Source organism: Marmota flaviventris, chromosome 14 (genome assembly GCF_047511675.1).
Source record: "Marmota flaviventris isolate mMarFla1 chromosome 14, mMarFla1.hap1, whole genome shotgun sequence".
Taxonomy (NCBI): domain Eukaryota; kingdom Metazoa; phylum Chordata; class Mammalia; order Rodentia; family Sciuridae; genus Marmota; species Marmota flaviventris.
Genome location: NC_092511.1, coordinates 56,050,941 through 56,193,343, shown reverse-complemented (window position 1 = coordinate 56,193,343; position 142,403 = coordinate 56,050,941). Strand labels below are relative to the sequence as shown.

The 142,403-nt window shown below is 36.7% G+C and overlaps 3 protein-coding genes across 5 annotated transcripts; 2 read left to right on the top strand and 1 right to left on the bottom strand.

The window, feature by feature from the left end:
* Positions 1 to 24,372: 24,372 nt before the first annotated feature.
* On the top strand, positions 24,373 to 83,565 carry Ppp3r1 (protein phosphatase 3 regulatory subunit B, alpha). Its single transcript, XM_027934433.2, has 6 exons — positions 24,373 to 24,816; positions 52,455 to 52,494; positions 74,586 to 74,762; positions 75,917 to 75,976; positions 76,583 to 76,767; positions 81,022 to 83,565. The coding sequence occupies exons 1-6, from the start codon at positions 24,814 to 24,816 to the stop codon at positions 81,067 to 81,069; spliced, it is 513 nt and encodes a 170-aa protein (XP_027790234.1). The 5' UTR covers positions 24,373 to 24,813; the 3' UTR covers positions 81,070 to 83,565.
* A 3,558-nt stretch (positions 83,566 to 87,123) lies between these two features.
* On the bottom strand, positions 87,124 to 97,120 carry Pno1 (partner of NOB1 homolog). 2 transcript variants are annotated; one of them, XM_027934447.3, is made up of 7 exons: positions 96,872 to 97,120; positions 96,490 to 96,639; positions 93,762 to 93,845; positions 93,522 to 93,582; positions 93,199 to 93,316; positions 88,411 to 88,481; positions 87,124 to 87,840 (listed from the first exon to the last, which is right to left on the bottom strand). In XM_027934447.3, exons 1-7 carry the CDS (start codon positions 97,073 to 97,075, stop codon positions 87,773 to 87,775), a joined length of 756 nt encoding a protein of 251 aa, XP_027790248.2. In that variant the 5' UTR covers positions 97,076 to 97,120; the 3' UTR covers positions 87,124 to 87,772. The 2 variants fall into 2 exon arrangements, with proteins under 2 accessions (XP_027790248.2, XP_071457759.1); XM_071601658.1 differs by lacking the exon at positions 96,872 to 97,120 and adding an exon at positions 96,751 to 96,863.
* A 211-nt stretch (positions 97,121 to 97,331) lies between these two features.
* Positions 97,332 to 119,746, top strand: Dnaaf10 (dynein axonemal assembly factor 10). Of its 2 annotated transcripts, none has more exons than XM_027934415.3 (8): positions 97,332 to 97,753; positions 104,316 to 104,416; positions 106,707 to 106,837; positions 109,574 to 109,675; positions 112,779 to 112,894; positions 113,582 to 113,716; positions 115,900 to 115,997; positions 118,650 to 119,746. In XM_027934415.3, the coding sequence occupies exons 1-8, from the start codon at positions 97,571 to 97,573 to the stop codon at positions 118,855 to 118,857; spliced, it is 1,074 nt and encodes a 357-aa protein (XP_027790216.1). In that variant the 5' UTR covers positions 97,332 to 97,570; the 3' UTR covers positions 118,858 to 119,746. The 2 variants fall into 2 exon arrangements, with proteins under 2 accessions (XP_027790216.1, XP_027790217.1); XM_027934416.2 differs by lacking the exon at positions 97,332 to 97,753 and adding an exon at positions 102,573 to 102,928.
* The last annotated feature ends 22,657 nt before the right edge of the window (positions 119,747 to 142,403 follow it).

Here is a 142,403-nt window from a genome sequence, read left to right as displayed (position 1 = left end):
GAGGCCTGTGAGAGGGTCAGCCCACTGAGAATACTGGAGAAAAGGAGGAGGCATGGAGACAGACCACAGATTGCTAGCTTAGGGTGCAGGGAAGAGGGCTGGAGGAACAACTGCCCAAGATTGGGAAGGATTCAGCAGTGGAAGTGGTAATTGTGGGGTCTTGATTTAACATCTGAGCAGCCATCTTAAATGTTAACCGCCACCTTGTAAGTGGCCACCTTATAAGTAGCCACCTTAAAAGTTTCGCTTTCCTGTACTTCCCCTTACCCAAGCTCCCCCCACCTCCATTAGTGACCTACCCCATGGTACCATAACCCTAGCCAATCCCAGAAGGACACCATCCCTTTGCTCTGGAAAGCCCCAGGGTGCCATCAACCTAAGCCAATCCATGCTATTCCCACCTGCCTAAACACAAGCACTGGAGCCTATCCCACAGCGCCACAGCTACAACTCCAAGCCCCTGCCCCACAAAAGCTCCACACCTAAACATCTTGGGACCTCTCTCTCCTTCAGAGAGATAGCCTTTATTTGTCAGCTCTGACAAATAAACTGTGTGTATCTCTGCCTGGTCTTCATCTTTCATTTTTTGCTTACCTGTCTCTTGTTCCTTGCTTTCCCTTCAGTAATGGCCAGTTAGAGCTGAGAACCTCATCCAGGGGAAGGCATTAACATCCATGTAACTCTTCCAGCTCAGAATATGAAAGCAGGCCTAACACTCGTGGACAAATCCTAGTGTCTGAGCTCAATAGCATGTTTTCCTGTGCCGGGAAATAGGTTTAAAGATATCTGTTAAGTGCAGAAAATCACCCCATAGTATGTAGTTTGAGTCCATTTATGTTTTTACAAGCTAAGTGCAGAGAGAAAGAGAGAGGGGAGGAAGGTTGAAACTGGGTGAACTACGTCAGAAAGGCAGGGTTACTGTTAATAAGGAAGAACCCTTGACAATTTGCTCTGAATTCTTATGCATTTTTCAATTGTTTTTAACAATGAGGTTTCTGTTTTGTTTTGTGTTGTGGTACTGGGGATTGAACTCAAGGATGCTATGCCACTGAGCTACATTTCCAGTCCTTTTTGTTTTTAATTTGGAGACAGGGTTGCTTAGGGCCTTGCTAAATTACTGAGACTGGCCTGGAACTTGCAATCCTACTGCCTCAGCCTCCTGAGTTACTGGGATTACACGCATGCACCACCACCCTTGGTATAACAAGGAGTTTTATTGTATTGATCCATGGCTTTTACAATTTTTTGAAGTAATTTTTAGAAAGATGCTTACATATCTTCTTGGCGACCACTAGGTGGTACTAGTGGCAGGATAGACTGGATGGCCTTCAAGCTTCCTCTTGGTCTGGGATACCTGCATCTGCGACCAACTTTAGACACCTACATGTGGGTTCAACTTGTAAATTTTACAGAGTGAAACACATGTCTTTGTCAATTATCATTAGCACATGTACTCAGAGCTTAGGGGTCAAGGTCCTCATGACTTTCCTTTTCTTTCCCCTTAGATATGAAATGCAGGATTTTCTATTTAATTTGTATTTTTAAAAATTACAATTAAAAAAAATCTGCATCAATATAAATTTTCCCAGATTGGTTCACATATATCTAGGCTAACTCTCCATCTTAAAATGATTTTCCCAAGTCATATCTTCATCAGATGCACAAACATAATTGAACTTTTTACTGTGATGGCACTTTCACCTGAGCTTCCCCAATTCCAGGACTCAAGCCTTTTCTCAACAACTCACCCTTAATTCTCTTAAAGTGTTAAGTCTTCTATCACCTCAACTGACATGGGCAGGAGACAGAGGTGTCTTTCTGCACGCACCCTGCATAACGTAGATTTTGTGATTTCATTTCTGGATTTCCTCCTTTTAAGCAGAACTTATCTCCTCTTATGTCATTGATTGGACTGAGCTAGATATTGTGCTGTCCTTTGCTCCAAAACAAAGCTTCATTACAAAACTAAGCGCCTGAGAGTCCCAATGCTGGAGTTAGCTTAACTCTCTTTGGGATTATCCACAAGGCCAGCCTGGCACAAATAAAGCTACTCAGTCCCATAGAGTGCAAAGCTGAGGGACGTCTGCGGTAGCTCTGACTTGGCAAAGGCATGCTGCTGGCCTTAATTCTCTCTGAACAGGCATGATTCTTCACCCTCTACTCCATCCCATCCTGTACCCCACACTGCCAGTCTGGGTCATTTGCTGAGTTAGTCCTTGGAACAAACCGCAGAAGAGATCAACCAATTTCTCATAGAGTTATAATTCATACTCTTTGCCTGGAGAGTTGAGACACTAGCAAATTCAATAGTCAGGAATATTCCATGAAAGGCATACTAGATATTAAATAGATATTAGCTACTATCCATCATTAATGTTAATGAAGACTACTGTGTATTTAAACTCTTCCTATTTATCAAGTCCCATGCTAAGTACTTTAGACATGCTATCTTATTTAATAAAATAACCATCCTGTAAAGTAGAATCATTGCTCCCATATCACAGATGCAAAGACAGAGACTTGGAAAGGTTGAGATGAACAGCTCAGATTTATCTATTTTAAAACTTGTCTTTTTAAGATAGTTTGATTCTCAGAGTTCATCTCTCTCCCTCTCCCCCCCACCTCTCTCTCTCTCTCTCTCTCTCTCTCACACACACACACACACACACACACACACACACACACCAATCAACAGACTACTGGGGACCTTGCCTTTTTCTCCTCCTTACCCTTTTGTTCACAATCCTATTAAAAGGAGAGAGACAAGGTCAAAGCAAGAAAGTGCATGGAAAACTATCCATATGGCTTTGGACTGACATTCAGGTTTAGCCCTATGTTTCTTTAAATGAAAGAATTATGCTTTTTGTCTCCCTTCAGCACTTCCCATAATGTTTCACTCATAATAATTTTTTTAAGCACTGGGGATTGAATTCAGGAGTGCTTTATCACTGAGCCATATCCCCAGTCCTTTTTATTTTCACTTTTCAACTTAGGGTCTCCCTAAGTTGCTTAGGGCCTTGTTAAATTGCTGAGGCTGGACTATAAATTGCAATCCTCCTGTCTCAGCCTTCTGAGTCACTAGGATTATAAGCACGTGCCATCATACCTGGTTATTTACTCACTGCAATTTCTCAATACCATGTTGCTTCAGTGATTGGCTGGTTCTTTGTTCACTTTGGGGGTCAAGAAGATCATTGATCGTGTATGAGTCAAAGTTTGTATTTTTCTGTGGATCAAAATTATTTTTACTGTTTTCCCTAACCATGAATCCCTGAAAATTAAATGTAAATTAATCTCCAAATTATTTTATTTTATTAGATGAGTCTGCTTTTATTAAAGGAGCTAAATTTATGGTTTTAAGAAAAATTAATCAAGAATGATTGGTCAAAAGTAGTAAACAAATCTGTTGCAGCTTCTCTTGCCTTGGAACTTTGAGCTAGAACTTGTTTTTATGATATAATTAGGCAGGGACTTTTGTGACTTAATTTAAAAGACAGATTTATAATCACCTTTTTTTTTTTCAAAACATTTTTTTTCCTCTGCTACCCCTGGATGAACCTGGCTTTGCTTCTCCAAATTCAATGATGTCAGGTCAGCAGGGAGTAAATTTGAGACTGTATAATTCCCATCAGCTATTAGTGAGGGAGATATTTTCATCCCTAAGGTCCAAGTTCAATTCTAAAGGGCATGTTTTCTTTTCTATGTATCTGGTTATCTCCTATTAACAGTAATGGGTGTTATGCATGAATGTGCAGAAGATTCTATACCCCTAAGATTTGCCCAAGCATGAATTTCATGAGGCCAAAGTAAACACGTTTTTGCTTCTTGGAATCATCCTCCTCTGTGTTAGGATAAACGACCTGAATAAGACTCCACATGATGAAATGCCAACACATGTTGCTTCTGCATTTGTCCATTGCTATTAAAAATGGGTTCCTTTCTTCTTTGTTCAATGCTTGGCCTGGAAAGTCACTGTAACCCTGAGAAGGAGGTAAAGAGACATTTCTGAACACATTTTTTTTCCTGCTCAGATGTTAAACAACTTGTGCCAGTAAAACACACCCTGTACCACTATTCTACTCTGTAAAGCTTGCATATAGCCCCAGCATGTCCTTGTCTGAACACACGCATCCTAGCCTACCTTCCGTTGATCAGTATCAGATGCTCTGATGACATCATGAAATGAAAAATAGGTGTGAAAAAAAGAGGCCTGAAATGTGAATAACAAGCTGTTCAAGACCAGACAGAGTGTTCTGGAGGATTGGCTCCACTTGCCTGAGAGGTGTGTACCAAGGCCAAATCAGCCAGACCAAGAGGCAGCCTTGTTTGTATAGTACTTAATAGGCCCCAGAGGGAAAAGACACAGCTGAATGAAACAACCTCGCCTAATTTTTTTCTTTGGTTCTTTACTTCATGTAACTCACGATTTAGAAAGGTCTTTAAAATGTGATGATTGTAGGAACACTATCTGCCAAGACTCTTAAAATGTATTTTAACAATGTTAGTCCTGTTGCAGAGATAGCTGTCAGTAGCAGCAATGACATTTTAGCATGTTTTTAAACACCATAATTTCTACATATGAAGGACTTTACTGGGGGTGGAGCTATAGTTCAATGATAAAGCACTTGCTTAGCCTAAGACCCCAGGTTTGATACCGAGCACCATAAAAAAAGTGTGTGTGCGTGGATGTTTTACTGACATTTGTAAATTCTTCCCCAGAAAAAGCAGTGGGAAATAGTTTGATTAATGGTAATATGAAGACTCTTTCATTTCTTCTGAAATTATTTTTAAGGACATCAACAACTCCCATTTATTTGCTAATATTTACCTACAAAACACAAAAAGTCAATTTGTGGTTACCTCTTCAATAGTGTTGGCCTCAGTTCCTGGCTCGGGAAATAATAAAAAGCAGTTCAACTGGTTTTATCTTGTTTGAGAAACTAAAATTAAAGTCTCGGGAGTTATTTAACTTTAACCTAGAAACAGGAAAGAATGTGATCTATCAGAAATAGTCATAAAGACAGTTTTCCAAATGTGTAGATTGTTTTAACTTAGTGCCAATGATATTAAAAAAGAAAGTGGTTCTTTAAAAAAAAAGTATGTGTGTGTATAAAATATAAAATGTCTTTCTCTACTTGCAACTGGAAACTTTATGTTTTATTCTTATCTTTCAGCTATGGGCTTGTCATAATCTACTCTAGGGAATGTCTGCCTAAATTACTATATCCATAAATATTCTAGTGGAAAAACACTTGCAAGGCTCATTTTCAGAAGTGCACTGCAGTACCTCAAAGTTGAAACTTATCTCATAAAACCAAATTCAATTCTGGTTTTCTGTATTATAATCAACAATTTCAAGGTATTATTTTATGCATCACAACTCCAAAATTGTGAGAGAAAAGGACATACGTGAGTGCTTAATAAACAAATATTGCCTTTTGGGGGGGGAGAAAAAACCCTAGCAAATGGTGATGAGTTCCATTTTTCATACTACCAAATACTGGTAATCAAGCAGCCTCTAACATTTCTTCTTGTCTAGGAGAAGTGATTTCTGGTAAAATAAAATGTGGACAGATGTAAGTTATGCGGGTTCTTGACACAGTCAATATCTTTGTTGTTGTTTTTTTTTAAATCATAAATCATACCCCAGTTGTTAAATGTTTATTTTTAAAAAAGAAATAGCACTGGTGTTTATTTACCAAAGCTAACTAGTTAAAGTCAACACAGGCCCCTCAGTTTCATTTCTAGGATTGTTTAAATTACAAATTACTTGGTTAAATGAGTAAATATACTATATTAAGTGAATGCTTTAGTAAGCAATCTAGTTTATAGGTTGTGTTATCCATTTTACATCACCTTATGCTCATTACTGGTCCATCTACAACTGGGAGAACTATTGTGTTTCTGACAATGTCTTTATTGAGTGGTCTCTATACACAAAGGGGTTGAGACAGGGTAGGAGATCAAAATGCAATTCCTGGGTTACCTTATGAGTTAACAACTGTGGGGACAAAAGTATAAAAGTTGGGGCTGGGGTGTAGCTCAGTGATAGAGCACTTGCCTACCATAGTTGATTTAATCCCTGGATTTAATCTCCAGTACCACATACACACTCTAATAATAATAATAAACAGCATGTGTTTATAAAAACAATGAACAAGTAAATCACTTATCTGCTTAAAGAACTTTGTTTTATTTTCATTGTTGTTCTCAGTCCTCATTTTCTTATTAAATTCCATTTCTAATCCAAATGTAGGAACAATTTGAAGCTTACTAAATAAACTCAGATCTAAACTACTGAAGTGTTTGTATTATGAATAAGTAATTTGTAATTATAGGTCTTGGAAAATGAGTAGCTAAATTTTGAGGTTGGGGGCGAGTATATATACTCTATTCCCTACTTCAGATATATCAATGTAAAGAAAAGTAGAGATGATATGCATAATGAGATATTTTAAAATGTAAGCACATGGGGTTCAGATTCCAACCTCCTGGGTTCTCTTTTCTGGTTTAGCAACTTCTTCCACACATCCCAGGTGAATTGCTTGGTCTCATATAATCTTTGTCTCCCTGCCTGTTTAAAGGGGAGGTAGAGTAATAACATTTTTACCACAAGGGTGTTGCTAAAGTTAATTAGTATTTATTATGTGCTCCATTAAGGTCCTCAGGCAATATATGACTTATGTAATTTATATTGATCTTTGTTTAAGGTTTTGAAAACAATTCTTGATTTTTCAACTGAGGAAAAAATGTACATATGTATATATGTGTGTATACATTATATATATGTATGTATATGTATGTGTATATATATATATATGACATCTTTAGACTTTAAACAGGAGGACTGAGTGTAAAACATTTTGGCTTTTCAAGGAATAATCATTTTCCTGGGGTGAAAATATTTTCAGGTCACAAGAGCTTACTTCCTCAGCTTCAAACTATGAATAGAGTAGATTTAATTTATAGTTGATAAAAGCCAAAGAAAAAAAGTTTTATAAAAGCCACTTTAATGGCTTAGCCTTACCATCTTTGGTGGTGTTTAAAACTACTTACAATTGAAAGGAAATCGGTTCATCTATTTTACAATTACATAATTCTAATACTTAGACCCAAGGTGTTATTTTGTGGTTCTCTCCTGCTGCGATAATAGTATTCAGCACTACTTCGCAAAGCAACCTTCTCTTTTATAGATGAGGAAACCAAGGTTCAGTGAGATGCAGAAACAGAGCAGAGAATTAAACCCCACAGCTCATTCATATCCCCCACCTCTTTGTGATACTGGGGATCAACCCCAGGGCTTCATACTAGCTAGGCAAGCATTTCACTACTGAGCTACATCTTCAGTCCTTTCTATTTTTTATTTTAACAGGGTCACTTAATGATTACAAGTTTAAGGCCCAGTCTGGGCCTTAAACTTGTAATCATTCTGCCTCAGCCTCATTCATTCCCTTTGCACCATCTCAAACAGATCACCAAGAAGTGACACCAGAAACCACTCTGTCTGGGTAGAAATGTACTCTCTCCTTTGTCCCTATTCTGTCTCTCTAAGCTTAAAAAAACTAATGCAAGGTATCCTAATAAAACCTCAGTTATATCTCCAGAGTTTACGACCACCCACAAATCTTCAGAATCATTTTGAAGGAAAGATAGATAAAAATCACTCTTTAAAGACATCTCAATCCGTTTTTATTAAAAAAAAAAAAAAGGAACATGGGGTTGGGGTTGTGACTCAGCGGTAGAGTGGTCACCTAGCATGTGAGAGGCCCTGGGTTCGAATCCTCAGCACCACATAAAAATAAATAAATAAAATAAAAGTATTGTGTCCAACTACAACTGAAAAATAAATATTAAAAAAACACATGTCCTTTCTTAAGAACTGACTTAGTCCACTCATTTTTAGTGATTTTTATACCAAATTAATACACATGTAATATTTCCGGAGACTTTTAAACTTTATATGGAAGTATAGCATACATACAGCAATGAAGAACACTTATATTTTAAACTGTCTAAAATCCACTCCTCTTTCATCCTATAAAAAGACAAGTATGTATCATTCCCATTTCACACCTCAGAGTATTGTACTTTGTGTAATAAAGAACTCTGATTATGTATAAATTAACTTATGTACTTAACAGTGCTTTGAAAGTTTAGGCTCAATATTTAAATTAAGGCATCAAGGATAAAATATTATAATTGTGATTATTATTGTATATGATGATTTTTTTATGCCTTTGGGTAGCAGACAAAGTAGGCATCTCTGTACACTATCATTGTTTTACACATTTACAGATATGTAAAATCTTGTTCATATAATTAACCTCCACATAAATTGCATAATTCATCTTTATCACCTATTATTGAAACAACATGGCATTAAAATCTCTACGGACCAAGAATTTTAATAGCAGTTGAGAGAAATCCATCTGTAGTAGATATCTATCCTTGTCCTTTGACTCATTTTCCTCTGCCTAATATTCAGTGACAATTCAATGGATGGAAGGACCTTAACCAACTTCACCATGTGGTAAATATCAAAATCCTACCACAGAGGCACTATGATATTGCTGCATTGGGAACACACAATCTACTTAACTATTCTTCCAGATTATTTATTGTAGTTGCTTGCACTATTCTTGTCTCTAGACAATAAATCATTTCAGTCTCATCTTTAACTTGAGTAGGACATAGGCCACGAAATATCATGCTCTATGCCAAGACTTGAATTTAAACAAACAAAAAAACCAAACAAGCCATTTCTTGCCAGATTAATTTGGACTTAATACCTGTCCTCAATGTCTACTAGAAAGAAGAGCTGAGCAGCCCTCTGGGTACTGTGCCTCAGCCCTGGGAAGCTCCCTCCTAGCCCTGCACCATTAACTATAGAACACCCTGAGAAGGTTCCCTGAGGGACCTAACTCAGTGCTTTTGTCTGCCTGGTGAAAAACATATTCTTCTGTAATAATTCCCTTAGGATTTTCCCCTAGGGAATAGCATATAACACTAAACTGACCCAATTGAATAACAAGTTAGAGAGATGAGAAAGAAAAACAATGTTATATGAATGTTCTGACTTTGAAACCATAGTTTTAATTTAATTTGCTATCAGAAGTTGGTTAATTAGCTGGGGATGGTGGCACAGACCTGTAATCCCAGCAACTTCAAAACCTGGAGACAGGAGGATCACAAGTTCCAGCCCAGATGCAGCAATTTAGTGAGATCTTGTCTAAAATTTGAAAAGAATTAAAAATAAAAAAACTAGGGATATGATCCAGTGATTAAGTACTCCTAGGTTCAATCCCAGTACCCCCCCCCCCAAAGAAAAAAGTTGGTTACTTATAATCTTTCGGAATTAATTCCCATTCTTACCAATGTAGCAATGAAATCTGGCTATAAATTTTCAGGGAAAAATATTTTTAAAGATTAATTATAAGTGTAAGGATTAAAAAGATCATAAAACCATTTTTTAAGAGTTTTGTTGAAAGTAACTACTTATGAAGTTTACTATAGTCCAATGTAATGACTTACTTGATTTTTTAACTTTTTTCTTTAGAGTTGAATTTTTATACTATCTCAGATCTAAGAAATTTTTATTTATATGGAAAGTTTTGTTTTATTTTGAACCCAGAGGCATTAGCCACTGAGCAACATCCCCAGTCCTTTCTAATTTTTATTTTGAGACAGGGTCTCACTAAATTGCTTAGGGCTTCTCTAAATTGCTGAGGCTGGTCTTGAACTTGCAATCCTCCTGTTTCAGCCTCCCAAGTTGCTGGAGTTACAGGTATGCACCATCACCCCCAGCACAATGTGGAAATATTTTTAAAGGTTTTCATTTTCTAAACATTATGTAGTCATAAAACTTAAAAAATAAAAAAATAAACCACCAATAAAAGAAGTTATAAGGTGAAGAATGAAGGAGAGTTAGGACTGATCCCTTAGTCATATAACACATTTTCCCCTGTGAAATCAGACAGGAATTCTAGGCTGGCAAATATAAAGCTATTCCAATTTTCCTTATAAGTGCATGCTGTTGGTTTAACAACTCTCATGAAGAGAATGTGTTTTAAGGCAATCTAATATTTTTAATAATAAAGAATGAGAGGCTACTCTACATGGAAACACTGTACTTTTGTTTTTGTACAACAAAACTAAAAAAAAATTCATAAAGTAAAAACAAGTAAACATTCTGTATGAACCTATATCAGAGATGAAGTCTGTTGAGTAACTCAAAAGCAAAGGTTTTCCCACCCATGACACACTCACTAGAGTCCCCTAACTGCTCTAGTTATGTAATTGAATCTGTGACTTGTAAACAAACATCCCCATTACTTGACACTTCTGGATCTGTGGGTTTGTACTGCTATTTTCCTGTGGAGGTTGAGAGCTGCATAATGATTTATTCTTTCCTCGCCCCCTGCCTTCTTTCCCTATTTTGTGTGTGTGTGTGTGTGTGTGTGTGTGTGTGTGTGTGTGTAAGTAGATTAATAAAAAAAAATCTAAGGGAACTAAATGTAAAAACAAACCCTGGTGCTACAGCACTGAGGCCACCAATTTAAACAGCGTAGGCACAAGAAATGCAAAATTGAAGGGTCTCATTGTTGGATAGCACCCCCCAGGGAGACTACAAGTATATAGTATTTTTCAATGTCCTCTGGACTCCTAACCATATGCTTTTATATAAGGTAGCTTTGATTTCCCACGCATGAAACTCTCATTGGCTTTAAAGAGAACTCTGCATGCAAAAGACACATGGGGGTGTAGTTCTGGAGGAGAATGGGGATAGTAGGCAGAATGTGGGTGAGTTAACATTCCAGTGTGTGTGTTAATTCTAGTGCTACCTTTTGCTGGTGTGCTCCAGTTATAACTTAGCTGACAAATGAGACGATTTTAATATTGATGATTAAACTTAATCAGTCACCTAGAATTAAAACACATCTAATTCTACCATAGAAAAGCTAGATTCAAATTAGGAAGATTTTTATTTCTAAATATTTTCAAACCATTTCCTTCCCCATGGACCCCTATCTCTTCACCCATCTGGGCATCGTAAATTATTCCTATGACAAGGAATCGCTTACAACATTAGAGTCTAATCTCTAGTGGCTTTTCTTCTTAAAAAGAAAAGAAAGTGGGTTGGTGTCATGGCTCATTGGTAGAGTGCTCGCCTAGCATGCATGAGGTGCTGGGTTCGATCCTCAGCACCACATAAATAAATAAAATAAAGGTATTGTGTCCAACTACAACTGAAAATAAATAAATAAAAAGAAAATAAAGTTCCGATTAGTTTTCTATTAGCTACATCAGTGCAGAAAAAAAGGTTTCTTTAAATTGCAAAAGCTTTCTATGATCCAGTCTTTTAAGGTTTTTCTTATTCCCAGGAATATAAATGATATGTAATTAAGGGCTATCCCATGATCCTTTTATAAAGGGTTAACATTCCCCCCTTTAAATATTTTGCTCTAAGAGCTTTTGAGCTTTATTTTATGTTAGTATATTTTGTAGTTTTCTTTTTAAATATTATTTTTATGTGCATATCTTGAACAAGAAGGCTCTATTCTCTCTGACATTGATCCAAGTGATTCAGACTGGAAATGAAAGTGGCAGGCCTCTGTACTATAGCCAGCAGAATAAAATGAGGTTCTCAATTGAAATGGTTGCTGAAAGTAACAAAAACCCCTGAGTTCCTCCCAGAGGCTACACACTTGCCTGCTTTTGCCCTGGCAAGTTTCATAGGTCTTTTAGAAACAATAAGAGCATAAACCTTTGGAGCTGGGAGGGATGATGCTGGGCCTTCATCTATTTTAAGTCCTTTATTTCAGAGATGATAAAAATGCATCCCAGACATGGATTGTGATTCTCTGAGGCATGTTTTCTATTTCTACTCTTTTTCAAAAAAAGTTATTTTAAATTCAAGTTCTCATTAACAGTATTCATGTACTACTAAGGTGCTGGGACCCCAAAATTTGTTGTGATTGCTCTGTCCACATGGTAGAAGAAAAAGGGGGGAAGTTCAAGTTTGATCCCCTGAAAGACCTGAAAAAATACAGAGCAAAACACAGAATGAAACTTAAAAATGCATGGATTGAATTCACCTACCTCCATATTAGTAAAACACATTATCAGATTTCAGGCTGCTTCACCAAGAAATCCTTCCATAGGGACACTTGTTTTCATTTTGTAAGTCTAATTAGCCAACTAGTGGACTTGATTGAAACACATTTGAAAAAGCTGAAGACTAGAAGTCAGATTTAAGAATGGATGTTAAGACACCAAATCAAGATTTAAAAGGAATTTAGGAGTGATCTTCCTCCAGCCCCTGTGAGCACTCTGTTCTTTTTTTTTTTTGGGGGGGGGGACGGGTACTGGGGATTGAATTCAGGGGCACTCGACCACTGAGCCACACCCCCAGCCCTATTTTGTATTTTATTTAGAGAGAGGGTCTCCCTGAGTTGCTTAGGGCCTCGCTTTTGCTGAGGCTGGCTTTGGACTCGTGATCCTCCTGCCTCAGCCTCCAGAGCTGCTGGGATTATAGGCACCCGCCACCATGACCCACCAAGCACTCTGTTCTTAACATTCTTAATTAACTTAGGTTTAATACATTTTTAGAATGACAAAAATAAGATAAGCATATTGAGCTCAGTTTTATATTCAAAAGAATTAATCACTTCTCCTTAATTACACATCTGTCATCCTCCAACTATCACATTCTTAATTGTGTGACTATGGCAGGGCATCTAAAGTGCTCTGTCCAACCCACAAATAGGAGACACAGCACCATAGGCACAACGTATCTCTTTTGAAAAATGCAGGCCATTTAAAAAGCAAACATTTGTTCATTTTTAAACATGCAAATCAAAACAGAAATTCATTTTTCTAACACCAAGGCAGAGTTTCAAATTTAAAAACCATTTTTTTTCTCTTTGTTTGCTTTGCTTTTTGCCATGCTGGGGGATTCAATCCAGGGCCTCAAGCATGCTAGGCAAGCACTCTACTGTGGAACTCCACCCTATCTCAAAACAGGAATGTACCTCAGTACCTCAATGGTAGAGCACCCCTGGATTCAATCCCCAATACAAAAAAGAAAACACAAAAACATACACAAAAAAGCCAGCAACAACAACAACAATAAAACCAAACCAAAAAATCTCTTTCCATCTTCCTCTTCTATGTTTTCTTGTATTTCTTTTTCTTTCAGGTTCTTGCACTTATTAACTGCTTACTGCTTCAGTCTCTGTAATGCACTCCATGGAGCTTGTTAAAAGATTTACAACTAAACTTGTAAAACTAGAAATTTGAGAAACAAAAATTAATTTTAAAAAACATTTCTCAGGGGCTGGGATTGTGGCTCAGCGGTAGAGCGCTCGCCTAGCACACAGGGCCCTGGGTTCGATCCTCAGCACCACATAAAAATAAATAAATAAAACAAAGGTACTGTGTCTGACTACAACTAAAAAAATAAACATTAAAAAAAATTCTCAGATTTTCATTTTAGTGCCTTATATTATATATAATTACAAACTCTAAACATGAAGTATAATCATAAAATGGTATTTATGGAGTGCTACATGTTCAGGCAATGGAATCATAAACCACAGTTGTAGTTAAAACACAAAAAAGATAGTTAAAAATCAATTTGCTTATTCCACATATCTGCTTCCTATGTATCTTGGAAACACATTTACTATATAAACAAAACTGTAATTTTAAAAATGTTTAGTGTTATATATTATTATCTAATAAATAAAAACACTGGTTTAGGAAACAATAGAGAAGAGTGTATTTCTGCTATTTCTATATATAACTCAAGACATTCCAAATGAGAAAATGTGGGTAAGTTTGTGGTCATGAATGTCTCCAAATGTCTCCATAAGTGTTTACACAAAGTTAGAGAAGTTGGACCATTGCTTTTTTTCTCATCTCAGCATATGGGTTGCTGTCTGACAGGCTAATGGACATGCCATTGTAGCTATTATATGAACTTCTGGACCTGTTCTTAATGGAAGGATTGACTTTTAAAAAATAGTCTTAAGTTTGGGTTTAGGTGTCTTGAACCATGGTTACCAGAGCTCTCCAAGTCAAATGTGTCACAAGAGCACATGAGTCGGTGAGAGAAACAGTTACAGAACAGCAGGATCCTATATCATTTAGAGAATAAAATGAAATGCATAATAATTGAAAATCATTTTGTGTATGTGTGTACACACATGTATTATGATTTGAACATGCTCTTTAAAATTATAGAACATATAGAGTTCACTGGAGAAAACTACTTAGCAAACATTTCAACTTTGCTCATTTTTATATAAATTATTTTCTTAGAGATTACAATCAATTTCCTCATTCTGTCAAAATGCATAAAATATATCTGCACTGTAATATCTGGTTGTGACCTTGAGAATTTTAGCATTATTGTAATTTGCCATTTATGCAGAAATAAGTTCTATTTAAAATTTCATAATTTTGTATATCTTGTACACATTTATAAATTGTTTTAAAGAGCCCATTTTACAAAGTGTATTGATTAATTTTAGCAATACAATAATGAATAAACAGGTATGGCTGATCTACTAAATTCACAGTTTACAACATTATATTGTATATATTTATTTCTACTAGTCCATTTCTTCAAAATATGCCATTATAGTTACTCTTATATTTTCTGAAAGAATAACATTATAGAGCATATACTAGTGAATATTTTAAACTTGCTTACAATTTGACCCTGAAAAAACAAATTTCTATGATAGTTGAAATCACTATATAAAAAGTAATGATTTAATCAGTCAATTCTTTTTCTATATAGAGGATATTTCTAATTAGGAATATTACACAAATAAAAACCATTCCACTAGGAAAACAGAATGAGAATTAAATGACTAGAATGGAAACAAGGCTTGTAACTGTATCTAGTTTTGATGTTACTTTTGTCAAAGCAAAATTGTTTTAATCTCATAGAACATGCCAAAAAGTAACAATGTAGGCTGGTTTAAAGGTCTGTCCTTTACTTTATGTAGGTACCATAAAGAGAGCAAAATGATACAAAATTTTATATAATTTTGAGAGTGCTATGTGTGCTTGGCTAGAGAAACACTGTCAACCACTGTGTGTCACATATAGAATATTTATACCATATGAATAGATGGGCTATATAAACAATAGGTACAGATTATAATAAAATATTATACATAGCTGACCCCCCCTAGATCATAAAACTTTTTTTTTTGGTACCAGGGATTGAACCCAGGGTACTTAATCACTGAACTGCATTCCCAGCCCTTTTTAATTTTTGAATTTTGAGATAGGGTCTTGCTAATTTGTTGAAGCTGGCCTTGAACTTGAAATCTTCCTGCTTCAGCCTCCTGAGCCCCTGGAATTACAGGCGTGAGCCATCACACCCAGCATCATAAGACATTTTTAAAAAACCTTCAGATGTATTTTCAACCCTCGAAGATTTCATTTTTTAATTGTATGGGTAGTTCAGTATGTGGCCTTATTGTAGTATTTGCATAGGTTATTTGCCTCTTTATCAGAAGTAACTGATAAATCAGTTCTGCTTATTTTTAAGGTCATACTGAAATTTTGAATGAATAGGATTGTCTCTTCAGCAGTAACTAGCCAATGTTAGGATAGCCTTATTTAACCCATACTCTGTAAGTAAAAAAATTGTTGGTAATTTACTAGATATATTGTCTTCAAATCTAGCCAGTGGATATATATGCAATGCTCAGCATAGGCAAAATGGATTAATAGTAACAAAAGACCTTAAATAAATATTCTTAGGGGAATATTTATGTTAAGAATATGAACTCTTTAGTGTCATCCACACGTTGCATTTTCTCCTGTATATAGAATAGAAAAATTTTAAATGCCAAAACAGAATCAACAGTCAATCAACAAACAAGGAAATCATCCTAATACATGACAGGGGGATCATTTCCTTCATCTACAAAAAATTCTTATAGAAAAATTTCCCCAAGAAAAGTGGACAATGAACAGGTAAGTCAAAAGGATACATTCTTAGACATTAAAAGGTCAAAACTTAAGAAAAATGTTCAATAAACCAGTAAATTTAAAAATGCAAGTTGAGTTTCCAGTTGCTTAAAGACTTACAAAACCTACATTTAGAAGAAACATCAATATGCAATTTGCATAGCTGTGGGAAATGGGCACTGCTGGTGAAAATGTACAATGTCACAAACTTTCTGAAGGGTAATTTGACCGAATATATTAGGTATTTTTAAAACTCACTCTCACACCCGGTTTTAAAATGCTTCCACCAAGTGTGGTGGTGCAGGCCTATAAGTCTCAATTGCTATGGAGGCTGAGGCAAGGGATCTCTTGAGCACGGGAATTCAAGGCCAGCTTGGGCCATCTCAAAAAACAAACTTTTATCCTTTGGGTATATAATTCTATTACTATAAACATATTCTAAAAAAAATTAGAGATGGCAAAAAGATTTACAAAGATGTTTAATATATCATTGTCCGTATTAGGGAAAACCTAAAAACAACAAAAATGAAAATTCATAGGGGTTTTTAAAATAAATAAAAGGCAGACATTAACATTATTGAATATATAAAAAACATAAAAAATAATATTCTTGAAGAATATCAAAATACATCAGAAATAACACTTAAGTATTAAATTGAAAAGTAATAAAACACATTATGTTCCCATTTAATAACTGCATATACATAAAATTGTATATAATCCAAATATAAACAATGCTTATGATAGTATGATTACAGATGATTTTTCCTTTCTTTGTACATTTATGTATTTAAAATATTTTCTATAATAATCATGTTATTGATCCAATAGCTCTCTCCCCCAAGGGATCCTTTAGAATTAACTATTCCATTTATGTCACTAAACAATTACTCAGTGTCCAGGGTTGGGCAAAAGAGAACAGTCTTGCTCAAAAATAGTGTAGCAATGTTCAGAGTAGTTCCTTCTAGTGGAAACAGTGGAAGCAAAGGACAGGCAAAGACAAGTTACTAATTGTTCCTTGGTGTCCTCCATTCCCTCCATAACCCCACTTAGAAAATGCCATCCTAAACTATTCTCCAGTTATGGTTTACCCACAACTAAGTGGCATTTCCTCTCTATTCCTAAGAGAACTCAGCAGGGATTTCTGAAGTCCACTATCTAAAATCAATTAAGCCCTAGTATATATGACTTATAATCAATAAAATGTTCCCTTTTCTAGAAGTCAGCCTGATCCTGAAGTATATAACTTTTCAAATATAGAATGAGTTAATAAATAGATATGAGTGTGGTTGGCATAGCCTTATAATGCCAGTGACTTGGGAGGCTAAGGCAGGAGGATAGCAGGTTGGGGACCAGCCTCTGCAACTTAATATGACTCTGTCTCAAAGAAAAAAGGAAGAAATGAAGAAAGAAAAAAGAAAAAGAAAGAAAAGGAGATGGTGGTGAGGGGAAGCTGGGAATATAGCTCTTGTATAGCACCCCTGGGTTCAATCCCCCCAAATTAATGGATATTCTAGTTTGCTCATTTCCTCTATTTTCAAGAATAGCCTGCTGGCTGGGGACATAGTTGCAGTGGTACAGCACCTGCCTAGCATGCACCAGGACATGAGTTTGATTCCCAGTAATGGAGGGGTGGGGAATTCTTACTCTTTTCCCCTTTGGGAGCCACAATCTACTTTTAAAAGTCTGTGAAAAATGCTCACATTTGAAAGAACTGATTCAGCATGTCGCATACATAAAATCCTGATTCAGCACTTAGGAATTTTATTTTTAGATAGTCTATATAAAACTATATAGAACTGAAATCCTAATACTTTATTTATTAAAGATCTCCTAAGAACCATTGTGAAATGACACAAAGATTCCTTCCTTGATGCCTTTTCTCTTTTCATTTTAAAATTTCTCTATAGTATTCTTATTGCTACTTGAAATCCACAAATGCCGTGGATAAAAGGTGGAAATTGGATTATAACAAAACTTCAGAATATTTAGTGAAAACAAAGTACAAGTTATAAATTCAATTAACCATTAATTCTATTTAGTTCTTCAAGTATTTTAAGAACTTAAAATTTTCCATTGTTTATTGCCGCAGTCCAGCTGCAGCAAACTAACCGGGGGTGACGAACAACTTGTGTAGATTGATACAGCAGGAGTGGGAGCCGTTTATTGCAGGACAGGAGCAGTATTTATACATTCCACACAGCTTATCTAATTAGCATAAACTCGATACAGCACTGAACCAATAAGAAATCTCCACACTTAATGGCTCGCTTTTGTTACTTTTCAAACCACTCCCTCTGGCATTTTGCCAGGCACCATCCAGACTTGTTTATGAACTTTAACATTCCCCTGGCAAAATGCCAGGTGTTATTTTGACTTGTTTACAGACTCCAACAGTTTATTGCATTTATTTTTTAAAATTTTTTTAGTGTAGATGGATGCAATACCGTTATTTATTTACTTTATTTTATTAGTTGCTCAAAACATTACAATGATCTTGACATATCATACATTTGATTCAAGTGGGGTATGAATTCTTATTTGCTTTTTATGTGGTGCTGAGGATCAAAACCAGTGCCTCACACATGTGAGACAAGCACTCTACCACTGAGCCACAACCCCAGCTCTATTGCACTGATCTTGAAATAGCTACATTAGATACATTTTAATATAGAATGTATACATTTTGGCAAAAGTACTGATGATTTAAAAATTTTTTTTTTGGTTATACATGGACACAATATCTTTATTTTGTTTATTTTTATTTGATGCTGAGGATCCAACCTAGTGCCTCATATGTGAGAGGCAAGTGCTCTGCCACAACCCCAGCCCCCTGAAGACATTCTTGTAACAAGTTTGTCTTCAGCCTTGCTACTGGCTACCATCTTAAAATAGCTCAGATTTGAACCAAATAATTATCCAAATTTCACATAGAAATGGACTGGAGGTAAGATTAGAATCAGTGCCTCACTCTGGCCTTGAACATGATCTCATGTGTGGAATTATACCTGCAGATATTTTTGAGTATATGAGTATTAGTCAAGAACTATGATAGATAGTGCCATAATATTTGTTTCACTTTAAAATTTTATTTTCTGTTATGTTTAGGTAAACTGTATACGTTAAGTGCTCTTAGCAAACCAGTAAATTGGAAATATGCTCAAAGCCCAAGTGACCAGGTTATTTCTTGGCAATCACAGACTTTTTATATTGGCATTTATTTTTATGTGCAAGAGTCTAAAGAAACAGTGAGTTTTCTAATTCAGAGAAAAAACTTCAAGATGATCTAGATCATCATATGTCCTGATGGATATACATAGACCTACACTGAGAATCACCTGTACACCTGCATCTGACTTGGTCCTCTTTGACCACACTGTTGGACTGACCACTCAGCAGCACTGTTCCCTTTGATCTTGAACTCTTTCAGCTTGCAGGCTTCACTGCTCGGTCTTCTGCACTTCTGGTAGCCCATCATCTTTCTATTATTCCTTTCTCCTTACTACACTTATATGGAGACATTACCTTTAGTTCTTTCTTTTTTTGGTGGGTTAGTTTTTTTTTTTTTTTTGCTTTTCTTTTTTCCTTTTAAAACTGGGAATTGAACCTAGGGAAGGCTTCACGATTGCAAGGCAAGTGCTTTGTCATGGAGCTACATTGTAGCCCACTTTTAGTTCTTTCTGTTTGGGGCCTGGTTCTATTGCTTCTCTGCTCTCTGGCCTCTATTTTATGAATTTAATAGTCATCTTTATGCAGATAATTACTCAGTTGTAACATAGTCCTATGTGGAAAAATAATTAGCACAAAAGAGGATAGTTTATTATATAAAGAGTGTTAACAAACTGCCTTTAAAAACACTGTTTTTTTTCCCCCTCCAACACACATTAGATGTGGATGTAAGAGGTTTGGGAATAAATCTTAGGAACTGTCCCCCCCACCCCACCCCAATCCCTTTTCTTTTGGGCCTAGTGTTTAATATAGAAACAACTTACACAATTTATTTTTTTCCCCCAAAGTTTTCCTAATTTAAAAGCTTTCCTGCCCGGTATGGTGGCACCTATAGTTCCAGCTACTCTGGAGACTGAGGCCAGAGGACCACTTTTGTCAAATTTGAGAACAGCCTGGGCAACATAGTGAGATTCTGTCTCAAAAACTGGACAAAACAAAGGCTAGGGATATAGCTCAATGGCAGAGTGCTTGCCTGGCACATGTAAGACCCTGGGTTTGATTCCCAGCACCACAAAAATAACACCACCAAAAGTCAACAAAATTTGTTCTAATTCATGTTTCACTTAAGTAAGTGATAGAGGTTTTATTTTGAACAAATTCAATACTATTCTTTTGTGGAATTGGAAAAGTTGCATAAATTTTAAAAGTGGTTATGCTTAAAATGAAGAAAAAATTCCATCCTGTACTTGGGATATGTTTTCTACTTATAAAGATAAATATTTTTAAGAGTATTGTTTTCTACTATTATGTTCATTCAATAGCAAATACACAGAATTTCAGTTACATTATAATTTAGGCAGGCTTTTCTAGGAAGGCCATTGTTTATAGGATTCTTCGTGAAATGGTTTCTATGGAGAAATGAGTTTCCAAGATGGAATTTAGAATTTGTAGCACAAAACTCTGCTACTTAGCAAGAAGGGAATGGCACCATTTCTCTGCCAATTCAGGTGCCAGGGAACTTTTCCTTGATCACGCCCTGAAGCAGGGAGTTTTCATCCATGCTTTCTCCTCACTACATAAAAGGATTCCGGGAAGGCAGGCGATCTATTCTCCAAGCAACCTAAGCACCCACTCACAAAGGAATTTTGTGGGATGACACTAGGTGACCAAAGGTAAAAAGTATTTTAAAATCTGGGATTCTTGAGCTAGGACATTCTATCTAGGAAGGGAGTTGATGTTTCCTCTAAATCTGTGTTAACAATATGTATGTACTCAAAAGGAATTGCTTTCATGTGGTTTTAATTGATTAATGTTTTTCATTGGCATTGTTTTCCTATGTATGAGTATTAAAATCAAGCATGGTTTGTAGTTAACATTAGAAAATATAATCATGAAAAAAAAATGGACATTTGGGAGGAATGATGTACTGGAATACCATAAAGAACAGGAACAGTGATTTGTTTCTTCTGTAGCCCTTAAATGTTATATAAAATATAGGACAGTGGTAAGTCATTAAAGAATAAAGCAGTAATTTGGATATCCCTATGACTGAGAAGATATAAAAATCACATAATATTCTGTGGCATTTAAAACTTTTTTTCTTTTCTTTCTGGGGTTAGAACCCAGGGGCACTCTACCACTCAGGTACATCTTTGGCCCTTCAAAAATTTTTATTTATTTATTTTGATATTGAGGATTGAACTCAGGGTGCTTTATCATTGAGCCACATCCCCAGCCCTTTTTATTTTTATTTTGAGGCAGGGTCTTCCTAATTTGCTTAGGGCCTCATTAAAGTACTGAGGCTGGTTTCAAACTTGAGATCCTCCTGCCTCAGCCTCTGGAGTCACTGCAATTACAGGAACACAACACTGCACCTGGTTATTTTTTATCTTTTGAGACAAGGTCTTGCTAAATCGCAGATGCTGGCCTCAAACTTGCAATCTTCCTGCTCCAGAACCTCCTGAGAAGCTGGGATTACATGTGTGCCACCATGCCTAGCTCATTTATACCTTCTTAAAAATAATTGTGAAGACACCAAAGTCTGAGGTTGCTAATGGTCAAATATGACCGTAAACACTCTTTTCTCTTTCTTAAAACTTTTCCCTTAATTTTCTTTCTCCCTTGCAACTATACTACTATCTTGGGGTCCCCCTACCCCATCACTAAATAAGGAAAAAGTTGAAAATATGTTTCAATTTCTGTTTCAAAGTTGACTTTGACAGCTCTATTTTATTCTAATGTTCACATCCAGCTTCTATTTCAACATTTCTACTGAGATAACTCATCAAAACTTGAAAAAAAAAAATTGGGGTGCTGGGGATTGAACACGTGCTAAACACACACTATGCCACTGAGTTATATCCCTAACTCAAAACTTTACATCTTTAAAACCAAACTTCTCCTGACTCCTCTTATCCTCTCAATCATATCACCCAAACTGAAACTAGTTATCTTTTATCTCTCCACATCCACTAAGCTGCATTGCCAGTCCATTTTGTTTCATGTCTTTCATATTCATCCCTTCTTTCCTCTGTCATTGGTATTTCTTATTACCACGTGCCATGCCTACGTGTTATGATTCTTTTAACCTGGTATCTGTTTTTAGTATCTTTCCCTCCAACTTATCTGACGTAGCACTTTCTGATAATCATTTTTGGTTGCTAACATTTCTAGGAAACATTACCCACAAAAATATGAGGTTTACTGCTTGTTAATTTGCCTATTTTTTTTTTTAACAAAAATGTATGTGCTTTTAGCAGGACTATGTGTGTGTTGGGTGTGGACCTGGGTATTAAATTTGCATTTTGGACTTCAAAATAATTCATCTCAGGTCAGAGATATCACTTGCTATATGCCTGTGTTTCATATCCATGAGAGAATGTTAAGTGGTAAACTTTGGGATTTGCAGGAAGAATAGGAGATTAGCCTTATTTCTGATTTTGGCCAGTAACAAGAGACTAAGCAATCTTTCACAGCTCTCTAATTTCTGATTGAGGTTCTCAATAGGTATTTGCTGAATGATTATAGTCTAATATGCCACAAACATAATAAAATTGTGTGTTAACTTAAATCTACTGCATTCTATATAGCTCGAACTCCTTAGTATTTAGTGTTTGGCCAAAATAATTTGATTTTCATCAAAGGTGTCCAAGGGACATAAAAAATGCAATAACAATATCTCTAAGAAGCAGAGATGAGAAAGGGATTTTTTTTTTTTTACATAAAAAAGTATATCTTAATTTTATACACATTTAACTCAAAAAACCCTGATCAAATGGTGGAAGTAACAGTGTTACTTCTTGGCCTTTCCTTGATAGAATCACTGTGTGATACAACTTGTATGTCTAATTACTTTTCTTCCTTCAGCCTGACACAGAACCAAAGAAGCTGAGGGGTGGGAGTAGGGAGACAGACAGACATATACACATACACACACACACACACACACACACATACACACACAGCGCCTTTATAAGAAAACAGGTGCTTATCATATAGAAAAAATAATTAGCACAGAAAAAGAATAAAGTTCCCCTATTAACAGACTGTATTTAAAAACAGTATTCTAACTTTCTACAAAACTACCCAAAGGCTTAAAAAATCCTTTAATAAATAAGTTCTATTCTCTCAGAAAATATTCTATCTGCTGAGATATACACACACATACACACACACACACACACACACACGCCTGCTTGCATATCAAGACTTAAACAGGAATAATTGGTTAAAATATTTGCAAAATGTTTTCTTTTCGTTATCCTCATCACACCTCTCTTGACAGTTTTCTTTTTTTGTCTCGAACATAACTTTTCTCCTTATGCTTTTCAGAACTTCTTTTCCTATTGTAGTCGGAATTTCCTGCCACCAGAATGGATATAGCTTTACTAAAGGGATTAAGTGGGCAATCTGCCTTGGAGTATTTCTCAAAAAACAAACACGGCTGCACCCTGCCAAAGGACAACCTGGAAAGTTTACGGAAATTAGAGATGGGTGGGAAATTCTTTGCGCGAGTGGGAAGCAGCCACTCTTGTTCACTGGCTCCCCACACCTTAAGCTGCGGCCAGCTTTGCTTTCCAACTGCGCTGCTGGCCTCCAGTTTATACTACAGCGTGGTCCTGAGGGTGCTGCACTGGAGTGACGACAGTCCAGATGCGCCCTGCAATTCTGTAGTCGGTCCAAGTCGGTACGCAGATGCAAAGATACCTTTGATTTCCTCTAGCCCCAGGACTTGGCTTTTTTTCCTCTTTTTTGGTGCGGCGCCTGGGTGGTTCTGACACCTTACGGCCGCTCGGTTGCTCCCCCTCCCCCATGAGGCTCCCACTCGTGGGCCCAGGTGCCCCCTCCGCTCTCTGCCCGCTCACCCCTTCGCGTTTCCTCCCTCCCGGGGCACCCTCGCATTTCCTCCTCCTCCCTGCCCTACCTTCCTCCCCGCCCGCCTCCAGCCACATGACAGGAAGGGATCCGCCACACGACGTCACGGACGTCTGCGCCCCCACCCCTAGCCTTTCCCCACCCGCCCCGCACGCAAGGGGCGACGGGCGGAGGGCGAACGTGGTCCGCGCGCTCCGCACTCCCCAACCAGAGCTCGCCAGAGTGCCGCGGCTGCAGCCGCCGAGTCGGGAGCGCGGGTTCCCGGATGTGCGGCGCTCGCGGAAGCTCCACCCCCGCCGCCGGCCCCACGCGCCCCCGCCCTCCGCCCCGCGCGCTGCTGCGCTCCGCTCTCCCCTCCCTCTCCTGCCCTCCCCCTTTTTCGTGCCTTGAGGTTGCAGGTCAGCGCGAGCCACTGCAGTGAGTCCGTCACGGCTCCGGCGCGAGCGTAAGGCTGCAGTCCCCGAGCCGCCCGGCCCTCTCGGCCCCTTTCCCCCCTCCTCTCCGCCTTTCCGCCTCGCTTCCCTCCCGCCGTCTCTCCTCCCGCGCTCGCTCTCTGAATCTCGACCTTAATTTCTTTCCCCCGCCCTGCCCGCTCTCTCGCGTGCCCAGTCACCCGGCCGGCGCGGGCCCCGCGGCGCCGCCTCCCCTCCCCCAGCCCGCACCCCCTCCCCGGGCGTCCCGAGGGCCGCAGCTGGGCCGCTGCCGCCGCCGCTTCCTGCGGAGCTCGTTAGAGCAGACTCTTCACCGCGCGAGTGAGCCGCCGACCCGCCGAGCAAAATGGTGAGACCTTGGCTTCCCCCCTGCACTATGCGTCCCCGCCCGCCGTTGCCAGGTTCGGGGGAGATCCCCGACGACCCTGGTCGGCCTCCCCCGGTGGAAAATTCGAGAGACCCGGGCCCCACCGGTGCCCCGCGGGTGCGTTCACTGCCCGGGTACGTTGGCGGCCGGCGGGGGCGGCGGACCGCCTGCTTGACAGGACGGCGGCCGGCCCGGCGCTACGGCAGGGCCTCCGCGCCCGCCCCCGGGACCTCCGGTCGCCCCTCGGCCGCCCCACCCGCGCTCGCCGGGATCCCGCCCCGGCCTCGACCCCCGTCGCCCCCCGCCCTCGCCGACAGCCTCGTCGCTGCGCGTTACTCCTTTCCCAGCCCTCCTCCACGTGGAGTCCCCCCTTCCGCCCCCAGACTCACTCACTCAAGTTGGAGGGTATTCCGAAATCCTATGGAAATGAAAATATGTGGCAAATGGCGCTTTATGTAAGACCCACTTTCTCTCTAGAGCTTCTGTTTCTCCCACTCACTCCCCATTTTCTACCAGTGAGCCTTGGCAGGAATCCTGCTATTTACTTCCCACCTTTCCTGTTAGTATTTATCTCGCTGCTGTTTGCAACCCTAGGGGGTTTCTTTCGTTGCTGCTTCTCCCTCTGCTTTGGCGAACCGGAAAGGTTCAAGGTGTATAGTCATTAAAACAGGACAGCTTGGTTTTGGAGAAATGGGGATAGTGGATTTCTGTTATTTTCTTAACTACCCAGGGCTCTTCATTTTCTTTGTTACCTTCGCGTCTGTCTCTTGGGGTGGTTGTTTTTGAATCATGGCGATTTAAATTTATCTTTCCTTACCCGCACATTAATCCCTAGGTAGAATTCACTGCTGTAGTGTTTCAGACCGACGCTAGGGGTGTGTCTCCCGCCTGTCACTGTAGCCAAGAAATCAACGACGCCCTTTTAGCCTGTTACTTTACCGGTTTACTAACTCCGCTTAGCCCGTGTAGTTTCCTCTTTGTAATCAAGAATTGTGTGTACATAGTAGGAGAAATTCTCGGTGCTGTTCCGTATGTGTCAGTTATTTAAACATGAGACTGGGTTGTTCACTTTCTCTAAAAAGCCTTCGAAAAGTCAGATTTTTAGACTAATATTGGATATTACTTTGCACCTTTAATTGTATAGTCTTCCAATCCTGTTTGTAGAAGTTAGGTACTTCAGAATACAGAGTGGATTAGTGAACAGAAGAATTCTGTTGATTGCAGTTGAAAATCAATTTGGTGGTGATGGTGAGGGGAGAAAAGGAAATTAAAATATTTAAGCAAATCAACATTTATTTAGAATATAGGGTGAATGATTAAGTATGCTTAACTAGCATACTTAAATCCAGATTAGGAACAGACTTAATAAATGATTTGTGATTTCGATATGTATAGAAGTTTTCCCCTGCCAGTTTGGGGAGACAGTTTAGAGACAACTTTCCCAGCCAAAGCACGAAATTATTTATTTTTTCATGCTATTACAGAAAACAGTTTGGAAAGATGAGAGCTAGAATACGGTCTTTCTTTTAGCTTAGTCTTTGAAGTTATGAATTGCACTGCAGTGCTTTAATGGAACTTCTAATGCTTGTATTTTACTGAAAGATCAGGATCTTGAAGATCTTTGTTGCAGTGAATGTGCATAAGCTCTACCACCATCTACATCACCAACCGCTTAGCTCTTAAATTTATCTTTTTTTGGTATTCAGTATTTCCTAACCTTTTATAGTATTTTTAAGATGTGCCTGATGATATTGTTTTCACTCCAAGTTGTTATTTTCTTGCTGTTTCCAACTTCCTCTTAAGTTTTCTGGTATACTGTTGGCTCTTTTCTCTTCCATCCTCCTGGTACCATTTTAGGACCTACATAATTTGTGATGACAGTGATTTCCCAACTTTAGGATTTTGGTCTGTTGAAATAGCATTAACCAAGATATGTGAAGACTAATAATCTCTCTATAATTCAATTTTGCCATATGGATATTGGCTCACTCAAATAAGTCAGGCTTGAGAGGGATCTGGTAATTCTAATGAATTGAACATGGAATTCTGAAAATTTTCACTCTCTTTGGGAAATTTCTATTATAACTCTTGCTTTTGGTATCATGAACATACTTATATTTTTGTAATAGATTTTATAGTATTTCTATAACTGAATAATTCAAATAAGGACAAAATAAGAGGGATTTAGTTCAATCTCTTAAGGACTTTTGCTGACAAGTATCTTAATTGCTGCCCTAAAAGTAGTTTTCTTTTTATCCTGAGCATTATTCTTTCCCTCTCTTCATTCCTATTTGAATTAAGCACCCAGAAGTATGAGTGTTTCGGTATATGCGTATAAAAATCTGAAGTACTGAGCTCCTAGCAATTTTCCCTGAACCAAGTTGTTTTTGTTGGAATAAATAATGTGAATTTTGTTTTGGATACTTATATAAACACAGTCTATTAAGTTTTGTTTCTTAAAACAACTTTAAGTTTTACAAAGGACTTTATGTCTTTGTACTTTTAAACTTTTCATTAAAATAGTCTTTATCTCCATGATTCTGTAGCTAGAACTTAAATTTATTATTGTCTGCTATGACTATTTTTTTTTTCTTGATAATGGCAAACAACCAGTCTTAGGACCACAGAATTAAAATTTACATCAGTTATTAGGAGACAGTTTCTCCCCTCATTATGTCCCATAGTGGATGAGAAAATTAAAATGATTCAGGATAAAGGTAAGGAAGCTGACTAAGGGTCAGCTAGGGAGAACAACAGATAAGCCTAGAAGAATCAGGCATCTGTCATTGATAGTAAGGGGCTATAAGGAGGTCAGACAGACCTTGGGCCTAGAGTCTGGGGCAAGCAAGGGGGACTCATTAGTATTAACAAATACTGGTAGATTTTTGTCTGCTGTTTACTGGTTACTGTGATTTTCATTGTGGAGAATATTAAGATAATTAAGGCAGGTTTTCTGCTCACTTAAGTAGAAAACATTGGATAAATGCCACTAATTGTAAAATAATTTAACATGTGATGAATCTTGTAAGAATACACACAAAACATGATAGAAAATCGAGGAAAGATAAGTTGGGAATTAGGGAAAATTTTATTGAAGGAGGTAAAAATTGTGCTAGCTCTATTAGGATTGCCGGATGTAGTGGCCCATGATTGTAATCCCAGCAATTTGGGAGGCTAAGGCAGAAGGATCAAAAGTTTGAGGCCAGCCTGGGTGACTTAACAGGATTCTATCTCAAAATAAAAATAAAAGAGCTGGAGATACAGCTCAGTGGTAGAGCATCCCTGAGTTCAGTCCCCAGCACTCACAAACAAACAAACCAAAAAAAGATTATTAGAATTGTAAAAGGGATAGTTGGAAACATCTAGAAAACACTTCAAATCCTGAAGGTGGGGAGAGACGGCATATTCTCAAAATGTGGTTCCTGGACCCATGGCATCAATAGCTATCTAGAAACTTGTTGGCTTCACCCTAGAACAACTGAATCCCAAGCTGGGGATGAGCCAAGCAGTCTAGGTTTTATAAGGCTTCCAGGTGATTGTGATGTTTTCTAAATTTTGAGAGCTATTGTTTGGAGAATATCAAGGAATGTATTTAAATTTTAGTCAAGTGTCTGTTATCTGTTTAGCACTGATTTTATAAACATAAGACATGATTATTATCTCTGAGCAACTTAATCAAGTGGGGTAAATAAGACCATGATAATGCAGTATGATATGTGCAATTAACAAACACAAAACAAGGTGCCATAAGAGCATGTGGCAGGCAAGAGGCTTAATCCAAATTGGGATGGAAATCACTCAAAGCTTTCTAGAAGATAAGGTGCCTGAGCTGAGTCTTAAAAGGATGAGTATTTAGCCAAGGGGGAAGGACACTCCTGATAGGGAGCTTATGCTCAAAGTCATAAGAGCCATGAGCTGTACAAAGCATTTAAAGAACAAGTGCAGATGGAGCCTGACTAATAATGGTTTGACTTATGATTTTCAACTTTATGGTAGTGTGAAAGTGGTAAGCATTCAGTGGAAATTGTACTTTAACATACATTGACCATTCTGTTTTTCACTTTCAGTATTCAGTGAATTATGTGAGATTTTCATTACTTTATTATAAAATAGGCTTTTTGTTAGATTTTAGCCCTACTGTGGGCTGTGATGTTCAATAGGTTGGTTGTATTAAGATCATTTTTGATTTAAGGTATTTTTTAACTTATGATAGGTTTATCAGAAAGTAACCCCACTGTAAATTAAAAGTATATTAGTTTAGCATGATTGGAGAACAGTGGATGGAGTAGGGTGGAAGGGAGAAAATGTCAGGGAGATTTAGGCAAGATCGTAGATGGGCTTGTATATTGTATGAGGCAGTAATTTTTTTCCCCTCCCAAAATTTCAGTCATGTATTTTTATTTATTTTATTTTTTTAATATTTATTTTTTAGTTTTAGGTCAACACAATATTTTATTTTTATGTGGTGCTGAGGATCAAACCCAGTGCCTCATGCATGCTAGGTGAGCACTCTACCACCTCAGCCCCAGTCTTGTATTTTTAACTGGGAGAATGACATTGTCTCATTTACTTTTAAAAAGAGATCAGTTTGGTGGTCTTATGATATTAATTAAGATGGATAAATCTAGATATGGGAATCTATTAAGAATTAATTACAGTAATTCATATGAGAAATAAAAACCTGAGAGAATATAGTGACAATGCAGATGGAGAAGAGGTTATGAGATAAATTTAGGAGGTAGAAGAAAGGACTTGATTACTTCTGGATTATGGGAAAGAAAAGGAGTGAATCCTGCTTTTGTTTTTGGCTTTGGTGACTCGATAGGTGATAATACTGCCCATTTAAGCCACTGTTTGTTGAGCATCTACTTGTGTTAGGTTCAATTCTAGGGTATATGGCAAGTACTATGCCTGTCTTCAAGAAACTTGAGTTTGTTGAAGACCATTATTTTTAGTCTTACCTTTTGGTAATTATTGCTTGGAATGCTGTGTTGCAAGATTTTAAGTTCTGTGGAGTGCTCTGAAATATTGACTAGATATCATGACTTTAGGAAATAGCAGAATCTTGATTGCCTGGAGGTTGAAAGCAGCACATATGTTTGTGTAGTGATTCTCAAAGTGTGGATCTTGATTAATCAGCATCATTTGGGACTTTGTTAGAAATGCACATTCTCCTGGGAGATATAGAAAAAGGAAATTTGGGGGAGTGATGAGGGTTTCTGTTTTGGACATGAGTCATCTGTGTGGCTATGGCCAACAGGTATTTGGCTGTCTATATCCAGAGTTCAGAAGAGAAATCTGGGCTTGGATTAAAGATTTGGGAATTGTCTATATTAGGCAGTAGTTAAAGCCATGAAACCAAATTAAATTTACAGAGAGAGTATAAAATGAGAAGCAAAGAGGGTGAACTCTAAAGCGCATTGCATGTAAGAGGCAGACAGAGGGTGAGGAACTTTTGATAGTTGTTTGCTAATGAACAGCCAGAGAGATAGTTGGAAAATTAAATTTTCTTAATTTTTTCTCCTTACTGTTTCATATTCCCTTCATGGTCATGTGTTAACAGTGTAATTATAGCTAATGTATGGGTCTGGTGCAGAAATAAAATTTTGATAAATGGAACTTCACTAATACATGTATTTTGTCTTTAGTTTTCAAAATCTTGTACTGTAATACTTAAAATGGTTGGATTTTTAAAAAATAGGAAATCCTTGAAAATTTAGTACTGCCCAGATTGAAAGGAGTTTTAAGGAAGAAGGAGTCAGAAGTAAATAATACTTTATAGATCAGGGAAGTAGTAGTTGGTTGTCTTTTGGAAGGCTAAGGAAAGTTCCAGTGCAATAGTTTGTTATAATGGTAGCAAAGAAGGCCAGGATGTAGTGAGTTAATTAATAAATGGGTGGCCAGATGTTGAGTATTGATTATTCTTTAAAGCTTCAAATAGAAGCAGAGAGAATGAAAGCGAGAAGACTCAGGTTTGAGGAAGGATTTATTTTGGGGTCAAAGAAATAAGCCAGGAATATAATTTCTCATTTTTCTTATGATATGTCAAGGTCATTGTACTATCATGTGTAACTAATTAAAACAAATTAAAAAAAAAGAAATAAACCAGGAAAAGGAGGGAGAAGTTGTCTTTTGATTTCAAAGGGAAAGGATGAGATTTTGACAGTTTGCTGTCCCTAAGGAAGTAGGATGGAATAAGACTAAGACTCCTAAAATAAGAGGTGTATTTTTCTCATCCTTTAACATAAAAGGGAAGGAAGTAAAGATAAAAACTGTTATATCTTAGAAAGGAAGTTGTATTAAGTTGCAGGTGGTCTTAACTGTTTGACTTCAGTTTGATTCCCTTGGGGAACTATTTTTATTTATTATTTTAAAAAATATTTTTTAGTTGTTGATAGATGTTTATTTTTATTTATTTATACATGGTGCTGAGAATCGAACCCAGTGCCTCACACATACCAGGCAAGTGTGCTACCACTGAGCCACGGCCCCAGCCCCTGGGGAACTATTGATTAATCTGGAAATAAGTTGCTGGTTGCTTTGGAAGAAGTAGGAATTGTAAGTGGGAGTATAGCTTTGTGGTATTACAGGTATGAAGTTATGAGGATTTGAAAGTGAATAGAGATGGAGACATTTTAAATATAGAGTTGAGGGCTGGGGTTGTGGCTCAGTGGCAGAGCACTTGCCTTGCACATGTGAGGCACTGGGTTCAATCCTCAGCACCAAATAAAAATAAATAAAATAAAGGAAAAAATATAGAGTTGAAAAGAAACTATGAAGAAAGTCATTAAAAGATGACACAACCTAGTGATTGGCTGTAAAGATAATTCTAAATTATTAATTCAATATAGGAAAGTTGCTTCTTGAAAGAAGTTATTAGAAGAAGATAAGTTTGGTTTTAAAAAGTAAATTGATGGGCTTGAGACATTCCATTGAAACTTCTTAATGAGGAAATTTAATAGTATACTTGAAAAAGAGAGTTGGAATGTTTGTGTCAAGTTGATTACTGATGGGTGGGTTATGATTAGGATTAAGAAGTTACTGGTGGGCTCAGGAAGCTGAGGTAGGAGATTGCAAGTTCAAGGCCAGCCTCAGTAATTTAGTGAGGCCCTAAGTAACTTGGTGAGACCCTGTCTCTAAATAAAATACCAAAAAGGGCTGTGGCTTAGTGGTTAAGCAGCCCTGGGTTCAATCCTCAGTAGTTGTTATTGGTGGAATTTGCCATTAAAATAGTATTGATAATCTTTAAGACAACTCAGATTAGTGCTAGGTACTGAAAATAAAATCTCAAGGGAATATAATCTATATGACTATAGAAACCTGTCTTTTCATTGTTTTATTCCAAATACTTGATAATACATGTGAATAAATAAGTAAAGCAAAGAAATAGGTGCTGATGAGACATTGGAGGTAATGTCAATTCCTTTTTTGAGACATTTGTGAAAAAAAAGGACAAAGGATAGTTAACTTTTGTGGTTTACAGTTGCAGTAAATTAGTATTGGGATGGAGGAGGATGTGGATATTCTTTAGAATTAGAAAATGAGAAGCTAGGAAAAAGAATGATTCATGGAATGATCTCTGGAAAAGGTAAAGAGTAAAGAGTAGGGAGTAAAAAGAAAGGAGGGTCTTTCTATGGCACACCTGTAATCTCAGCTACTCGGGAGCTTAGCAGACCAATCACCAATTTGGGGACAGTGTGGGCAATTTAGCAAGACCCTGTCTTAAAATAACATTTTTTTAAAAGCCTTGGGGATGTAGCTCTGGTAAAGAGTGCTGTTCTTGGCTAGCATGCATTTTTGAGTTTAATCACCAGTGGGGTGGAAGAAGAAGAAAAAAAGAAAAAGAAAAAAATCAGAAGAGAGGAAAAAAATCAAAGTCAGAAAGAGATGACTAGGTCCTGACTATAGATATGTTTTAATAATGCAGTTCATACCAGGTGTCCCAAGTCTCAGTCTCAGAATAGTTTGAAGCAAGATCATTTGCTGAGGCAAAAGGGATACATACCATTGAGGGTGAGGGCTGTGGAAGAGGATTGGTTATTGATTTGGGGGAATTTGCTAATCAGTTAATGGGGTCTAAAGTAAATATTATTAAACAGTAGATAGAATCTAGGAGAGGGCAGTAGTGGGTCAGTGACCTAGAAAATGAATCTAGGAAACTGGGATGCTAACAAGAAGAAAGATTAATACTTTGCCAGTCTTTTGCTTTAGTCATTCCAATTTATTCGTGCTTTTGATCAAGTTACATAGGTCTAGAGGGAACCATTCTGAGTTCACATTTTATGTGGGGGAACATGTAGCTATTGAACAGTATTCTTAAAATTTTTATTTAAAGTTCTAAAGATATTGTATCAGTACATTTGCTTAAAAATTCAAATGATGCTGAAAGATATAAAATGGAAAGTAAGTCTTCCCTGGCTACTCCTCCCCTAGTATTCAGTTTTATGTGTATTCTTCTAGGATGGAGTTTAATTTTTTTCCTTCTTCCTCTTCCTTATGTTAGTGTATGGATTTTTTAAAAATATTTTTTAGTTGTAGTTGGACACAATACCTTTATTTTTATTTATTTATTTTTAATATGGTGCTAAGGATCGAACCCAGGGCCTTGCACATACTAGCTAGGCAAGTGCTCTACCACTGAGCTACAACGCCAGCCCAGTGTGTGGATTTTTAAAAAATAATTTTTATTATAAAGATTTACAAAGGGGTTTTAATGATAGCTTGCTCCAATTCACTCATTATACTATCAGTTTTATTCCAAAGTTTTAAATTGAATTTTAAATTAAACATTGAGCCAAGAACAACTAATAATTCTAACTAGGTAGCAATTTTATAGTGATTTAGTTTTTTGGTACTTTTTATTAAGAGTCTGAACTATGACAGTATTCTTATGAAATTATTCTTAGTAGAGTTTTTGTATTTATTATTTTCACTTATCTTATTAAGCATTAACTACACAGATAACAAATTCTTGAAAAAAGAACATGACTTCCAAAGTATAATGGATAAAGCATCTATTTTATTTTAGACTTTCTAGATTAAAATTTCTTCATTTTCATTTTACCAAATAAGCCTTTTCTTCAGTAGCTCTCATCTACTCTCTCCATTTCTGAATTTTCTCCTTACCGTTCCATATTCCCTTCATGGTCATGTGTTAACAGTGTAATTATAGCTAATGTATAGGTCTGGTGCAGAAATAAAATTTTGATAAATGGAATGGGACTAATACATGTTTTTTGTTTGTCTTTAGTTTTCAAAATCTTGTACTGTAATACTTATAATAGTTGAATTTTTAAAAAATAGGAAATCCTTGAAAATTCAGCACTAATTCCAACAAATCATACATTTCCAGTTTCCTTCTTCAGAGTTGAGTTTTCTTTTGTTTACTGAGTCTTGCAGGGAGTGCCGCGTAGGTAGTACTGTTGGTTTCCCACGAAACCTTTCTGAAGATGAGATGTCATGTCTTGTTTTACTGGTAATGTTACTAAATAGACCTATGCTTTGGCCAGGTCTCTTTTGTAAACAATACAGAGTATTCACTTTTATTTGTATGTTAGAATTAAGTAAGCATTTTAAAACCTAGATACAGAGGATAAAGTATTGCAACCTGTAAAAAGGATTAAACCTTTATCCTTGGTGCTTATTAGAACTATTTAGCACTTTTTATTTATTTATCATTTATCTAGTTTCAGGAAATTTTTTTTTCCATATTCTTCTGAGTGTGATGCCATGAGCAAGCTCCTTTTTAGGTAAAAATAAGCAGACATTCTCTAGTATTTATTAGGCAGTACTCAGTCTAATAAAGATTAGACTCTCAAGGAAAAATAAGTGATAGTAGTGAGAGAAATTAGTGATTTTATGTTTATAGTACAGCTGTTCTCTTAAATAGTTTTTTGAATTATAAACTAATATGATCATAAAAATCTTTACCAACTAAATTTATGATCACAGGTGTACTTCAGGTCTGCCTTCCTGATTGATGTTCTTCTACCTTTACAATCTTACTTTTTGACTTTTATCTCTTTTTCTCATTTTCTTGTTTTTCAGATCACTGCAGTTCTGTGATGTAAAATCTACAGATATTTGCTATTTTTAGCTGTCTAAAGTTTAAACTTAAAATGTGAATTCAGTTCTTCACTTAAAATAACTACATTAGGAGTGCTCAGTAGCTACATGAGAAGGTATCACATGGTGAAAGAGCAGGAGTATGGAAGCTCCAATTTCTTTTTCTCTTATAAAACCACCAGTCCTATTTACAGGGACCCCACCCTCATGACATTATGCAACCCTTATTACCTCTCAAAGATTTTATCTTCAAATACTATCAAAATACATTTCTTAGGTCCTCATAGTCCCACAAGTCTTAGTTCCAACATCATTGCAAAAATCCAGTCTCATGTAAATCAAATTTAAGTGAGACTCAAAAGCAATATTCCTCTCCATAGGTGAGCCCGTGAGATTAAAATTAAAATGCTTTTAAAATACAGTGATGGGACAGATATTCCCATTCCAAACTTTGCTGCTTAGATATTTCTTCCACTAGATATCCTAGTTCATTGCTCTTCAGTTCTGTGTTCCATAAAGTTCTAGGATGTTCTTTGCTCCAATTTTTAATATTTATTTCTCAACCCTTACCTACATGGTATTAATCCATTTGTGAGGATAGAGTCCTCATGACCTAATCATTTCTTAAAGGTCTCACCTCTTAGTAGTACTGTAACAGCAGTTTAAACATGTACAGGGGACATTCAAATCATACTGCCATGTTAATTCCATCATTACAGAAATTTCTGTTTGCACCGCTCTAGAATGATTGTGCATCTGCATTTTGCAGTAATCTCCTAATTACTAGCATGAGGTTTGGAGTTGGGAAAGATCTGAATTTAGATTTTGGCTCTGTCTTATTAGCAATGTGATCTTGGACAAATACCAGAAGCTCTTTTATTTAGTACATAGGTGAAATGGGAATAATTCCACCTCAGATTTTGGTGACAGTATAGCGTGTCTGGAAATCTAACAGGTACTCATTAAACATACTTGGCTTTTCATCCTTCTTATTTGATTTCTTTGTAATATTGGACCTTCTTGAGAACTCTTGGAATTCTTCCTTCTCTTGGCTTCTGTTGACATTTTTTAGTAGTTGTTATTCTTCCCTTCTGACCATTTTTAGTCTTTGTTGCTAGCCTTTTGAGTTTGGTTCAAGTCCCTCTTAGATATGATTGTATCACTTTCCCATTTAAAAATACCATATATTTTAAAGGTTAAATTTACACAACCTATAAACTCCATAATTATTCTGTTTTTGAATGGAAATATTCACTCCTAAATGGAAACTTGGTATGGTCATACTCTTTTCTCCCTTTTACTACTACCTATGTTATAAGGCCATCATTAATAGCAGTCCATACAGTATTTATTTCTGTAACATAAATTGGCTTATATAGTATCATTAGACAGGATAATGTATGCCATTCCCAGAATATTAACATTTTGTGCCATTCCCAGCATATTAATGTTAACTAAGTGGCAACATCTAAATCCAAAAGTAGCAAGCTATAGAAGATATGGTACTATGTATGGTATAGAAGAATACTATGTATTGTTCATTGAGTTTGCATTCTTCCTCTTGACTCAATTTGGCCATTTATCTGTGTTAGAAAAATTTACACAATTCCCTAGATGTCTGAAAATTTTTCCCTTTTTTCCATAACTTAGCTTCAAATATTTTTTTAAATTACTCTTATTCATATCTTTAAAAACTCCTATCTTATTATCTTGTTCCTTATTCAGTATATTTTTATGTTAATATTTTTATTAGAATTTTTATTGCTTTTGTTACTACTGTGGTTACAAGAGTGACACTGGTTTTGAAGTGTCTGCACCCAACTCCCATTTTCCTTAATTCATGTTATTTTCAGCGTGTAGTTTTAGAACATGAGGTTTTTGGGGGGAACATAATTATGTTATAGCAAACATGGTCTTCCATTTAGATCCCCTAAATGCTTCTTCTTCCTCTTTTTTTTTTTAAATACCTTTATTTCACTTATTTATTTTTATGTGGTGCTGAGGATCGAACTCAGGGTCTTGTGCTTGCGAGGTGAGCGTTCTACCACTGAGCCACAACCCTGGCCCTTCCCTAAATGTTTCATGAATCAGCTGCTTCTTTGTTCCCATTGTCACTGACCCATTTCTTTCTCATGTGAACTATGTCTCTATAGCCTATTTACTGCTTTTTTTCTTTTTTTTTTTTAATGTCTCTAGTTTCTTTCTTCGTTATTCTGTTTTCCATATTGCCACCAGAGTTTTTCTTCTGAAATGGAAATCTGTCACTGACTTCATTTAAAAGTCATTGTTATGTCTTATAGAATTAAAAATCGGCAACTTCTTTGCATGGTATTCATGCCCTGACCCTGACCCTTATTTCTAGTCATCCTTATGTTGTGACCAAGTCAAACTGCTTGTTTTAAATGCACTTATTGGTGTCCTTGTACTTTTTTCTATCTGAAGTGTCTTCTCTTTCTTTTTGGTATACTTCAAGATTCTGTGCCCATGGCATTTTGTGAAAATTTTCCAACTCTCAGCCAATTAGTGGCTGTTTATAAGTAAGTTTCACTGTTGCCCATCCATATTATCAGTATGTTTACCTGTCACCCTTTCTAAGCTGTGAACTCTTCTAGGGCAGAGGATGCATTTTTTTTTTTTAATATCTTTATAAATCTAGTCCCCATCATGGTGTTTTTCATGTGTTGCAGAGCTGCATTGGATATAGTTATATATATCATCTAGAGCTAGGTAGATCTTTGCAAGTCTTGTAAATAAATGCTTTTAAGGCCATAAGTAAGTTAGGTACAACAGGAAAGCTTCCAGAAAAGAAAGTGCCATTGATTGTAAAAATAATAGGAGAGTGTGTGTGTGTGTGTGTGTGTGTGTGTGTGTGTTTCAAGATTCTCTTTACATATCTGAGTAGACAGTTTAATTAAATAAAGGAAACTCAAAATTTATGAATACTTTTGTTTACTTAAGGTGATTTATCTTAACATTGTTTTTTTTTTTTTTTCTGAGAGTCTAGGAACAGCTGATAAAATGAGTGACAATTTAAAATCTTATGATTTCCTTCATTAGCCATCATATAATGTTCACAGATTGCATATATCAAACACGATGTCAAGATACAAAGCTGAAAGAAAAGAAACAAGGCAGCAGCCACAGAATGTCATAGGATAGTGAGTTAGCCATGTGCAGGGAAAAACTGTAGTACAATGTGAATGCTTCAGTAGCACTATTGTAAGATGGTAGGCTTTTTGTAGCTACTCTGCTTGCCCAGTTTGAACTTAATATGTAGCAATTTGGGCTTTTTATTACTTATTATAGTCACATTATTCATGGAGTTTTATAATGTCAAGCAGTAGTTTTAAAATCTGAAAGAATGTTGTGATCTTTTTGTTTATATTATTTTTCAGTGTATTTTATTTGATATTCTAGAAAGCAGAATCGAAATACTTATGTTGTAGTACACGGAAGTCTTTTTTTTTTCCTTTTCCTGTATCTGTAAAATGGCCACAAGACTGCCGGCTCAATTCAGAATTCTTGTGGTACTGGGTTAGGTAATTATCTTAAGATACTTGATAACTTGCAAAACGCTGGTTACATCTTTATAAGAATGAAACTACTAGAAACTAGTATGTAATTTTCTTGGCTGGTTTGGGTTTCATAATCAGTTCTTATTTCTGTGGAGCTCTCTGTACAGTAACATTGATTATCAAAGTAGAAAAAAATGTATCAAATGTATCAAAATGGCTTAAACAACAGGAATTTATTATTTGAAAGAATAAAAAGCACAGAGCTAGAGAGTTACAAGAGGTAGTTTAGCAGTTCATCACTTTTATTGAGGACAAGCCCTATTTACTTTAAAGCTCTACTTGCCAGGAGAGGGCTGCCATAACATCAGACACCAACATCTGGCTAAAGAGTGAGGAATTATTCCCTAGTGTGTCTTTCTTATTAAGGAGGAAAACCTTTCTTGTAAGTCTCATAGTAGGCCCTTTTTTTTTTTTAAAGGTCTCATTATATTCTCCCTGGCTCTTTTCATACTAGAAAATGACCAAATCCTTACTGTGTTAGTGAAGTTTTTGTAACCTGTCCCTTGCTGTCTTCCATCACCAGAGACTGGGCCTTACAGTTCTAAAAGCAGCCTCATCAATATTTTATTTGATACTCTGAGCAAAGGTCACAGATTACTGATGGATTATAAATAGTGAAAGCTGTGTCTGGCCTCGGATGTTATACCGTTTTTCTTGCCTCGCTATTATTATATAGCTGTCCACTCATGTGATCAGCCTTTTTATCAAAATATTTTCTGTTAGTTTTTTGTAACCAAAATTCTGTTTCCCCTTTGAAGGATATCATCTTTGTTATTAGCCCTTGCAAGTAAAGAGGACTGTTTCTGGGTTAGAAGTGGGTGGGAGTTGTTGGCATTATTTTAGACCAGTTGGAAATTGTGTTGGAAATTGTTTTCTACCAAGGACCAGGTAGTAAATATTTAGACTTTGCAGGCCATACAGTGTGTTGCAGTGATTCAACTTTGTCATTGTAGTACAAAGCACCTATAGACAATTCAAAAGCAAATGATTATGACTATGTTCCCAAAATAACATATTTACAAACACAGGTGGTGGACCGTTTCTTTACATATGATGCCAAAGCGCAAGCAACAAAAGAAAAAAGATCTGCTGAACATTATCAACAATAAAAATTTATGCTTCAAAAGACACACACAAAAAAATGAAAGACAACTCACAGGAGAAAATATTTGCAAATCATATCTAGTAAGAGATTTCTATCAGAATATGTAAAGAATTCTTACAACTCAGCAATAAAAAGATCTCAATTTAAAAATAGGCAAAGAGTCTTAATAAATGTTTCTCCAAAGAATATATACAAATGTGAATTGCACATGAAAAAATGCTGAGCATAATTAGTTATTAAGAAGTTACAAATCAGTACCACAGTGATATACTACTTCATACCTAATATGGTATCTGTTATCAAAAAGGCAAGTGTCATTGAGGATATGAAGAAGTTGGGCATCTCCATACATTGCTGATGGGAATATAATTGTAGCTATTTAGGAAGTAGTTCTTCAGATGTTAAACCTAAACTCACACATATATCCAAAAGAAATGCAGTATGAAATGAAGCAAAAAAGCTTGTACCTGAATGTTCATAATAGCATAATAGTGTTATTCAGAATGGGGGATGGGGGAGGAAATAGTCCATGTCTCTTGACTGGTGAATGGATAAATAAGATGTGATATAGTTATACAATGAAATATTACTCAGCATTAAGAAGTCCTAATTCTTGTAGTAAGCGTGGGTTAACCTTGAAAATATTCTGCTATGAAGTCACTAGCAAAGGGCAACATATTATATGATTCCATTTATATATAGTATCCATAATAAGCAAATATGTAGAACTAGCAAGTAGATTAGAGGCTACTTAGGACTGTGGTGGGGGTGTTGGATGATAGGGGTGATGAAAATACTATAAATTTCATTGTGGTTATGGCTTCGTAATCCTTGAATATACTGAAACCCTTGAATCGTATACTTTAGATATCTGGATTGTATGCCATGTGAGTTATATTGTAATCAAGTTGTAATGAAAACAAACTAGTGGTACGACTGGCTTGGTGGCCTGGATCCATTGTTTGATGAGTCATGATAGACTATTCTTCATTCTCCTGGGAAGGAATTTCCTTTTCTGGGATGGCACCTTACTATATCTCTTCTAATTATTTTTTCATCTACCTTTTTCTGGATACTCCAGTTTTTCACTCAAAATTTAAGTCCTGTTTCACATCTTCCTTCTAGTTTCAGCTTTTACTTTAAGTTTATTGGTATCCAAGCTTTAGGTTCCTTGACCCACCTGTTTGATTAACTTATAATTTCTTCCTACTTTATTTATCTTGGCCATAGTCAGTATGGATTCTTACCATCACCCAAACTATCTCACTGCTAGAACTTTATTTTCTCTGTTTGAGATTATTTTATCAATTTCAGTTACTGCAGTTGCTGTGCCTATAGAGTTTTCTGGTTTGGGTGATTATATGTGTTTTAAAAATTAAAATATACTAACCAAATTAGTTCTGCAACCAACAAGTAGCTGGATGATTTTCATGTTAAAGTATTTTATGTTTTTCATCCTTTTACCCCTCTTGTCAGCTGTCTTCACTTATCTTACACCCTCTTATTGTTATGTTTGTGTGCTTGTGATTCCTGTGTTAAAGGAATGACACATTTAAAATCGCTGTGCATGCCTCTGTGAGTTGATAGTGATAAGCCACTTGAATTTAAGTGTTCTAAGATGAGGAGAAAATGGCTTCAATAACACATTGCTTCTCGAGTGAGAGAATAAGACCGTGGCTTTATGATATAAAGGTAAAAATATTATGGGAATTATCTTAATTTAAGTTCAAATTTGGTTTCTGCCACTGCCAGCTTTATGATCGTATGCAAGCTGCTTAATCTTGATACTCCTGTTTTCCCCCAAGATAGTTTGGAGGATAAATGAGATAATGAATGCCAAGTCTGTAACAGAATGCCCAACATGTAAATGTTATTTCATTTTTTTGCATCTTGTAAACATTAACTTTCATTTTTATCCATATTTGTATACACAGAGTTAACTTCTAAAGATTATTTTCTAATTTTTACCTTTAAAAAAACTTTTAAAACCTCACAAAATAACATTGAATTTGCTTAGTTTAAACTAAAAGTAGTCACATTTAAATTAATACATTATCTGAGGTGCCTGAATATATTTTAAGAATTGGGTTTTTTTCCTCACATTTTTAATAAAACTTTTTTAGTTGTAAATGAACACAATATCTTTATCTTTATTGATTTTTATGTGGTACCGAGGATAGAATGCAGGGCCTCATGCTTGCGAGTCAAGCTCTTTACCGCTGAGCTACAACCCCAGCCCTTTCTCACATTTTTTTATTGGTGCATTATAGTTGTACGTAATGGTGGGATTTGTTGTTACATATTCGTACATACACACAATATAACAATTTGTTCAATGTCATTCCCCACTATTTTCCCTTTACCTGCCCTTTCCTCTATTCTGATCCCTTTCCTCTATTCTACTGGTCTCCCTTTGATTTTATAAGATTCCCAGCCCCTGACATGTTTCTTTTGCTTTTTGCTCTCTGGCTTTCACATATGAGAGAAAACGTATGACCCTTGACCTTATGAGTTTGGGTTACTTCACTTAAAAGTTCTCAAGTTCCTCCATTTTCCTACAAATGACATAAGTTCATTTTTCTTTTTGGCTCAATAAAACTCCATTGTGTGTATATATACCATATTTTCTGTTTATCCATTCATCTGTTGATGGACGCCTAGGCTGGTTCCATAGTTTGGCTATTGTGAACTGTGTTGCTATAAAGATGGGTATTGTACGTATTGCTATAATATGCTGACTTTAGAATAAATACAGAGGAGTGATACAGCTGGGTCATAAGGTAGTTTCATTCCTAGTCTTTTGAGGAACGTCTATGCTAATTTCCATAGTGGTTGTACTAATTTGCAATCCCACCAACAATGTAAGTTTTCCTTTTAATCCTTATTTTCTCCAGCATTTATATTGTTTGTATTCCTTTTTTTTTGAGGGGGGGGTACCAGGGATTGAACCCAGAGGTGCTTAACTACTGAGGCATATCCCCAGCCCTTTTTACCATTTGATTTAGAGTCAGGATCTCACGAGTTGCTTAGGGCCTTGCTAAGTTACTGAGGCTAGCTTTGAACTTGTGATCCTCCTGCCTCACTCTCCGGAGCCACTGGGATTACAGGTGTGCGCCACCCTGCCTGCCTTGTTTGTATTGTTGATGACTGCCATTCTAATTGGTGTGAGATGAAATTAATTTGAAAGAGTAATTCTGTTCTCAGAATAAAACCAGATAAAAAGAGCTAATGGGCTTTTTGTTGTTGGTTTTGGTAAACTTAGAAAGATCTCTAATAAAGCTTTTTCTGTGTGTCTGTTGCTGCTTAAGATAGCTTTATACCTTTGGGAGTGAAATCGTATTCTTAAATCGTTCAATTTATTAATTGATTCCTTCAGTATCCTAAGCACTTTATAAAATACCATTCTTACCTTTTTGTACATGATATTCAATATCTTAAGAGTTTCTTTAAATGTTGGGAGTCTCATTTCTGGACAGATTGAGGGTTGCCATACAGAAGAAATAGCCATTTGCAAATGGACTGTTTAAAGTTTATATATCAGTTGTTTGGGAGTCAATATTTTTCCATTGAAAAAAAGGGGTTTGCTTAAATAAGGATTTACAAAAGCATATTTCATTGATACTTAAAAAATATTTGAGTATCTTCCACATGTCATACACTGAAGCATTAACTATAGTGAACAAGTGCTTTGCTGACATGAAGCTTGCAGTATAGTAAGGTAATAATGATGGGAAACTGATATCATGTGTGGAAATATCTCTTTGCATTTGATTTAGATTATAGTTAAATAGTCACTGCGTTGCTTATCCACAGCCACAGTGATTACTCAAAAGATTTTTTTTCTCTGAGAGGGAGGCTCAGAATAATGTTGTCTACCTTTCTTTGATCAATAAATATGAAAGTATTTGTGATTTTATGTTATAATAAATCAGCAATCCACTTTGAAAATTTTCTCTTTTTATTTTTGTACTAAGGATGGAGCCCAGGGAGCACTTAACCACTACCCATACCCCCATCCCTTTTTTATTTTGAGACAGGGTCTTGCTAAATTGCCTAGGGCCTTGTTAAATTGCTGAGGCTAGTTTTGAACTTGAGATCCTCCTGCATTAGCCTCCTGAGCTGGGATTACAGGTGCATACCACTGTACCTGGTGGAAATTGTATATCTCTTAAGGTCATTTAAAAGATAATTTTAAAGAGATAGTGTTTGTAATTTCATATTGTCTAGCAGTCTTCATAATTGCAACTGAATCAGATTAAATTTATACTGTGCTTTAAATGTGATTTATAGAAAGAACTAACAAAAAATGGGGAGTAATTGTTGTTTGTTCATTTTGCTACTTTTAATACCTTCATATTAAACATTTCCCTTGTTTAATTTCCAGAACCCTATAAGAATGTGAATTCTAATAATTGAATATATATAATTATATAGTTAATATATAGTTAATATATAATCATATATAGACACACATTAAAAATTCCCACACACTTATTCTCTTATGGCATAAGAAAACATAAATAATATAGATTGTGATAGAGCAGTAAAGGATATTAAAACCCTTCAAATAGAGTCATATGCTCTTGATTTTTCCCCTATATTCAGTTATTTGTTTTATCATTGGTGAATTTTTCCCAGTTCTTTAAATGTTGGTATCTTACTTTTGGATTCGTGTTCCAGTTTTTTTCTTTTTTTTGAGATGGAGTCTCACTGTGTTGCCCAGGCTAGTCTTCAACTCCTGGACTCAAGAGATCTTCCCTCAGCCTTTCAAGTGCTGGGACTACAAGTGTGCACCACTGCACCCAGCCTCATGTTCCATTTTTAATGATCTCTCCCTTGGTTGGGAAACATGATCATAAACTGATAATTTCCAAAGTTGTATCTTAGGTGTGCTCTTTCTCCTAAGCCCAGTTTCTCTAAGTACTTGCTGGATATATCTATCTGGATATCCGTAGATTCCCTACAATATCAAAATTACATGTTTGGGGCTACTGAGAATATGTGGTGTGTATACTATGATAATGCCTAGCATATAGTATTACATTTGAGCATTTTCCCCTTTGTTCACCAGTGATTCTGTTAAAGGCTATAAATGGTAGGCTCTTACCCTCTTTACATGTAGAAAAATATATTTCAGAACATTAATTTGGCAATACCAATAGATACAAATTTATATAGTAAAAGTTGTACTTGACCAAGACAGCTCAGTAAAAGTAATCAGGTGTATTAGAGTATATATCACAGTATAAATGAAGAGATGAATAAATTATACTACATTAAAATTAGAATTTTTCATTTAAAAATACCATTAATGGTTCTCCACTAAAAGAAGCTAGGGTTATTTAAAGAAAATAACTGATTCTAGGACTGGGGCTAGGAAAGTGCAATGCATGTCTCTAATATCTTATATCATAGAGTAAGGAAGTAATCAGAATGATATGGACTTGTCAAAAGGACACAAGAATGAGCCTGAAGGGGAGGAACTACCACTGACTAAATATGGGGCAATTAAGGCATTCTGTAACATGGTGATATTTTACACAAATTCATTTGTCGTCATTGTTAGCAACCATAAAATTCAGTTTTTAATGGAATGTTGATGGAAGGCCAAGTGACTAAAGTTAGCATTACCAGTAATGAGAGAAATCAACATTATTTGCCTCCTGATATTTGGAAAGAGCACATGATTACCATCTCTTTGGTATTTTACATGAAGTGTGCATAATCTATATCTAATCATGAGAAAGCATCAGGCATATCTGTTGAGGGCAGTCTATAAAATCTGTTTAAAATGTCAAAGTCATGAAACACATGAACAGACTGAGGAACTGTTCCAATTTAAGAGTACACAGAAGGGCTGGGATTGTGGCTCAGTGGTAGAACACTCGCCTAGCATGTGCAATGCCCTGGGTTCGATCCTCAGCACCACACAAAATAAAATAAAGATATCGTGTCCAACTACAACTAAAAAATATTTAAAAAAAAAAGAGTTCACAGAAGCAAGACTACAACAAGTAATCCAGGTTTTTCTTTTTTTTTTTTTAAATTTTTGCTATAAAGAATACTACTGAGATTTCTTTATATGTATTATAGAATAATATCAAATATGGTAGAAACACAGTAGACTGTTAGGACAATTAAGAATAGATAGATCTAAATAAATTAAAAAAAAAAAGAATAGATAGATCCATGGTCTACTGGTTCTTTTGTTAAATGGGATTATTTTTATTTTCTTTGGTGATTTTCTCTTTCAGTTCTTTAAATGTTGGTATTCCCTGTTGATGAAATCTAAAGAAGTTTTTAAGATTGAACATTTTCAGAGTGGTTCAGGGATACTTGGGGATCCACAAGATGTTTTCCAGAGAGTCTGCCAGGTTGGAGTGTTTTTAATAACAAAACTAAAACATTGCTTTTCTTACTTACTGTGTGTACATTTTTATAGATGGTACAAAAGTAATGTTTGGTGAAACTGCTGATACCTTATCATGAATCCAAACAGTGCACCATCATACTGTAGTAATAGTCATTGTATTCCTTATTGCCAAGTAATTGCAGTTTTAAGAAAGTTTATCATTGATAAAGCAGTATTTTATTAAATGTCAACCATCAAGTACATGCATTCTAGGGGCTGGGGTTGTGGCTCAGTGGTAGAGCTCTTGCCTAGTATGTGTGAGGCACTGGGTTCAATCCTCAGCACCACATAAAAATAAATAAAGGTATTGTGTCTACCTATATAAAAATATTTTTTAAAAGTACATGTATTCTAAATATTTTGTATGATGAGGTGATGTATGTGTTAAGTACCATTTCTATATGTGAAGTTATGATAGTTTTGAGGAAAAACAAGTACTTATATAATTTAGAATTAGCAAACATTTACTGAGCAACTACTGAGTTAGGTTAGTGGTACTGGGGATCAAACCCAAGACTTTGTACTTGCTAAGTTAGTGCTCTACCAGTGAGCTACATCCCCAGTCCCTAAATACTTACATAATTTGTAAGTTGAGCTAGCTTTAAAAAAAAAAAAAATACCAAAACTACTTGAAAAAAATAATTAGCAATTTGGTTATTTAGATTTGTGTCTTTGGCATACATTGTCTCAAAACTGAATAGTGAACCAGTGTCACTCAGGGAAAACAACAAGAAAAAAACAGAATACCTAGGAAAAGCATAAAAGATATAAAGAAAAAAAACAAATAATAATTTGAGAACTGAAAAACATAATAATTGGTATAATAGCCCTGTCAGTGTGCTTAACAACAGAATAGAGCAGTTAGAGGAAAGAATTGGTGAATTAGCAGAGAGAACAGAAGTTACCCAAACTGAACAAAAATAGAAAATAGACTGGAGAGGTAGGAAACAGCAATGCACAGTGCCTGGAGGCGGGGCGGGGTGGGGGGCTGTGGGACTATAAAAATTAAATTTAACACTTGTGCCATTGGCACAAAAAGGAGAGGAGAGGGGGCAAGATTGAAAAAGAATTTAAAGAAATAATGGCTAAATTTTTCCATGTTTGATAAAAGAGAAACCTATAGATTCAAGAAGCTAGGCAAGCAAGCATTCAACAGAATAAACTCGTAGAAATCCAAGTCAAGCTTCTAAAAAGTAAAGACAATCTTGAAATCAGCAAGAAAGACATGATGTTTTATATAAATGATATCAACAGTTCAAATGGTAGCAGATTTTTCATCAGAAGTGATAGAAACCAAATGCTGAAAGTAAAGAACTTTTATTAGAGAATAAGCATTATGTAAGATAAAGGTCAGTTCACCAAGATGATATAGCAGTCCTAACCCTTGAACTGGGAGAAAATATCCTCTGGAATACAAAGGAAATCAAGACATTCTCAAATAAAGGAAGACAGAGAATTTGTTATTAGTAGACTCACCCTAAAGGAAATTCTGAAAACAGAAAGTGGTGAAAGATAGACTTCTGGAACTTCAGGAAGAAGGAAAAAAACAATATAAGGTATAAAAGCTTGAAAGCAGTAGATTGACTTTCTTCTTTTGCATTTTCTAAATTGTTTGCCAGTTGAAACAGTTTTAGCAGAGATATGATTTTATGTAGAGAAAATGTTTAACACAGCTCTAAGGGGTGGGTAAGATTATGACACAAGTAGACTATGAAAATTTATGTAAATATAATGTAGCACATAGAATAAATGCCAAGAAAACTATACAAAATATATGCAAAAACACTATAGATAAATCAGAATGAAATTCTAAAAATGTTTAAGTAGCCCACAGGAAGATAGGGTGAAGAAAATAGAAATGAGAAACCAAGAGAACAAATAAAACAAATTAAGATGGCAAATTAGTTCCTCATATACCAATAATAACATTAAATGTAAGTGGTCTAAATATGCCAGTTAAAACACAAATACCAGCAAGTGATTGAAGACATTGCCCAATTATATGATGTTTGCAAAAAACTCATTTTAAATATAACAGTATAGACAAGTTGACCGTAATGGAAGGAGAAAGTTGTGTTATGCAAACATTAATTCAAAGGGACCACACATGCCTGTGTTAAAATCCCATAAAGTAGATCTCAGAACAAAGAAATTTTCAGATAGATAATGGGCATTATTATGTTAGATAAAGGTCAGTTCACCAAGATGACACAGCAGTCCTAAATATGATGTCTCCTAAACAGGGAGACATCACCTGTTTTTCATTTAACATTAGAACAACCAAGCAGCAAAATCAATGAGGATATATCAAGAAATATTCCATAATGTGGTCAATCAGTACTATCTAGTCCACATTTACAGAACACACCATTGAATTACAATGGAACTACATCACGTTTTCAAGTGACCACAGAACATCTACTAAAGATAGGCTATGTTATGGGCCATAAAAAGAAGTCACAAGGTGGGTGCAGTAGCACTCCAGGAGGCCAAGGCAGGAGGATCACAGGTTTGAAGCCAGCCCCAGCAATTTAGCAAGACCCTGTCTCAAAATAAAAAAACAAAAGGCTGAGGATGTGGCTAAGTGGTTAAGCACCCCTGCATTCAATCCCTGGTACCAAATATTTTAAAAAATGAAAATAAGGGCTGGGGATATAGCTCAGTGGTAAAGTGCCCCTACTGCTTTCAACCCAGAGTATCAAAATAAAAACAAAAAATGTCAAAGAATTGAAGGTGGAATCAAACTAGAAATCAATAATCAGAAAGAAAATTGGAAAAAGTCTATAACCACTTGAAAATTAAAGAATATACCTCTGAATATTCCCTAGGTCAAAGAGGAAGTCTTAAGGGAAATGTAAAAAATACATTTAATCTAATAAAAATAAAGATACAACATATGCAATTTGTGGGGCATAGCTAAAGCAGTGCAGAGAGGGAAATTTATAGCATTGAATGTACACTTTGGAAAAAGGGGAAATTTAATAAGTTCTGAGGCTGTAGATGTAGCTAGTGGTAGAATGTATGTTTAGCATGTATCAGGGTCCTGGATTCAATCTCTACACTAAGGAAAAAGTTTTAGTTCCTACCTCAGGAATGTAGGAAAGAAGATGAACAAAACAATCTACCTAAAACAAGCAGAGATAACAGAAGAAATCAGTGAAATAGAGAAATAATAGGCAAAATCAAGGAAACAAAAGCTGATTCTTCAAAAAGATTACTAAGACAGCAAAAGGGAACTGTGAAAAGTTCTATACACATAATTTAACCTTAAAGCAGTGGAGCGAGCAATTCCTTAAAAATCCCAAAACTATCACACTTCTCCCAATGTGAAATACATAATTTTTACAGCCAATTGCCTTGATAACAAAATCTAAAAAGGACATGGTGAAAATAAAAACAAATGGGAACATGCCTTTATCGTTGAAGATCCCCCAAATCCTTAACAAAATATTGACAAATAGAGTTAAACAGTTACTTTTTAAAAAATTCTGTACCATGAACAGATATGGCTAATTCAGGCATATAACGTGGTTTATTATTTGAAACTCAGTCATTATAATCCAATATAGTAATAGGATAAAGAAGAAAAATCCTATCATCATGTATTAGGTGATAGAGAAAACATTTGATAAAATTGCACCTATTCATTGTAAAACCAAAAATACCTGTAACAAAACAACAACTTAGAGAAATAAAGAACTTCCTTAGTTGTTTAAGGAACATCTACAAAAACCTAAAACTAACATTATATCTGATGGTCTAGAAATGAGTGCTTTTCCCCATAAAATCTGTCTCCAAGTGAGGATGTCTGCTTGTACTACTCTTTCAGCATAGTGTTGGAAGTTTTAATAAGAAAAGAATATCAAAGGCTTACAATTGGGAAAGGAAGAAATACTCCCTATTTGTAGATGACACAATTGTCTACAAAGAAAAATTCTAAGAAATCTACAAAAACATAACAAAAGAAAAGAAAAACCACAAAAACAGTTTGTAGAACTAATAAGTGAGTCCAGCAAGGTTGTGCAGGATACAAGACAAACATACAAAAATCGTGGTTAATGTTGGCTAGCAGAGATAAACATGGTTGGATAGTTTAGATGTCATTTATTTAATAGGAGATATATTTTAAGGGTAACATTGAGTATAACTATGATTATCTCTGGCCCCATTATTTAAGAATCTTTCAAAAACTTAATATATACTATGTGCCTTAAGACATCTGCTAGATTGATTTAACAAATTATAGGGTGTACTTATGATAGCAATTTAGGTTTTAGTTAGGCATTTTTAGGTTTTGTTTTCTCCTAACACCATTTGATTTCTATTGGAAAATTAGTCACTAACAATGATACACTATTTTAATGAATATTCCTGTCATGTGATAATGTCATAACTGATATCATAGGACAGTCACAAAATCCCTGGTGTCAGATTTGCTGTAACTAAGGTTCTGATAGATTTATGTTGGCAACAACTTGTACTCTGGAGATCTACAGATTTTTTTCTTTTTTACATAAAGTGTTGCACAGGCCTATAAAAGACAGTAACATACTCTATTTGGTAAACCGTTTGTCTTTTGTACCAATAGAATAATTTTTTGACATTGTTTTCTACCCCTCTTCCTTTCGCTCCTTTCCCTCCTTTCCCACCTCCTTCCCCTTCTTTTCTTAATGTCTATATCTAAATATGTCTAGAAGTTTCATTAGTAATCAGTAACTAAAAGGACCTGTTAAAGTCATCTAGTCTATTTCTCCCATGAAGAAGTCAGTGCCTTCAGGTATACTTCTGGCCATGTGACTTTTTAAGAGACAGACTTGTCCCGGAAGTCTTCTAGTAGCATTCATTGGTTTTTATTTGCTACTTCTATCTTATGATCTTTTTACTTCCTCTTTCCCACATTCATGCATCCATAATTTTCATATCTTATATTTCTAAGAATAAGGAATATTTGTTCTAAAACAATTTTTAAAATGGTCAGCGATTTCAGGAAAAAAGTGATTTGATTATGATAGTTACAATAATGTTGGGAAGCAGGCAAATCATCTTTCAGCAGATAAAGATATTTGGGTTGATTCCCAAGATAACCTTTAAAGTCCATGTAATTTAGCATTTTAAAGATTTTTTGTTGTTGTTGTTTTACTGTATAATGAATGGCAATTTGGGGATAAAATCAGTAGAATTAGGAAAAAATTTCCAAAGAAAATTTCTGGTAAATAAATGAAGAAAATAGTTTTTGGATCTTTATTTTGTTTGTTTAGAATTACTTTGATCAAACCGTCAAGATTTGGGAGAACAAAAATTTTACCAATGTATTCTGTGAAGATGAGAATATTTTTAAAGGCTATGCTGTCAGAATATTTAGACATTTATCTTTCTCTTACTAGTAGACCTTAAGAGGTGACAACAGGGGCTGGGGATGTGGCTCAAGCGGTAGCGCGCTCTCCTGGCATGCGTGCGGCCTGGGTTCGATCCTCAGCACCACGTACAAACAAAGATATTGTGTCCGCCAAAAACTAAAAAATATTAAAAATTCTCTCTCTCTCTCTCTCACCTCTCTTTAAAAAAAAAAAAAAAAGGTGACAACATTGCCTTATTAGGTTATAGGCTATCCTTGTGAACTATAAATATTGTTTCAGAACTAGAGTGCTGCTTGCTTAATTAAAATATATGTAGAAGGTCCAACTATGCAATATATAGTCATTATGGAAAGAAAACATTAAGGAAAGTGAAAATTTAAATTACTTTAATAGTTGGACTTCTAAGAATTTATTGATTCTTAAACCAACTGTCTTTAATACACTGATATTTAAAATGCTGTTTACACTGAGTTCTAGATTGTTACCATGTAACTATAAAATCCTTTCTCAAAATAAATTTAGGACAATGTTAAATCTGGCAAAGGATATTAAAAAGTAATAAGACGTGATGTCTTCATGGAGTTCAAAGTCTAGGGGATTAAGTAAGGGATAAATGAATTATAAATGTCAAAATTGTATAGCATATAGAAAATTCTCTTTCATGTAGGTATAAATTGTAGTAAGTTTCTGGTTTTTCTTTTTTAACCATTCATTTGCAATTTCAGTAAAACTCTTTAATTAAATAGAAATGGTAGGAGAGGCTCTCTTCTGAGTTTTCCAAAATGAGTTCACCAAGCAATACAAGTTAGAGCACTGACAGTATCCAATATGTGAAAATTTGGTTTATAGTGTGTTTAGGGTACACAAATATTCGAAATATATTTTAGTCAAATGCTTACTTAAGTTTTAAGTGGCAGAGCCAAAACTCAAGCCTGTTTGAAGAACTCTTTCTATATTGTATAACTTGTTTCCTTATTAAGTACAGTTTATAAATCTAGATATATTAGTTTATGGCTTATTTCCCTTTGCTTTGTGACTTAAAATATTTGGTACATATTTTAAAGAATTTGGTGCCAATCTTATGATTTTTTCTTTTCTTTCCCCAGGGAAATGAGGCAAGTTATCCTTTGGAAATGTGCTCACACTGTAAGTGGAAAATTCTTGTTTTCAAGAATTTCTTTTATTTATAAAACTATATATATATATATATATATATATATATATATATATATATATATATGTGTGTGTGTGTGTGTGTGTGTGTGTGTGTGTGTGTACTTTTTTTGGTGTGTGTGTGTGTGTGTGAGAGAGAGACAGAGAGAGAGAGAGACCTCTGTAATATATGTTTATCCACATATCAAAGTTAGCCATTTGGTGTTTTAAAATGGGTAATGGAGTTGACAGATTAGTTTTAAAATTACCAGAATAAGGAGATTTTTAAATAGACTTTATTATTAATATCTGTACTATTCTGTAGTTATAAAGAAAACCCCAAATCTCAGTGATTTAACAAGTTTTTCAGATTAAGCAGATGTCAGTGTGAATTTGTTGGCGCTTTTTTCTGTTTGATGACTCAGGGGTCCACACTTCTGTGTTTTGTAATGCCAACAACTCTATGCATGATTACCAAGTGATTTGCATTGCTTATGCTCATAGTTTGTGGGCCAGAATAGTTACACAGCCCAACCAAACTGCCACAGGACTGGAAAATATACTTCCCCTGCATTGAGGAAGGAGAAACAGAGAAGGTGCATAATAACACCCATTAAGTCTAGGGTTTTGTTTTGTTTTCTAAACAAATGGAATCACTAACTTTCGTGTTAGTGTTTTAAATCCTTTAAAATAAGAAAAATATTAATGGGTAGAGTTAGGGGTGAATTCTCTGTCTTTATTTGACTAAACAGCAAATTTTCAGAGTAAAATCTGTTGCCTAAACCCTTTTCTAATATTTAGAATGTTTTTAAGTTTGAAAAAAATCTTACATTTTTATATATGTGTTTGATAGAAGCTTAATAGTTGAAAGATTGACTATTGGAATGAGTTAATTTACTTGTATTTATATTGCAATAAGAGCTTAAAAAAAAAAAAAAAAGACTTATGCCAGTGTCTGATCACCTACAGTATATATGATGGTAGCTCTTTAATGGAATGTTTTATCAAGGCCATGTTAATTTTGATACCCTTTTAAAAAAATATAGTATGTATCTCTACAGTTTTCCATTTCAACATATTTTAGTTTTGTTTTATTACTCTTAGCCCTTGGGTGTTAGGAATTAAGTCTTTAAAAACTGTTTGAGCTAGTCATGATGGTACACATTTGTAATCCCAGAGATTTGGGAGATTGAGGCTGGAGGATTGCAAGTACAAGGCTAAGCCTCAACAGCTTTGGAAACACCCTGTCTCAAAATAAAAAATAAAATGGACTGGGGATTTGGCTCAGTGGTAGAGCTCACTTGGGTTCAGTCCCCAGTACTGCAACACAACAACAACAACAAATCACTGATAAGTAGAGAACACACCTATTTATTCTTCCTCATTGCTAGTCATATTCCAGTATTTAGAAATAAGATTTAGCAGCTCTTAAGTCCTTGACAATTCTGCCTTTATTATGGTTGTATTAGTTCAGTCCTATCTGCCCTACTGTTTCTGTACCTGATTCCCCCTACATCCTTAAATCCTAATTTCTTTATATCTTCTAAACAACTTTATTCCCTTAGTTGTTTTAATTTTGTTTTTATATTTTTCAATTGTAGTATGTCTGTTGGTGTTGACACTGAACTTTATTTTATATTAAGGGTGGTCAACATCATTTAGACCTTTTGGTATTTAGAAACTTTAAAACTGATAAGTACATATCTCAAGAGTCCTTTGGACCAGAGTTCTTTTTATTTCTGCCACAGTTGTACTCATGTCAGATTTATGAAGTAGAAAATGAGGTGAAGTTTGTTCTACTGTTTTGGCTGGTAAGATTCTGGTTGTATTTGGATTTTTGTGTGGGTGGTGTTCTGGAGTCAGAAGCTTTCAATTTCACTATGCAGCTTCTTGATTTTAGGATGGTCAGTATGTCTTTTGAAAACACAGTTCTGCAGTGTAGCTTTTTAAATTGCTCCCAAACACTACTTACCCTTTTGTTGTTGTTGTTGTTGTCTTTTAGTAGTTTCTAATATTAAAAAACAATTTCTGCTTCAACTAGGTACAGTTTGATTTTGTTGTCTTTAGTTAAACCTTGAATAAGACAATATAATTTCAGGAATGGTATAGAGGCTGTATTATCAAAAGTAATGGAAATTTGGGTTGACTCTCTGACCTTGTTGGACTTGAAAGTGGTGAGGATCCAGTTGTCATGAAGAAAGAAAGTGGGTGAGGACATCGTTAAACTGTGGCACAATTAATAAAATGTGAACTTATTGATTTTGTGATTGCATAAAATCAAATACTTAATTGAATGCAAAATTTGGAACAAATAGCTATTGCAAAAAAATTTTCTGGGGAGAATTTGAGGAACACGAATTGGCTGATTACTTCTGACTATACTGTAGAACCTAAAGAAAGAAATTCAATGCTAAGTAATTTTGTTTGAAGGATCATTTGATTGACTAGAGAGCTTATGTGTATTCTTTGGAAAAAAATCAGATGTCTGGTTTGAAAGCACAATGATAGGAAAAGGAGAGATCCTTAGACCTGAAATGGAGATCATTGTTAAGATACCATGAGATTCCCAAATCACTCTGCTCTTCAGAGAAGCAGCCCTTTTCAGCCTGTTTGATGAGTCTTTGTCCTATCTTGCTTAGAGACCTCTTACCTTTGCAATGAAGTGTCACTTCTCTTTTATATTGTTAAAACCACTTGTTGCTGTTTGTTTTGAAAAAGTCTCCTTTTTTTCTCCAGAATACTTGTTTCTTTTATTCCCATCACCACTTTTAACCTGCTTATGAGTTTGAGTGTAGTGCTCTTTTGTCAGCTCTTCACTTGGCTGCTTCCAATTTTGTGTAAATGAAACTTTTTATCGCTCCTGACCCTCCTTGGATTCTGTCATGGGTAGTATCCTGTTTATTTTCCTGTAGCAGTGACCATAAACTGAAATTACTTATTAATCTTTCATTTTTATATTTCTACAGTGTCTTTAAAAATGCTGATATTTATGACCAATTATCATATTCTTTCCATCTCAACCACTATTTGCATTTCACTTCACTTTTTCTTCCCAGATTTTCCATTATGAGTTTCTTAGTTAATTAGGATTGTAGGTAGGCATGCATTTCCATCTTAAATGTGAAATAGGATGTTAACATTGAGAATGTTGTTTGAATTGATGAAAACCAAACCTAAGTATGACTCTGTATACCAGGGTTGGTAAGCTACCTGCTCGTAATTTTTATTAGAAAAGTTTTGTTGTAGTAGTCATATTGATTTGTTCACATATTGTCTGTGGTTGTTTTTGTGCTGTAATGGCAGAGTTTAGTAGTTGGAACAGACTATATGATATGGTTAACAAAGCCTAAAATATTTACTACTTGACATTTCATAGAAAAAAATTGCTGAATCCTGTTGTAGCCTATAGTAGCATTCTGGGATTGAAAACTAGCATTTCTGTCACTACAGCCCAGCTAACATCTCTGGGATATGATCAAGACAGAGAAGTTACACACTGGTGCTCTTGGTGTTACATAGATCTCTAATTCTTATTCTGGCAATGTTAACATGTTAGTTTATAGCTGAATTGGAGGGATTCCTTTCAAAATTATGTGATACAGTTATTCCTCTAGTTGTTGATAGAAAGAAAAGGGGTGGAGTCTGTAATTAGCAAGGTTTCAGGCTGTAATAGAGTTGGGTTTCCTTATTGCTAGTACAACTCTGATAGTGATGACATCCTGAGAAAGTTGGTTTTTATTTCTCTGTCAAGTAACAGAGGTTGTAAGGAAATCATAGTTCCCAGATATTTCTTTTTTGTTCTCTCTTTAAATTTGAGACTGAATATATTAAAGCATAAGGCCTGATGTATGTTCCCTTTTACACATCCAAAATGTCAGTTTTACTTTATTTTTAAAGGTGTGGTAAACATTTAAAGATTTCATTCACTGTGAAAGCAGTCCCTTTCTGTTGCTAGGGATCATAGTTGACAATGATCATTCTACCAGTTCTGAATATCTAAAAGTTACCTGTTTCAAGTCCCCCCCCCCCCGCCCCCGGCTGTTCAGTGTTTGGTTTACTCTAATGTAATATATTTTTATCATTTTATGCATAATTTGGATGAGTTTCCCCCAAATGAACTTGTGTATGTTAAAACAGTCACTTTTTTGTCCGCCCAACGACTATAGTAAATTTCTTTACTTTTTACCAAAACCTCTTCATTATTGGAAGAACTCAGTTGTTACTGTAAACAGCTACTATCATTTATAACATTGTTAAAACCAATCCTTGATGCATTTCATAATTTATACTTCTCCATTCAGGTTAATTCCTCTGATGTTTTTTCATGCCTTAAAACCCAGCTCATTGTTCTCTGTGAGACCTTCTATAATTGTCCTGCCTTTCAGTGTCTCTTTTCACCAAGTTAATGTTTCCTCCTTTTTGTGTATAAATTGTGTTACCTTTAAAAAGGTAGAGAGACTCTGGATCATAAGCTATAGGTAAGCACCCACAGAATGCTTACAGTCTAAATACTGAAAAAAGAGGCATGCATAAAATAACAATGTGAAGTATTAATAGAAATAAAAGCACAGGTTCCAAAGAGGGAAAATCATCTTTGGGTAAGCAAATTAAGAAAGGCTTCATGGAAGGGCTGATGTTTGAAATTGGTTTTGAAAGCTGTGTAGGATTTGAATGTTGATAAATTGTTGGACTTGTCTTGGTTATTTCTCCCTCTCAGTCTGCTCAAATTTCACTCATATAATCAGCATTCTGTCCAGACCTCTACATAATTCTTTGCAGTTTCCTATCTTTAATAAATGATTTTGCCTTCTAATTCTTGAGAAAACTGAGGACATTTTAAGTGTTAATCTCTTTGCTTCCTCATCCCCACCTGCCATTCACTCTCAACCTCCTTTCCTTCGGTATTAGGTTTGGAGTTTTGCTTCCCTTATTCAAGGCTAGCCTTTCTGCTATGCTTTGGACCTCCTCTGTCTCATCTCTAGGACCTTACTTTGTTAGTTTCTCTCTTATGTCTTCAGCTTCTGTCTTTCTCTTAGTTTACAAATACAATCAATTTCTCTTCGATTCCAATCCTGTATACACCTTTCAGTGTTTCTCCATTCTTCCTTGTATTTGAGCTTCTCAAAAGAAGAATGTACAAAATTATCCCATTTCCTTATTTCTGCTCATTTCTTGGCCTGCTGCAATCTGGCATTCTGCTGTTATTCCATTGAAACTGTTATTAAGGTCGCCTTTATTTTGACACATTCCCTAATCTGCAAGTCTGATGGACTCAAAAAACCTGAAAATAATTTTTGACTTTGTGGGAAATTTGAAATCAAATAATTATTACTTTTCATATGTAATAATGTTATTGTGATACGTTTTTAAAAACAGTTTATCTTTTAGAAATAATAAGTTAGCTGAATAATTGCAAGGAAATGATATGTCAGGAATTTGCCCTAAAATAATTGGGGCAGTGGTATAAATATTTCTCATGTTAATGGTTAAAACTCAATGATGAATATATGAGATTCATTATACTCTTTAAACATGAGTATGAAAATTTCCTTTGTAGTTTTCTTTTTTTTAAAGGAAAAGGGAAGCAACTAAAAGTAAAAGGAGTTATTGATTTAATTACTTAGAAATAACTATTTCATTATAATTAAATATGGCATGCATTCTGTAAGCATTAAGAATAAACCGCTGTGTAAACTACTATTCACCAATAAAATAATTGAGGTATCAACAGTAAAAGCATAAGTTCAATATTTGGCATCAAACAGATGCTGAGTAAATATTGATAAAATAAGCTAGTAAGAGCTCAGAATTGGACTATATAGACAACTAAAGGCTGTACTTTTGGGGAAACTTTAGTTAACCCATCACCCCATTTGTTGTCAGAAATAATACCAATACATACTTGGAAACCACTGGGTGCCAGGTACTATTCTAACTATTTGGCCTACATTAATCTTTTAAATTTCTACAACAGCCTCCTGAGAAATGCACTATTTTCCCAATTGTACAGATGCGAGGCAGTGAGAGACCTTAACTAACTGACCCAAAGCAGGCAAAATAACATTTCCATGATTTGATCTTAGGCAAACATGCCTCTCACGGTCCTTTTCTTTCTTTCTCTCTCTCTCTCTCTCTCTCTTTCTTTTTTATGAGGGTGTGGGATTGGAACCACAGCTTCTCTCATGCTAAGTGCTTATTCTGCTGCTGAATTTTATACCCTATACCTCCAGCCCGAGAGTCATTTTTTTATCACAGTATTATAAAGCCTTTCTTGTAGTAAATCTTTCATTCATTCATTCATTTATTATGAAACAAGAGTCTTATTATGTCGCCCTGTGCTGGCCTTGAACTACTGGGCTCAAGCAGTTTTCCTCTTCAGCCTCCTGAACAGTTGGGACTATAGGCACACACCACTGCACCTGGCTATTTTGTAGTAAATCCTAAAAGATTAATGTTAACTTGTCTACATAAATGGTTTGGGGAAAAAATTACATTGATCTGAGATATAGGTATTCTCTGATTTTTTTTTTTTTTTCTTTTTCTTATGGTCACTCAATTGTGTTGGTTTTGTTTCTTTTTTCTTTTATGCTGTGGATGGAACTCATGGCAGTGTTAGGTTTTTATTTAAGTTATTTTAGGAGTTGTGACTTTGTTTCTGTCTATTGGCTAACCTGTCCGGACTGGAAAATGTATACTTTTGGAGTGATTTGCTCAAAGTTGAGCTTAGTTGTAACTAAGATTAGCTTTTCTGCTATGCTTTGGACCTCCTCAAAGTTGAGCTTAGTTGTAACTTGGCATGATAACTTGAAAAAGTGACTTAAATACAAGATACTACTTTAAGTAGTTTAAGCAGAGGACTAGATTGGGCAAAAGTGAAAATCTGAGTGGAAAATCTGGTTCAACTAATTTTTTCACTGTTGATAAAACCATTATAAAGGTGAATGGTTTTGATAAAATTAGTAAATATATGGTTTGTTTTATAGAATGAATGCAGATGGAAAATTCTTGTATCTAAAAAGATCTCTTAACTTGCTCTTGTTAAAAGATGACCCAAGAAGAGCTAGGCAGATACTAAAAGAATGTTTTTTGTTTGTTTGTTTTTGTTTTCCTGGGGTGGTGGTGGTAGTAATCTGTAGAAATTTTGAAGACTTTCTGTCCATTAGAATACTGCTCCAACTTTGAGTAAACAATTTTAACGTACTAGCAGTTTTGTTTCTACTTTGAATATTTACAAATGACTTAAAAGTTTCAACAGTGATCTTGTGCAGTTAATTTCTGCTTTTAATCAAGTCTCAGAGTTTTAAAAGTTCATTATTCTTTACCTAGACTAAGATTTATTTTGTTTTGATTCCTACCTCCCACCCCCATGGTGCTGGGGGTCTAATCTGGGACCTCGTGCATGCCAGGCAAATGCTCTACCACTGAGATATATCACTAGTCCCTTGTTTTTGTTTTGAAAGCAAAACTTTTTTGGAGGAAAAAAAATTAAACTAAAGTTCATTTGATTTCTTCCTTCATTTCAACATTTCTTTGTTTTTGTTCTTATATTATGGATTGGCTTAACTCACTTCACTTTTTAATAATGTGTGCTTGAAATTTTCATGTCTAGTTTACCAAGCCTTTATTCATTATCTCAGAAATCTTTGGAGGAAATCCTGTTACTGCCAATGATAATTCAGTTTGAATGTGAACAGGTGAAAGTGTTTTTGAAACATTTTATTTCTATGAAATCATTTATTTTTTAATGAAAATTACTTAATACTTTTTTTTTAGTAAAGCACTGGAGTTACATAATGAAGAAAGAGATGAAAGGTCTTCTTAAATATGATGTACAAACTTATATACTTTGTCTTATTAACCTTGTTTTGCTCTTATATTCCTCCCTCCCCTTTTTTAACATTCCTGGTTTCTCTGCTATATTTTGAATATTTCAAGTTGTAGAAAAGTAGTCTTTAAGTAAAGGTAAGATTTAGCTGTGTTTATTATCCATACTGTCAGATTTTAGTATCATGGCAACATTCACAGAATTATAGTTTCACTTATGAGGTCCATAAGTGAAATGACTTGTAATATGGTGTCCATGACTTGTAATATGGTTAGCTACTTACTTTAGGTGGTTAAAAAGGCCTAGCTATTCATCTAAGAAAAGTATAAGTTCTTGGATCTTTTTTTTTAAATATTTATTTTTTTAGGTGTAGATGGACACAACAAAATAACTTTATTTTTATGTGGTGCTGAGGATCGAACCCGGGTCCCGCCCATGCTAGGCGAGTGCTCTACCACTGAGCCACAATCCCAGCCCTCTTGGATCTTTTTCAGACTGTTAGAGCAAAAGAATAAAAGATATGAAAAGTATAAGAAAATAATGACTTGGTTGAATGAATACAGAGAAAAATAATATCTGATCAAAAGAGATTCCAGGAGCTGTGTTACATAAAATAGAAAGGGTAATACTCGGTGAACTAGTGGGAGAAAGTTTCTCTGACCTGAAAAAATGAATCATCTGATTAAAAAATCTTTTCTGATTGCAGAGAAAGTTAAATGAAAAGAGTTACATATTTATTTATTCTTTACTTTCATTATAATTTTAAAATTCCAAGAATAAAAAGGAAATCCTAACTTTGAAAAATCTAAAAAGAATCGGAATCTACTGGCAATGGACTTCTTAGCAGCAGCAGATGCTGGAAAGCAGTGGGATCATCGAAAGTTCTAAGTTCCTAAATCCAAATTTTGATATCATATCAGCCAAATAGTCAATCAAGTGTGAGAGCAAATTAAAGTCATTTTTCAGAAATTTAAAGACTTAAGAAATTTACTTTCTATAAGTTCTTGAGTATAAACCCAGTAAAATGAAATAAAAGTTTAATAACAATAATGAAATGAAATTCAAAAAGATAATGGTATCAGAAAATGTACCATTACCAAAATATATGAGTACCCCTAAGATATGAGTAAAAATCCCAGGGTAACGATACCATGGATCTAGAAAGCAATTGGTTCAAATTAGAACAAAGTAAAAGAAGACACTTGAATATGCATTTGTGTGTTTGTGTGTGTAAATGCTGTATTTTCTTTTTACCAAGAGATTGGGGTGGAGAGTGAAACAAACTAAGTGAAAGTGCAACTTGGCATTCAGATGCAGCAGAACATAGTTGATAAAATAAGAGGAAAACTTCGAGAGGGTGCTGTAATGGAATGAGATTGGGTTGGACGTATAAAACAAATTATTTGAGAACTAAGTCATTAAAGTAAGATGTATTATTGAGCTAGGAGACAATGCACATTTTGGCTTAAAAATGAAGAGTATATTAAACAGGGCTATTAATGACAGGAAAATTGAAGATGCTTTTGTGATCTTATAAATACATGCCTTTTCATTTACTCATTGTCTGTTTTGATTTGAACCACAATATAGATAAACCAAAAGGAGAAAACCAACAATACAAACCTTCAGCAAGAAAACCAGTATTGTTCAAATTAGGGAGATAGGTAAGAGGAACATTTAGAAATATGTGGTCTGTTTTTGTCTACCTGAAGTTGGGGAATACTTGTTCCCCTTTCTTCACATTTAGACCCAAAATGCAGATTAAGGGTTTTAGCAGTAATGTGTAGTATCTCTTAGCCTAAGCCTCAATGCTAGGTATTCAGATGGAATCAATAAAAGAAATTAGATGAGAAAGCATTTCAAGAAGTCTAAATTACCCAGCTTTGCCATCGAGCTTTACAGCATTGAGCACTCGGCATTTACCTTTCTAGGTCTGTTTCCTCATCTTAAGTATTTCATTCTCAAGTTTGTTTTTTTTTTTTTCAGTCTTTATATTATATGGCATTTCTTTTCTTTTTTCTTTCTGGTACTAGGGATTGAACCCAAAGTGCTTAATCAATGAGCCATATCTCCGACCCTTCTTATTTTTTATTTTGAGACAGGGTCTCAATAAAGAGCCTCGCTAAATTACAATCCTCCTGTCTCAGCCTGCCAAGTTGCTGGGATTAACAGGCATGCACTGCTGTACCTAGCATATTAAATGGCTTTTCTATGACAAATTTTCTTATGAAACTCATTGAGCTCTGAACATAATTCTAAAAATGTATTTCTAGGATTATTGTCAAGTGTTTAGCTTGTCTTTTAGATAGACACCATTCATTTGGCTGAGTGAATTCTAATGTTTTGGGTAATTTGGGGGCATATCTTTTATATACGGTAGGAGGAAGTAAGTGTTACATGGTGTTTACATTTTGAAGGAGCATTCCAGAAGAAAGAAAACACAACTATCATTATCAGTAATGAAAGAATTGATATCACTATAGATCTTACAGATGTTAAAAGGATAATGAGAATGTTGTGAATTTTGTGCCAATAAGTTCTGCACCTTAGATAAAATAAACAAATTCTTTGAAAAACAAACTACCAAAACTGACACAAGAGGAAATGGAAAATCTTAAATGCTTTCTATTAATGAAATTGAATTCTTAATGTAAAATCTTCCTACAAAGAAAACTCCAAGGACAAAGGACTTTACAGGCAAATTCTGTCAAACATTTAATGAAAATAAAAATTACCAAGCTTACCTAAGTTCTTTCAGAAAATAGGAGATGACTTTACCTTGATAGTAATACCAAATACATTATAAGAAAAGTAATGTAGAACATAGATCAACATTCTCTATGAACATACGTCCAAAACCCTTAAATATTTGCAAGTCAAATCTAGCAATGTGGAAAAAGAATGTTTATTACCCATTTATAAATACTCTTAGCAAATTAAAAACAGAAGGGAACTTTCTCAACATGGTAAGGGGCACCTATAGCTAACACAATGCCTGACCTAAGGGGGAAAAAGCAAGGATTTTTTATTCTTATTGCTTCCTGTCAACATTTTATTAGGATTTCTAGTTACTACATTAAAGAAGAAGTAAATCAATATTGAGATTAGAATGGAAGAAATAAACTTGTTGTTAATCTCAGATGACATTATTTTACTTACATAACAGATCATAACCTAGCACAGTAAGTGAATATATTTAGCAAGATTGTAGACTGTAAGGAAGTTATCCAAAAATTAGGGGAATTTCTGTGTGGTATCAAAGCACAATTAGGAAATTCAATTGACAAGTGTAATTTATAATAAAAGCCATAAAACATTCAAGTATAAATTTAGCCATATGTGTATAAAATCTGCATTCTGAATTAAAAATGTTTACTGGGAGAAATGTAATAAAATAAATAGAGAGATATACCATATTTGTAGATTAGAAGACTTGATATTAAGATCAATTCTAGGGGCTGGGGCTGTGGCTCAGCGGTAGAGCACTCGCCTCTCACGTGTGAGACCTGTGTTTGATCCTCAGCACCACGTAAAAACAAATAAACAAAATAAAGATATTGTGCCCATGTATAACTAAAAAAAAAAAAATTTAAAAAAAGATCAATTCTATTTGCGCTGGTCTGTAACTTTAGATAATCCCAATCAAATTCTCAGCAATATTTTTGTAAAAGTTTTCAAAGTTATTGATAATTCTGTGTGGAATTATGGAGTGTGTGTGTGTGTATATATATATATATATATATATTTTTTTTTTTTTTTAAAGAAAAACAAAGAAGGCAGTGCTCCCTAACTTAAAGATTTGCCATTAAACATAAGACACAGCATTAGATAGACAAATCAATGGAACAGAGAAAAGGGTCCATAGGGGTGTGTGTGTGTGTGTGTGTGTGTGTGTGATTGATTTTGACAAAAGTTCCAGAGGTACCATTGTAAGGGAAACCTTTTCAACAAAATAGCTATATTTTTGTATGAAATAGAATGTTTACTCTGTGCTTGTTTTATATCATAAAAATTACATGGATCATAGATGTAAGTATAAGAGCTAAAATAATGAAGCATCTAGAAGAAAGCATGGGAGCAAATCTTCATGACCAGGGTTGCAAAAGGATTTTTATTGTACATAGAACTTGAATCATAAAGGAACAAGCTTGGATTTCATCAGAATTAAAGGTTTTTGCTCACAGATTGGGATAAAATACTTGAAAAACCTATACCTAACAAAGAAGTTATATCAGTACACAAAGAAAATCTCAAAAACTTTTTTTTTTAAGATAACTGAGTTTTAAAAGCACAAAAGATTTGAATAGTCAATTAACAACAACAAAAAAAAATAGATGAAAAAAACAGACAAAACCACATGTTGGCAAAGATGGAATTCTCATACTGCTGACAGGAGTGTAAAACCACCCTTAAAAGACTGATTTTGTGAAAGTTAAACACCGGCTTATCTTGTGACCTAGAATTCCAGAAAAACACAATAGCTCAAATTGGTAACAACAAAAATGTCTAGCAACAAGTGAATGTATAAACAAATTGTGATATATCCATATGGTGGACTATACTACTTTCCAATAAAAAAGAGCACAATACTGATATGATTTAACATCAGAACCTTGGGGATTTAAAGAAAATAGACACAAGAGTACATATCATATGGTCCCGTTTATATGAAATTCTAGACAGAACACAGTTGTAGCAAGCAAACCTAGATTGCCGGGGTTTGGTGAAAGGAGGGTGATTGACTGCAAAGGGGGAGAGATGGTCAAAGGGAACATTTGGGGGTGATTGAAGTGTTCTTTTATTGTGAATGTAGAGTGCTTACATAGGTGTATAGTTTTGTCAAAACCTGTAGAACTATATACTTAATTCATTTTTTGAGTATTGTTCACCAAGTTGGTTTCACTTTTTTTTTTTTTTAGCATTTTAATTATAATTTGGCAATTATTTTGTTGCTGGTGATGCCTATCTTTTGCATGTTTGATAATTGCTTGATACATTTTGAGGTATATAAGAATTATATTCTAGAAGCACCAAAAGCACACATTACCTCTTCCATTCTAAAATTATAACATATTCCTAAAAGCCACACATTTTAAGTGGATGGCAGTTTTTCATATCTAATACAATACAAATATGTGCTCATGTCCTTATTAGTTTTGTAATATATTAAGTGTTTCAAAACAGTGGTAGCACGTTTTCTTTGTCATTTGGTAGTTGAACTATTTTATGTAGTATATAAATATTAAACTGTTAGTCTGTAAGTAAGACCCTTATAAAATCTGAGGTTTTTTTGGAGCTACTACTTAAAAGGTTTTTTATCTGATGCGCCCCCTGGTGGTTTTTACTTCTCATTTTGGGTAACATGAAAATACAACCATTACCTTTGTAGGACATGGACAAAGACTTTAATTAATGTTTATGTTCAAAAACTTCTCAATAACTTCTTTTGGTAACACTATAAAGTTTGTACTTGTGGTGGTTTTTACAAGTGCTATTCAACACATATTTCTCCACAGGTAATTTTGCTATAGCTGATGGTTCTTTTTTAAAGTACTTGAGATATTCTGAAATCCTGTGTTGGAGTAATATTTACTAATAGTTATCATTTTATAGTGTAGCTCTTAATTTCTTGCCATATAAAAGAGATTGGGGGATCTCTTATTAGAAATATTACATACAGTCAGGATGAGCCTGGAACATCTTATGGTGCCAGAAATTAAGGAAATGCTATAAAGCAAAGCAAAACAAACAAACAAACAACCCTCCCCCCCATACACACACACAAAAAGACAAAAACAAAAAGGGATGACTGAAAGGCTTCATAAAAGCAAGCCTGAAGCAGCACCTAAAGACCAAACCTGGAGCAGTTTGACTAACAAAGTAAATAATGATAGTGTTGGGCTTTAACTCATATAGTAAAATAAATATAATTAAAAGAATAAATTGAGAAGGGACCATTTTTATTTTTCTTTTTTTGTGGGAATATCCCCATTAATGTAGAAGAAAAGAGGGAAAAAGAAATTGATTCTTAGGCAAATATCACAGAAATAAATGTTGCAGACATGACCCACTGATGGATGCTAAAATTAGGTCAGAATTTGAGGAGAAATAGAATATGTGCATTTTCTCAAATATCTTCCCCAGGATACTTTCTAACTTAAAAAATAAATAAAAACATATTGAAGAATTGGCAGCACCACTTTTTTACCACTTGACTAAAGAGATTGAAGTCACCATCACTAGTTATGAGATGTGTCAAATCATTTCTGTTGTGTTCCTTCCCCAAAGACCTAAATTCATTCTAATCATGAGAAAAACATCATTAAGCTTAAACTGAAGAACCTTTCACAAAATGCTAGAGCAAAAGTTTTATGGTCGTAAAAACTAAGGAGAAAATTAAGAGCTGTCACAAATGGGAGGAGACTCAAAAGAAATTGCAAAAAAAATTTATAAAAGTAATGTTTTCAAATGCTCCTCAGACAGATTCTCCTAAGGTTAACATTTACAGAACTGAAGTTAATCATCAAAATCAAGAAAATAACATTGGTAAAATAATACTAAACCACATATTTTAGTGAAAAATGGTGAAATTTGAAGAGCTCTCCCACCCTGTCCAGGGTCCCACACTGCATTTAGTTTCTTTCAAAAATACTATTTCTAGGAGAAATTTAAAAGTTTTATATATTTTATTTTGTTTTTGTTGTTAAATCATTACTTGATCTACTAATAGATAGGTATAAAGTGGATATTAATAATTTTCCTAAAGGTTTAATAACCCTATTGCTATTTTTCTACTTTACCATTATTGAGAACCAACTAAAATTTGAGGAAAGTTGATTTTTATTCTATTCTATTTATCTTTTATTCTAAGAAACCTTAAAATTGAACTAAAAGTTTAGACTTCCTCAGGTTGTTTTTACTTTTAATAGTTGAGCAGCAGCTTAGTATATATGTATCAATAGCAGTACTTTTAAAGTGAAAGACTTAAGTCTTTTTATAATTTTGGAAACTCTTAAACCACCCCCACCCCCAGAATGAGAGAAATATAGAAATATATTAAAAGGAATTCATTCATGCTTCTCCAACTGAAAGACGGATGAATAAATATGCAACCTTCTATATTATGGTGCTCTAATATACGTACAGTTGAAAATATTAAAATTTACTATAGCAATGTAAGCTCTCTAAAAGAAAATTCTTAAACATTTTGTGTGATAACATTAACAAGATTCTGAAATCACTTGTTAAAAGAAGTTGCCGTCTAATTTACATTTATCCCTGAGAATATCAGAGTGTACCGATCCAGGTAAGAGCTCAACAATTTAATTTAGTGTTCTCTGTAAGCTCTTCAGCAATTTCTTATTAAAAACTTTTTTATATGTTATAAATTCAGACTAAAATATCTTAAGTTTATAGTATCTTGCTTAAATTTTAGATAATAGTATATATGACTTTCTAAGGCTATTTAGTGCTTTTTCTAATATAATTTCAATTGAATATATAAGTATTTTTAGCTATCAAAGTAAGTAGCCCTCCTAAAGGTATCTTTCTAAAAAGTGGAAAATAACCTGTGAAAAAGAGTATCTCTGAGTCACAGGATGAGTCAGGAGGGTGAGGTTTGTTTGTTTTTCCTTGTTCATCTCTTTTTAAGGGAGCAGGATCCTAAGCAGTAGGCTTAAAAAAAAAAAAAAGAAGAAGAAGAAGTGTTGAAACATGTTGCCAGAAGTTGGAATTTGTTCTTTATTTCTAACCTGATGCTGAGTGCAGGTTTGTAAATACACTGAAATTATTTAAGTGCTAACAAGATGGGATTGATCTATTTTAGAGATATCTGCCTAATTTATAGTAGATTAGTAAGTGCTGGTATTTCAAAAATTGAAATCTTGCTTCATACTTTAATATTCTGCCACTCAGGTAGACCATTGCTGTCAAGTGAAAGTACTTGAATAACTGCTTCTCTGGTTACAGCAGTGGCCAAATAAGTTACTTTGTTCATTATCTAACAGAACATTTTACCACTTGTTTTTTAAAGTAGTATTCTTAGATCTTGGCTTTAAAAGACATTCATGGCTTTATTTTCCAATCTAGACTCAACTAGATAGTAAGTGTGAAGTATTTAGTCTGCATCTTACTCATCTTTGTAACTCTTAGCTGGAAGGGAGGGAAGGGAGGAGGAAATAAATGGGTGGTTAGAAAAGCGATAACTGCCTTCTTACACATTTTACTGGCTTCTTAAAATTCAAGGTGAGTTTCAAGGGCAAGGGGTGTAGGAGAAAGTTGATCAGTGGAAGATTATATAGAGCTAGTTCCATTTAAGTTATACTTAGGGGCTGTTTAAGTAGCCATTTGTTGTGCAGGTAAAGTATGATCACTGAGGAAAGTTTTGTTTACTCATGCAGAAAAACTGTCAACTACATGTAATATTTCACAAGATACTTAAAAAGAAGTAAATAGATTTTAAGTGTTACTTTAAGGTCTTTTGTAAGTGAGTTAATTGAATCATACAACTATGAGATTATGTAGTTAATAACATCCTCCTTTCTTTAATTAGAGAAAAACTGATGGTATTCTCATAAAAGGACATTCAGGCAAGGACCTTCCAGGAGAGAGCTTATAAAGAAATGGAGGTGTAAAATATATACCTTAGCAGAATTGTACCAAGAGCAGTGTAGCTAAAGAAAAGGAAATGGGGAAAGAGGATGGAAACTTAAAGTGAAGCTAAATATTATCAAGAGCTTTAGGCTTTTTGTCTTGTTTCTTGTTATTGCCACAAGAAAAATTTTTAAAAATAGTTTTGGTTGGGGGCTGGGGATGTGGCTCAAGCGGTAGCGCGCTCGTCAGGCATGCGCGGCCCGGGTTCGATCCTTAGCACCACATACCAACAAAGATGTTGTATCCGCCGATAACTAAAAAATAAATATTAAAAAATTCTCTCTCTCTCTCAAAAATAGTTTTGGTTGCAGATGGATATGATATCTTTATTTTTTTATTATTTATTTATTTTTATGTGGTATTGAGAATCAAACCCAGCGCCTCACACATGCTAGGCAAGCATTCTACGACTGAGCCACAACCCCAGCACCACAAGAAAATTTTAAGCACAAGAGCCAGCAGTTTCACTAAATTTGCCTTTTAAAAAGATTAATTTTAGCTGGGCATGGTGATACATACTTGTAGTCCCAGCTACTCAGCAGATTGAAGCAGGATTGGACGTTCTAAGTCAACCTGGGCAAGTTAGCAAGACTCAAAGTAAAAAGGGTTGGGGATATAGCTCATTGGTAGAGCACTTGGCTAGCACGCCACCAGTCCTTGGGTTCTATCCCTAGCAACATGCACACATTTGTGCACAAACACAAACAAAAGGATTAATGTTTGCAATGTAAAGAAGGATGCGTTGGGCCAAATATATTTATTTGATGATCTTCTTCTATATTCTTTTCCAAAAAGAAAAATTATTATTAAAATTTTTTTGTATCAGAGGTTGGATCCAGTACCTTGTATATGTGCATAGAATCAGCTATACCCCTGAACCACACCTCCAGAATTCTTAGTATTATTCAAGACTATGAAATACTGTCTTCCTGATTAGTAGGGTTTTTTTCTAGTTGACAATCCTTTCAATGCCTCAGTTTCAGTTTCACTGTAGACAACTTTCTATACAGTTATGTATCTCCATGCTTCAACATACAGAATATAATAGTTTCCACAAATATTATAGTGCTACATTTCTCCTTTTTCTTTTTCCATTAATGATACCCTCTAGAGGAAGTGATTCATCTACTTTTGTGGAAATGTCATTTTTCCTTTTCCACTTCTAATATTCCCAGTGATCTGTTTTCCCAATCATTACCTTTTCTGGTCTGTGGTTGTAAAGTAAGCAAAGCTAGATTTTGAGAAGAAAGCTGTTAACTAGTCTGTGGTACACATGTAAAACCAAGGCAAGTATGGACAGGTAGCTTTTTAGCAAAATCTATGAATTTTGAGAAACTGGTCTGAATGATTTTGTTACCAAACTGAGTCCTTGGGTCCAGAGTTGGTAGAAACAAAAACTGGACCTGAAAAGAATTTAAGCACAGACAAGAATTTTATTAGGCATCAACCAAGAATGTCAAAGGACAAAAGTTTACAACTTTTATGGTGTCTGCTAGGTAGGCAGGAACTCTGTATCTTGATGTCTTCACTTACAGAGGTGGGATCCTAGTTGTGCCTACACTTCCATCATTCTTCTTCATGCATTGTTTCTTATTACCATGTGTTTCCATCTTGGGGAATGTTTTACCATACTGTGATAAGGTAAAGGTAACTGAGTTATTTCAGTGATGATTCTTTGCATGTGTCTTTCCCTTACCATCAGGAATTTGTCCCTTATCCTCTGAGGAAGTCTCTGATATTATTTTCAGAATGGGGCAGACTGTTGTCCTATCTCGTTGGCCTTGTCTTGGTGATTTTACTTTGCCTGGCTCCATTTCTTGGTATTTCTACTGACCACATAATCTCAAAAGCTCACCTGAACAATTCACAATAACCAAATTAAGGAATCAGCCCAGATGCCTGTCAGTAGATGAATGAATTAAGAAAATATGGTAATATACATACAATAGAGTTTTACTCAGCCATTAAGAAGAATGAAATTAAGCCATTTGCCAGCAAATGGATAGAAATGGAGAACATTATACTATGAAATAAATCAGACTCAGAAAATCAAGGGTTGAATGTGTTCTTTTATATGTGGATGCTAGAACAAAAAGTGCGGGGGTAGGGATTGGATATCATAAGGTATGGGGAAGATCAGTGAGTGTCGGAGATTAAGAGGGAGGGAGGAGGGACAGGAAAGGTGAGGAAATGTGGAATCAATTTAACAAAATCACCTTATGTACGTATATAAATATACTACAGGAAACCTTACCTTCATGTGTGTGTGTAGAAGGTACCAATCAAGGATGGATAAATGATGAGGAAGGGGAAGATCAGTGAAGGGAAGGGGACAGGGAGGAGGGAGCAGGGACTGAAATTGAGTGGATCCGATTCCATGCATGTATGATTTCATTAGGATGAAACCAGCTACTATGTATAACTATAAATATTGATGGCATTTTGATCAATATGTTTTAAGTGTGAAACATTTATTAGTGCTTAAAACATTTATGAGCATCTATTATATGCATTGTACAGAAAACCAGTGAAAAAACTGTGGGCTGACTCTTGAGGTAGAAGAGCTGTGTAAATAAATAGGGGAAAGCATTTGTAAGACATTGTCACACTCCTTCCCCAAGAGTAAGGGTATCTGATTTTCTAATGGATAAAGGGAAAATACTTTGCTTTTGTCATCTGTTCTACTGAACAACTACTCTTTAGTAGAGCAATCAAATGTTTTATATAGTTGATGTGATCATTAAGTGTATATTTGAATTTTTATCAGGTTATTTTGAACATGTGTGTTATCTTACTGTTAGAAGTGGATGAATATTTTCATTAAATCAATGTAAAGTTTTCTTTAAAAATACAATATATGTGTTTCCAATAAGCCACACATGGTGCAAAATCACATGTGGGAAAAATATTGGTTGGCTGGACACTGATGCAACTCACAAAGCGCTATTATAAATAGTAATGATCTTTAAAAATATAAGTACAAATTCTGGCATTTGTATTAAATGACATAGTTAGTCACATGCGCCTTAAACATTTATTTTGAGATACAGGTTCTTGAAGTCATTTATTTCAGTAGAAACTAATTTTAACATTAATGGCGAGCCAATGAATAGCCACCTTTTAAAATAGTATTTTGAGGGCAGGTAGTTAAAAACAAAACAAAAAAAAAACAGAGAAATTATATTTGTGTCTTCATCTGCACCTTTAGTTTTCAACAGAAGCCTTGAGGTTCTTGAAACTATTAAATTTGCTGTTAATTTCTCTAAAAGAAGATACTTGCCCCTTTCCCCTCTTGGTAGATTGAATCCAGGGGCACTTTACCACTGAGCTACATCCTCAGCCCTCTTTATTTTGAGACAGGATCTGGCTAAGTTGCTGAGGCTGGCTTTGAACTTGTGATCCTCCTCCCTTAGCCTCCTGAGTTCCTGTGCCACCAAGCCCAGCAGGAAGGCACTCCTTGTTTACCGTTTTACCTTAAGGTTTTTATATACTAAGACTTCCTTTTTGAGAAAACCTGCCCCTTGAGTTACGATGGCTCGAAAGCAATATACACATATTTAATAGAGAATGTACTTTGAATTTTGATATTTTCCTGGTCTAATTGATATGCAGTATAATAATCTCAAGATGCTGGGTAGCACAACAAGCTATAGCTCACAATTAGCCACCTGATCATGAAGATGAACAGCTGATGTTATACAGTGTACTGTTCCCAATACATATATTCAAAAAATTATGAGGTGTTCAATATTTTAGTATAAAATAGGCTTTGTATTAAATGATTTTGCCCAACTGTAGGTTAGAGTGTTCTTAGTATATTTGAGGTAGGCAAGGCTAAATTATTATGTTTGCTGTTTAGGTTTATTGTATGCATTTTCCATTTATGATGTTTTGCATTATCATGAGTTTTTTGGTATAGAACCCCATCATAAACCTAAGAGCATCAGACAGATTCATGAAGTTTATATGTTGTACTGACATTATTTCCCTCTGTCAATTATACTGGAATTATTCATATTAGAGTATTATCTTATAGCTATATTCATATTAGAGCATTATCTTATTTAAAGTAAAACTCTATCTAACCAGACATCAAACCATTCAATTCAGCGAACTGAAATAGGTGCCCCCCACCATGAAAAACAGAACTCCTTAGGATTAAGGGATTAAAACCTTTCATGGAAAATACTAGAGCACTATGTGTAGCATTTTCAGTCTGTACTTTAGTAGTGCAGAAAATTACATATAGTTATGTAGCATTTTAATATAGTACCTTTATATTTTAAATATGCACTTTAATGTTTAAGTTCCTAAAGTGAGGATCAAAACAACATTTGGGCACAGTGTAATTCCAGTAACTGAGGAGGCCCTAGGCAAGAGGATTGCCAGGTTCAAGGTCAGCCTGGGCAATTTAGCAAGACCCTGTCTCAAAATAATAAAATAACAGTGGCTAGGGATATAGCTCAGTGGTAGAGTGCCCCGGGTTCAACACCCAGTTTATAATAAAACTAAACTAAACTGAAAACCAGTTTGTGGTCTCTTCTCTAATATAACTGTGATACATATATATTCATGGGCAAAGTGACATTTGCCTTGTTAATTTTCTTTTAAAAAAAACTGGTGGTTTTGTTTAATTTTTTGGTATATATTTGTATTATTTTTTGAAAGAAAATGACGTAAACCTTTTTGAAGAACGTTGAGTGGGCGGTACATGCCTGTAATCCATCAGCTGGGAGGCTGAGGCAGAAGGATCCCAAATTCAAAGACAGCCTCAGCAACTTAGCAAAACCCTGTCTCAAAATAAGAAACTTAAAAAAAGGGGGGGGGGGATGCTGGGCTTGTGGTTCAATCCCTAGTACCAAAACAGAACAAACTGCCTGAATTTTTATAGAGTACTTACAAAGTAATACAAGCATTTCTTAAAAAATTATAGTTATTTTTTTCTCTTAAGGTGTTGACGAGTGAATTTTGTTAGCTTTTTTTTTTTTTTTTTTTGGTTTGGTTTTGGTCAGAGAAGTAAAAGAAGCTGTCTTTTAGTTACTCATACTTGAAAGAGTTTCAAGAACTGATCTAAAATGTAAGAATATTCAAGAAGCTGGTCATATTGCCTCCAAGAAAGGAAATAGATCTCAAGGGGTGAGATGGAAGGGGAATGTTAGAATTTTTGAATTTTGAATAGCCTTTGAAGTTTGCATCAAACTGTTAAAAGTAAAGTAAATTAAAAATTAAGAAAGTGAAAATAAAGGTGCTTTAGTACAGAGCAGAGATTGATTTAGCTTGTCTAGTAGGACCTCTGTGATCAGCTTAGTGATATTAGTCCTGGGATATCTTGTGTGACCTCCATGATCAGCTTAGTGTTGTCAGTCCTGAGATATCTGGGTACTTTGTGTATAGTTTGTTGTATGTTATGGCAGGGACAAACAAACAGAAAGGTAACCAAATGAAAATATTTATGTTGTACTCTATTAGGAGAAATTATTTAACAGTGTATGTAACTCTTTTAATGAAATCGGAACTTAAAGGATTGGATAACTGCTGAATTTTTTTCCATAACCATTATAAAATCATTTCTAAAAAATCTTGCTACTTTTTTTGTGTTTGCATTTAGTTGATGCTGATGAAATTAAAAGGCTAGGAAAAAGATTTAAGAAGCTGGATTTGGACAATTCTGGTTCTTTGAGTGTGGAAGAGTTCATGTCTCTGCCTGAGTTACAACAGAATCCTTTAGTACAACGAGTAATAGATATATTTGACACAGATGGGAATGGAGAAGTAGACTTTAAAGGTAAGAAAATAGATTGGGGTTTTTTGTTTTGTTTTTTAAATCACTAGTTGTGAGTAGCCTTATAGCTATATATACATAAACATCTGGAACTTTTACTTTTTCTTAAATTTTTATTTTGGTGATGTTATAGTAAAACATCTTAAAACCTTAAAATCTGTAGTATATACACTTTAGTGAACTATTTTACTTCTTGATTCATAAGTGATCAAGGTACCTTTAGGGCATTCTGACCCCAAAAAGGGAGATTCGTTTTTTTTCCTTTGTTTTTAGAAGATGATTTTCACTCTAGGCTAATTTATAATATTAGAAGTTACAAGGTTGTTTTTTTTTTGTTTGTTTGTTTTTTTTGTGCTGGGGATTGAACCCAGTGCCTTGTGCATACAAGGCAAGCACTCTACCCACTGAGCTATATCCCCAGCCCCAGAAGTTGCAGTTTTTTAAAACCTTTTTCTTTTTTAAGAGTGAGACCTACATACTAAGCAATTAAATTATAGTGATAAGGATATGTTATATCATAGTTTTAATTAATCTAGATTTTACAAAGACATTGTGCTTTTGCTAATACTAACATGATACATCATTTTACTTTAATTCTTTACTAAATAAGTAAATAAATACCTCATTTCGCTAGTTAGTTTCCAGCAGGCTTTGTCAATTTAATTTGAGAAACTGAATGATAAGTGAAGGGATCTAAAATCAATTATGATTTAGTGTTTATCAGGTAATGATGAAAAATAATAATTTGTATGCAAATCCCTACAGTGTATAAATACACTGAATTTTAGGACAGTAATTCAAAATTATTTTTGTTCTGGCAAAACAGTTTATAGTCTTTTTATTTTTTTAGTCCCTTTTAAATTATATCCTAAGAGGAAAGAGGTAAATAGCTTCAATAATATGTTTTTGAGTGTGGTTTATAATACTTAAAATATTTATTCAAATTGATTAATCTTAGAAGACTCCAAATAAGGAGGGGAGAAATGTAGAGCCTTGATTGTGAATGTTTAAATTCAGCGCTTTCAACTTTCAACATGCTAGTATAGAATTGTCTTATACAGGGAAATGTCCTTTTGTGGGTATGTAAGGTAAATACTGGTTTTCTATGTAAAACATTAAAGTTCAGATTTTTAAACATTTTAACTCTTTTTATTCAGAATTCATTGAGGGAGTCTCTCAGTTCAGTGTCAAAGGAGATAAGGAGCAGAAATTGCGGTGTAAGTATTTTACTTTACTGACTTCATTATCCCTCTTAAACTGCTACTATCCTATACTACATTACAGACTTCTTTTAAAATATTCTAAACAATTTCTTTTATTCTGGATGTTTAGACATAACACAAATTTTACATTTGCACATTTTCAACTAGTATGTTTGAATACTGTATGGTTATGTATGGTTATATTGTATAGAAGAAAAATAGAATTTCCTTCTACTGAAAACAGTAATATAAATTACATATATGGTATGGATAAAGATGCGTTGTTTTTGTTGTTGTTTGTTTGTTTCTAATGAAAGTAGCAAGAAATGTTCTGAAGAACCTAAGAAACTGGACCTGTTGTTATCCCTAGTTCTAAATATGGTTAAACAACCTAGGCTACATACACTGTTTCGCCCAGTCAATCTTGACTCTGTAAGCCCATCTTAACAACTATGTTAATCCCACCAAAGGCAACATCTATATTTAGGGAAGGCATCATCCTCAGAGTCATAATTCCAGATGTTTGGTAATTTACTGTTTTGTTTTTGTTTTTGTTTTTCACTTAAAGTACTCATGTGATTGCTTACAACTGCCATGGATTTTTCTTCCTCTCTTTTTTAGTTGCTTTCCGTATCTATGACATGGATAAAGATGGCTATATTTCCAATGGGGAACTCTTCCAGGTGTTGAAAATGATGGTTGGGAACAATCTGAAAGACACACAGTTACAGCAAATTGTAGACAAAACCATAATAAACGCAGATAAGGATGGAGATGGGAGAATATCCTTTGAAGAATTCTGTGCTGTAAGTATGAAAGAACTGTTTTACTTATTATTCATATTAAAAACAATCTAAAGATCATTTAATAGATAATTTCTTATAGATATTTTGCCCTAAAATATATATGTTCAGTTTGGCCTGATAGCCCCATATTCAGAGTTTTGAAATGTGTTCTTTGTTTGAATTATTAATAATTAACATAATTATTCTTCTCAGGAATTAATGTTCTTAGTCTTTTTGTGACAAAATGCCACTAGTAACTTCTGCTTATTATTAGTAGCTTCCAAATTACAACTAGGTTGTTATTCTTAAGGTTTATTTTTTAAGTAGGCACATTTGAAAAATGCTTCTGTGGGAAATATATGTTCATGAATTTCAGCTAGGAATACTGAAACTGCTTCATAAGGACAACAGAAATGGGGAGTCCCTGACCATCCCAAACTTATCTGCCATATATGGTGATTTACACCCTCCTTTTCCAAGCTTCTGGTGGATAGTTGTTCTAGGGTAAGGGCTCTGTGTAGAGAGGGGACTATAGTTGTGGGAGACTTAGGAATTCAAATCTACATGAAAATGGGGTAATAGCTTAGATATTCATTTGGTGATTTTCATCAGTGGATCTATGGAATTGGCACCACTCATTGCTTCCAAACAGAAATATAACCACTCAGATTTATTTTTCTACTTCTACACTTAAAGCAAGGATACTAGCTTTTGATGTATCGTAAGGAATCATAATTGCAAACTGCAGATAGAAGAGAATACAGAAGCATCCATAGTAGAGACAAAGGTAACAAATTTTCAGTCATGTTCGGATGCTTCTATAGGAAGTTTTCCCTTCCCTCCCTCTCTTTCTTTCTTTCAGTTTAAATCACACAAGGAAAAGCAGGTCACTTTGTTAACTGTGTGTTGTGCAAGGACTTCTACTTTGGCATTTCAGTAGAAGTTCATGATATTCTGAGAACATCTTCCTTCCTTCCTTGCAAGAGAATACTTATCTTTATATTTTGTTTCACAAGATAGTGTGGTACACTACCATAAAGAATTGGTTATGTCTTTTTGGAAGAGTTAGATGGGTTTAAGACTGCACTGTTTCCAGTTGGTACTGGTACAAGTGTTGGTCTCCCTTCTGTTTGTCCTCTTTCACCATTGCCAGAGATCTCTGAATGACTCTCATGGACTGGCAAATGGTTGAGTGTGACGTGAGACCAGGCTGGTAGTGGCATTGTAGACAACAGTGTTTTAAAGAAAGAAAAGAAGAAATCTCAATTCTTGGAAGAATAAAATAAGTAAAAAAACCTCATGACTGGAGTGGTAGAGATGCATATGAATGAAGACTGCTGTGACAGTGCCTGGGAGTATATTGGAAGGTCTGAGTGCCACTACCTTCTCTTCCCCAGCACAGGGTCTGGCTAAAATGAGCAACAAGGTGGGTGGCTGGGGGTGGGGGGAGTGAAGACTGCTTGCATTTATTTAGTAAATATTAAATGTAACATTATTTATAGGTGTGGTGACACACACTTGTGATCCCAGCTACTTGGGAGGGAGTTGAGAAAATATCTCAGAACCAAAAGCAATGTATTTCTGGACTGAAAGGATTTACTGAGTACCCAGTATGGTAATAGAAAACTCATCTGGACATAGGCACATTGTCATGAAATTTCAAAACAATTGGAACAAAGAGATGAACCTGCAAATTTACAGAGCTGGGGATATAGTAAGGTGGAAGAGTTGGAGAGGGACTTCTTACAGAGTCAAGAATCATAATGGCACTGAGTTTCTCAGAAACAGAGTTGGAAACCAAAAGAAATTGGAGTATTGCTTTTGCAATTCTGAGGGACCTAGTTATTTTCAATCTAGAATTCTCTATAAATTCAAATTAGATGGTAGAATGAAAACATTTTCAAGTAAAGCTTACCTGTTTTGGAAACTATCAGAAGATTTACTCATTCTGTAATGTCATACTGTAAAAAGAGTTTACTGTGGGATCTCAAAAGCAGAGAATTCATCATGAGAGAGGAGGAGGAGACCTCCAGGATGATGGTGAAGGAGAGGGGCAGAGATGAGAGGCTCTGGGAGTGCCTTCAGGACAATAAAATCAATAAAATGACATACTATATGTACTCGAATGTTTCTAGAACAAAATTTGGGGGTCGAACGATAGAACACTCAGCAGAGGAAATGATCTGTAGTGTACTAAAACAAATGTGTAGGGAAAAGAAAGTAATAGTATGCAATTTTGTTCAGCTGCTAGTAATATTTCATTTATATGTAAATATAGAGATATATGTAGCTTTCTATACATGTAGTAGGTTGGCTTTAATTTAGTATACTTGATGCAGAAACAAAACAATAAGAGTACAAAAGTGCCAAGCAGAACATAAAACATATTTTCATAGTGATGTAAAACATATTTTCATAATAATGTGAAATGCCTAATATCTGCCAATTAAAATAGAGATAAACTTAGGAAGGATGTGGAGGATGGAAAATACATAAGGGAGGAAATGTGTATGTGTATGTGAAAGCTAAATCTTTATCTTTTGTGGTGGGAAGTTCATGAAAAATGGCCAGAGCTTTAGAATTAAGAAAAAACAATGTAGGAATGCTATTTTCTGACCTTTAATGGTAAATACTGAAAGTCAGCTGAATTTTTTTAAGTGATTTTTCATAAAAAGAAATAGTGAATGAGAGCAGGATAGAAAAACTGCTCATTTCTTAGTAGGGCTTATCGACAGAATTCCTCTTTATATTGTATTTTTCAAATAAAAAAATATTTTTAAAAAGCTTAGGTCAGAGCTGGCATGGTGGTGCATGCCTGTAGTAATCCCAGCGGCTCGGGAGGCTGAGACAGGAGGATTGTGAGTTCAAAGCCAGCCTCAGCAAAAGTGAGGTGCTAAGCAACTCAGACCCTGTTTCTAAATAAAATACAAAATAGGGCTGAGGATATGGTTCAGTGGTCGAATGCTCCTGAGTTCAATCCTTGGTACCCCCACTTCCAAAAAAAAACCAAAAAAACCTTAGGTGTGATGGTGTATGCTTGTAACCCAGCTATTGGGAGACTAAGGCAGGAGGATCAAAAGTTCCAGGCTAGCCTGGGCAACCCTGACTCAAAATGAAATTTTTAAAAAGGCTGGGGATGTAGTTCAGTGGTAGAGTGCTTGCCTAGCATGTGTGAGGTTCTGGGTTCCATCCTCAGTATTGAAGAAAAATAACACAACAAAACGTGTTTAAGTATAAAAATAATACAAGTGCTACTATATAAAACAACATGGATTAATCTCACAAACATAATGTTGGGTGAAAGAAGCCAGATATGAAAGAGATTCCATTTATGAAACAGACAAAAGTAATTCCTGGTGTTTAAAATTCAAGATAGTAGCTTGGCTCTGGGGGTAGGAGGGATTGTTACCTGGAAGAGGGCCAGAGAGGAATTCTGGTAATGGCACGTATGTAGGTTACTTGGGTGTTCACTTTGTGAAACTCAACAGGCTGAGGATATTTAGGATTTATGTATTCTCTTTATGTAGATTATATCTGATGATAAAACATCCCCTCAGAATTGTACAGGTGATTACACTTTTAGATTACTATGTCGGTAATCACTAACAAGTGTATTACTCCAGGGAAAAATAATGGGTTAGAAAGTTTAACTTGTTTGGAATTAAATTTTTTTTTTTTAATTGTAAATGGACCTTTATTTTCTTATATGTGGTGCTGAGAATTGAACCTAGTGCCTCATATGCTAGGCAAGCACTCTACCACTGAGCCACAACCCCAGCCCCTGGAATTTTTTAATACCTTCTAGAAGTAAAGTGACAGTAAAGACTGCATTAAGTTTTGAGGACAATTTTTTATGGTAACATCTGGTTGTCATGTAATATTAAATTACTAGAGTAGGAGTCAGTAAACTAGAGAGCAGGACAAATTCTGTTTCTGGCCTGTTTTTAAACTAATGAATACTTTTTATAATTTTTAGTTTTTTTGTTTTGTTTTCAGAAGAAAGTGCAAAAGGAACTACATACTGGCCTTTCATAGAACAAGTTTAATGACCCTTGTATTAGAACACAAAAATGCTTATTACTGTAGAAGGAAGAAACCATGAAATTCCAACTGGAGGCACTCAAGTATTTTTGTAAAAAATACAGCCTCCAAAAATGTCTATAGTAATATATTTTTAAATTCAAACTTAAAAGATTTTTATTTTGATAAGATGGCTAGACTATTAAAGGCATTTCTCAAATGTTGCTTACCTTGATTTATTCCTGGCTATTGCAGGTGGTAGGTGGCCTAGATATCCACAAAAAGATGGTGGTAGATGTGTGACTCTCTGAAGAGTACCATCCAACACTTTTGCTTTCTTCTCCATCTCTGAAGATCTGCTCAAGACGTCCAGCAATGCTCTCTGTGTATTTAAATGGAAGTATTTTTCTCTGTGAAGCCACATTTCCAACATGAGCCTCATGAAGCCAACTAAGTGTTATTGAACTCTCCTCTCTCAATAACTCAGTGTAGCACTTTAAAGTCTGAAGGACAGCAACATGAAAAGAGCATATCCATGTGGTGGAGAAAGGGAAGGGGTTGGCTTTTTAATTTATTTTTCTTCATCTTTTATAACAAGAAAGTATCTATATATACATATGTAAATATTTATATATAGATATATGTAGCTTTCTATATATGTAGTAGGTTGGCTTTAATTTAATATACTTGATTCAGAAACAAAACGATAGAGTACAAAAGTGCCAAGCAGAACATAAAACATCCTTACTTTTATTTCACACAGTTTTATATGTAGATAGAAGATTGTACAATTTGAGCCGGGTGTTAGGCCAGCTATTTTTCTTTTCCTGTGCTTTCTCCTTTGAGAGATTGACAAAGCATTTGTTAATGTCCTATTATTTACCTTAATTACAGTTTTGTAACAAAGGAGTCTATAACTTTATTTATACCTATGAATATATTTCCGGGGACTAAGTCTCATTGTTGAGCAGTTTAATCCATCTCTGGCTGAGGAGAAAGTATAGTTCAGTGCTGCTGCCAAGAGCTAGTTCTTGTGTTCATATAGTGACTACACATCGCTATGGCTGCTTCCTTCTGTTACTTTGTGAGTAGGAACCATTACATTTATTAAATGTCCCTGAGTAAACATAATTTTTCAGTTGTGGTTTTATAAAGACCAGAAGCTATCTGAGGCATTCATGATTTCTCTTTAGCATTACTTAATGAAAACCTGAAGTAATCACGTAACTGCTTACGGTATCTGTTTGTTTCATTATATATGGATGAATAATTTGTTTATAAAGTCCTGTTTGAATCATGAGTTTCCCTTCTGTGTTTCAAAAGACTTGCAGCTAATCTAAGAAACTGGTGACATTAATGTGCATGTATGTATCTAAACACCCACACATTTGTGATTTAAATGGGAGAAATCTTGCTAATCTATATGCCACAGAAGAGCAAAATTTTATCTAAATTGATACTGCATAAACTTTTTTATAAGGCATAGGAAGCACATGATTATTTTTTTGTTTGCCCATACAATTGGTAATGGATGGTAACTTAATAAATTTGTGTGATATAAAAGTAGTGTATCATGTTCCACCACTTGATGTTATCCCTTCCCTTTTCTGCAAAGGTACTATTGGCTGGAAGAAAAACATTTTGGGTAGCTTTATATGACAATAGTCTTTCCCTATATAGTTTTTCTATAAAAACTGGTTTTGTAATCATGAGTGGTAAAGGGCAGGTCAAATCAAGGTGGATGAATCTTAAATTGAATACACCTGCCTGCCATCGCTGTTCCTTCAACTGAGTGCTGCACATCATGGGCTCTGTCTGTGAGAGAAAAATCCCGGTGCTTGGTGTCCTTGCATGACATGGAGTTTTGCATGTAGATCGATTTAAAATGTACCTCTTGTTTACATAATTTGCATAATTTTAAAAGATAATGTTGCCAAACTTTGGAAATGTTAATGTTCAAACTGAAAATCTCCACTACATGTAACTTTCTTCCTCTGGATCAGTACGTGGCTTACAATCCCAGCCAGTGGTTTGATCTGTTCCAGTGTCAACTGCCATGTGCTCTGCTTCAAGGGGGAACTAGTCTTTTGTGAATTTTTTGTACATAATTATTTGTTACCGATATTTTAGCAAATGCTTTCTATTTCTCTTGCTTGTGCATATCTTGGCTGGCGTTATAGAAAAATAGTGCAAACATTATTTCCTTACTCGGGAATGAGGGGTTTTCTTTCCCTTTTTTTTTTTTTTCCTTCCTCTTTTTTAGTTTGTGTGAAGGGTGGGCAAGGGAGGGGGTGGTTTATGTTGAATGTTTAGTTTTTCTTCTGCATGATACGTCATGTTGTGGGATCTTTAGAAAACTTCATACTGTATGAATAAGAAAATAAAATATTTGAAACTTGCTTGAATGTTTTCAGTGGTGTTTGATAGACTTACACAGCTCTCAGTTTTTCTTCCTTCTTTTATATTTCTTAAAAGCTCTCATAAAATGAGGTTTGATTTTTCACTTTAACTCATAGGTAAAATTTATCTGCTTTATTGCTGGGTAAAACAGCAGGTCATTACAAAGCCCTATAGTACTCCCCCATCATTACTTACCTAATCTGTCAATATTTACCCTTTCTCCAGGCATTTTAGCCTCGTTGTAGTACCTGGGGCTTTCAGTTTACTCTCATCTTTTGGTCACCAATTTAAAAATACACATACCCCTGAGTCTCTTTTACTCATCCTCCTCGCCCTATTTCTGACATGGTTATGTATTTTATCTTCCTTGGCTCTAGAATAAATTGCATGAAAATTCCACCAGATTGGTGATTTGTCTCTTTTTTCTGCCGAGAGCTCCAGTGGTTCTTATTACCTAGTTTTGTAGTGTTGGCTGGATATTTATTTAATAAATGTGATCCCATTTATTAAATGGGATTAAATGGTTTGTGATCTTATGTGATTTATAGTACTTTATCACCCTGCATAAATGTGAAAATTAGTATTTTTAAGACTTTAATTCAACAACTATAGAGTCCCTGAATATACTTCACTGTATTAGGTACTTCAGATACTCTTGACAGGTAAATGTTATCCCTGGCCTAGCTAAGTTATGGAACATTGGGTATGTTTTACACCTGAAACATCCATATTGTCAGGTACTCACTGGTTATGAGAGATTTATACATTGAGTTCTATGTGGCTCCTCCATATCTGAGGTGTATAGAATAGTTCAGCCTAAGCGAACGTATGCATTTAAGCTCTCCATCTCCTTTATCTGATTGTAACTGTCTTTTAAGTGTAGACAGGATCTCTCTCCATTAAGTAAAATGGCAACACACATGGGTAGGAGAAAATACTTGCTAACCATGTATTGGAGGTATTGAAAAACTACTAAAAACCTAATTAAAATAATGGTCAAAGGTCTTGAATACACATTTCTGCAAAGATATAGAAATGACCACTAAACACAAAATGTTGCTCACCAGCACTAGTTGTGAAGGAAATGCAAATTAGTCACAATGAGATACCATTTACTAATTGTAATAGATGGAATATCACAGGGCTAGGGTTGTGGCTCAGTGGTAGAGTGCTTGCCTAGCATGTGTGAAGCACTGGGTTCGATTCTCAGCACCATAAAATAAATCGATGTCCATCAACAAAAACAGATGGAATATTACAAAAAGGGAATGAGTTGGGAGGATGTATAAAAATTGAAAGACGACAGTACTGCTGGTAAGAATGTCAAATGGTACAACCACTGTGGGAAGGAATATGGCATAAACTCAAAATATTAAACAATTTACTATGTGATCCAGTAATTCCACTTCTGTGTACATATACCCCAAAGAAATAAAAGCAGGGACTCAAATATATATTTGTATACCTGTGTTCTGGGCAGCAGCATTCATAATATTCCACCAAAAGGTGAAAGCAGCCCAAGTGTTCTGCAGATAGAGAAAAGGTGGTATACAATGGGATTTTTGCCATAACAAGAAGGAAAACTTGACACGTTATATAACATGGGTGAACCTCAAAGATGTTAAATGAAATGTGAGATTCTGGACAAAAAGTAAATAAAAAAGAAAGAATGGTGGCTGCCAAAGGCTGGGGGGAGAGAATTAAGAATGTTAAAACGATGGGTACAGTTTCAGTTGCAGAAGATAACAGTTTTGGAGATTGACAGTAGTGATGGCTGCACAACAGCGTCAATGAACTTTGTCACCCAATTGTATGTACAATCAAAAATGGTTTAAAGTGGTAAGCTATTTTAGAACTTTTTTTTTTTTTTAATAGATGGTAAGAGAATTTCTATCTTTCGTAATTTTCAGAACTTACTAAGAAAATGGTGTTCAAGCTGAGGTCCTGAAATATTCTTAGTCTTCAAAGATTCCCTACACTAAAAAATTTCCCCTTGCATTAGCTAAACATTTAAGTCCACTGCTATTTCAATCTTTCACTTCCATTGGGCATTAAAATCTATTGGCTAACCAAATCAAACGGGTGAGTCCTTGATCTCTCAAGCCTTCTGTAGAATTCATTGGTTTCTTTGACCAAAGAAATAATTGATTTTTCGCACAAGTATTTTATAAGTTATAGAATGGTTATGTGTGTTGTCACTGTATACTTTCAGGAATCTAACATTAAACATGCTTCCCGTCTTAACATGGTTAATATGGCTCTAGGATCAAGAAAACTAGGGCTATTTCTCACATGATCAACAAACATTAGGTTTCTTACCTACCATCATAGTTCCAGGCAGCCTAAGAGTTGGAGCCCAAGTCTTCTGAAATGATGAGAAAACCCTCAGCCTCCTCCCTTAGCCACAGAATACCTAAGAAAATACTCCTGGGCCCATCACCCAGGCATGTATTAATTACATCAGTAAACTAATAAATCAGAATAGGAATTGTGATGCTGATATCTGACAATCATAATAGGCATTCATGATAATTTTAATAAACACAACAAATGCGGATAAGAAATGTGGATAAGCCTGGATAGGTTTTGAGATTAGACTTAGTGCGCTGCCTTAAAGAGAACGGTTTAAAATGATTTGATCCAGGCTGTTGAGATCAACTACCAGTGTGATGTAGTCAAATTTATTATCTTCATTCATTCTTCATCCTTTTCTATTCCAACAATCAGCTACCCTCTAACATGCTATCTCCCTTTAAAACCCAAAGTGCTACTACGCCCCACCCCCCAGAAGGGGTGTAATATAAATTGTTGACTAAAGAGGGGCTCAAAACAAGTCTTTCAAGTTCAGCATCCCAAATTTTTAGATACCAAGGAAACATGTTTGCTCTATTATATTACTGATAGTTGCAACTACATAATAAATCCTTAAAAGGAAGTATATTCTAACAAAACCAAAACATTATTTCACTTTAACAGAGAACTCAAAGTTTTCTAATCAAAATTATGCCCTTTACTTCCTGCCTCAGTTCCTTAAAAACAAACACAAAACATTTATAGTTGCCTTGTAATGGTTCACTTAAGTCTAACTGCTTGGGAACTGGATTAAAGCTGTCAACTTTGTTTCCCAAAAAATATATATACTAAGGAGTAGTCAGTTTTGAAAGTACCGTCCTGGGCAAAGAGTGGGGTGGAAGGGCAATAATGCCTAAAGACTGTACAGGCTGTTGGGCTGGGGTTGTGGCTCAGCGGTAGAGCACTTAAAAAAAAAAAAAAAAAAGACTGTACAGGCTGCAGTAATAACAAAGTCCCAAGATACACTTCAACAAGGCAAATAAAGGATTGTAATACCTACACTTACACATTCCCCATGCCAATGGGTGGGACTCACTCCGCAATTTCCAGCTGGATTCTTGGTTGGTTAAGAATATTCCAACCAATGCAATGTAAAAAGTAGTTTAGTTTGGGACACATGTAACTGATAGAGTACAAACAAAGTTTAATAAGAATATGTTTAATTCTTGAGTGAACTTTCTGTTACTCCCATCATTAAAAGTTTTGGTCAAGTGTTATTCATTTGTACCAGAGAATAGTTATCAACATCAAATGAGTTATGGGGTAGGTTCCTTCCCTTTTAAAAATGAATAAAATAATCAGATCATAGCTTATCAGACACTAGTTTATCACTGCATTTGCAGAACAGTTTTTTTGGGGAGGGGATTTTTTTTTTTTACTACTTCGCTGATTAGGAGAAATATATCCAACATCTTTTGTCTGACTACTTTGTTAAATATTTGAAAAACTTTCACAGCAACCTTGTGATGCAGGTCTTTAATTTTAGAAACTTCATAACTGGTATAAAAGATTATCAGTTATTGGTTCATACAGTAGAGTCAAACTGCTGCTCATGACCTGATTCTAAAGTGTTTCCATAATACCAGTATTAAGGAAAAGTCATGATTCATAGGTTATTTGAGATAATTCTTTTAATTACAATTTACAGAAATGTTTATAAATTTATAAATAAAAACTTAAAAATTCATACAGAAGTTGTTTAAGCAAGAAATTTCCTCTACATGAGAGAATTCCAAATTGCAAATCTGTTTTCTGTGATTTAAAATAAAAAACACGAGAAAATTGCTGGTTGTGGTGTCACAAGTCTGTAATCCCAGCTACTTGAGAATCTGAGGCAGGAGAATTGCAAGTTTGAGGCAGCCTGGACAACTTAAGTAGACCCTATCTCAAAAAAAAAAAAGAGTAAAGAAGGGTTGGGCTGTAGCTTAGTGGAAGAATGTTTGTCTACTATGCATGAGGAGTCTCTTGGTTCAATTCCCAACATTAAAAAGAAAAACCAAAAAACAAAAAAATAAAGCTTAACGTGTAGGTATAATAATAATATTAGATTCTGTCATTTAAATTATCCAAAAAGCTATTCAGTGTGAATACTATTAAATCTTTCCTGTTTATACTTCTTGCTGAGAACAGAAGAAAGGATCCAGTCTCAAAGTGACTAAAAAATAATTCACATGGTTTCATGTGATCACCTTCAGGGTACAAGGTCTTTTTCTTTAAGAGTCCAAAGATGAGATAAAAAGTCTCTGATTTGAAATCAGAACCGATCTGCTGCTCGGCTAGCCACAGCTCGAATATTGCCATAAACCTTTGATGGAGGATTTCCTGTAAAGGAAAAAATAAGTAGTTTACATACACTGATATACTCACATAGACTCTATGGAAAAAAGTCTACAACCCTAATAAGATTAAGGACATTTTTAAAATTGGATCTACTTTATATCATGAAAAGAACCTACAGAAAAATATACCCAAATATTCTCAATTAAAGGCACTGAATATCAAGATAATTCAAAAAGGAGCCTGTCAGCAATAGGAGAATCCCCAGGTTTTCTGAGCAACTTGGACTAAAGGAAACAAACCGACTAAAGCTTTTCAGCAGTTCCCCTGGTGTTCTCTCTTCTGGAATGCTTTTTTATGTACTTACTCAGGGAACAGCACCAGAGATTTAAGTAATATTACCCAATAAAACTTTTATCTTCTCTAGAAGACAAATGAATCTAAGCAAATACTTCAACATTTTTTGCTAGGTCCATATTTGCTATCTTAGAAGAGCTTCTCCACAGTACCTAAACTGCTTTGCGAATGGGGTTTGAATTCCTAAATTCCCTATTATTTCAAGAGAAAATACACACACACACACACACACACAAAAAAAAAGTACACTGCAATTACCCAGGATGAGGTTGCAAATGGCAGTTCTTGCCATCTTGATGTTTTGGAAAGAGCCAAGGATGTGAACTTTCCTGAAAGAGATAAAGTGAGACCAGTTAGCCACAAACAGCATTCCCTTACCTAAATCCTACAATCCAAAGATTCTGGAGAATCATGATAAGATTCCCATTTCTACATGAAGGCAAGGGTAATGGCCATGCAACTCTGTAAACATCCTAAAGAGTAAATTTTTAAAGAGTGAGTTTTATGATATATGAATTGTATCCCAATAAAAAATTATCAGAAAAGACAAAAATTAAAAACAAACTAAGATTTCTTTTAAGATTCTTTCTTACTAGGGCTACTATCAAGTGCTTTCATGTGCTAGGGCTTTATATATATGTTCACATAATCATCACATAAACTTTACTAGGTAGAAGTTATTCCCATTGCACACATAAGAAAAGAAGGTTATAAGAAATCAAGAAACCTAGGGCTGGAGATGCAGCTTAGTATTACAGCACTTGCCTAGCACATGCACAAGGCCCTGGGGTTCAATCATCAGTACCCAGACTGGGGAGAAATCAAGAAGCCTGTCCAAGACTATACACTGGCAAAATTGGTGAATGAACACTCAAAAATGCAAGTAAAAGTGTACTTAAATAATATCATACCTCAGTTTCAACTGCAAAGCTTTCTAAAGATTATCTAAAATTTTTTTTTGGTGAGGATCACGGGACTGTTTTTAATAGTTATTCATCATGAAATGACTCAAATAATTGGTAATAATTTTGGTTTTTGAGTCCATTTTCACTGTGTCCTCTACAATAGTCATGAGCTAAATCTGCCATATCTTCAACTTCTGTTAACATCCCCTTCACATCATTTCTTAACAAAAACGTACCTCTCAAATGCAGCCAGTTTTTTCTCTATGAATCATGTACCACTGAGGCTGAAGGGGGCAGGGCCTACTTGACTTCTCTTAAAAACCTTTAGCTTTGAATCTACTCTCTTCACACCTAGTAACCTGCTTTGCTGTGGTCCTCAGCTGTCCCCACAGATCATCCTCAAAAACATTAGCTCACTCCTGGCTCACTGTCTTTGACTACTGTCATCACAATTTCTGATCATTTCAATATCTATGAAGATAACTAACTCCAACACCCTAGCCTAGCCTACTGGGTCCCTGACATATTTTATACCAATATTGGATATTGTTTTCCAAGCTACTCCACAAACTTTCACTTCTGTGGTCACAGTCTGGATTTGTCATTACTAAAATCTACAACCCCTCCACACTTTCAATTTCAAACATTCAGTCTCCATCACCTTCTGTCATTTCATTTCATACCACTTAATGCACTCACATCATTAGTCCAGAGCCCCGCCAGGACCTCTGATCTTTTTTTTTTTTTTTTTAAAGAGAGAGTGAGAGAGTGAGTGAGAGAGACAGAGAGAGAGAGAGAGAGAGAGAGAGAGAATTTTAACATTTTAACATTTATTTATCTTTTTTAGTTTTCGGTGGACACAACATCTTTGTTTGTATGTGGTGCTGGGGATCGAACCCGAGCCGCATGCATGCCAGGCGAGCACGCTACCGCTTGAGCCACATCCCCAGCCCCACCTCTGATCTTTTGATCTTACCAATCTTTACACCTCCCTCCCCATCCCTAACTCCCCAACACATACACCCTGCTTTCCCTCAGCTGAACACACTCATCCAATGGCTCCCCACTGACACAGTAACAGCCAAAGTCCTTACAGTGACCCCATGGTGCGGTGATTTCTGTTCACATCCCTAATTCCCCTGTGGTGTACTTTACCAGGCCCATAAGGCCTCCTTATGCTGCCAGACATGCCCTCAACTTAGGACCTTCATGTTTTTCCTTCTCTCTAAAATGCTCCTCTTCCAAATACCAGCAGACAGACTCAACACATAAGTATGCTCCTTCACCAAATGCCACTAAAATGACAGTTCAGACCTAAACCCAAAGGAAGAGGATGATGAAGGTAATACATTCTGGGAGGTGGAAAGCAGACAGATGTGTGGGAATTAACTTTGTAGACCCAAGTGACCTGACACCTAACTCGGGAGTGGGAACATCCTGAAGCAAAACTCAAGGAAAGAGACACTGGGAACCAAGGATTCTAATAGCAAAAAGGGCAAAAGTGAAAGGAGAAGTCAGTATGAGATAGAGAGAGGGTGGGTGGGTGCTTAGGGAACAGAAGGCTCCAGGAGAGATTTCTAAAATGTCTGATGCATCCAAATAGACCAAGAGGAGAGATAAATGATGAGTAGCTCTTTGCTGAATCAGTACACTGAAAATTAAGAAAACACACTGACACACCTCCTCAAGTGAAGTCAAAGTTGCAAAGGAGAGAGACCACCTGGTTCAGTTATAGAATATACTGAGCACTGATTTCTGTGTTCATATGACACTGACCCTGGACTAATGAAAAAACAAAGTGGCTGTATGGTGAAGAATAAGTTGGAAGTGCTAGTGAAGCTGAGTGTATGCACTGCAGACAGAAGAGGGTGTGAAAGAAAGCTATATCATCTTTCATGGCTGAAAAATAAATTGAGAAGCTGTATGTCAGGAAGACATATGGGAATATAGATATTAATAATAATAATAACAACAGCAACTATTATTATTATTATTATGCTGCTGATTGAACCCAGGGCCTTATGCATGCGAGGCAAGCACTCTACCAACTGAGCTATATCCCCAGCCCTATTATTATTATTTTTGAGACAGAGTCTCACATTATCCAGGCTGGCCTCACACTCACCATTGCCTGCCTCAACCTCCTAAGTAACTAGGATAACAGGCACCTGCCACTGCACCTGGCTCAAGAAAAATACATTTTAAAATTAGCTAAGAGAAATGAAACTTGTTTCCTCTGAAGAGGGTGAAATGGAGGTATATGGCAGACATTTTTGGTTTTTCAAATTACATGTATATCACACTTTGATAAAATGCAGCATGAAAGACGAAGAAATACAGAAAACAAGAACAGATGAAGTAGGACTACTTTTGCTACTAAAATAACCAAAGTAACCTGGGGTGGGGGTAATAGTTGTAAAGGAATAAATGTCTCAGGGCACATAGGCATCCGATCTGGTATTCTGAATATATCTGAAACAAATTGTTTTTATTTTTATATATTGCTCACATTATACTGCACTTTGCCAGGTTATTAGCAATTCATTAAACTAAAAACAACCACTTACTGCTGCATAATAGTCTACTTTATGATTATTTCACAATATAAATTGTTACACATTGGGTTTCCAATTAGTCTATTTATAGCAAAAGCTTATAAAAACAAGCACATTTCTTAAATTTCAAGTAGTTTGTAAATAAGTTTAACAAAAATAGAAAAGATATAAAAAGTAATTCTATTGCAACATTATTCATAATATCCCCCAAATGAAATAACCCAAATATCAACTGTGAATGGATATACAAAATGCAATGTCTATGCGATGATAACAGTTGGCAACAAAAAGGAACTACTACTAACAAAATGGAGAAACTCAAAACAACATGCTAATTAAAAGAAGTCAAACACCAAAGCCTTTGTCTGTATATTTCTACTTACATGAATTTCTAGAAAGGCAAAACTCAGTGATAGGAAGTAAAGCAGTGCTTCCCTGAGAACACAGTGAGTGAAGGAACATTGAAAAGATGCACAAAGGAACTTTCAGTATGATGAACTATGAGGTTGTGATGGGGCAACAGGATTACACTACATTTCCCAACTCACTGAACCAGACACTTAAATAGGTGAATTTTATCGTATGTAAGTTATGCCATAGTAAACTATTAAAGAATGGTTTAAGTTTTAAGTTAACACTACTAAATGTACAAATTAGCAATTTAACAATAATTAAATTTAAGCCATAACTTCACAAGCAAATAATTTTTATCTTTGGAGTTCTAAATTAACAACTCTAGGCTCAATCCATAAAAGATCAAAAACAGAATACACCTGGCGTCAGGTAGAGGGCCACCAACACAGTATTGTAGTTATCTGTAAAGTGCAATGGACGTCTAAAATTTAGAACCTAAATAATGATGACTCCCTGAGTTTAGAGCAAAAGTGAGATGATCTTAAATGAAATTTTTTCTGGATTTAATTGCAAGCAGGTCCCTCCTCCCTTTAATCAACTGCTTCATTTCTCAACTTCATAGCATTATATAAGCTTCAAGTCATATACCAGTACAATCCACAACCTGGCAGCAGAGAAGATTCAACCTTAGAGAGGGGTAATCCCAGCTTTGCTTTCAGCACCCTTATCCTCATTAAGCCCATATCATCTTATTTATGTTCACATGTAACTACTTGACAGCTATTTTTACCCAAAGCACAATACACATCTTCCTTTTATGAAAGGCTTTGAAATATAAACACACACACACACACATACACACACAGATATAAATCTACAAAAAATACAAGCTATGGATTTTAAAGGAAAACCTCACAATGGTATTTGAAATACCTACTGCATACTCTCTCCTAAGGAATCAATTGATTCCCTGATTAATTTATCTGCAATACAGTTTCTTTCAATAGTGATTCTAAATATTTCTATTATTGCTAAATGAGAAAAAAGTTAAAATTACTAAAATTTTTTTCAACAACTTTAATCTCAAAACAGATGATTACTCATTCAGAACCATATATTGACAAATATTTAGTGGCAACATTAAACATAAAATATAACATGACTTTTTTGAAACTAACAAAAGATCAAATATAAATTATGACAAAATAATTTTCTCATGATCAGAAACTTACACATCAGCCAAAACTATCCGAGTCCGCGTCACATTCTCTATGGTGAATTTGGTTTTTCCTCCTTTGCCAGCAATTCTTCCTATTGCCCTTGACAGGTGGTCTCCCTTTAGGGGCTTAACTAGAGAAGAAAAGCAAGACCTCAGGTGGTAACCTACTCCAGGGCATCATCCCATTCCACATAAAGTTTAATCATTAACCAAATTTCCCTATTAAATGATATAAACTTACATTTTTTTAAAAAGTGCTAATAACACAGTTCTATTGATGCTATTAGAAAATTTAAAGTGTGTTACTTCTTCATAAGAAGACCATGACATGCTTACCATCTGTAATTTCAAAAGACTCTAAGAAGAGGTCATCCAATCTGATGAGGGCAAGAGCATCCTAGAATATAAAAATAAACACTGTGAGGGCAATCCCATTTAGACACCAAGAATGAGTGACAGGAACTAAAATTCAGACTCTAGAGTTAGAAGACAAATTTTTAAAAATTGATTAATCCAATGAAATGTCCACATTGGATATTTTTCAGGTTCCCATTTAAATGTCACGAAATCACTCACCTCCACCTGAAACCCAAGAATAAAGGCTTTCACAAAATCAGCTGCTTTTGTCAGAGCGCTAACATCCTTGGTTTCTTTACAAGTCTGGGTGGGGGAAACGAATACAGATTTACAGAGAGCAATGAAAAACAAAATAGTTTTAACAAAATACTAGAAATAATTTTTCCCATTATTATAACTCCATTCACCATCACCCTTCTCCAGCACAGTCTACAACCTAGTTTTGGGAACACTGTCTTTAGTTTGCAAAACAAAACTTTCCTGGCTCCTTAGCAGGGCAGTTCCACCCAAAGACTGTCAAATGACTGGATGCATTCTATTACTGATCAGGCTTCTGAGGTTACCACAACATTCCTGTGGCTCAGCCCAAAGGATCACACTCTGAAAGCCCTCCATCTTTTCCACCCTTTCAATGTGCTAGCTCATCATCTTCTCTTCTCCTTCGTCTTCCCTAAGAATCCTGACCTAATCTTCTTTATTCAATTATCTAAATGCTGATGTCTTCCAATCAATAACTCTGGTCCTAACTACATACATGCCTGGAACTGAAGGGGAAACCAAGAAAGTTTTAAGCAGGGATTTTGACGTCAAATTATTTACTTAATAATAGCAAAAACAGCCACTATTGATAAAAGGCCTACCACTGTAAATAGCATACTTGACACTATACCTCTGATCTATGTAACAATCTTGCAACCTTGAATGTTAAGTGATATAAATTAAAAAAATTTTTTTTGTATTAATGGGGATTGAACTCATAGCCTTGTAATGCTAGACAAGTGCTCTGCCACTGAGCTATATTCTCAGACCTTAATACTTCAAATTTGAGACAGGATCTTGCCAAGTTGCTCGGGTTGGCTTTGAACTTGCAATCCTCCCGCCTTAGATTCCTGAGTAGTTGGGATTATAGATACACACCACTGTGCCTAGCTAATTATAAATACTTTTATATATTAGAAAACTAAAATACTAAAAAGTAAAAATAAGATTCAAACACTGACTCCAAAACTATTATTTCTACTTTCCCACCCAGATTCACAATCTGTATGAAGAGATCACATATTTGACAAATTTAAAACCATATAGGACTATATAATGGAAAGTATCCTGCATTTTCACATTTAAAACTAGACTACAGATATGATTCCTATACATGACTCTGGGCAAGTCTCGCAGGTACTCCAGGACTGAAGTTTATAAAATAAAGTCAGAAAGGAAGGTCCTAAGTGGTTCCTACTAGCATCAATAGTCACACTAGCCTGATTACTTTGGCCAAGATAATTCATTTCTTTAATGCTGTGTCCTCATATCTATAACAGTGGAATATAATCATAGAGCTGCTGCCCTAAAGACCAAATAATGTAGTGCATGTTAAAGTACCACTATGTGCCTGCTATATGGCAGCATCATTGAAGATCACCAAAGTGATGACCCTATAATAAACAAGAGCAAAATACAATAGAAGCTTAGGCACTGAAGAAAAGACTGAAAATGGACTTATAAGGGAGAAAAAACTTGAGCTAGATCTTGAAAGATGACTGGAACTGAAGGAGGAAGAGAAAATGAGCAGGGAAGTGAAGACCTTTTTCAGAAAACAAAGCAACCAAAAAGTATGGACATAAAGAAATGGTGAGAGATGAACTTATGATAGGGTCTCCTACATGAAAGGCGGTGAAAAACTTAACTTTTATTCTTTAGAAATGCTTAGGAAGCCAGGACATCAAAATATAAGTACTGTGGTCTAAGAAAATCTGGCACAAATGACATAGAGAAAGACTTAAGACAATGATGTGGGGGAATTACAAGGAAACAAGAAGTCTTCACATGAAATCATAAACACCTGAATGCAAGTGATGATGGGAACAAAGAGGGGTTCTACCATCACAACCTAAGATATTTTAAAACATACCAGTTATTTACAGTTGTGCCTCTTTGTCCTAATGCCAATATAAGAATCCTCAGAAAGGAAAATACATTAATGTTGGTTACTGATTCTCATACAAAATTGGAATCCAGAAAAAAAAGTCCAAAATAAAATTTTAATGTCTAACTCCTAGAGTGACACCCTGGAATGACAACATGTACACATATGTGTGCAACATTCGTTCTCAAAGTAACACAGATCAAAAGGGTACCTTTAAAACATATAGTATTTTGAGCCAGGCACAGAGGTTCATGCCTGTAATTCCAGTGACGCAGGGAGCTAAGGCAGGAGGATTTCAAGTCCTAGGCTAGCCTCAGCAATTTAGGGAGGCCCAAGCAACTTAGTGACAGCCTATCTCAAAATTTTAAAAATGAAAAAGAGCTGGGGATGTGGCTCAGTGGTAAAGCACTCCTGGGTTCAATCCACAGTACCAAAAATAAATAAAAAGGCAAATGAATAAAGTGTTTTGTACTACAGCAAGGACTTAAATTTATTACTTATACACTTGGGTGTATGGCAATCTCTTTATTTTGCTTTTCATCAACACAAAACATTATAGAAAATACACAGAGGTAGCCAGTATTTTAATATGATCTCAGAATCAGTTCTGGAATGCAATTTGAATTTGTATTAAATGCAGATTCTGAATACACTTGGTAAGTTCAAACTCATTATGATATATTTAAAAACTGAAGAAAACCATTTAATGAAACAGGTCCCTTGAAGGAAAATCTGCTTGTACTTTTTCATCCCTGGAGTAGAGAAAAACTTGGTGTATATGGAAATAGTTGACATTCTCCTTACCCTGATTTCTACATTTCTTGATTTCAAATTAAAGCGTATCTGAAGTCCCAAATGTTCTACAATAGGAGTAAATATCTTCATCCAGTTTTCTTTTAATGGTGTGTATCTGTTCGCTGGGACTGGAATTTTCCGCGTTTCTTCTTTTCCACCCTGCAATTAAAGGGAAAAAAAAAAAAAAAACTCAGGACACGCGAGAAGGAATGAGGGTGGAGGGCGGGGTTGTAAAATGACAGCAGACTTACAAAACGACAGCAGACTTACAAAACGCTGCTCTTTAACCAAGTTAAACTTCAGAAGAGTCACTTCACGGCAACAGAGCCCCCACATTCAATATCATGCAAAGACTACCAGCCTGATCAGCCTCTGGTCCCCCAACAAGTACCACAAGTCCGTCCCCAGAGAGGGGCGGGAAGACGGGCCTCTTCGCCGGCCGGGCCTCCTCGGTGTCCATGCAGCCCTCGTCCCCGCTCTCCCCTGCTGCGGACAGTTGCGCTGCCTGTCGTTTCTTAGCCCGCCGGCCTCCCTTGCGGGTGACCTGGGTGAAGCCGTCCTCAGCCCCAGCGCTCAGTGTCTCCATCTCGGCCATCTCGACTGCCGACCAGAAGTTCCAACTCCAACACGTGCGCTGCTGCACTACGCAGGCGCGCCGCACAGGAGCCAGCCTTCGCCAATCAACACCGGTGCTCCGCCCCCTTTCTAAGAGGTCCCACGCCGGGGTCCTGAAGCAGACTTTGTGAGAGCGTATGCCTGAGCTGTCCTAAAATATGCCTGATTCTTAGGGTTGCCTTTTAGCCGTTCAACTCACAGCCAAGCCACTTAATAATCTCTAACGTGTGTATGTGTGAGGATGGTTGGTAAAAGCGATAAATCATTTGTTGTGTTTGTGCAGAAACGTCTCGTGCGATCTCAGTAAAACATCTGTCCTTTTTGGAGATAACTATGTCCAACTTGTTAGGGCTTCTGGAGACCAAGTACGGCTAGCGGGAAGGACAAACTGTCTTTAATGTTTGGAGCCTGGTTTCCAGGTTAGTTTTTTGTCTGTCTGGGTGTGGCTGTTGTTAGAAGTGAAATCAGCTAAACCATGTCGGCTTTCGAGAAGCCTCAGATCATTGCCCACATCCAGAAAGGCCTCAACTACACGGTGTTTGACTGTAAGTGGGTGCCTTGTAGCGCCAAATTTGTGACTATGGGCAATTTCGCTCGGGGCACTGGCGTCATTCAGCTGTACGAGATCCAACACGGCGACTTGAAGCTGCTTCGGGAGGTGGGTGCCGGTCGAGATGACCTAATTCCAGGCTACGGACTGCCTTTGAGGGCGAGTGCATCTCCTGGGGTCATTCCTGGCGAATACATTCCTCTTTGTCACAGTCTTCGTCCAGCGTCCCCCAAAAGCATATCTTGAGTTGCGCGGGACGAAAGAAGCTGATTGCAGATTGAGAAATGCTTCGGATTTAAAGCATGTCTTTCAAGTCCTGAATTCTCATCCGCGGGCTATTACCTACGTGCCCTGCCAACCCCTTCCCGCCAACCCAAGTGACGTTAAGATTTCGCAAGTAATTCAGGACTTTTTAGGCATTTTGCAATTGTTTGTAGAAGAGTATTTAGTAAGCACATGTAAGAAATGACTGTTCATGCAAGAAGAGCCAAAGCAGGCACCAGCATACCTGCAGTGTAGTTGAAAGAGAAACCTAACACTTATTCTTTCAACTAGTGTCAACCGAGTGCCTGGTATGCCCAGGCATGTGAATGGCAATGTTGCCTCTCCCAGGGTGTTTATTTTCTAGGGGGGAGGGATAATCAGTTTAAAGCGAACCAAAATGCATAAATCAAACCGAGTTCTCTAACGCAAACAAACACGGTTCTGTGAGAATAAAAACAGATTTGGACTGAATAGATGCTAACTAGAGTAGAGAATGACGTTTCCAGAGGAAACAGCATGTGTGGAAGCTCAGTGATGGAAGATGGTTTATATCCTTAAGAAATAAGAACAGTAAGTAGCAACCAGTTGAAAGATCTGTAGAACATTTAAAAATGTATCTCTTTTTAAAGAAAGAAAAATAGGACATTATTGCAGGGTTACAAGTTTTGTAAAGATTAATAATGAAAGAATTAGAGAATTATGACACTAGCATTTGAAAAAAATTTTTTTGGAAACAGGGTCTTGCTATATTGCCCAGACTGGTTTTGAATTTGGGATCCTTTCCACATCTTGGGTAGCTTTAACTACAAACACACAATACCATGCCAGACTAATAATTAGTATCTTATAGCTGTTTACAATTTTTAAAATGTCTCGATTTGGTTCCCTGACAAAAAATTATCAGCCTTAACCAGGTGCATGCATAGAGTTTTAATAGACTTCCAGGGCAGGGAAAGTTGAGAAACTCTAGGAATCAAAAGCTAGGGAGAGAACCAACTTGAAGGAGACAGATGAATACCATTTGGATAGACTAACTTAGATAAGAAGGTATTTGAGGTGCTACCTACTCTAAACTTTCCCGAGTGCCTGTTTTCTTGTTTAGTTTGTTCTCTAGCCAGGAATTCTACTCAGAGATTCCAAACATGGCTTGTTTTTTTCCACCTTTCCTTATGTTCTTCATCACTTAGCTTCCAGTTTTGTTTTTGTTTGTTTGTTTGTTTGTTTGTTGTACTGGAGATTGAACCCAGGGACACTTTACCACTGAGTCACATCCCTGGTCCTTTTTACATTTTTGTTTTGAGACAGGGTCTCATTAAGTTGCTGGGTCTGCCTAAGTTGCTGAGGCTGACCTTGAACTTGTGATCCTCCTGTCTCAGCCTCCTGAGTTGCTGTATTAGTGTACCACCATGCCTGGCCACCTGTTGCTGTTCCAGTGCCCACTTTAGATGATCTGATGTGTGAAAACCTTCCTGATCTGCACCCAAAGTAACTTTTCTTTACATTGCATTCCTATAGTACTTATCATCTGTGCAGAAATATATGTTCTGAGCCATTTCTGTCTAACTAGATTGTAAGCTCCTGGAAAGTAGACAGTGTGTGTGTGTGTGTGTGTGTGTGTGTGTGTGTGTGTTTTAGTATGGTTTGTAAGAAGCAGCTGCTCTATAAACAATTTATTAAAAGGATGAGTGAATGTATGTCTATAAATAGGATATAAGTTGGGAATTTTCAGTATTGATTTAGTGTTTATTAGTCAAGTTGGGGTCAGGGACTTGAACAAATGGGAAACATTGAAATACCAGAAACCTAAAAATGAAGTATTAGGAACAAGTGCTAATTGGAGTTCAACCAGAAAGCATCTGTAGACTTGTGACCTTTTTATTAATAAGAATTATGATTTGTACATATTTCAGTTATACAATTATTTCAGCAAGTGAAATAGCATTCTTTATCTCTTAAAGTTTCTAGATAATTCTAGCAAATCACATTTTTTTAACTAAAGTAGTATCTGTTCATAATAGAACACTTAGAAAATACAGATAGGAAAAAGAAGAAAGTATCACCCATAATCTCAATGTTGGGTATAACCACTTTTAAAATTTTCAACTTAATCCTTAGATCTTCTTTTTTTCTACTATCAATTACTGAGAACTTTCTGTTTCAAGATTCTGTGCTAAAAAAGGGCCAAAGGTACTTGGGAGATGAGTCTCTTCTCATAAAAAGCCTACTGCCTAAAAAGAGGATAAAGCAAAAAATAAAAAAATGCATTTAAGAACTTCAGTTATATTTAGCTATAGTGAAAAGAGAACAGCTTCTTTGATTCACACCTCTTACTGTGCATCAGAATCATCTGAGTTTGTTTTGTTGCTGTTATTGTTTATGATGTTTTAAAATGTTGATGTCTTGGTCCCACCCATAAAAATTCTTGATGCAGTGGTAGTTTGTTGCATCTAGTCTAAACTAAAGTCTCAACGTTGGTTTTTTTTTTTTTTTTTTTTTGTGCCAGGTGATTCTAATGATTACTGGAGTTGAGAAACATTGGGTCAGATGGATAATTTATTAAAATATTAGGAAACATACTTTATTTATCATGTTGGAGCTTTTGAAGACATGCTCCAAAGTCTATGCACCTAAGATAAGATGCAAAGGAAGCAAGTCAGTATTTGTTGATGTCACCCTTGTCTCATTACTCAAAGGACTGGTAGGGAACAGAGTACAGGACCTCCAAGTACAGTTGAAAAGTTTATTGTACAACATCAAGTATGAGTAGCCGGTGTTTTCATCTCTTTTCCCTTCAGCAAGTCTTCCCTGTGTGAGACTTCATCAGTTTATAAAGTGCCACTTTTTTTCTAATTGGCACAGAAGTACCATAAGGACAGGGATGGCCCCGAAAAATGGAATCATGCTTGTGGATGTTTATACTATAAAAATTAGTAGTAACCTAATAAAGTTCTGCTTTTTTAGCCCCCATGCAACTGAATTCATTGCTTGTTAGCATTTGGTTGACTAACCTTTTAATGTTAATTAAGTAGTGCCAGGATGTGGAGGAGGAAATACTGACAAGCTGTACTAGACCCACCCACAGACAGAACAAAAATAGCTTGCATGGGAATTATCGATCATGGGCTTCTGTAATCATGTTAACATATCATTGTAGCAAAGAATACCAAAAGGTAAGTCAGGTAAACCATCACTGATTGTCTTTTCAGTATCAAATAGCAAAAATCATTTATATTACTGTGTGTGTGTGTGTGTGTGTGTGTGTGAAAGAATCTTCAGCCAAATAGATCTCCATTTAATTTTAACTAGTCAGTTTTCTGGAAAGAAAAAATTTTAAGTCATTAACAAATTCTGTGCATATTTTCTTTTTCATAAGTAAAATACTTGACAATTAGAGAGGGAGACCTTTTGTGAAATATAAAAAATAAGTTTCCATAGTGTCATCTCAGTTTAGTTGCTATTATGATCTCCATGAATATTTGAGGAAAGAGAAACAGGTGCCTGTTTTTAGGAGTCTGTTTTCTCACAAGCTCAGCCCTTCTGTGCAAAATGCAGACCTCACTGCATGCAGATGACAAGGTGTTAATATATTTTTATTTGCTTTTAATATATTTTGAGTTTAATTTGATTCTTGCCCAACAGATCATTAGTACCTATACAACTGTGCTTCTTTGATACAAAAAGACAGAAAAGAACACATGGGAGCATAATACCATATATTGATCCTGTAAAGGTATGAATGAGAGCAAGGTATGGTGGTATATACCTCAGTGACTCAGAAGGCTGAGGCAGGAGGATCACAAGTTCAAAGCCAGCCTTAGAAACTTAGTAAGACCCTGTCTCAAATTTTTTAAAATATATAAAAAGGACTGGGGATATGGCTCAGTGGTAAAGCACAGATGGATTAAATCTCATTCCCTCCCCACCCCACCCCCCCAAAGACACAAATAAGGATAAAATACAGAGAAATATGAATGTAGGTTTAATTCATACCTGTGCCATTTAGCTCACTAATTCATTTTAGGACTGGCTCATTTATTTGGTACTTGGGATATGACTCTTGTTTACAGAATGGGGATTATATAATAATAAAATTGTCATTTAATGACCTCACATATAGACCTGTCATAAGCAGCCTCCTTTAATATAAAGAACTTGGAGACTACCTGGCTATTGGGACTTAAAGCGAGTCACTCAGTTTGCTGAAGCTGTTTCCTTTTCTTGAAAGTGGTGTTCCCAATACTTAGTTTGCAGTGTTGTAGGTGTTACTAAGACAAAGGGTGGTCTCTTTTGGAAGAACATTTAGAACAGTACCTTATATATAGGTGTTCAATATATGCATGCTATTTTCATGATTGCACATAAATGATTACCAGAAACAGCTTCAGAGCTGTGGCACATGAAAACCTGCTGGGACAAAAGAGAAGGAAAAAGGTTCCATCACTGGTTTCTCACTCCCCAGCACTAGAGCTGAGGGACTTGTAGATGTTCATGTATACCTTCATTCAACAAGGGTTAGCACCCACTAGGTGTTCAACACATGAGAGAAGGTCCTGTTCTCATGGGACTCCCATTCTAGAAAGGAAGGATATAGATAATTCGGTGAATAAGTACAATAAAGATTAAGTAGAGGGCTGGGGTTGTGGCTCAGCGGTAGAGCACTCATGTAGCACGCGCAAGGCCCTGGGTTCGTTCCTCAGCACCACATAAAAATAAATAAAATAAAGGTATATATTAAAAAAGACTAAGTAGAGAGAGAGATGGTGATCTGAGGTTTCCACTTAAGATTGGAGGGGCAGGGAAGGTCTCTTTGAGGATGTTGCATTTGAACTGAAATCTGAATAGAACAAGGAGGGAAGCATGATGATCTGGGAACAGAGCAGCACAAACAGTGGAAACAGTAAATGCAGACGACCTTCCATGGAAATAACTTTGATGTGTCTGAAGAACAAAGAGAAGACTGACTGGTGTGGCTGGAATGTAGTAGAGAGAAAGGGAGAAGCAGGACACAGTCACAGACAGGTGAGGGCAGATTTCAAAGCACTTTGTATATTAGGTATCTCCTAGGACTTGGAAGCCACTCCGTCAGCCTGTGCCTCTTAAACTTGGACACATTTTACTTCTTTTCTTACTTTTAGAATCTGTTCAGTGACAAAGGTGAAAATATCTAGTCTACATAATGCCTGTTATGTAATAGACTGGTCCTCAGTTTTTTCTTTGGAAGGTATCAATTGTCAGATGTGTGCCTAACTGGTAGAATCTGCACTTTGTGGCACTCTTGGGGACATCGTGAAATATCTGAGTAGTCTGTTCTGTCTCAGCATAGGAAATAAACCTAAATATGCAGAAAATGGTCTCTAATGAAGAGGATTATTTTTGAAAAATGTGAAAAGGACTCATCTTTCTCCTCCATTTTTATTTTGTTTAAATTCTGTAGAGAATGTGTTGTCTTTGTAAACCTTAAGAATTTTCAATTGGAAAGATTACAAGAGACTGAATAAGTGAATAGTTGTGTCTTGTTGAGGCTGTCAATAAATAGGAGTTGTTATTATAGGACAAGAGTGTGGTGTGGAGCAGGCATCAGTAGTAGCCTCATCGAATTCCAGATTCCAGAGTTTCTAGGGGCCAAAGCAGCAGGAAAAGCAGTTTTACTAATGTGATTATATGCAACACAGTAGCCTTTTAACTGAAAGAACTCTCAAAAGATTAACTAATCCATACTCACAGTAGTGTCTTGGTACACACAGGTGTACAAATTTCTTTGCATTAAACCGTTTCCAAACCAGGCTTGGTGGCTCATACCTGTAATCCCAGCAGCTTGGGAGGCTGAGGCAGGAAGATCACAAGTTCAAAGGCAGCCTCAGCAAAAGCGAGGTGCTAAGCCACTCAGTGAGACTGTCTTTAAATAAAGTACAAAATAGGGCTGGAAATATGGCTTAGTGGCCGAGTGCCTATGAGTTCAATCCTTTGTACCTGCCCACCCCCCAAAAAAGTTCCCAGAGCAAATGGGACAAAGCATCTTCAGTTTATAAGAAAACTATAAGATATCTTTGTTCCTGCAGCCATCTGGAAAGAATAGTATCTCCATTATGGTCTCATTTCTACTGAAGCTCTATCACATTAAATGCTGACACTCATATTTGCAAACCAGTGGAGATGGCAGAGTTGTCAGCATTTGAATGTCTCATTAGAGAGATAAGAAAAGCAAATTAAAACTCTTTGACAGTTATATACTTTTAAATTAGAGAAAATGACTAAAGAAAGAACATGATAATTTTTAATCAGAAAATGTTTTAATTGCCTTTATATTATGTGTCTTATTTAAACCCCATAATAGAGCTGTAATGTTGTGGATTATAAATAACTGCTTACATAAATAATGTTTCCTCTCTTCCCTGCTGCTATCAAGATTGAAAAGGCCAAACCCATTAAATGTGGAACATTTGGTGCAACATCTTTACAGCAGAGATATTTAGCTACTGGAGATTTTGATGGAAACCTTCATATATGGTAAGATTATTTAATCAGTATTCAGACAGATAAGCACTTTCTTGATTGTCTTACTACTCTTTCTCAGAAAGAATTTTAATTGTAAAATGTCCCTTTCCTTGTTCAATTTTAATTATAAAAGTATGGAAATTCTATTTTATATATATTTCTAAGCTTCACATGGAAAATCCACTTAAAATTCTAACCTATTTTCATTTAGATATTCTAAATAATATTTTCAATATTTATTTTTTCATATGCTGCTTGTTGCTAGCATTTTATGCTCTATTCCTGCTTAGGATACAGTAAACAAGAATTACACATATATAACATTGAAAAACTAGATCTTGTTTATATTTCAGCAAAAGATTTGGCATTGCAGAATGATGCCCTGAGTTTTTGTTTAATTTTTAATCATTTAAAGTTTGCTTTGTGTGTGTGTGTGTGTGGTGCTGGATATTGAACCCTGGGTCTCATACATGCTAGGCATAAAGTTTGCTTTTTTTTTTTTTTTTTTTAATGCTTTAACACCTAAGCACAACTTTTTAGGAACACATCTGTTGAACAACTCAAGATAAATCTGTTTTGAACAAGCATAATCACAATTGTTGTCAAATGCCTTTAATTTTCATGTCTTCCCTAGAGCTATTTTTTCATATTTATAGTTAAATGAATTGAAATTCCTCTTTAATTACTTTTCAGGAAAATCTGTTATTTTGATTATTTAAACTGTAAAATAATGCTCTAGGAAAATCTATATTTCTCACATCATGTTTGTTTTTCTTTTTTGTGGTACTGGGGATTAAACCCAGGGACGCTGTACCACTGACGTATACCCCTAGCCCTTTTAATTTTTTGAGACATGGTCTTACCAAGTTGCACAGGCTGGCCTGGAACTTGCAATCCTCCTGCCTCTACGTTCTGAGTGGCTGGGATTACAGGCATGTGTTTCTGTGCCCAGCCCTTCATTCTGTTTTCTAATATGTCCTTTGTTTATTCTCACTTAGAATGTGCTACTTTATCTTAAAATCATAACATAAAACAGAATGAAACTAATTTCTCCTTGCTTTAACTGCTTAGTAATTAGTATTTATTTTTCATTTTTTACATACTGTATCATGTACTTTCAAAGAAATTGGAAAAGAAGACTGGTTTTTTAAATAAATATATTTCTATACAAGAATATGTAACATAATGGTTAAATATCTCCCTAACAGAGTACAAATATTACCAACTTATTTTCATTGATGTCTTTTAATTTCATGTTTAAAACAAGTCACATTTTAAAGTCTGTAAAGATTGTAAAACTGTTCTTTTAAGTGGAAGTACAATCCTGTTTAGTTTCTTGATTTTTTCATAATGATGGTATAAAAGTTAAACAACATCTAACTAGCTCAAAATTTTTTAGTGAGATTTTACTTGTCTTAATCTAATAATAAATTGAAATTACTTTTCATAAATAGTCACTTACCTTTTTTAAAAAATATAAGTTTTTGAAAAACGACTTACTAAGAAAATTGTGGAAAGAAGCTACCACAGAAAAGCAAAACAAAGAGGGAAATGGAGGGAGGCAATAAAGGTCTGTGTGAGCATAATCTTGGCCAGCCAATCATGGCCCAGCCAGCTAGTATAGATATAAGCACACGTGGTAGGTGGTATCTGGATGCCTTTTTATGCACTAACCATGAATAGATGAACTGCAGCCAGGCGGGATATATTTATTGTGACAGGCATAAGGAACCATTAAACACTATGTCACTGGATGAAAATAAGTATGGCATTCAGTGAGAATACATTATAAAGTGAGGAACATACACAAAGTGAACACTACTCTTAATTTATCCTTTGAAAGGGTCTCAAGATCAAACTGCCAAGACTTATTTTGGAAGCATTTAAATCACTTTGAATTTACTCTAGATTTAAAGCAGTGGTTATCAGACTGCAGTATACCAACTAGAAGATTGGGATCCAGTCCCAGAGATCCTGATTAATGATAATTAGGGATGAGCCCATGAATCTGCATTTATTAACAAGCACACTTGATAATTCATTTGTAGAAGACCTAAATAGGTCATCTTTGAAGAACACTAAGTAGAGAAGATTCAAGAATTCAAATTCCAGGTTGAACAATGACATTTCTCATTGGGGGCTTGAAAGAACCTGAAGTGGAGAGAAAATTTAGAATTTGAATATACTGCAAAATCCTTGTTTTTAAAACAAAAATTTAAGTATGGTGTTCATTTTATAATTTAGTAGAGGACTTAATGTTTGGGACATGTGATCTAAGTAAAAAGCTATGTTTTCTGTTTAGGAATTTGGAAGCTCCAGAGATACCAGTGTATTCTGTAAAAGGTCATAAGGAAATTATAAATACTATAGACGGTATAGGTGGTCTAGGAATTGGGGAAGGAGCACCCGAAATTGTGACCGGAAGCCGAGATGGTGAGTCAATGTATTCTATGAATTTAAAAAAATTTTTTAAATGGAGATCTCTGTTCAATAGTATATTATCTCTACCTAGAAATCCCCTTTGGTCACCTTGATCCTCTAAATCTAACAGTTTTGCTTCCACATTTTTAATAAGCAAGTTTGACTGCATATCCCTAGTTGTTTCAGACTTCTGGTATTTTAAGATAGAGGCATAGCACTTACTATTTTAGTGTTGAATAATTCAACTACTAACAATGATAGTTTCCTCTGAACCTTGAAGGATTTAAAATGTCTTTACAGGTTTTTGAGGCAGCTGACGATATAATGTGGGTGGCAGCTTTTCATTTTCTTTTTTTAAAAAGCAGAATCAGTACTTGTGAAAATTGTCATATTGACGGCTGCTGGAAAACTGAAGTTCTGCAGTCCATCCACTGATCACTGGGGAGAGCTTCAAGGGCACCTGTGCAGCTTGTGAATCCTACAATGCTGACAGGGGACAGATCTCTTGGTGTTCAAACTTGTCCTGAACCAGTCTCATGGAATCTGCAGTTTTTGTTGCTTTCACAAGGGCTCCAGGAGAGATTGGTAGCCTAGTTGGTTTGGCAAGTTTTTAAATGGCTGCTCAAAACTGACGAAATTGTTTTAAAAGAAAAGTAAAATGTGATTTTTCTGTTAGTTATGTGAGGGCAGCTGTGTATTAGAAACCAATTTTTTTTTCTAATCATAAAAGCAACATGGAACAGAAGGAAAAATAACAGTCTATCACATTACTACCACTATTAGATTTTTCTTTTCCTTTCCAGTTTTATATATTGCCAGGTTTCAGTTCTTGCGACTAAAAGGCTCAGGGGTCACTCCAGTTGAACTGGGCTGACTGGGCTGCACGAAATAACCACACAAGAGACACAAATACCTTTTTCTTTGGGGTCGCTGTGACGGCTTCTCTGACCTTAAGGGTCCGCAGGAAGAGAGAGAGCAAGAGCACGCGCTGACCCCTTTTATTGAGGAGAAGCTATTCAAATGAGGCAAGGGGTCAGGTTTCAGGGGGCTGAGTCTATCTTCATGATGTCCACTGTCAGCAGGTTGACTGACACCTGGGTAGGATACACCCAAGGGCACAGTAAGAGAAGGGGACACACACAAGGCACTTCCATGGAAAATTCTATCCTAAACAGGGCAAGAGGTTATATTACAAAGGAACAGGTGAGCCTAGCTCCACCCATGGGGCTGTAGCAATAAACACCCATGGACGGGACACCAACCCTTGAACCCAAGAAGGGTGGGGAAAGCTCTGCCACATTTCTGTGACTGAGCACCTCAGCACCCAGCCAGGGAGTGTGACCCAGTCACATGCAAGGTTGGTCTCCCACAATATATAATTTGCATAGTTATAAGCATGAATGCTATTATGTGTCTTACTTTGTTCATTTAATGTTTGTCATATGCAAATGTTGCTCTTTCCATATTATTATTTTAATGACTATGTAATATTCCTCTGTTTGGATTTACCATAGTGTACTTAACCATGCTGCTGTTAAAAAGCATTCAGTGTGCTTTAAGTGTTTTGTTTATTGTTTTAAGAGAGTGACATAAAAATAATAAGAAATGCTTATTGGTATGTATGTGACTCTTTTGGATTAAACATATTTTATGATTCTTAAAATTTGATGTCAAACTTACCAAAATACCTGTTTACATTGTCAGCTATAGTGAGTAAGGTAGATTTTTATTTTATCCTACAGGCATTGATTTTCTTTTGTTTTCCCCCTCACTTTATAGATGAAAATGGCACTTCATTCCAACTTGTATAAGTGCTTTTCTACATTTATTTACTAGTTTAAGAATTTTTGTTATGTTCTTTGCTAATTTAACTATTGCAAATTTACTATAAATCTTACTAATTTGTATAAACCCTGTAGAGTAGTAAGATGATAATCTCTTGTGATATTTATGGGAATTTTTTTCCTCCTTATAGGAGGCTTTTAATGACCAATTTTATCCCTGAAGATAAATCCAGTAGGCTATCTTCCCCCTTTCTGAGTTTATTATTCCTTTGAAGGATTTTTTGCCCTTTTCTTCTTCTCCCCCAATACTTGCCTTTGGGGGCATTTTATTTCATGCATTTGCATTTCTTATAAGCAGTGACATTGGTTAGTACTTCCTCTAATATGAATTAACAGGAGGAAGTTGAAATTAAATTGAGAAGAAATATTTGTTAATTTTACTTTATAGTTCCCTCTTCACTATTGCTCCAGGGAAATTAAACTTAATTGTATATGAAATAGTAGCCTAAACACATATAAAAAACCTTGGATGTAAAAAATTAGCGCTTATTCTTCTGTATAAAAAAATGTCAAAGGATAGTAAGGGAAAATAAAAATGAAAACCACACTGGTATTATTCTGAATAAATAATACATCAGTTTTAAGCCCAAACAAAATAAGGCTTGGTTTGAATTACATAACATTTGTGTTTGTGTTATCAGTCATAACTTGTAGATCACTTAGGAACAGTTGTTGGGTTTTCTGTGTATTCATTAATTTGGAAATCATGTCAGACGGTAACATGTGTTATTTTTTCTCATCAAATAGAACTTAACCAATTAGAATTTTTTAAAAGTGAATATTTTTCAGATATCTTAATAACTATAATATTGCCATGTACCCAGGAAGCCATTACAAGAGAATACAGAAAGAAAATGTGATCGTTCACTATTTAATGTTGCCAACTGATTTTCATTCATGACAGGAACTGTGAAGGTATGGGACCCAAGGCAGAAAGATGATCCTGTTGCAAATATGGAGCCTGTGCAGGGAGAAAACAAGAGAGACTGTTGGACTGTGGCGTTTGGTAAATCGTTGAAGAACTCTCACATTTGAAGTCCAGAAGGAAAAAAGCCCAGTGCTTCAGAAAATTCCCAGTAGCCCCTTAGTAGTCTGTTTTGTGGGTTATTCTGATGGTTTATTGAGGAAAATATAGTGATTAATGTCAGACTCCAGGGCCAGGATTTGAATCTTCATTCTGCTACTTATTGTGTGGCTTGGGGGCAAGCTACCAAATTACTCTGTTCCATGGTTGTTTCCTTTACAAAGTGAAACTAATAGGAAAAGCTACTAATTTATACAAATTAGTAAGATTGGAGTTCAGTGAGTTAATACATGTAAAGTGCTTAGAATTGTGTTCAGATTATTAAATGTTCAAAGAATTTTCCATTATTATTATGTGCTTCTGTAGTTAGATGATATTAACCTAATTTAAAAACCACTACCATTAATGGGCCTAAGCGGAAACTCAAATGCAAATGATAACCTAACAAATCTTACATCTTATGCGGAGTATTTATTTTCTAGAAAATACGTGCCATTACAAAATTATTTCTTAAAATTCAATAACTGTTCATTTATTTATTATTGATATAGTAATATTGGCTTTGTAGGATGAATTGAGGCTTGGTTTTTGATTTCTTACTGAACACCGAAAAGGACATGTGACAATTTTTGTTTTGATCCTCTATTTTATTCCTGCTTTTACTTAGTTTAATCCTATAGAGATAACAGGGATAAAAAATAGGATTTGACAGTATATATGAACACTTCAATTTTTAATTTTTTTAATTAGACTTATTTAGTTAGAAAAATTTTAGATTTCCAACTTCTAAAAGATTCTTGTATGAGAATAAGTGTGAGAATAATAGAAACTTAAGATATTTATACTTAGGGAAATTTCAGGATCAGCATTTAGAATGATTATTTTTGAATTGGTATGTTATTGTCTTTGGATCCATGAAAGCCTTTTCATTGTTGATCTCAGTGACATAAGTACAACGTGGACATAAAAGGACATTAGATTTTAACCTGCCTCAGCCTCCCCAGTAACTAGGACCACAGGCGTATAGCATCATGCCTGCCTTGAGAATTTTTTTGTGTGTGTGAATGACAAGTATGTGCAAAGCACTGGGGGCATGCAGGGGTGGAACAGGCACATATTTTAGCTTCAAGAAACTGAAGAGACTGAGGCAGTAGGAACCCAAGTTTGAGGGCAGCCTTGCAACTTGGTGAGACCATGTCTCAAAATAATTTTTTTGGTAAAAGGGGGCTGGAGGAAGAGCTCAGAATTAGAGCATCCCTAGATTAATTCCTAGTACCAGGAAGAAAAAAAATAAAAAGCTTACAGTTCAGTGAAGAGGACATGACATCCTCACTAAATGCAGTACAAGAGAGCAGTAATAAAAGATCCCGAGAGGGATAGGTAAATGTCGAAGGAATCCAGAGGGAGAGACTCTTGGGGAGGAAGAGCATTTTGAGCTCAGACTAAAGATTTACAGGATTTAACCACTGAAATTGGGAGGAAATTTCAAGCATGGGGAATAACTGGATAGTGCCCAAGAAAGTACCTTGAGGGAACAGTGGTGGTCGTAGCTTTCCAGGTGTCTCTGATTGTGGCCAGAGGCGTTTGATAGTCTGGAGGTAGGCATTTGAAGGTTTTTACATGGATGAGATGTGGTCTGAGCTTTAAAAATATTAACTGGTGATGTCTGATGGTAGAGACGAGTGGTGCTGGGGCTATGAGTGCAGTATTCCAGGAAAGAGAGGTTAGGAGCAGTGAGAATGGAGCAGAGGGAATGATTCAGAAGATAATATTGTGGTAGAACAAATAGAATCTGACAATCTTTTGGATAAGAGCAACAAGAAAAGGAATTATGTCCAAAATGACTAAATTTTGAGACTGATTATGGAAAGTTCCAGAAGGGGTGGCATGGTTTATAAGGGAAATGGTGAGGTCTGGTTGGGACATTATGAGTTAAGATGCTGGTGTATCATCTAGAGGGAAATGCAGGGCTGCAATTCTTGAGGAGGAAGTTGGAGGCAGTACAGAATGAAGGCATTGGGATAAAATGTCCAGATAGCCTACCTCTCCCTTGTCATTCTTTTCATACCAAGAGGTACCAAAAGAAGAAAACAAAATAAAACTGGATCTTTGCATAGTGAATTTAACTAGATTATGAACTTATTTCAGGTGTGATCATCCATAATATTAAACATATGTTACAGCCTACTTGGCTTTATTCCTTGCAAAGACAGAATAACACAAGAACAACATTTTGCAAAACATATAAGTTTCAAATAGTTTCTCTTTACACTCACATATAGTTACTGCTGAAGAAAGCATTAGAAGCATAGCTGCATTTGTCTTCCCAGACTCTACTATGTTTGAACTGTAGTTGGTCTACTAGACTTTGCAGATATAGTATAGGGTATTTTTTTTCAACTTAGAATTTCATAAACCCTTTCATGTACCCCTGAAGTATAGAATTTCAATGAGTCAACTTTTTAAAAATATTAAATACCAAATAAATAATCTTGATAGCCTGTCAGGATTGATAAACTGGGATTCCACCCAGTGTGATTTTTTAAAATTAGATTTGGTATAAGTTATTTGTGTAGTTTCTTAATATTTTTTAGCAGCCTCTAAATTAGCATTTATAAATAAAGAACTAAATATATATACATATATATATTTAGTTCTTTCTTTATAAATGTATATATACATATATATAAATATATATAATTGTATATATACATATATATAAATGTATATATACATATATAAATGTATATATATACATATATATAAATGTGTGTGTGTATATATATATATATATATATATACACACACACACACGTATATATACACACACACGTATATATACACAAACGCGCACACACACACATATTTTTTTCCCCCATTGTACTAGGGATTTAACCCAGGGGCATTTTAACACTGAGCAATGTGCCTAGTCCTTTTTACTTTTTTATTTTGAGACAGGGCCTCACTAAGTTGCCTAGGCTGGTCTTGAACTTATGATCCTTCTGCCTCAGTCTCCCAAGTAGCTGGGATTACAGACATCTACCATCATGCCAGACTCTCTGAAATGTTGTATCTTGGTTTCTAGGTAATGCTTATAATCAAGAGGAACGTGTTGTTTGTGCTGGCTATGACAATGGGGATATCAAATTGTTTGATCTCAGAAATATGTCACTGCGGTGGGAGACAAACATAAAAAATGGGGTAATGTACATTCTGATGCTATTTAGTTTCTCTGCATGTTTTTGTCCACCTTGAATTACTGCGAAGTTCTGAAAACACCTCTCTTAACCTATCTCAGTCAACTCTTCTGCCAATGATTTTTAACCTTTTGGGGCCAAACTCCTTTGAGAATCTAATGCCAATCATGTATCCTTTCTTCAGAAAATGCATGCATACTCAAATATGGTATGCACAATGCCAGGGAGTCCACCAGCCCCAGAGGGCCCATCTGTAGGCCATGTAGTATGACATTATAATAAGCAAGTAAGAGCCCTGTTGTCTGCTAATATCAGAAATTCTGAAATAATAACAGCATCCCCAACTACCTTGGAATTTTGGTTCCTGAGTTGTGCACTTTGACTGGAAAACATTGTTCCTTCCTGTTTTCTAAAGGTAACTCGGGCTGACCTGTGTTAAATAATGTAAAAAGTTACATTTTGATTTTCTAAATGCAGTCACTGATCATGGGAACCCAAGATGGTTTTGTTGATTGTGTTAACAGAGAAGCATTTTTTTTAAATAATAGAAATACTTCATGTATTCATGCAGTAGATGAAATGATTAAATGCTTTTACTTGATCATGTTATATTAGTAAAGCTGTTTAACCTAGTTTAAAAGAGCCTCTTGAATAATAGCAAACCTACCAATAAAGTATTCTCTGTTTTCAGGTATGCAGCTTGGAGTTTGACAGAAAAGACATAAGTATGAATAAATTAGTAGCTACATCTTTAGAAGGAAAGTTCCACGTTTTTGACATGAGAACACAGCATCCAACGAAGGGTTTTGCCTCTGTCTCAGAAAAGGTAAATATGGGGGAAATGTCTTTCTCTGAAGTGGAATAATAACTTGTTTTAGGCGAATAAATACAATTAGTCACCAAGGTTCCTCCAGGTATTTATGTGAAGGGAGAGCTATTTTTGTTATATTCTTGTGGGATCTTGACAAATTTTTTTATGTGAAGAGTACTTTCCTAGAGTGTCTCAACTTTAGATTTCTAGATTATAATAAAGTCTTCAGATAGGAATATACTTTTGTAGTTTAGGAACAATCACAAAAAACCTAGGAATGTGATCAACAAAACCCAACCTTGTGTTTTCTAATAAATATATTTGCATGAATACCTAATGGCTTGCCTTTCAAAATATATCAGTATATATCTATTATGTCATTTTATCACATTTTATTTTATATTCTAGTTTACTATATTAAATGAAATTATTTAAAGCACCAATGATTGTCATTAGACCACAGCAAATATTCAAAATTATTTAATTTATTGATTTTTTACTTTGCCATATATTTGGGGTAGCTTAAAGGGAAACATGGTATTATAGCATTGGAAAAATAGAAGAGGAAAGCAAGATAAATAGAAAATACTGATAAAAAGAAGAAGATAACCTCTGAAGTAAAGAAAATACATAAAATTCATGCTGAAATGTCCTGTTACTTGCAGGAGATGGGTTGAAAATATGACTCTGAGTTTCCTTGATATAAAAAGAAAGGGAGATCAACAGACTGGTGGTTTCCATAAGATTAAAATGTACAAGTTGCTGAGCAGTTCACCTCCTTGCTTCCTCTTCCTTCACTGTGGATTCTGTAGGATTTCTCAAACGTTTCTATTTTGTCTATCTGTGATTACAGTTATTATTGTGTATAAACTACTGTAACTGCTTAATGAGCTAAGTTCTTAACAAGGGAGCCATAAATTGTAATATTGCTTTTCCTTTGTCATTTCAGAACATACTAAGTGTCTATCCACAACATACAGCATTTCACTAAATTGTCCATATACAGCTGGCAACCCATTTCTCCTTATCTACAAATAGTAGTGTCCTCTCCAAAAATTTTTTGTTATGTTTATTTAATCTAATAGTTGCTAAATCTGTCAAATAAATGACTCTGGTGTATTTTAAGAGGGCATTTCCCCTCTTTTGTATTTTTCCTCAACTTCTAAAAGAAAAAAGAGAACTTTAAGCTATAAAGTAAAATTTTATTAAGTTTTGACAGCTTGAACCTAATCACTTGGGGACTTTCATATACTTAAAGTGTATATTTTGAGATATGTGTTTTTATCTGCTAATGGTAATGCCCTCCACAGACTACTAAAATACAAATGTCAAGTCCGATCCCTCACCAATGTGAGGTGTATGAGTTTAGCTTAGATGGGGCCCGCCAGTCCCACTGCTTGTAAAGCTGAAGTCATTCTTTCATCCCTTGCTCTTTCCCTCCTCCCTTCTTGCTGTGCTCAAGCTCCCCTGCAGGGAACATAGATAGCATTGCCAGGACTGATTTACTGGCTGCTGTTGAAGTGCCAACAAACCCTTAACCTTTGGGTTGTCATGTTTCTTTTTGTTTAATGAGACTGATAAAGGCCTTGGCTTCTTAAGACAGTAAACACTGTCTAAATCCTCATGGTCCTCATTTTGAAGACTGGACAAGTCAAATGGGAGTAAATTGAAGATATGGCTCTTGGAACTATGAATTAAAATTTAGTCTATAAATGGGAACTCTACTCTTTCTGCTCAGTCTTGCTGGGAACCTAAAACTGCTCTCAAAAATGAAAGTCTATTTAAAAAATCAGTTGCTACTTTTTTCCCCTAGGAAACAACAACAACAACAGTAGCCCATAAATGAAGTTTGATTAATAATGTAAGAAGATTAATAATGTAACAAGAGATTTTTAGATATATAAAATTTATCCTGATAATGCATGTTACTATAAACTAAATGAACTTTTGATTTAATATATTTTTTAATCCACTAGAACTTTTTTCCATAGAGCAATAAAGAAAACTGATGCTTTTCCTAATTTCTGATGGACTCCTATAAAGTTCTATAGCCATTTATAAAGAGATGTGCCAGAAAATAACCTTAGTTCCTGTTCTAACAGCTGAAGTTATGGTCGTAAAAATTCTTTGTTTACAAGGTTCTCATCTAGGATGCCATGCAGTGTATAAACCAGTTGTGTGCCTCTCATCCTGTCTAGGCCCATAAATCGACCGTATGGCAGGTCCGACACCTGCCGCAGAACAGAGAGCTCTTTCTGACAGCTGGAGGCGCCGGCAGCCTTCACCTCTGGAAGTAGTAAGTCTCTACCAGTGCACACTGCTCCTTTTTAAGTTACTTGTGGGTGTAAAGTAGGATTAGATTGAACTTTTTTGTTTTTTTCCTCCTTTGACTTCATTTTGATATGATTTAAACATTCAAGGTGTTACATAACTGTTGTTTTCTAAGTATTTTTAAATGATGTATTTATTTTACATTTAATAATTGTTAGCCTTCTTTTGACATATTATGCCTTCTATACACGAAACAGATTAGGAACAGTATTTATATATGTATATATATAAATCTGACTCAAGAATTTGTCAAATACAACACTACCTCTATAAGGTAGGAATAGAATTAAATTTTGTAGTTTTTAGATCCTGATAATTCATTTGCCTAAATTCATATGACATCATTGAGATGAAACCAAAACAGGAGCCTAGAGCTCCTGGTTAGTTTCCAGGAGAAACTTTGTCACTAAATTTGCTTTCTGCATACATAGACAAATGCAGAGTTACAGTTAGAGCTGTGACCATGAACTGTCCCTTGAGAATCCCAAGGGTCATAAGGTAGTAGATACCATATTAGATACTTATTTAAAGATCTGATAAAAATTAGGAGTCAAGTGGGATATAGTGGCCTGCACCTGTAGTCTCAGCTACTCATGAAGCAAAGGCAGGAGGATCACTTGAGCCAAGGAGTTAAAGACCAGCCCAGGCTATACAGCAAGACCTCCATTTCTAAAAATAAATAAGTAAAAAGCAAAAACAACAACAAAAACAGAAGCCCATAAGTGAAGTTTGATTAATAATGTAAGAAGAAAATCACCATCTTCAATGTCTGAGACTTTCACACACAAAATCCTTTTATATATATTAGCTCCTTCTAGAAACTGGAAGGAAGAACAGGGCTCCAATTGGAAAGTGCTTGTTAAAGTATTTAAGGGATATAACTGGCAAAAAAAAAAAAAAAAAAAAAAAAAAAAAAATCCCAGAGCAATGCTTTTGACTAAAACAATAGATTTCTGTGGGCAAAAGACAGAAGAAAAGTTTTAGGCGTTCTGGGGAATGTCAGATGGACAGATCATTTGGTAATTTGCCCAGGACCTTGGCCCACTGTTCTTCCTAGATTCTTCCAAAGCAGGCTACCCCATATTAGGCTTTGCCAGGCACTTAGTTAAGCTATACAGTAGCGCCATGAAGACCAAACTCTTTGGGCTGCTCGCCTGAAGAATAAGTAAGTACCAGTTTTCTTTGTATCCACACATGGACATGTTTGCAACTAGAATTTTTTACTATAAAGGATTTAATTATATCAGTAAAGTTGGGTCTGTATGGAGTTAGAATTTCAAATTCATCTTAATATGAACTTTAATTCTTACCATATCAAGTGTCTAGTCTAATTTTCAAGTGGTTTGGAGCTTTGCTATCAAGTATTGTACCAGCAAAGAAAATTGGCCTAAGTAAAATGTTTATCTTGATTTCCATTTGCCAATCTGCCTTGATAGCAGTGCAATTAAATTGTAAATATTTATTGAGCACTTAACCAAGGTTTCCTAGAGAAACTCATCTAGTTATTTGAAATTTATTTCTTAAATGAATAGTCATCAACATACTGATTTTTTGAGTATTTGAAACACATATGCACATATATGTTTAAAATTTTAATAGATAATATGGACACGTTAGAACAAATCTTTAAAAGATCTGATAAAAACTGCTGGGAGTCAAGCAGGGTGCGGTGGTTGTATACCTTTTTCCAAGTAAATAACTACAGCCTTTGCCAAGAGACATATGAAAAAAGTCTATATTTAAACTGCTTAGTCATATCTTCTAGTTAAAATAACATGTAAAGTTTGAGAGAAAAAAAATAGTAGGTTTTTTTACCTGTAGCCTCTTCCTTGATTTCTGCTCTGCTTCTGATGTGCTTTGTGCTCTTAAGCTCTGGGCCCTTTTTTTTGAGCATTTATCAAATAAAAAGTCCCGTTGTACCAAAAAGGCTTTAAAAAGCCTTCTGAGGAGGAGTCCCCCTGTATTCAATAGAACACATCTTTTTAGTGGAAGGGATTTCTCCCCCACCACTCCCAAATCTAGATCAAGAAGTATATTTATGGAATTGTTCTTTTTTCTTTTTTTTTGAAGCAATGATGTTTAGGTTTAAAATCTCTCCCCAGTAGTTCCTTCCCATGGAAATGGTACACAAAAGATCCTTAGGCTTGGATCTGTATGATGGAGCTCAGAAAGTGGGGTCAGTTCTCCATTCTGGAGGTGTTTAGATGGAGTTCTGCAAATGTTCTTACAGCTCTTGCCTTTCCATGTGCTGCTTGCCCATATGTGTAGTTCACATTTAGAGATAATTCCAGTTACAATGAAAGATTATATACCAAGACAGTTTACTGAAGATGCTAGATAACCTACAACTTTCATATTAAAAGAAATATAGCAAATGAAGAACAGAGATGACATTTAAAAGTTTTTAATTGAAATAACCCTTTTTGTGAAACCTTTTGTGAACAGGGTTGAGGTTGAAGTAACTTCTCTTTATTTGCTCACAACTCAATATTGGAAAGATTCTTGAAGTGTTAGTAAGTAACTAAGAAATAAAGTAGAGTCATTGGAGTTGATGTAAAAAACTAAAATGGTGAATGCGGAAATTTGTCTTTTCTTCCCTCTTGGATCTTGTTTTCAGTGAATACCCCGTTCAGCGGTCAAAGAAAGATTCCGAGGGAGTAGAGATGGGAGTCGCAGGTTCTGTCAGCCTTCTGCAGAACGTCACCTTGTCTACTCAGCCCATTTCAAGTCTGGACTGGAGTCCAGACAAAAGAGGGTTGTGCATCTGTAGTTCATTTGACCAGACGGTGAGAGTCCTGATCGTTACAAAACTCCAGACAATTTGATGTGAAGACTTGGGACTTGAAAATTTCCAGAGGCCTCAAGAGAATTCAGGATATGTTCTGAGATCTTCTGACCCTCATTGAACAATGCTGGATTTGGCTAACGAGTAAAGGCCCCAGACATAAACCTCCAGCCAGTTTCTGGCCTCTCTGTGGGCATGTTTGGTGGCCTGACAGGACACTGGCTTGCTGCTGCATCTGGGGGCACCACATCTCCAGGACTAGCTCTTTTCTTCTCCCCTCTATTTTGCCATCAAAGTCAAGAGCCCAGCACTCTGGCACCCAATTGTGGTCCCAGCTACTCAGGAGGTGGAGGCAGGAGAATCACTTGAGCCCTCAGGCTTAAGACCGGCCTGGACTACATAGTGAGACCCCCCTACACACACACTCTAAATAAATAACATAAAATATATTTTAAAAGATAAAAATTCATAGTTCTTTATACTTAAATATGTTTTAAATTTGTTCTGTATCCCCTAAGTTCCATATTTTATCTTTAGACTTGTGTTGCATTTTGGTGTTTTATGTTGTAGGAATCATTTCACCTGGTTTAAAACAGCTTGCCTTAGAAAAACTACTCTGAATTAACCTTTGTAGATACATTTTGAGAGATTTTAGTGTCTGTTTCTGTACAGAATATTATTTTATGTATCAAAAATGGCACTGTCAAACTGGATTTATGTCACTGCTTTCAGTAGTATAACTCATAAGATGAAAATACTGTGATTTACAAAGACCTCTTTTTACTTAAAATATGGGAGTTGAGTTAGTGAGATTTGGTCATTTACTGTGGTAAGTGATGATGAGATCTAGAAGACCGGGGATTTTATAGCTTTATTTTTTGTTAAAGGTTTTAAATATATTTCATAAATAAACTTTTTTTTGAAGCCTATGGAAGCTTTGATTCTGTTAGCAGTGGTAATAAAGCCAACACCATCACTTATTTGTGCTTTATAAGTGCTTAACAAGTACCTCTTGGTTCACCTTGTTTCTTTTCTGTTTCTACATCCTTAGCTAAGCCTGGGGAGGTACTGATAGATGACACACTCATTAATCCTCCTCTCCTCGACCCCTTCAAGAGAACAGAGCCACTGAACATGTACAGTATGTAAAAATTCATGTGATTTCAGGGCTTAAGGATTAAGTTGCTTGTTTGGACTCTTAAGTTCAGAAAACTAACTTTTAGTTCCCAAAATGTTTTATAGGACAGCTTTGTGGGCATAATTATAAAAGTAAAAATCAATTGAACTTAAAAAAAGTCATTTTCTGCCATGTTTTTTTTGCCCTCCCAATAGAACTGTCCTATACCACTGAGCAAAACAGTGTTGCCAATGAAACTATGATAACAGTGCTTTTCTTATTAGTGATTATCTTATATTAATTGAATTTTTTGAGGGGTGTGGAGGGCTGGGATCAAATCCACAGCCTCACACATGCTAAGTGCATGCTGTTCCACTGAGCTACGCTGTCCAGCTTCTGAATATTCTTTTAAATAGAATTTTTTATTGTAATTTTTCATTATTATATCACTGTTGCACATCCTTGCAAGAAAAAAAATATATGCAAAATTAATTTGGTAGGGCATTCCTCACATTTTTCCAAATTCAGAGTCTCATCCTTCTTTATCACTCAAATTTTTTTTGATCTTGGTTCTTTTCTTCTTCTAAATCACTTTGAATTCAGAGTCATTAATAATCGTGTTTTTCCTTATAATATTGTCCTCTGTACATTAAGTGTTGGTAATGTACCATTTCTATTGATACACTATTGTCTTCAGGGTCTTCTTTCAATTAATTGATATTCTACCAGGTTTGTTGTATGGATGCAAGCAATTTCACTTGTCATGGCTTCTGCCTGGCTGACCTTATTAACTTTAGTTGTCTATTGCTGCCTAGCAAACCAGTGAAAAATATTTTATCTTTTAACAGTAACAATCATTTATTTTGCTAAGGTGTCTGTGATTTAGGCCTGGTAGGGGAGGCTCATCTGTGCTCCATGCAGTATCAGGCAGGCAGTTTGACCTAGTACTGGTGGATCTGCTTTCAAGCTGTCACTTCCATGATGCAGGTACAGGTACTAGGTGATAGCTGGTACCTCAGCCAGACCTGAGATTCTGGTGACTCACCATGTGACAAGGACTTCCTTAGAGCATGGTGCCCAGATTCCAAATGTGAGTGAGCATTCCAAGAGAATAGTCAGAAGCCACATTGTGTTTTCATGGCCTGGCTTCATAATTCACTTAGCATCACTTTCACAACACTCCATTAGTTGAGGCCATCACAACCCCCTTCCCAGAGTTCAAGGTGAGGAGACATAAATTTCACTCCTTGATGGAGGCTTGGCTAGGTTCTGGAAGAACATGTAAGACTTGAAATAGTGTGGCTATTTTTGGAAAATACAATCTGGCAGTGATTATATGATACATCCAATTTCATGGACACATACATGTGAGGGGATGTGCTTGTTGAAATACGTTACTTAGAATGCATCCCACCCACCTCTCTGTACCCTTCCCTGACCCTTACCTGTCAGACATGACTAATCATGGTGCTCCCTTTTCCTGAGCCTGATTAAGGGGCACTTAATCACTGAGTCTCTGAAGCCTTATCACACTTCTAGGAGACACTACCAACTGTTGACAGGTGAGCTCAAACTTATTTACTATCCTAAGTCTAGTGAATGATGCCTAAAGAGGCCAGCCATCCTCTAGACCAGTCGTCATTGGAATCCCTCTCCCATCCTTGACTTTGTATTTGAGTAAGCCAAGAGATGAAAAGACTTTCCAACACTGTGCCATGTAAAACAAACAGATGCCAACTCTAAGGCACTTCATTCGTAAGTAATAAGGGGTGAGCCCTTCAGGTACCACAATGCCAAGTTTGCCAACTCGTGCACCCTCTTGTTCATATCAGTTTGTCTCAGATGCTATATAATGGTTCTGAAGGCTTCCTGTAAGTGTAGAATTAGACATAGATTTTTGACAGTCTCAAATAACTCATCCACGCTTCAGTGAAACCTAAAGACATATATTTGAACAATGAAGCTCTAGGGTTTTGTGCACATTTTTAGTGCAAGTCTGTCTGCACTGTTTTTTCAGCATCCACATATAGCACTTCTCTAGTTGTGGTGGGGAATTATATTGTGGAGCTTACGACCTTCCAGGTAAGAATTTTCTCCGTTAGGTTACCAGATTGTGCCCTAAAGTGAGTGAAGTATGTAGGCTTTGGATGTAAAGCTGGCTGTGCAACCTTTTTATAATACAATAATCTGCAATCAGGAGCTATGGTTAGTTTGAAAAATAAATGGGCAGTTGGCTTTTACTTATTATTATTAATTTTTGGTACTGAGGATTGAACCCAGGGGCACTTAATCACTGAGCCACATCCCCAGCCCTTTTTATTTAGAGACAAGGATCTCACTAAGTTGCTTAGGGCCTCACTAAGTTGTTAAGGCTGGCTTTGAACTTGCAATCCTCCTGCCTCAGCCTCCTGAGCTGCTGGGATTACAGGCATGCACCACCGACCCACCTACTTTTGTTTTTAAAGACACTGGTTATTTTTACCAACTCCATCCCTATATGTCTAGCCACTCTCATTGAATGTGTAGCCCCACCTCACTACTCTTGATGGGATTAAGTTACCAGGTTCCTATTTGCACATAACTTTCCTTGTGAGATGGGCCATAACCAGTAGTCCCAAGAAAACAGGAGAACTGATGCTGTTCTCCTGAGACAGCCTGGAGACACTGGTCTGTGCTGCTCTGACTATTGGAACCTGTTAACAGAAATTCCATCCCTTGTCTAGCCAGCTGAGGACTCGTGCTGCTAGGATGATGGCCTCTATTCCCTGAATACTGCTGGAGTGGTGGGAAAGTCTTTGTCCCGAAAGCACCCCTCTATCTTCCCTAAGGGTGTAGGGGGAACAAGTGGTAGCCTGAAAATGATTTGTTTAGACCCCGTGAATCTGTGCCACTGAGTAAGGGTCGAGAGGGGGGAAAACTCCACTCCATTCTCAACTCCACAACATCCTCCATCAGCAGTGATCAATCAGAACAGTCCAGAGGGTAGATGCAGGCTGTCCTCACCACACCACAGCCATGAATGCAGCTGTCCACAGGTTTTATATATTTTGCATCAAACATCTAGCTCAAATGAAGAAAGAGGATTTTGATTTTGTGTTCTCAAATGATAAAGAGAGATTCAGGATAAATACAAGTTCTTCTGCTATGGAAAAACAAGAAACAACTACAGCCATGGTTATGACCAAATATGGCTGCAGTTATGCAGGAATGCTGGGGCAATTTTTACAAGAATTCTCTAACAACTGAACTTTGCTTATGGTGTCCTGATGATCCAACCCCATCCTTCAGCCAATTTAAAATCATGTTACAGTGGGGGACCCCATGGCACACACCCATAATCCCAGCCACTTGAGAGGTTGAGGTAGGAGGATCCCAAGTTTGAGGCCAGCCTCAGCAACTTAGTGAGACCCTGTTCCAAAATTTAAAAAATAAAATAAAAATATGCTGGGGATGTAGCTCAGTGGTAGAGCACCCCTGGGTTCAATCCCTAGCATTGTAAAAAACAAAACAACAACAAAAATCAATCTATATCACTCAGTGATGGGTAATAAAAATTGACATAATGACAAAATAAGTAATTAGTGGAAAAAAGGCCAGTCTTACCTCTGGCTGTTTTCTTATACTCATCACTATTGAGTAGGATTAGTTTTAATGGTAAGTTATTAAAAACATAGATTTTTACTTTTCTCTCGTCAAAATTGAGTAGGTAGTCTGTTCTACTACAGTGGCTCCACAATGACCAGGCCCTTAGCTCCTCTATCTTGTTTCTCCACCATTTTAATTATGTATCTTACAACTCACAATCTAATTGGCTGCTCCAGCTCTAAACATCACATCCACATCAGCAAGAAAATAGGAATATGCAAGAGAAAGGACACTTTGTTACTTTAAAGAATATCACTTCTTCATATTGGTAATGATAGTCATGTAGTAGCACCTACCATAGATTAAGAAATATAATCAACAGACATTCAGGAGTTCCAGTCCTGAGGAAAACAGGGAAGTAGATGTAAGTAGGCATACGTGGATTCTGCCACAATATGCCAGTCAGTCCAGCATACTATCTCTCCAGCTAAGTTCTCCCATGAGGTAAAAATTAGGGTGTGAATTATTCATGCTTCTCTAAGGCCATATTTGGTTCTTGGCATTAAATACTCCCTTTTGAATCTTCTCTAAAAGATGGTATAAATAAGACAGAGAGGATCCACTCCTCATTCTCCTTTGAATCACTTTTATTATCATTATTTAACTTTCTCTCTCTCTCTCTCTGTGTGTGTGTGTGTGTGTGTGTGTGTGTGTGTGTGTATGTTTTGCTGGAGATGGAACTCAGAGCCTCTAGCAGGCTAGGCAAGAACTCTACCACTGAACTACATTCCCAACCCACTGTAATTTTAATTTTAAGTTGCTCAGGCTGACCTTGAACAGGCTGGCCTCTATTCAGCCTCCTGAATAGAGTGGCTGGGATTACAGGTATGCACCACCAAGTCCAGTTTATGGTTTATTATCCTTTATTCACATGCAGTAGAAGCCCAGCCCAGTACAAAAATATGAAAGGAACCGCCCCCCCACTGCCCCAAACTGGAATTGATCTTCTAAACTTGAAGGGATAACATTATATTTATGATCCAGTGTATATTTGCACCCGCCTTAAATCATTTTGAAGGTGATTTCAAGGGGTACATTTCGCATTTATACAGGAAAATAATGTTTTTTTTTCTGAACTCCAAAGGACTATCCAACACTAAAAGTGATTTTATCCTTTTTCTACTGGGAAGGCAAAATTTTCTGGCATATACTGAGAGTTCAGGAGACATGAAATTCAATTTTGCAGAGGCGCTGTCAGATCTGCCTCTCAAGATTTAGTGACTTGTCCTTCCCTCTGGGAGGGTGGTGCTGTCTCCCAGAAAGGCGCCTTCCCAGTCCCAGGCCTTTGTTGTAACCCAAGACCCTAGGGCGCACTGCCCCCGTGTGGGAAATGTGGGCATTGCATGCATTTCACCACAAAATGGATTTTGCAAAAATCTGCACTAATTCACAGGAGGCACATATGTCAAATTGGACCTTGAGGAATACATTGTTTTATAGAAATTTCCCCCCAAAATGTACACCTAAAAAATCACTTCATATATGATAACATAGGATGCTATTTGATTTTACACAATGGGTATATCAGACAACATTTATTATTGTTTTATTATAGATACAATCTATTTCTAGCATCATGAAAGTTTTCCTCCAAGAGAAAAGATTTGGCTTTTTAAAAAGCAAGGAATTATTTTATAAAGTAAATAGTATATATATGTATGTATGTTTGTATGTGTGTGTGTATATATATATTTTTTCACCCTCCCACCACCAATTTATTCTGAAGTTCTGATTTTAATGAGGTAGTCTCAAAGCAAGGACTCCTTTACACCATCACTTATCTTTCTGCAAGAATTTTAGGATTTCTCCCCACATTCCTTGCTCCAGATTTGTGTGTGATATTTTAAAAGCCATTCCTGCACTAGCAAGTTAGTGAGTAGGAGCCTTCGACCTGTTCCCCCCTGTGTTACTGCTGTTGACCGGTGACAAGTCCTTGCTTCCCCAATGTTGAAGAATAACACCAAAGAAGCACGCCAAGGCAAGGTCAGAGTAGAAATTAGAAATTTATTAAAGGACAGCAGAAAAGACTTCTCCCGGAGGAAGAAGGGGACCCAAGAAGTGGAATCCGTGGAAGTGCGGTTGTCTCCCCTTTTTATAGTTTTGGGGACAGAATGTAGGTTGGAAGGGTTGGGACACAGGTAATCTGGACAGGAAGGACTTCATTAACACTTCTTTGCGATGGGCTATCTTCAAATCTTCTGGGGCTGTTCCCTGGGTTCCATTAACATTTCTTTGGGGTGGACTTAGGCCTAAGGCCTTTCCGGGACTTCATTAACATTCCATGAGTTGTCCTGTGTTCCCAGATTCATTCTCAGCATGGCCTCCATTTTAGATTCACTCGATATGATATTAGACTCGATTTACCTAACTACACTGACTACCTAACTTTAAGTCTGGCTTCACCTGCCACCCCCAATAGCATGAAGGAGTAACATAGAATAAATGGTGTGGTCAAAAGAGATTCATAGTTCTCCCTCATACAGGAGGCTGAGGACCCTCACATGTCCTATTCCTCATTCTGAGTTGTCTTTGCCTTTTCTTCTTTATCACACCTAAGTCTTTCATAGCCAATCAAGTGTCAGTGCTGGAGGAAGACTTTGGGACTGCTGTACCCTCTCTCTTCATTTGTACCCTCGATGTCCTGACCCTATAGTCCAGAGCTCTTCCCCTGAGCCTCCCTGAGGAGTCTGCTCAATCCTCCATTCCCCCCCAAGAAGCCAGGGCACCTCTCATTTTAACCAGCTGGAAACTGAGAACAGGTGTGCAAACAATACCACCATTCAGAGGTGATAAGGGTAAGCAAATAAACCACCAGGGAGGAACAGAAGCAGAGCTTTGGCTCTCACGCCCCAGTAGATAAACAAGTGTTTGATTTGGGCTGAGCACATTCCTTATCTGGTGAGAGATAGCATTCACACTCAGAGGGAGAATGTGGTTGCAGTAAACAGGTTTGGGACCCTATTGAGCACTGGCCTGGTCCACACACCTGCCTAAACCAGAGTTCAGGAACAATGGACTAGGAGAAATTCTGCCAGTTTGCGGAGGAGGTTCTGAACTCCTACAGATTACAGGCTAAAAGACAGTCACAGAAGTCTCTGCAGGGCAACACTGGTGGCCACAGTCTCTACCAATCCACTAAGTGACACTTAAGGCAAATGCTATGGATTTTCCAAATCTGCCAGATGGAACTTCTTTTTTGGTGGGGGGCATACTGGGGATTGAACTCAGGGGCACTTGACTATTGGGCTACACCCCCAGCTCTAATTTGTATTTTATTTAGAGACAGGGTCTCACTGAGTTGCTTAGCGCCTTGCTCTTGCTGAGGCTGGCTTTGAACTCTGGATCCTCCTGCCTCAGCCTCCCAAACTGCTGGGATTACAGGTGTGTACCACCATGCCTGGCTAAATGGAACTTCTTAGGAGAAATGACAGACGCCTCATTGTCTTTATCACTGCTGTTTACACTCGGGATACTATAGAAGAGTAACTCAGAGGGAAAAGCATTAGCATACCTCTAGACAGTCCTGATCAGGATCACTTTCAGAAAGGTAATGCTATGGTTTGAATCAGCATCTTACAAAGGTGCATGAGTTCCCGGCTTGATACACTACACGGGGTGGCAGGATTGAGAGATGCTGTGTACCTTTAAGAGGTGGGGCCTAGTGGGAGGTCCTTAGGTCATTGGGGAAATACCCTCAAAAGAGATTGTGGAGCTCCAGTCCCTTCTCTTACCCTTTGCTTCCTGGCTCAAAATACAAGTGGTTTGTTCCATCAAGTATCTTCGCCATCATAAGCTGCCGTGACCAGAGGCCCAAACCAATGTGTCTACCCAACTCGCTAGAATGGTGAGCTAAAATAAACTTCTCTCTCCTTCATAAGTAGCTTGTGACAGGTATTTCTTTGTAGTGATGAAAAGCTAATGCAGATAATAATATCGACAACAATGATATTAATAGCTGTCAACATTTATTGAACACATGCTTTGTTCCAGGCCTATTTGCTGCTTCTCATGCATTACATTCTTGAATCCTCATCACAAAACTTTGAAGAAAATACAATGGTTGATGGCTTTTCCAAGCAAGCAAACAGACATCAAGAGATTAAGAAATTCGCCCAAAGTCTCACCACTGGTAAGTCAGAGCTCCAGAGTGAAAATATGGGTTGTCCAACTCTGGAATCCAAACGCCTGACTTCATCATTGTCACATATAAGTGGAGGCTGGTGGGTGCATTGTTTCCCATCAGTGTTACCCATTTTACTGAAGGATGTAAGACTTCACAACTGGTATCACTGTGGATGTTGATGTCAGGGAGGATCCTGGTGAGAGCAGGGAGAGGAAGGAGCCGTGCTGGGTGCTGGTTTCCACAGGCCCTCACCTCAGCCCTAGCTTCTGGCTGGCTCTGGCAGAGGCATCCCCATGTCCATGCCTTCCTCCTTCAATAACAGGAACACATAATGAACCCTACACTCGCCAGCCTCTCTTTCAGCCAGGTGTGGCCACCATGGATCATGAGGTCCATCTCCCCTCCAGGGAGGGCAGATCCAGGAAGAGAGCCCGACGTTGATCTGGAGACGTTGATCTGGAGAGCGCCACCCTTTCTGCCCCCAGTGGCTCACCATGACTGCTTCTACGTGAGGCATAAGTCAATTTGGTTCACATCTAAGCCCCTGACGGCTGGGTGGTTTTTCCCTTGTGTGTGTGCACAGATACCTAGTCCTAACTACTGGCCTTTATTTGTTTTTCATTTTCAATTTATGGAGGGGTAAACAGATTCAGAAAGAGTCAACAACTTTGTCCAAAGACATATTAGTATTTATTGGGATTTGGTTCCAGGACCCCCAGCAGAGACCATAATCCACAGATATTTGAGTCCCTGATATAAAATGGCCTTGTAATTGCACATAACCTTTGCACATCCTCCCTGAACTTTAAATCATTTCTAGATGACTTATAATACCTAATACAACATAAATGCTATCTGAACTGTCCTTATGCTGTGTTGTTTAGGGAATAACGACAGGAAGAAAAGTCCATGCATACTCAGTACAGATGCAGATTTTTCCCCAAGTGTTTTCTGTCCGTTGTTGTTGGAATCTGCAGATGCAGAACTCATGGATATGGAGGGCTGACTGTATGACTTGCAAGAATTCAGATTTGAATCTGTCTGGCCCCAGACTTCTTTGTCTTTCCAGCACAGACCACAGTTGGCAAAAGGAATGGGAACATGCATCTCTTTAGCGCTTTATAATTTAGAAATATTTTCATATACATTATACAATGTGTACGGTTTGGGATTTTTTTGGGCTACAAGCAACAGAAATAGACTCGGGATAACTTATATGAAAGAGGAATCTATTTGAAGGATTTGACATTAAATCAGAGATGTGGAACCCACCAGAAGGGCAACCCACTAGGGATTTATTATGGGGATTTGATCTTACGCAATTGTGAGAGGAGGTGGAGGAGTCTCTTCAAACCTTTTGTCCTGGGGTTGAGGCTGGAGCTTGCAGACTGCAGGGCAGAGAATTGGAAAGCGGAGATGGATGTCAAATGGAGGGGGGCAAGAATAAGCAAGGGCCCCACCAGCTGGAGACCTGGAGGAAGGGCAGAAACAAGGTCTCTGACCTTGGGGGCTTGCTCTCCCACAAAAGTCAGGCTCCTTCACCACAGAGCTAGCATGTGTGAGACCCTGGTGGGTGGAGGAAAGCCTCCTGGGGTAACTCATTCAATGAGGACAAAGCTCAGGGTCAAGCTTTGGACTGGAAAGAGAGCAAGTCAGCTCTGGGGTCTAGGTCACTGATGGGCGCTCATCTCCCTTACTCTATTGAAGTCTGAAGAGCCTGTGGTAACTTCTCTCCCACACAGCTTCACTTTGCGGAGTCCACTGTGGTGTGGGTCATGTGTGTACCTCTTGGCTAGAAGAGTTGACTGTCCCAATAACATTGCACTTAGTAAGGAAGAGTCTGCTTCCCAAGTCAAAGGGCATGGAGAGCCTGAGGGAAGCCATGCCTGGGTGGGCAGAAAGGGCTGCCTGCTGCTCCTGTGAAGGCAGGAGGTATGAAAACAAGTCTCTCGCCTGCTCAGGGAAACCTGCAGCCACACTCCTAGGTCAAGGTCTTGGAGTAGACAACATCTTTCTCACAGTCTGTGTTGTCAGCGCTTTCCAATACCTAATCCTAAATTGGAGACGTCAAGGAAGCCCACAATCAGCTCATGCTCACCACCCTGACAGTCAGAGGTGTGTGTTTTCTAGAATGGTCCCAGAAGCTGCCAGATTACCCAGAAGTTCCCAACAACCGCTCTAGGTTTTGTATAACCACCCCGATTCCACGTGTTTAGTTAGTTGGTGTTTAGGAAGGGTTCACCAGGAAAGTGTGTGGTAGAGTGATGAGGCCTGAATTCAAATCCTAATTCCACCCCTTCCTAGCCAATTCTGTATAATATGGACAATAATAATTACCTCACAGGTTTGTTGTAAGGATTTAGTGAGATAGTACAGGTAATGGCGAGGGAACCGTCTCCGGCACACAGTACTGGTGCTCAACACAAATTCAGGCCTACTCTTCATGAGCTGTGGGCCCTTGGAAGAGTTGTTCAACCTCTCTAGGCCCATACCTGCAACCTGTCAAATGGACAAACAAATGGAACAAGGTACAAATAACAAGTTCCCTGGAGACAGAGCTTTCCTCAAATCCACAGGGCCATTGTGAGGAGAGGACTGGCCTGTAGACAACATTCAGAGCCAGTGTATGGGAAGGACAGTCTCCAGAACGGGCGTGGGAGAACCATGAAGAGGCTGTGGAAACCAAGACTGCAGACTCCTTAAGGGCTCGGAGGAATGTTCCCTGGGTGTGATGCCTGGCTTGTAGGCCAGGTGCTGAGTAATTACTTGATGTTCATTACCAAAGGACAAATAACTTGCAAAAGAGTGAAGGCAGCAACAACTGCCAGTCTCAACCCCCAGAGACTCTCATTAGTAACCAGCAGGGGAGACCAGCTTTCAGTTCTGGGCCCCCAGGTCACCCCCTCCTCCAGTTCTGTTATGAGCAACTTGGGAAAGCAAGGAGAGAAACCGACTGTGCTAATTAGTGCTGCTTGGGCCTAACTGCCTGCCCACATGGGGAAAGGGCAGGTCCCTTGGGCTGGGCTGTTATTTACAAGGCCTGGTGAGGCTGGAGGCAAGTGCCCCCGGTGCTGGTCCACAGGGAGGGGAGATCTCTGAAATCAGTATGGAAGGCAGGAGAAGCCAGGGAGTCAGGTGGCCAGAGGTAGCCAGACCCCAGCTGCACAGCATTCAGAGGCAAAACACTCCAGGAGAAGCCACTCGATACATCTGGTGGTGCCCCTCTGTCTTGGGATGCAGCTGGACTTTTTTGAAAACCAGAAAATCGAGCTGGGGATGTGGATCAAGTGGTAGCACACTCGCCTGGCATGCATGCTGCCCGGGTTCGATCCTCAGCACCACATACAAACAAAGATGTTGTGTCCACCGAAAACTAAAAAATAAATATTTAAAAAATTCTCTCTCTCTCTTAAAAAAACAAAAAAACAAACAAACAAACAACAACAACAACAAAAAAAAAAACAAAACAGAAAATCTCTGGGAAATAGGAATGCATTCATTGGTTGCCCTATGGAATGAGATGCCCTCTGACTTCTGGACCAGGTGAGGTTCACAAAGGTATGGGTTGGGGATGAGGGGTAGATAGGTAGGGCAAATGTTTTGAGCACATTAAAACAAGAAGAAAAGCAAGTTGTCTGCCCTCTGGTGGCTTGTCCTACACTTCAATGCAGGTGGCACAAATCTTTGCAATACTATTTTTTAAGAAGGGATTGAACCCAGGGGTGCTTTGCCACTGAGCTGTACCTGCAGCCCTTTTATTTTTTGAGACAGGCTCTTGCTAAGTTGCCTAGGGCGTGGCCAAATGGCTGAGGCTGGCCTCCCACTTTTAATCCTCCTGCCTCAGCCTCCTAAGTCACTGGGATTATAGACGTACATAAGGCAATCCTAACATGCTTTCATGGAGGGAGAAGTGGAAGCTCCTGCCCCTTTCCCAAGGCCCAAGGCTTGTCATGTCAATGTACTCAAAAGATTTTCGGTCAACCCGACCTTTTCTGAGTATCTGCTATGTGCGAGAAGAATTAACATACACCTCCCTTATGTCATGACTATAACTCTAGAAAGTAGAGTTTGTCCTCTCCATTCTGATGAGGAAACTGAGGCTCAGAGCTGTTAAGTGAATTGGTGCTAGCAATATAGAAGACTCAGGAATTTTCTCCAGTTCTGACTCCATATCCTCTGCAGCAGGCTAAATAACTCAGGTATCCATGGTGTGTTATTTATAATGGAAATCCCCTGGGGTTGACTGACCTGTGAACTTCTACCACACCCAAATTATCTTTGACAAGTTCTACAGGACCTGGGGTAGATGACAAAGGAATTTTATGTGCTGTCTTAATTTACCAAGCAAAGTGACATGGGTAGGGGCCTCAGGACTTACTTTTCAGGCACTGTCTGCAATTCTTGTCACCTGCAGGATGGGTAGTCCTTATTTCAAACAGGAGAAGGTCTGGGGAAGGAGATGATGGACCATTATAATGGTCAGCTGGAAGGATCCTGTGGAGGAACGTGAAGAGAGTCACTTCTGCCCAGTCCTCACCAGGGACAGGAACAGGAGCAATTGCCAGTAGGGGGCCATTCATCTTTTGAAGGTTACAGGCATTGCATTTATTCAATAATAAGTATGGATTTTTCGGCTAAATAGACCATAACTTAGAACAGTAGTCTCTCTGTTATGCTGTTGGTATTCATCATTGTAATAAAATTGTCTAATTGAAAAAGTCCATATTGACAAACCAACAGGAAGAACATTGATTTATAGTAGTTTCAAATTATTAAGTCTGCTTTTTTTAGTGGAGAGGGTGGGTACCAGACATTGAACTCAGGGGCACTCACACACCGAGCCACTTCCCCAGCCCTATTTTGTATTTTATTTAGAGACAGGGTCTCACTGAGTTGTTTAGAAACTCACTGTTGCTGAGGCTGGCTTTGAACTCGTGATCCTCCTGCCTCAGCCCCCTGAGCTGCTGGGATTACAGGTGTGCGCCACTAAGCCTAGCTAAATCTCCTATTTTTTTAATTCCATGGAACTATTAGACATTTTTTTTTCAGGTCTTGTCTTAAAGAGCGCTAAAGGGTTATTCTGGAACATTCCTGAGAGTGAAGTAAGGACTTCTTCATTCTCAGGGTTGGAAATGCTAAGAGAAGCCATTTGGTTTTCAGCATGCACTGGAGTGTGTGTGTGCATGCACATGTGCATGTGGTTAGGTATGCGTGTGGAGATTGATTTCTTTAGGTGATCTGAATCCATGATGGAAATTTAAATTTTTCTCTATTAGTGGATGAAGAGAATGAGGGAAAAGAAGGGATGAGATTTAATATACAAGGTGGTTTGCCTGGTTGCACTAAGGACAGTCTGCTTTGGGAACAGGCAAAAGGCACTGTGGCAAGAGTCCATAGCACATCGCTGGGCTCACAGCAAGCCTTGGGCAAGGCTTGTTCACTGGGTTAACGGTTGAGAGGGGCACTCTGTCCTTTAGGAATTGCATTCAGCTGCATGCAATCAAGATCCAGAAACAATAGGCTTCTTCTCTCATCTAACAGAATGCGAGACACAGACTGCCTAAGTCACAGAGTGGCTCTCCATAATTCAACCCCCTGTAGTCTTTCTCCTCTGGTTGCTAGTGAATGATTACCCTGTTCCATCCTCGAGATCCCTTCATGGGCTCAGTGGCACATCCTGTAATCTCAGCGGCTTGGGAGGCTGAGGTAGGAGGATTGGGAGTTCAAAGCCAGCCTCAGCAAAAGAGAGATGCTAATAAACTCAGTGAGACCCTGTCTCTAAATAAAATATAAAGTAGTGTTGAGGATGTGACTCAGTGGTTGAGTGACCCTGAGTCCATCCCCTGTACTCCCCCCTCTGCAAAAAAAAAAAAAAAAAAATCCCCTCATGGCCCAACATGGCTTCTGGAACATTAGTCATTAAACCACTATGCATATTTGAAGAAGGAATAAAGGCTGAACGGTAGAAAGTGGCTTATCTTCCAGCCAGCAATATTCCAGCATATCCCACTCAACACAGCCACTGCGGTTCAGAGGCCAGAAGGTAGCTCTGTGTCCACACGTAGCTCAGGAAAGCCTATTAAATGTCATTGGCTAGGCACACCACCCCTCGGAAACAAAGCAGGGATTCTCTCACTAAGTAACTTGGGGGAAAGAATATTAAGTTGGCATTAGTAATCTCTGTCATAAACATACTACACCGGCATTGGCTTTGGGGAAAAACAAATTGGCAACTTCTGCCACAATGTTAAATGTTGTTAACCTATGAACAATGAGTTGATTTAAAAACTCCTTTCTATAGAATTACTCACGTATAGGTACATACAAACACATGTGCAATTATAGCACATCATTGTTTATGATTAAAAAAACTAGAAACAACATATCTATCAATAACCATATTGTTCAATAAACTGATATATACCGTAGAATACTATTGAACCAGGAAAGAATGAGATGACTCTAAGTGTTGAGATGCAGGATGACACATTGTTACATAAGAAAACAACTTACAGAATTATAATAGGATCCCATTAATAGATTTTGATTAGACACATTCCAGGGGAAGTATCAGAATTTGGGGGGGACTGAGGAAAGATGCTGTAAAATTTGAAAGACCTCCCAGAAACTCTAAAAAGAAAAAGTCCCAGTAAATCATTGAGTAAATCAATCTCCACACACATACCTAAGGTACAATAAAAGGGCTGGGGATGTGATTTAGTGGGTGAGTGCCGCTGGGTTCAATCCCTGGTACTGACCAACCAACAAACAACAACAACAAAAACTGAATGAATGGCGTCTATGGTCAGAGACTGGAGTGCCATTCTGATTTTCAGAAGAGTTTTGCTTTTACCAAGGTTGTGCCAAAATATTGCAAGGGCCAATTAGATATAAAACTCTGTAGCACATGTAATGGTGAAACTGAAACATGAAGGGGTCAATTCTTTTTCTGGTCAAATGGAAAATAAGAAGTTCATCACAATGGTGTGAAATCTGGATGGTGACACGATTTAAGACATTGAACTGTGACAAGAAACAAAGGGAACCTGGCATGGTGATGGACATCTGTAATCCCAGAGACTCAGGAGGCTGAGGCAGGAGGACTGCAAGTTCAAGACCAGTCTTAACAACTTAGCAAGGCCCTAAACAACTTAGTGAGACTCTGTCTCTAAATAAAATACCAGTAGGGCTGGCGATGTGGCTCAGTGGTTAAGTGCCATTGAGTACCAATCAAATAAACAAAACAAAACAAAATAAGTCAAGGGAACTTTTTTTAAAAAATGTTTTTTAGTTGTTGATGGACCTTTATTTTATTTATTTGTATGTGGTGCTGAGAATCGAACCCAGTGCATCACGCATGCTAGGCAAGCACGCTACCACTGAGCCACAACCCCGGCCCCTCAAGGGAACTTTTGAATGAGAGCAAGACAAAATAAAACAGCAACATGCAAACATGCACAAGGAGCTAAAGCTAGAATGCAGAGAGGCAAGCAGACACCAAGCTTGGAGGATAAAGGCCAAGGTCAGCCACAAATGCAGAGATTGGAAGCTGGGCTCTGAGCCTGCTTCCAGGACCCATGTCCTCATTAAGGAGAGTGAAGCTGTCCCTTGTTGGTAGCACTTGTGACTCTGGGAGTGAGTAAATGCTGATTCTTTTTTGGAGGAAGTTGTCACTGATTCAGGTTTTCTGGATTTCCAAGAATATGTAAAACCAAATGAAAGATCATAAGAAAAAAAATGACCAAATAGACAAGGAAACAGGACACAAAGATCATACCAGTCAGGATGGAGTTTAGCCTCACATGTCAGGAAAAACAAATAATGGTGGCTTGGCCAGATACAGTTTTATTTGTTTTCATATAAAAGAAGTCAGGAAGTAGAATCTAGAATAGGTTTATCACAAATTCATCAGAGACCTGTGTCTTTCCAGGTCATGAACTCTCCATTCTAGGTTATGACCCTTCCTCTTGTGGCCCACTGGGATTGTCAAAGCTCTAGAGACCTATTTTCCAAGCCATCTGGAAGGAAGGGGACTGGGGACCATGCCTATTTTCTTTAAAAATATTCTGGGCTGGGCGTGTAGCTCAGAGGTAGAGCATTTGCCTAGCATGTGTGAGGCCCTGTATTCCCAGCATCAAACAACACAATGCAACACAACAACCAACAACAGCAACAACAAAGCCTTGGGAGTTGCACACTAGGTGTAAGCACTACCACCACCAAAAAAACTAGACAGATCTAACTGCCCAGCAGTAAGACTTACTAAAAACTAGTATTTTCCTTCCTAGGAAGGGAGGGGGCAAAGAATACTTGATAGCAACAAGCAGTCCCCCACACAATGAGGACGTGGTGGTCTAAATAAAGCCCTCCCCTCAAATGTCCAGGTCCTTATCCCTGGCTCCTGGGAATGTCACCTTGTCTGGTGAAATGAAATGGACTTTGCAGATGTGATTATGTTAAGGATCTTAAAGGAAGGAGATTACCTTAGATTATCCTGATGGGCCCTCAGAGTGACCACAAGTGTCTGTACAAGAGGGAGGGAGAAAAATATGTGATGATAGGAGCAGGAGATGTGATAGTGGAGGCAAAAGGCTGTTGTGTAGTGATCAGAGAAAGGGGTCAGGAGCAGAGGAAGGAGGGCAGCCACAGGAAGCCAGGAAAGGCAAAAAGCAGAGTGTCCCTCCAGCCTCCAGAAGGACCAGCCCTTCCAACACCTCCACTTAGCTCTGTGATTTTGAACTTTGCTTCTAGAATTGTATGAGAATACACTTGTGTGGTCTAAAATTGCTGACTTTGTGGTGATTTGTTATAGCAGTCATAGGAAACTCATACATACTAAGAGTCAGCAAACATTACAGGTGCCCCAAAAGACTTCAGATATTGTAATAATCAGATGCTGAACACTTTTAAAAAATTTAGAGTTAAAATATGTGCACTTCAAAATATGTTCATGGAAGAGATTATAAAAATGACCAGGTGTGGTGGTGCACACCTATAATCCCAGTGGCTGAGGAGGCTATGGTAGGAGGATCACGAGTTCAAAGCCAGCCTCAGCAAAAAGCAAGGTGCTAAACAACTCAGTGAGACCCTGTCTCTAAATAAAATACAAAATAGGGCTGGAGATGTGGCTCTGTGATCACATGTCCCTGAGTTCAATCCCTGATACCAAAAAAAAAAAAAAAAAAAAAAGACCTGAAGAGTCAGAAATTGAGCCCATTTTTCTGATTTGAAATGAGATGAAGAAATGAAAAATTATGATCCATAATTAATGCAGAAGATGGGTTAAACAGCAAGTTAAGAATAACTGAAAAAAGAATCAGTGAACTACAGATAAAAGTTGGAGGAATTATTCATAGTGCTAAGTAGACAGATAAAAATATAAAAGAGAAGTTAAGCAATATGGAAAATGGAACAAATAGAGGAGACAGTATTTGAAGTAACTATGGGTTCTAATTTTCCAAATATGATGAACTTTAGGAATCCACAGCTATAGGAAGACCAACTCATATCAAACATTGCACATCCAGATGCGTCTTTGTATGACACAACAAACTACCAAGAACACGAGAAGGTCTTAAACCTAGCCACATAATGGGGATCATCTAAAAAAAAAAAAAAAAAGTTGACTAGAAGTAAACTTCTCAACAAGGGAAACTAGACAATGAAAGATGTCTTTTTTTTAAAAAAAATTTTTTTAGTTGTCAATGGACCCTTATTTTTTTTTTTTTTAATTTTATTTATATTGTAAGGGTAAAAGAAATTGAAGTTAAAGTGTAAAAGACCGGGCATTGTAAAGTTTCTAAGCTGCAAGGCCTGAGTTAAAAAGTAAAGGACCAGGTATTGTTAAGTTCCTATGCTACACGCAAAACCTGAAATTCCTGTAGCTGTTAGGACAATACTCGGAACTGCCCAGTAAATATTCCCCCTGACCATCTGGTTGTTTAATAACCTAGGACCCTGTGCGGCCTGGCATGTAGGCATCGCAGGACCTAAACCAATCAGTTTGAATGTGTACCCCGCTTTAGAACTGACCTATCACCCCCGCCCAACCTGTTCCCGCCAATGAATGTACTAATCCTGTTTAAGAATTGTTGTTTTATTTTCCCGCGGTGTATGATGATTTGTTAAAGGAGACTGTGATGTATGTAAAGTCCCCGCCCTCCCCAAAAAGTGTACTTAAGCGCTGCTCAACTCCTGCTCGGGGCTGTGGGCTGCTCTCCCTTCTTGAGTGAGCACGGAGCCCCAGCGCGCTGGATTGGATCCTCAATAAACCCCTTTTGCTGTTGCATGAGCCGCGGTCTCTTGGTGGTCTCTTCCTCCGACGTTCGCCGGACCCTTACAATATACAGTGCTGAGATTGAAACCCAGCACCTCACACATGCAAGGCAAGCACTCTGCCACTAAGCCACAACCCCAGACCTGAAAGAATAATAAAATTTAAGACTGATTGACACACTGGCCAAATAGAATTGTGTTCCAGGACAGTTTTGTTGTTGTGTGTTTGTTTTTTCAAGAATTTGAGCTAAATAAATGCATCTTTAGAGTAGCAGAACATGAGAGAATTGACAACCAATGGTTTTGAACTAAATGAACTTCTAAAGGATAAAATTTAGAAAGAAGAAAAATGATACCAGTAGGAAGGTCAGAAATATAAGCAGGCCTAGGCTCAGTGGTGTACGCTTGTAATCCCAGTGACTCCAGAGTCTGAGGCAGGAGGGTCACAAGTTCAAGGGTAGCCTCAGCTACTTAGTGAGACCCTGTCTCAAAATAAGAAAGGGCTGGGAATGTATCTCAGTGGTAGAAGCATCCTTGGATTCAATTCCCAGTACACAATGATAACTATGTATAATAATGAATGGAAACCAAATAAGATAATGTTTTATACCCAATAATAATAATAATTTGGAAGAAGACTGACAATAACTGTTGCTGGTGAGGATGTGGAACAAGAAGCACTCCTACTCATGGCTGAAGAGTGTAAATTGTTATAAATGCTTCTAAAAGTAATTTGATATTATCTAATAGAACTGAGCATGCTCTATTCCCTCCACCCCCATACTCTAGGGTGATTCTTTCATATATGCATCCAATTACAAATTCAAGGACCTAGATAGCAGCATTGTTTGTAATAGCAGAAACTGGAAATAAAATGCTCTTCAATAAGAAAAAATATAAATTGTGGTCTTTGTATACAAATGGAGCCCCACATATGTGTACATAAGGAAGGAGATCTGAGGAACAAAGGGCCAGAATCTTCCTTGCTTTAGGGTCCATTAGAGGTGGTGGCTTTTGCTTCAGAATGTGTTTAGATGCTTCTCTCTGGTCCTCCATGAAACTCTAAGTGCTAACGTCTAAGAGCAGCATCCTTAGGTTTCACCCACAAAATTCAACTTGGATGAAATAAAATCAAGAGATTTCCCTCTAGGAAGAAGTAAGCAAACTTATACAATATGGTTGAATTTTAGAAATATGCCGCAGTCTGGCTGGGCACAAATCACCGAGCCACCACAAAGCACTTGTATGTTCAAACAGGAAACTTTATTGCCTGAACTCCAACAGCACTCCACGCACACTCCCTGGGAACTCTCCCGAACACCACCCAAGTGGCCCCTCTCCGGCACACCACACCAACCGGAACTCCCTCCACCAGAACTCCCCCAACCAACTCGAACTCCCCAGGAAATCCCCGGGAGAACTCCAAAGTAGCGGGCGCCCAAGGCGGACAGCAGGAGTCTATATACAATTGAATCAATCCAGCATCATCTTAACAGCTCGCCTCTCAACTATTACTTCTGGCAAAATGCCAGGGGCCATTCCGACTCGGCTGTGGCTCTCAACAGAAATAAAATATTGAGTTAAAAAAAGTCCAAAGATTTCATATAGAAGATTGGCCCTATTTTTTTAAAGCTCAAAATTGAACTAAGACCATAATTTTAAAGATAGATACTGACGTGGTAAACTCTATTTTATAAAACCAAAGTGATGATAAACAAAATTCAGAATGGTGGTTCCCACTGGGGACAGCTGGGTGCTGGTGAACAGAGGTATATAGGTTGCTTCAAAGATACTGGTAGTGACAGCTTTTCAGCTGCATGGTGGGTTCATGGGTGTTCATGTTATTATTCTCTTGCTTTATAACATATAGGTCTTGCATATACATTTTACATATCAAGTATTACATGATAAAATTAAAAATAGCAGGGATTGAGAGGCTGGCTTCCTAGTCAGGTTGCCTGGCACTACTGCTTAACTGGTTGTGAGAGTTTGGGTACATCACTTAACCTGTTCCGCAGTAATCTTCTCATCCTGAAAATAAAGCAATAAGAGTTCCCATTTCCTACAGTTGTTGTGTGGCTTATGTAAGCTAATATTCAGAGCAGTTTGGAAGTACTCAGTAGAGCAATTCTTATTCTAATTACATTTACTTCTGGATCTACCCTCAGATGTGTACACACTCAAGGTCATTGGCATCTCCCAAGGTCACCTCACCTCTACCTCCCTGGTGCAGTTCATCATTCTGCCTCCATCCTATCCTTCTCCCCTCCACTCTCTCCTCACAAATAGCCTCACGACCAGTACCCAGTCTGACAGAGTACTTAAAAGCACATATTTGTACACATCTGAGGCACAAAGGGCCAGAATCTTTCTTGCTTTAGGGTCTATTAGGGGTGGCTTTTGCTTTAGAATGTGTTTGGATGCTTCTCTCTGGTCCTCCATGAAACTCCAAGTGCTAACATCTAAGAGCAGCATCCTTAGGTTTCACCCACAACATTCAACTTGGATGAAATAAAATCAAGAGACTTCCCTCTAGGAAGATTTGGATGCCGATGAGGTCTGAATGGGTTGTGGATATGTATTGGTTTCCTTGACTGGAAACGGGGCCACCTCCAGTCTCCCCCAGAGTCTCTTGGACTCCCAGTAAACATAAGCCACAGTCTGATGCCTAACAGTTCTTTGGCCTATGGTTGCTTATTTTTTTCTCAGGCTTGTCTTCCCTGGCTGCTGTTGTTGGATCACATTAATGAACTATTTGTGTCCCCCTAAAAAGATATGTTGAAGTCCTGGCCCTTAGCACCTCAGGATGTGATTATCTGGAAATGGGGTCATTACATAGATAATAATGTTAAAATAAAGTCATAAGAATGGATCCTGACCCAACATGACAGGTGTCCTATGCAAAGGAGAAATGTGGACATAGAGACAGACATGCAGAGGGCAAAGCTGACATTAATCCAGGGAGAAAAGGCCAAGTGAACTTGGAGGATGGGAGTGGAGCCTCCTGGGAGAGAGGCCTGGCGCAGTCCCTTCTCTAGGATCTTCAGAGGAAGCTCAGCCTTACCCAACATGTGGATTTGGATTTCTGGCTTCCAGCACCGTGAGACAATAAGTATCTGTGGTTCAAAGCCATACCATTGTGGTACTTTGTAATGGCAGCCCTAAGAAACCCTTAGAGACTCCTGTTTGCTGATGTTTTGACCCTCTGCATTCCTCTGCCATGCTACAGACCACAGCAAGGCAAGGTCATAACTCAGCAATGGTAACTCAGTAATGACAATGACGGTGATAATGATGATACAACCACATAACATGTATGGAGAACTTGCAAATATGACTGTGCTAAGGGCTTTGGCATGACTTAACCTGTATTAGTTCTGGGTTCTCTATAGAGACGGAACCAATAGGATAAATATGAGTTATATACATTCTCTCTATATTATATATTAAAATTCAAGGCTTCTGTATATAAATGCTCAGTTCTTGGTTTACAGCAAGCCAAAAGCGATGCAGATGGTGTCTTGGTCAAGTCTAAATCTAAAGTGGAAGACTGAATTCCCTAGAAGCAATCCTAGAGGGATTGGGGTGCACATGATTTATTCAGGGAGTGTTCTTCAGAAAAGAAAAGAAAAAACTTCAAAGGGAGGCCAGGATGCAGGTTAGGGAAGAGCTCAGCAAGGACATTGCCTTGGGGGAAGCTCCGTTGGCCTGTCCCTAGAGGCTCTACCCTGCAGCAGTTTTGTCCAGTGGAACTTCCTACGAAGGTAGAAATGTTCTATAGAGTCTTTCTTGTCTAGTAGAGTTGCCCCAGCTACCTACAGCCATCGAACACTTGAAATATGACTCATGTAATTCAGGGACTGATTTTTTTCTTTTAAGACAAGGCTTTCCTCAGTTGCTCGGGCTGGTCTTAGACTTCTATGTGCATCATCCTGCTTTAGCGTCCTAAGTAACTGGGACTATAGACATGTGTCATTGCACCTGGCTAAGGGACTAAATTTTTAATTTAATTAAATTTAAATTTAAATGTCTACTTGCGACTAATGACTATTAAATTGGACAATGTAATTCTGGATTATGATCCTCAAGATCAAATTGAGGCAAAGGGGATTGACTCTGTTTTATCTATCTATCTATCTATCTATCTATCTATCTATCTATCTATCTATCAGTACTGGGGGTTGAGCCCAGGGGTGCCTTATCATTGAGTCACATCCCCAGCCTTTTCATTTTTTGAGAGAGGGTCTCATTAAGTTGTTTAGGAACTCGCTAAGTAGCTGAGGCTGGCCTAGAATTTGTGATCCTCCTGCCTCTGCCTCTCCAGCTGCTGGGATTACAGGCGCCACCACACCTGGCTCTTGTATTCTTACAGGCTGTGGGGTCCCCTGGCCTTGGTGGCAGCTAGTGCATGGGGTATATAATTTCC

What these genes read in the sequence shown, in the direction of transcription:
- Dnaaf10 (XM_027934415.3), top strand. Translation starts at nt 97,571, where the DNA reads ATGTCGGCTTTCGAGAAGCCTCAGATCATTGCCCACATCCAGAAAGGC. An exon ending in GATGGAAACCTTCATATATG is followed by an intron (nt 104,417 to 106,706) that starts GTAAGATTATTT and finishes TTTTCTGTTTAG; the next exon opens with GAATTTGGAAGCTCCAGAGA. An exon ending in CTGTTGGACTGTGGCGTTTG is followed by an intron (nt 109,676 to 112,778) that starts GTAAATCGTTGA and finishes CTTGGTTTCTAG; the next exon opens with GTAATGCTTATAATCAAGAG.
- Ppp3r1 (XM_027934433.2), top strand. An exon ending in TGGAGAAGTAGACTTTAAAG is followed by an intron (nt 74,763 to 75,916) that starts GTAAGAAAATAG and finishes CTTTTTATTCAG; the next exon opens with AATTCATTGAGGGAGTCTCT. An exon ending in CCTTTGAAGAATTCTGTGCT is followed by an intron (nt 76,768 to 81,021) that starts GTAAGTATGAAA and finishes TGGCTATTGCAG; the next exon opens with GTGGTAGGTGGCCTAGATAT.
- Pno1 (XM_027934447.3), bottom strand. Translation starts at nt 97,075, where the DNA reads ATGGCCGAGATGGAGACACTGAGCGCTGGGGCTGAGGACGGCTTCACC. An exon ending in TCTCTGGGGACGGACTTGTG is followed by an intron (nt 96,640 to 96,871) that starts GTACTTGTTGGG and finishes CTTTAATTGCAG; the next exon opens with GGTGGAAAAGAAGAAACGCG. An exon ending in CATTTGCAACCTCATCCTGG is followed by an intron (nt 87,841 to 88,410) that starts GTAATTGCAGTG and finishes TTTCCTTTACAG; the next exon opens with GAAATCCTCCATCAAAGGTT.